Here is a 123,320-nt window from a genome sequence, read left to right as displayed (position 1 = left end):
GGCGGTATTACCACGGTTTCCCATTGTTTTAAATGGGAAGGAGCGGTATACATACCGCTCCAAAGATGCTGCTGACAGGAGATTTTTAGCGCTGTACCGCCTGAAAAACTTCTCAGTGTGAAAGGGGTCTAATAGTTATATTCAGGGCTTTTTTTCAGGGGGAACTTGGGGGAACTGAGTTCCACCACCTCTGGCTCAGACCCTTTGGTGCCTGCTCACCACAATCACTTGTAAACACAGAAGTCTGGTTTCTGTGTGTACAAGTGACAGCTCTGCACTCTGTGTGTAACCCCCTGAACTCTACACTCTGTATGTAAAGCAATCCTGGTATTTAATGCCCCTTTAAGACCCTTCTACTGTTTGTGAAATCTGAACGGGGTCGTGGTTGAGTTCCAGCACCTATTTTCTGAGAAAAAAAGCTCTGGTTATATTGGAGAAGAATTTTGGCTCGGTCCACACTTATGTCTTTGCTTTTTACAGAAAAACACTACAGTCCATTTAACATGGTTTCCTATGGGACACGTTCACATCTATGCTTTTTTTCAGCCACTGCATTATTTTTAAAAGGGTCAGGGACTTTTTTAAACCCAAAACGGTGCGTTTTTTTGTTCAATAGACATCAATGGAGAAGGTGCAGAAAAGCATGTAGTGCGTTTTTGCGGCAATTTGCATATTTTTTTTTTATCTGCCTAACAACAATTTGGCTAAAAATGCATAAAAAACATGGGAAAAATTTCAAAAATGCACCACAAAAAGCACTGCAGAAACAGATCAGAAGCAAACTGCATAGGTGTGAACCTATCAGTTTTTATTGCTAATAAAGACATAACATGGGATGCATTGATATATTGGGCAAAAATGAGGTTATCAATTTCAATAGGGAGGTGCATTTTTGTGACTGTCCAAAAATGTGGCAACGGAAGCTCAAAGGACCAGTATTAAAAAGTCAAATTCAATAAAATAAATGTATTTAATAAATCTATAATATATATATATATATATATATATATATATATATATATATAATACATTATTTTTTTATTGAATTTTACTTTTTATGTGTGTGTGTGCATATTTGCAGAAAACTGTCCATTCTGTTTTCGGCCAAGTGCATCCTGAATTTCCAGTTTCTGTCCAGAATTTTCACTTTGGTGCACCACTAAAACCATAGCAATATGCCAACTCACTAGTCAGTTCAGTCCCTGCAGCATATGTATTGATACAAAAGAAAAAAGGTGACTGGAATACTCATCAATGAGAAGCTGCTTTCACAGGACACAGTGTGAGGTTGATTTACTAATAATGGAGAGTGCAAAATCTGGTGCAACTGTGCATTGTAGCCAATCGGCTTCTTCAATCAAGCTTTGACAAAAAAAAAAAAAAAAACAGGAAGCAGATAGGTTTCTATGTAGAGCTGCATCAGTTCAATTAAGTAGATACAATATTTGACATTTATTAAGGTAATTTGTATAAAAAATGACTCGCCGTCTCACCCCCCATCCCATGTCGTCGTTGTCCTCCTCCTCCATCCCATGTCCTTCTACTCCTCCTGTCCCATTCCCCCATCCCATGTCTTCCTCCTCCTCCTGTCCCCTCCTCCAGTACCATCCCACGTCCCCCTCTCCCAGTCCCATCCCATGTCCTCCTCCTCAAGTTCCATCCCAGTCCCATCCCACGTCCCCCTCTCCCAGTCCCATCCCATCTCCTCCTCCAGTCACCCCCCCCCCCCCCATCCAATGTTCCCATCCTTGGTGACACCAAGACAGGAAGTGAGGGGAAATCTCAGTTTGGACATAGATGGCAATATACTGAGATTTCCCTTCACTTCCAGTCAATCCAGTATATTACATATAATGTATAATACGGACATAATTTGGACGTTCTAATGCCGTGTACAGATGATTGAAAATTCCGACAATAAAACCGTGGATTTTTTTTCCCCAACGGATGTTGGCTCAAACTTGTCTTGCATACACGCGGTCGCACAAATGTTGTCGGAAATGCCGAACGCCAAGAACGCAGTGACGTACAATGGCACTAGAAAAGAGAAGTTCAATATTAGTCGTGTTGGTAGAAGTTTGGTGAGAGACGATTCGTGCTTTTCAGCCGCTAGTTTTACCAGACTGAGCGCTTCCGTCTCGTACTTAATTCAGAGCATGCGTGGAATTTTGTGTGTTGGAATTGTCCACATATGATCGGAATTTACGAGAATGGATTTTGTTGTCGGAAAATTTGAGAACCAGCTCTCCTTCCTATTTAAAACAATAGGAAACCGTGGTAATACCGCCCGAAATGCGCCTCGCGGGCGGTATTAACCCTTTATCGGCCGCTAGCGGGGGGTTAATACCACACCGCTAGCGGGTCCGGTGATATAGCGACGCTATTTTTAGTGGCGCTATACCGCCACCGCGCCTCCCGCCCCAGTGTGAAAGGGGCCTTAGACATGGGGGTTGATTTACTAAAACTGGAGCACTCAGAACCTGGTACACCTGTGTATGGTAGCCAATCAGTTTTTAAAGGGGTTGTAAAGGTACGTTTTTTATTTTCTTAATAGATTCCTTTTAAGCTAGTGCATTGTTGGGTCACTTACCTTTTCCTTCGATTTCCCTTCTAAATGTTGTTTTTCTTTGTCTGAATTTCTCACTTCCTGTTTCTTCTCAGTAAGCTTGCCCCATCGTCCGAGCCGTGAGGAGGAACAGGAAGTGAGAAATTCAGACAAAGAAAACAAAGAAAAAAAAAAATATTTTAGAAGGGAAATTGAAGGAAAAGGTTAGTGAACCAACAATGCTCTAGCTTTAAGGAACCTATTTAGAAAATAAAAAAACTAGCCTTTACAACCCCTTTAACTTCAGCTTGTAATGCCGCGTACACACGATCATTTTTCGGGTTGTAAAAAACGACGTTTTTCAGGCTCTAGAAAAAACAATGTTTTTTTTCAATGTGATCATTAAAACGGCCTTGCCTACACACGATCGTGAAAAAAAAAATGCTCTAGCAAAGCGCAGTGACATACAACATGTACAACGGCACTATAAAGGGTAAGTTCCATTCGGATGACGCCACCCTTGGGGCTGCTCTAGCTGATTCAGTGTTAGTAAAAGACGATTTGCGCTTTTCTGTCTGTTACAGCGTGATGAATGTGCTATCTCCATTTACGAACGGTAGTTTTGCCAGAACGAGCGCTCCCATCTCATAACTTGCTTCTGAGCATGTGCGGATTTTTCACGTCATTAAAGCCCACACACGACCATTTTTTACAACCCGAAAAACGACAACGTTTAAAACGTCGTGAAAAAATAGAGCATGTTCGAAAAAAAAATGTGGCCGTTTTTCAGAACCTGAAAAATGCTCTGAAGCCCACACTTGATAGTTTTAAATGACATTTAAAAAAAAAACTTTGTTTATTACAACCCGAAAAATGATCGTGTGTACGCGGCATAAGGCTTTGGAAATAAAAACCTGGAAGCTGATTGGTTTCTATGCAGAGCTGCACTAGATTTTCCACTCTCCAGTTATGGTAAATAACCCCCATGGTGTATTTCCTCATCCTCCTCACTGTGGATGAATGCAGAGGTTTGTACTTGTAATCTTTGTAACGGAATTGACCTTAGGATTTTCCAGCCACGTCCACTGGCCTTCCTAACCACTGGCACTTCACGTTCTAAAGACTGAAGTCCAGGCCTAGACAGTTCCATGCTTTCTTGTGGTATTACCAAGGGATCCATATGTGAAGCACTTGGTATGCTCGCTGTTTCCTCATGTAGCAACCCACTTGGTGTTTGAGAAGTCTTTAATTGCTCATATGAGGTACTCGCTGGTTCGTCTGCCTCAGTCACCATCAATTTGGGCAGATGTGACTTTACAATTTGGTCTTCCGTAAAGTCATTTAGTGTTTCCTTGTCTGAGAATTTGTTTTCTTCTTGTCCTTGGAAAGCTTCCACATAACGACGGATCTTCTGTTGATTGAGGTCCTTTCTTACCACCACCCTGTAATACCAGAAGATTAGGTTAGAGTGTGTTGTGTTTTGAGGAAATTTGAGGAAATTTGTTGAAAGTAGAACTACAGTAAAAACTTGGTTTGCGAGCATAATTCGTTCCAGAAACATGCTTGTAATCCAAAGCACTTGTATATCAAAGCATTTTTTTTACAGGGTATAAAAGAGAAGAGAGGCACCTCTAAGGCCCCGTACTCACGACCAAACATGTCTGCTGAAACTGGTCCGCAGGCCAGTTTCAGCAGACATGTTTGGTCGTGTGTGGGCGCGAGCGGGCCGAATTCCAGCAAACATTTGCCTGCCGGGCCTTTTCCCAGCGGACAAATATTCCTGGACTTGTTTTAAAACAGTCCGCTGGAATCCTGCCCGCTCGGACATGTACGGTCGTCAGTACAGACCTACCTTACATGTCCGAGCGCCCGCCGTCCCTCGCATGCGTCGAATGACTTCGACGCATGCGTGGAAGCATTTTAAAGGCGGCCCGCCCACGTCGCTGCGTCATTGTCGCGGCGACACCGCGTCATCGACGCGGCGACACCGCGGACACGCCCCGCGTATTGTTTACGCGCGGTCTTCTGTACGATGGTGTGTACAACCATCGTACAGAAGCCCTCTGGCAGACATGTATGGTGAAAACGGTCCGACGGACCGCTTTCACCATACATGTTTGGTCGTGAGTACCCGGCCTTAGTGTAGCAATAAGTTGCTAAATGTTGTACCTTCATTAAATGCAACCATATTGCTACAATTAGGCCTCGTACACACGGACAGACATGTCCGCCCGGAGATTTCTGTCTGATGGTTGTACACACCATCAAACAGAAATCGGCGCGTACACGATGACGTGGCCGCGACGATGACGCGGCGACGTGCGCGGCCCTGGAAGTTCAATGCTTCCACGCATGCGTCGAATCACTTCGACGCATGCGAGGCATGGCGGCCGATCGGACCTGTCCGGTGAGTCTGTACAGACGACCGAACATGTCCGACATGTTTCTTAGCATGCTAAGAAACATTTGTCCGCTGGAAACCTGTCCGATCCGCCGGAAAATTGTCCAGTCGGATGTACAGACGACGGAACATGTCCGCTGAAACTGGTCAGCGGACCAGTTTCAGCGGACATGTTCTGTCGTGTGTACGGGGCCTTAGGCTGCGTACACACGGTCGGACAAAACCGATGAGAATGAACCGAAGTTCAGTTTCATCGGACCAAACCGACCGTGTGTATAGCCCATTGGTCTGTTTTCCTTCGGTCTAAAATTTTTAAAACATGCTTCAAAACCGAACCGATGGTTAGTACAGAAAAGCATCGGTTCAAAATCCGCGCATGCTCAGAATCAAGTCGACGCATGCTTGGAAGCATTGAACTTCGTTTTTTTTCAGCCCGTCGTGTGTTTTACGTCACCGCGTTCTGACCCGATCGGATTTTGAACTGATGGTGTGTACACCCATCAGGCCACTTCATCGGTGAACCGATGAAAACGGTCCGTCGGACCATTCTCATTGGTTTTGTCCGACTGTGTGTACGGGGCCTTAGAGGCTCCTCTCTTTTTTTTATACTCAGTTGTGACATGACGCTACTCTTATATCAAGACATCGCTTGTATATCAAGTCAACATTTATTAAAACATTTTGCTTGTCTTGCAGAACGCTCTCAAACCAAGGTTTTACGGTATAGGCAAAACTGTTGTTGTTTGCTTTTTTGTTTGTTTTTTCATTTTGGATAGAGTAAGGGAGGGTTATAATCCCTGTCGGTTTTCTTTTTCGCCATCTGTGTCCCATTGCAGAGATTTCCCTTCACTTCCTGTCCCATAACCAAACAGGAAGTGAGAGTAAATCCCTCCAAATTAAAGGAATTCCTTGGGGACCCCCAGGTCACCAGAACTATTGTCCCCATTGGAAGATAATACTTTCAGTTTCAATGATAATGGTAAACGGGACAAATGCAGAAGATGGATCTCCCTAACTGGGACACAGTAGAAACTCTCAACTCTATCCAATATATAAAAAAAAAAATGACGTCCGCAGGAGGGATCTCCCATCCTGGGAGGGGGCGTCATATGACATCCTCAGCTTCCCGGACGTTTAGGGTGACCAGTGGCGTATCTAGGGTATGGCAGCCATAGCAAGTGCCATGGGCGCCATATGAAGGGGGTGCTGTGAGTGGCTGGGCAGCAATGCACTTACCAGGGTCTGATGGTCTATTCTTCCCTCCAGGCTCCCAAGCATAGGCTGGATCTCCTTTCAGCACCTTTGCTAATGGACAATGGCAGCGCTGCAGGTGGGATAATTTCTAATTTCTTACTCATGTGAGTGCAGTCACTGGTCGTGGAGTAAGCAGGCAGCCGCATTTCCCGACGCTACCTCTATAGTTCTGGCTACAGCAGCCCCGACAGCTGAATATCACTCCGCCGCCTGCTGTCAGGGATGCTATAGCCAGGACTATAGCGGTGGCATCGGGCCGGTGTATTTCTCGACAGGACGCCTGGACTGGAATGTCTCCTCACAGGCCTTCTGACTCGAGGTCCTATCAGTGCAAAAGCAGAGCCCAGCCACCTGCCCAGCAGAAGGGACGGCTGTACTGCCAGTGCCTTATGCTGAGATTAATCCTCTTGATTAAGATGCAGGCACATTTTTCATGCTTTCCCCTCTCCCTGTAGGCCATGGCTCCTTTGTAGTCTAAATCATATTTTTTTGGCCCCCATGAGATCAAACACAGGGGCCCAGGAGGCTGTAAAATGGAGGGATTTTTTTTTCTAATTCGGCTTGCTGGAATATAAACGCCTCCCCGCTTGTATGTAGTTAATGGCAATAAAAGCTCTCCCATTCCATCTCGCTTCGGATTGGCAGCGCACAAAGAAGGAGGAGGAACATCAGTTTCTTCCTCTCCTCTGTGACAACTGAGGCCATAAGTTATGAAGATTTCATCACATCCAGTATCGGTTCTGCATTTACCTGGCTGGTACCAGCTAAGAAAGCAGCCAATAAACCTTGGAGGGCAGAGGAGGGATCAGGGGTCTAATAAACCTCAGATTTCTCCATAAAGAGCATATGTCACTACCCAAGGCATTTATTAATACTGATCCCCTGTATTTTCTTCCTGCAGCAGCTGAATGCCAGCTGAAGAGGAGGAGCTGCTGCAGGAGAAAACACAGGAATCAGTTCCAGTTAATGCCGCCCCCGCAACTCTTCCCATCTTGTTCCCATCAGTTCCAGTTAATGCCGCCTCCGCCACACAATGCAGGTTTCGGGGGTCAGCAAGGAAGGATCGTGTTCTACATGTCACCTGCCTTGATCGACAGGTAGATTGTGAATAATGGCTTGCCGACCCCCAGTTTACAGTTAACTGTGAATAAGGGGTCTAGAATTATTACTCTCACTCCAGCGTATGCAGAAATATGTATAGCGCATTCCATGTTTTTGTTTTTTTTATATGTGCCTTTACACGCACATGAATTTAATGCATCCCGGTCTTATTGTTCTGTGGCGGTGGGTGGAATGGCCGCCGGATCACTTCCACCTGAAAGCCCACAGACGGCACATGAAATTTACACACACATTCTTGGCTTCTGTAGCAACGTTCAGTGTGTAAAATTTCCTGCTCCACCATGTTAAGAATTAATACACATACTGAAGATCTCAGTAAAAAGGAAAAAAGTGAGCTACAGCAATTGAACTCACTGTAAGTACCAATGGTCTCCTAATCCATATTTTCTACCACAAAAGCCTGATCGAGCCCAGAGAAATCGGGGAAGCTTTCTCTCCAGCCTCACTGTGGTTGCAGCAACCTGATAAAGGAGAGGCAAGATAAATATATGTCTTTATTATGATAGGGAATTAACTTGTAAAATAAACTTCAATTAGATTTTCAAAAATAATAAATATAATATCAATCCTTACAGTACCTGAGCTCTCCACAGCTCATCTCTCTCCTGTGCCACCCTCCAGTGAGTGTCTCCCACCATGGCGATCAGCAGATTCAGCATCAGGAGGTTGGTGAGGATGGCGAAGGAAAAATATAAAATATAGAAAATGTTTGGAAGGTTCACGGCATCGTTGGTGGGGGAGTTGATGACGTTGAGGAACAACTCAAATGTACTGAAAATCGACACAAGGTAGTCATAGAACCATCCAAACTGGTTGGGATCTTCTGTCTGGAAGATAATGTAAAAAGCTGGCAGAAGGAAAACAAAGAGATTGATCAGTTACATTTAAATATGGAAAAAGAAACTTCAGTTTTCCAAAAACCTGTTTTACAATATGGACTTGCGTGCATTCTAGTGCATCAATGCATGGGAGCTGCATTGTCGGAACAAGGAGTTACAGCAGTCTCCGCCAGGGCTGGACTGGGACAAAAATTTGGCCCTGGACTTCATCCAGACTGGCCCACTTCACCCCCCCTCCCCCGGCCACCCAAGCCCCCTCTCCCCCTTCACTAGCCACTCTACTTTATTAGAGTAGACCAGATGGTACTGGTACTCTTATAGGCAGTACCAGTGGGGAAGCTAGACATTATTTCACCCGGGGCAAAGAATCAGTTCGGTGCTCTCCCTTATGGGACAGGATTAGGCAGAAGTGAGAAACTCCCAGGCCATAACTGTTGAGTCAGCTGTCTGTCCCCTCCCCCATGCTCCTCTGTCGTCCCCCCTGCTCCTCTGGTCCTCCCCCTGATTCTCTGTTCCCCCCCAGGTGAGTGCTGCGGGAAGGGAGAAACAGAGGAGCGGAGGGGGGTGGCGGTCCGCTTTCACTGAAGCCGGCCCACTGAGCCATCGGCCCACCGGGAAACTCACTGTAGTCCCAATGGCCAGTCCATCCCTAGTCGCAAGCCAAGCCCAGGCTCCTGCAGGGCTAGATTGGTGTCTCTGCAACTTTCTACCTTCTTCCCCTAAAGTTTTAACAGTGCAATCATTTATTCAGGGATTTGTGTATTTATTCTATAAATCTTCCATCATTTAACTAAACTAGTACTTGTGACTCCGACCCTCAATCACCCCAGTGCGTGTTTTTCAGTTTCCTTTACAGCCTGTTGGGATCAGTCCACTAGGCAATTTCAGGCTTGAATGGGAAGTACTCATTGAGCAGATAAGCGTACACAGCAAACACTGCCGAAGCCAAATTCATTCAATTTAGGTTAAACTACCTTAAGGCTTTGTTTCCACGAGTGCGACTTTGGACACATAAGGTTGATTTTAGTGGCACCAGTTCTCATCTATGCGACTTTGAAAATCAACGACATTGAAAAGGTTCCTGCACTACTTTGATGCGACTTTGATCCAGAGAGTGCCAAATTGGATCAAAGTTGCAAAGTCGCACTCAAATTTGCACTCTAAATTATGCAACTTTGGTGTCGTAGACTTAAAGCAAAGAAATGCCAGCAGGTAGGGCCTATTGGTAGAACTGATATACTTTAAAATCCATTTTTTGTTAAAGAAGACCTTTAAAAGCTACACAAAATAAAGGAGAAAAATAAGGTATGTAGGTAAGCATGCGCATTGTGTTGGTTGCCATCACATAATATGTTAGTAGATCGGTCAAAATATACATTCTTCTCCTCAGTTTCCACAAAGGAAATCAAGACTGTAATGTTAATAACATGTCACAGAACGTACCCTCGTGGCTAACAGAAGCCAGTATCAGAAATAGACTTAAAAAACGTAACATACAGTATCTCACAAAAGTGAGTACACCCCTCAGATTTTTGTAAATATTTTATTATATCTTTTTCATGTGACAACACTGAAGAAATGACACTTTGCTACAATGTAAAGTAGTGAGTGTGCAGCTTGTATGTAGCGCTACCCCCGAAGGAGCCGCTGATTTGTTGTTTGGGATCGGCGGTTTCAGTTACCTTGATGCAGTCTAGGGGTGCATTTGGATAAACAGAGCAGTGAGCGAGTCCAGACAGTGAATAAAGGTTTTCCAATGCTTTATTTCCAGGCCAACACGGCCAACATCAACATCAAATGGGAAAGAAAAGGTTGATGAAGGAAAAGAGAGAAACCTTGCAGTGTCAGGCCTGGATATGAACCGAGCAATCCTGCTCTCAGTAGTATCAGATTGTGGTTCGTCGCCACTCTAGTTGGAGTGGGTGAAGTGCCCCCGGACAGACCCCTATCATAAGCCTGGCAGCCGAGGTGTCACTTTAGATTTGCTGGGAGGAACAGATCTCTCTCACAGGCCTGGCTCTAGGGCCTCTGCCACAGGCCTATTACTTTAAGCGAGCTAGATGGATGATTTGAGCGAATCCTCACAGTAAGTTTTAGCATAGGTCACCGGATGACAGCAAAGCATACCTGTCAGCATTCCAGTCACCAGATCCCCGATTGGTTCGTTCAAGCCCTGTTGGATAACCTGCCTCCGGGTTCTCCTCAAGCGGACCCCCCCAATCGAACGGCACCCAGCCTGTGATCCTCTCAATAGAACTGGGGACCCAGTAAGTCACTGGAGTCCCTTTTTACCTCTGGATGAGTTTCTGTGTAGCCTGCAATTTTGGCCAGGTGGGCCGCGCTGGCGGGGTCCATGGATGCGCGCACCCTAAAGGTGGATGCAGCACCTGAAACCGGGACCCCGCGAAGATTTTAGAGCACATGACATCTGTCACAGATATACTCTCCCCCAGCATGCCCTGCAAGGGAAAACTCCTCTGATTGGCTGCTGGGGAAAACTTGCTCTGCCAGAACCCCTCTGGTGCCAACTGCCGGCCAGGGATGGCACCGCATCCCTGGAGCACAGACTGACCCAGTGGACCTTTCTGGAATGACAGAAGTCCCAATTTAGCAAATTGCGAATGGGAGAAAAATAACTCTCCCATTCCCCACTAACTTTAGCGTAGTGTCCATACTGAAAGTAAGGGGGCGCTACATGTATAACAGTGTAAATTTGCTGTCTTCTTAAAACAACGCAACACACAGGCATTAAAGGGTTTGTAAAGATTTTTTTTTTATATCTTAATAGTTTCCTTTACCTTAATGCAGTGCTGGTTTCATGTCCTCATTGTTCGTTTTTGCTCTTAAGTTGTTGTAATTCTTCTCTGATCTCCAGGTTGTCTGTTTCCTGATGACCACAGTGCTGGGAGCTTTCTCTCTGTGGTCACTAACTTCAAGGAAGTGTGATTACTGTGTGTCTAAAACCCCACAGCACCTCCCCTTTGGATCAGTTTCGTTTTCCAAACCATCACTGCTCTGTGGCTCTGTACAGCAGAGAGGCAGGAAACAACATGCAAAAACGAAACTAGAAACTACAGGTACATTAAATGATTGATTTTTATCAATTTTTAATCGTTTTTAAAAGGAATCAGTTAACTTCTATGTCTCTATACCCTGTAAACAGTCATTTCAGCATAATTTTTTTTATTTACAACTCCTTTAATGTCTAAAATGCTGGCAACAAAAGTAAGTACACCACTAAGTGAAAATGTCCAAATTGGGCCAAAGTATTAATATTTTGTGTGGCCACCATTATTCCTCAGAACTGTTTTAACCCTCCTGGGCATGGAGTTCACCAGAGCTTCACAGGTTGCCACTGGAATCATCTTCCACTCCTTCATGTCGACATCACGGAGCTGGTGTACAGTATGTTGGAGAATTTGCGCTCCTCTATCTGTTCATTTGAGAATGCTCCACAGATGCTCAATAGGGTTTAGGTCTGGAGACATGCTTGGCCAGTCCATCACCTTTACCCTCAGCTTCTTTAGCAAGGCAGTGGTCGTCTTGGAGGTGTGTTTGGGGTCGTTATCATGTTGGAATACTGCCATACGGCCCAGTCTCCGAAGGGAGGGGATCATACTCTGCTTTAGTATGTCACAGTACATGTTGGCATTCATGGTTCCCTCAATGAACTGTAGCTCCCCAGTTCCGGCAGCACTCATGCAGGCCCAGCCATGACACTCCCATCACCATGCTTGACTGTAGGCAAGACACACTTGTCTTTGTATTGCTCACATGGTTGCCACCATACACTCTTGACACCATCTGAACCAAATAAGTTTATCTTGGTCTCATCAGAACACAGGACATGGTTCCAGTAATCCATGTCCTTACTCTGCTTGTCTTCACAAACTGTTTGCAGGCTTTCTTATGCATCATCTTTAGACGAGGCTTCCTTCTGGCATGAAATCCATGCAGACCAATTTGATGCAGTGTGCGGCATATGGTCTTGGCACTGACAGACTGACCCCCCCCCCCACCCCTTCAACCTCTCCAGCAATACTGGCAGCACTCATACATCTGTAGCGGAGTTGTCCTGTCAGAGTCCAGTGACAGGCCATCCTCGCTGGGACTCTATTCACGCTTGTAAATATGTAAGTTACCTTTAAGAAGTTATGCATTGTGGGAATGCAAGTAGCGGGAGATATGGACTCCATTGACTCTTAGGAGAAACAGACTACACATCCCACAATGCCCTGCAGCATCGTAGCATGTGACACCTCCGCACAGACTTATGGGGGAGGTTACTTAAGGAAAAGGCGCGGCTGATTTCGCTCTCTCTGGACCTGCTTTCTTCTCCTCTGCGGAGCTGCCGACACCACAGCTGTGCCGCTAGGCCAGAAGCCTGGGCCTAAACCCACCGAGAGACCAGCCATCCAGAAGGAAGCAAGACTCCCGTATCCAGCCAGTGTTTCCGAAGATCGAAGAGGCAGCCCAGCTGACAACTGAAACAGTGGAGCACCCTCGTCCAGGATCCTTGTGCTGCGGAGCAGTGTTCTACCAACGTGCCCTCTGAGGAGAATTCAGGCTGATCGGCCTGTCGGGTGAGAGAGTATACGCTCAACTCCTACCTCCCCTTTAGACAGACACCTTTGTGCCACCTCACAGGCCGGAGATACATGTTAGTCTCCCAGTGACGGGGCAGAATTCCTCCCAGTGATGGGGCAGAATTCTTCCCAATGACACCAATGATAGGGCAGAATTCCTCCCAATGACTTCAATGAAGGGGCAGAATTCCTCCCAGTGACGGGGCAGAAGTCCTCCCAGTGACGGGGCAGAAGTCCTCCCAGTGACGGGGCAGAAGTCCTCCCAGTGACGGGGCAAAAGTCCTCCCAGTGACGGGGCAGAATTCTTTCCAATGACACCAATAATGGGGCAGAATTCCTCCCAGTGATTGGGCAGAATTCTTCCCAGTGACGGGGCTGGTTGCTTATGCACTTGACACTAGTACTGAAGTTTTGGGCAATGGCAATACAGCCTCCTCTATTTAGCTTCACTGCACGTTAGATATCTGTACTGCATGTTCTATATCTCATTTTGTACTTGGGTGTGAACTCTGTTCTGTGATATGCCAGGCTTGTTTAAGATTGTCAGACCAGGCAAAATTATATAAGAATAAAGTTCTTTACTGAAATTAGTGAAGTATAACATGTTTCCAGCACACATTCTTATACAAAGTCTTCTAAGTGCACATTAGGTATTTCCCTAGTGCCCCTGCCCCATAGTCATAACTTAAACAGGTGTTAAAGTCCTTTTAGAGATCCCCTAGTTGAGAAGAGTCCATATTCCTGGAACCCGGCTGGGCTCCCACATGGAGTGGTCAAGTGGCAAGAAATTAATCACATCCTTAGCTGGGTACTTGTTCCTTTGACAGGGTACCCTGGAAAACGAACCTCTGGCCGACTTACAAACAGCGGTCCCCCGAGAGGTAGTTCCCTCCCTTTTTAGTCTACAAGAAGAACACTTATAAAATTCTCTATTTTTGGTACCTGACACAAGATGTGATCCATGCTATCTATCCCTCCAGCTCAGATAGGTATTGGCGCTGTCAGGGAGCCAAGGGGACCCTATATCACATTTACTGGACCTGCCCCAAGATAGTGCCCTTTTGGATAGAAGCACAGTTGTTATTGTCCCACTTTTTAGGAATGCAGGTTCCCAGGACCCCAAAATCATTCCTCTTAGGGGTCTCACCCCTTCAGATCCCCAAACATTCTAAAAAACTGCTTAGACATGTCCTGACGGATGCAAGATGCTTGGTTACCCTCCATTGGAAAACGACTCTCCCCACCCTCCCAGGCAGATCTGTATGCTAGCATAAAAGACAGAGCTGATGGAAAAAATGACAGCCAGATTAAAGGAAAGACTAGAAATGCATGACAAGGTTTGGGAGGTGTGGCACCGGTGAGAGGATCCGCCTAGAGGATGGTCGAGCCTCCCTATCTTCCCCTTCTTTCCTCACCCCCCATCTTTCTCTTTTCTGCAGTTCTTTTTCTCTCTTTTTCAATTATTCTCTCTTTATGTTTTCTTTTTATCTTTTTTTCGGGTTTTGCTGTGGTCTATAGCAGACCCTATTTGATAATTAGCAGTTTCCATATATGGAGTCACGGACGACCCCCTACTGTCTGTTTTATTGTTTACTGTTATTTGACATACACTGGCTTTACTGCTGTTATGTTGAAGTCTGTGTATTACAGTGTCAACCTCTTGTGTATTTACCAGCTGTTATGATTAATAAAAATTGTTATTTAAAAAAAAAAAAAAAAAAACATTTTACCAAACATAAGAACACGTTACTACCACCTGCTTTACACACCTTTTGCCACTATTATGAGGAGCTCACACCATTTTTTTTTATTGAGAATGTAAAAAAGAGGAACCGGAACACCCAAAGCTAGTAGGGAGATCTCACTGTCAAAATATTCGACATATAAGAACCATTAAAGGGCTGACTCACCAGACTCAACCTAAAGGTATAATAAAATTATGGAGTGTATTGATCATTTAAGCTTTAATATCTACTGTATACCGTCATTCATCTTCAGAACTCTTTACTTACCAGTTGTATATCCAAAAATTACCACAATCATCAGGCAGCAAAACCGTAGCAAGTCTCCAAAAATCATCTGCAGGAACAAAATAAGTAGGATTTTTTCACACACCCAATATATTGGACACCTATCAGATTTACTATTAGTTCATTTGATGGATGTTTTGCAAATCAAAGCTCCACAAAAAAGGGAACAATTCGTCTTTGGCAAGAACTTTCCCAACATCTACTTCAATTCACAATGCAACACGGCACGTCTACTAAAAATCATTCACATTGATTGGTCCTTTCAGGTTGTGCATGTCCAACCCAAAGCTTACTGCCCCATTCTTAAGTCAACTTACTTTATGGATCATGATGGTGAAAGGTCCAAGCATTTGGAATCCACGTGCAAAATACATGACATAGCACCAGCCAAGCACAAGTAATATGCACATCGGCACCACCTCTCCATCCGTGTCTGTCAGTCGGAGAACCAGGGTCACAAGCACAAAACAAGGCAAGGCGATTCTGTTGGCAAAAAATATTTTAGTTGCCTTGCTCATATACACAAAACAAATATCAAAGAAACAAACATGAAATAATGGATATTTAAAGAAGTTGTAAAGGCTCCAATATTGTCTGTCAAATGCCTCTGAAAAAATATCTGCAGTACCACTGCAGAACATGACCCACTGAAACGAACGGGATTCTGAACAACAATTCTTGTTTCTCTAAGGCCCCGTGCACACGACAGAGGAACTCGACGTGCTTGGCACGTCGAGTTCCTCGTCGAGTTTTGGGATGAAGCCGCCGAGGAGCTCGGCGGGCCGCCTTCTCCCATAGAACAACGAGAAAATAGAGAACATGTTCTCTATTTTCTCGTCGAGCTCCTCGGCGGCTCCATCGATCCAAAACTGTACAGACGACAGAGTTTCTCGGCAGAATCCGGGTTTTGACCGAGTTTCTCTGTGAATTCTGCCGAGAAACTCTGTCGTGTGTACGGGGCCTGAGATAAGACTGGTGTCAACAGTGTCTTCTGGGTGCATTACTATGTATGTTCAGTCTAACCCAACCTCTCTAAACCTTTGTATCCAAGAGGAACCCCTAAAATAATTTTCAGGTCTTGGGGAACCCTTACAAATTCAATTCATTAGGGTCAAATGGGAAAATTCCCCTCACATTGGTGGTCATGAGGAAGAATACACGCCTAACATTGGTGGTCAGAATGTCACACTTAATGACAGCTAAAAAAATAATTGTCATGCTGCTGGTTCTGCCAAGTGGTGTTGGCCCGGGAATGTAGGCACCATCAGATAGGAGGTCCATATGTTACAGTTCAAGGCACTCCTAGCCTAGTTGAGAATAATTGGTCTAACCAATCATACATGTTTATAAAGAGAACAGGCATGTTGGCAGGTGTTAGTGCCCCTTTAACTGTCACCCCTTCTGTAGTGATGTAATGATGCCCCTTTATATGCCAGATGTGGGTGGGGCCCAGTGCACTTGGGGTATGGGCATGGGCGTAGGAACCGGGGGGGACGGGGGGGACGCATCCCCCCCAGGAAAAAATGCGGGGGGGACAGGTATTGTAAAATCCCCCCCAGGTTAGGAGGACTTGGAGGCTCCCAAGTTGGAGCACTGCTGGGCCGGCGCTAGCTAGTTGTCAGAATATGACAACACACCGTGTGTTGTCATATCGCCGTGCGGGGTGCAGTTCACCCAGGTGCCACAGAGGTGGCACTCAAGCGCCAGAGTGCGCCTCTCCTTCCTCCTCTCCATCCTCCTCTCCTTGTCTGAGGCCACCGCCGCGGTGCTTCCTTGTCCTCCCTCCTGTTCCATCCACGATCTTCATCTTCTCCACCCCGGCGGCGCAGCTGCACACTGTCCTCTCCAGCTGCCGCCCGGGTGGGGTTTGGGGGGGCTCTGTACTAATTGTGGGGGGGGGGAGTGGCTTGTGGGGGGGCTCTGTTGTAATTGTGGGGGGGCTCTGTACTAATTGTGGGGGGGGGCTCTGTACTAATTATGGGGGGGGCTCTGTACTAATTGTGGGGGGGCTCTGTACTAATTGTGGGGGGGAGTGGCTTGTGGGGGGCTCTGTACTAATTGTGGGGGATGGCTTGGGGGGGGGCTCTGTACTAATTGTGGGGGGGGAGTGGCTTGTGGGGGGCTCTGTACTAATTGTGGGGGATGGCTTGGGGGGGGGCTCTGTACTAATTGTGGGGGGGTCTGTATTAATTGTGGGGGATCGTGGGGGGTTCTGTACTAATTGTGGGGGATGGCTTGGGGGGGGGGCTCTGTACTAATTGTGGGGGAGTGGCTTGTGGGGGGCTCTGTACTAATTGTGGGGGATGGCTTGGGGGGGGGCTCTGTACTAATTGTGGGGGGGTCTGTATTAATTGTGGGGGATCGTGGGGGGTTCTGTACTAATTGTGGGGGGCTCTGTACTAATTGTGGGGAATGGCTTGTGGTGAGGGGGTCTGTAAAAATGGATGGGGGGTCTCTACTAATGGGGGGTGGTTAATGGGAGAGTCTGTACTAATTGAAGTGGGAGGTTTGTCCTGAGGGGGGGTCTGTACTAATGGAGGGGGGGGGTTTGTCCTGGGGGGCAGCAGTGTGTGTGGGCTGCCGCTGCGGGTGGCATCTGAAGGACGAGTTTACGCCGCGCTCACCACACAGGCCGGACACACGCCCCCCGCAGAGCCGCCGCCGTGACTTGCAAGGCTTCAGAAACAGGTAAGGGGGATCTGTTTTAAAGTTTCCTGTTTAAAAAAAAAACACCAAATCCCTGCAATAATATATTAAACAGCCTGTATAATGTATTATTGCTGGGATTTGTAGTCCTCTGTAACTGCTGGTATTATGCATTGTGTTTTATATAATGTATCATTGCTGGGATTTGTTGTTCCTCTGTGACTGCTGGTATTATGCATTGCGTTTTATATAATGTATTGCTGGGATTTGTTGTTCCTCTGTAGCTGCTGGTGTTCTCCATTGCGCTGTATAATGTATTATTGCTGAGATTTGTAGTTCCTCTATAACTGGTCAGTGGTAATCTGCATAGCGCAGTATAATCATTATACAACGCAATGGAGAATACCAGCAGTTACAGAGGAACAACAAATGGAGCACAGATATAATGTATGGCGTGTGCGTGCCGGGGGGGGGGGGTCGGTAAAAATGCTGTCCCCCCCAGATTTGTAAGGGTTCCTACACCCATGGGTATGGGAACGGGACAGCCCTGATCTACAGAGATGTAGTGCTGTGCTGGAGAAGACAGAGAAACCTTGAACCTTGACTCACAGATCCCATGTATGCTAAAGTGACTGTAAAACAGGGATCCTCAAACTACGGCCCTCCAGCTGTTGCGGAACTACACATCCCATGAGGCATTGTAAAACTGTGACATTCACAGACATGACTAGGCATGATGGGAATTGTAGTTCCTAAACAACTGGAGGGCCATAGTTTGAAGACCCGTGCTGTAACATCTAGGGAAGTTGGTTTGACTGTTCTGGGATACTTTGAAGTGTTCTGCACTTCTGTGACCACTGCATTGCAAGTTATGGAAAAGAGAAGAGTGTTCTGCACTTTGAACTGCTATTGGTGTGTCTGAACTGTTAACTGTTATTGTGCGGCAAAGTGCCTGTATTGTATGTGCATTAGAGCAGTTAAAATGATACTGGACATTTATTCATTCCAGGTATTAGGCCAGAGGAAGGTGACATAATATGATGGGATTCCTGTAAAACAGGTAGGTCACTGTCTTATCAAGAAGAAGCATGGTGGATCTAGGGTCCAAATGGTGCCAACAGCCAGCCAATGTTGGCCTTCCCAACCAGCAAATCTTCCGATCATCACATCATATCTTTGGTCAGTTTACATAAGATTCTTCCCTGTGGTTCTTACATGATAAGCGTGAATGGTCTTCCATGAACAGCTTGTGTTAGGTCCTTTGGATCTCTTATCTGAAACAGGTCCGGAATCTAAAGAGTTTAGAGAAAATAACAGATTATATTGGAGATAAACCTAACTGCACCATTTTCTGCATAATAAACTCCCTTTTAATTTCTTATTTTACCAAATGGCACAGAAACTGCCACAGGAAGTTTGCAGTCCTCTGGTGTGTGCACCCACTACTTATTGTCAGCAGTTGAAAAATGTTCCTTAGTAGCTATTTTTTTAATGGACTACCTTGGTGCCTTATTAAATTTAAATAAATGTGTGCTCAATTTTTATGAGTGTTATGGGTCTGACCCTTCCCGTTTCCCCTCCCCTGTCTCTTTCTCCCGGCCTGGGATCGGCCTCCAGCGTGATGATGTGGGTGTGAGAGGCATGCCGTACATGCACCGAGAAGTCTGTCACGCCTGCCTGTATGCCATGCATCGTGATGTCATACCTCCAGCAGGATAGGGCAGCTTGTTGCCATGTGGAGCAGGGTGGGGAAGAGGTGGGGAATTTCAGATGTGGGCTTTGGGGGGGGGGTAACTGCTCTGGGAGTTCCTCTACTGTACTTACCCACTCTATCTAAAACTAGAAAAAAATTGGCTTGGTATATACTTTTAAAATCTGTGTTTACCTTGAGAAATAAAAGTACAATTGCCCCAATAACACTAATGATTTCTCCTGCCAGGCGGAGGTGGTCTTCAGAAGTGAGGTATGATTCCTGGTGAGATGAAGAAGTAAATATTAAGAAGGTATCAGTGACAGGCCTGAAACTTGCCAACATCCCTTTGTGTACCGAATGGTTAATTCTCTATTCATTGGGACTTTCAGGGCAAATGAACATTCAAGTATATATCATGAAACATGTATTTTTATTTTTTACATCATAAAAACATAACATCACATACAATCATATAGCAGCTAACATGTACATCAGATGAAATCCATTCTTTGCACAACTTGCAATATACCCATGCTATCCTTGAAGGGATCATACATAAAATTTGTTGTACTTCATGTGTCTGCACAGATCCCCATATCGGGACAGGTCAGTTTCAAACTATGTCTTCTTCAGGGGTTAAGGGTATATACCCCTGAAGAAGACCGTTCAAAAAGTGGCGGTCCTGACCCAAAATGGGGATCTGTGCAGACACATCAAGTACAACAAATTTTAACGTGTGCAAAAATAAAAAATAAAAAAATTGCCTCCAGTAGAAAAGAGGTTAAGGTTCTTACATTTAGAGATTTTTGGATCAACAAGGTGATATCTCTTGGATTAGTTATGTTGTCCGGTCTTGGTTTAAGGGGTCGGTTGGCACAGGCGAGAGAGACGATAATCATGTAAAGAATGTAGATAAAGGCCAATGTCCAGAAATATGGCCGACCAGACCTCTGCCATTTTCTATGGACCAGCTCCTGGACTGGAGAAAGATCCAAAATCCGACGAGCCTAAGAAAAGAATAATAAGACTTGAAATATCAGCTACCACATACTAGATAAGCAATAGAGACAACAAGGAATTTGACTGGCCTCAATGTTAAGGGACAATTAGCTTATATTGGGATGATAGAGTTAAAGTGTATGTAAATATAATAGCAACAGTGTCTATGCTTGACCTGGTCTCTAAATAGCAACTATATGAATTAGCATATCCTTAGCAACAGTTTTGGGGCCTGGTTGCTGCTGAGCTGGATATGTAGGCTAGCCAGGAACATGCCACTTTTGGGCACTGGGCTCTGCATGGTGGCTTTCCAGATTGAGTATGTTGGTTAACCACAGAGTGGTTTCTGGGTCTAGTTGCTTACCACTGTGTGGTGCAACATGTTACATGTGCATCAGGGCTCAAGTCCCTGCACTTTTTTCACAGCAGGAATGCAGTTTTCTTTGCAGGACTAGAGCAGCCGAGCCGCCTGAGCCAATCCTTCACTAAGCGGCGATGCCCAGCTCGAGTCACTGTCAGGGGCAGGCGAACCTTAGTAATCCTTTGTTACTGGCCGCTTCCTGTATATGGATTCAATGGGTAGTGTGCGGGTATTCCGTCACTTCCTTGATGCCGCAATGTCTCCTTGGAGCTTTTGTCATTGTTCCCAGGAGACATTGCGGAGGTCTGCCGCGAGTTATCGCGGGATTTAGAAAGAACTTTAAGGAACAATGACAAAAGCTCCCAGGAGACATTGCGGCATCGAGGAAGTGACAGAATACCCGCACACTACCTGATTAATCCATATACAGGAAGCGGCCAGTAACATAAAGGATTACTAAGGTACAGTGGATCGGAAAAAAAAAAACATGCGGTTTAGTAATTATGCATATGAGCATATCATTTTTTTTTTGGTGGGAGAGTGGATCTTGGGTGGGAGTTTCCACACTTTTTTCCCCAGGACTTGACCCCTGATGTGCATACAGAGAATAGTACCACAGACATGGGTGACCTTAGCCAATACTCTTCCAAAGATTCTGTGGATGTTTATCTGTTGTCCCCAAGGGGATTGGCACTTGAAATAGAGACCCCTATTGTTCTAAGGTCATCAATAACTACATTTCCAGCAGCTCTACTGGGTGGGCGTGGACTCCTCAGGTCCACAAGGATTGTGTCCACTATGGATTTCCTGTTTTCTGTCTGTGTCCAATTGCTGCAGCAGTCTAACTGAATATGCTCTAAACTTGCCCTTGCCTTATCTTTAGTAGAGTCGGTCTCTAACCCTACTAAGTTCCTAATTCAAAACAAGCCTGAGGGCCCCGGTACCAGATCAGATTCAATGTCCCCTTAGTCTACTACTACTACTGGATAGGTTAGTTTTGAGCCAACTGCAAATTATGCAGATTTGCAAGAAGTTGATTTAAACTGGCTGTTGCAGTACATTCTACCCTACATCTAGAGGATCATCCTGCTGCCACAGGCCTTCCATTTAGTGCTCCAACAACTGGTTACTTCCCCACCTTGGAAGGGCTTCTCTAGCTGCTGTGTCCCAATACTTGGCACTTTTATCTGGTTATCCAGAACAGACAGTTGTTGGGAGGTCCTTCACGGAGAGTAACCTGATCTCTATTCACCTCCCAGGTAGGTTTGGGTGCTTTTGCTATGACAGGTCCATTGACTTGGTCCATTTACTATGTAGTACCTACCCTGATTTTCCGGGAGCCTGATGGTGATTACCAGGGGGTAGGGATGGCTGACATACATTCTCAGGGTGCAGATTTGTGGGCATGGTGGGTGATGAACAAGAACATTGGGCCAGTCACTTTTATACTTTAAACAGAGTGACATTTCTTGAACAGGAAAAAAATGGGAGAGAGGGGATCAGGCACAGGTCACCCTTAATAACGATCAGCAACAGGCAGATTGTAAGACTCCCTAGACAAAAATCAGTGAGACTAGGCAGACAGTACAGGAATAAGCCTTTAAGCTGAACCAGCACATCTGTACTTTGTAGGATAGGCTGTCTCTTCCAGTAACTGAACTTTACTCACAGCTTCATACACTGATTCCCTTGGATGAGTTCTCTCTGAAGTCCTCCCAGCCACTTCATAGCCTCCAGCTACATGAGTGAGTAACTTGTATAGCGCTACAATTTCGAACTGAATCGCCTCAAGGCGCTTTGCATCCAGTGTCGTACTGATCCTTCAGAGTAGGTGGGTCTTTAGTTTTTTCCTAAAAGCCTAATGGTTTTCTTCCATGCGAATGGTTGTGGGTAGAGCATTCCAAAGCCGAGGTCCTTGGACTGCAAATCTACGTTCTCCCTTAGATTTGTAGCGGGATTTGGGGATTTAGAGAAGGTTTTGGTTAGTTGACTGGAGCACCTCTGGTGCTTCCTTAAAACTCCATCCCTCTAGAATCGTTTCTGGATCTTTGGCAGGTTTTCCTCTGCACGAACACCCGGAGAGGCCTCAGACAGGCTTAGCAGCCGGCAGCCACCTGGATAGGCCTCATGCTTCAGGCCTAGCATCCAGGAACTATACACACATCCTCCCAGGCTGAAGCCCTGGGCGGGAACACTAACCCTAATTACCTGAAAAGTATGTTTATCCATAACTGAAATGTATTGTAGCTCATCATACTAATGTTAAAAGTCAACAGTGCCACCTACTGACAAAAGGGAGAAGCCACACTTGAATGGAATTAAACAGAAGTCAGTAATCCCACTAAACTCTACAAATTAGTCAGGTTGGCTACCACCCAGCATAACTAAATTTACCTGTAGCCCTTTTCTAGGGACAAGGGTGCTACAAGGGTGCTACGACTGGATGATGATGATAGTGCAACAATTGACAGCACTGTCATTACTTGAGAAAAGGTATCATTCTTTGGATTAACTGAGCATCTCCACTTTGAAGAGTGCCTATGTGTTCCTCAGTATCCATCGCTGGATGGTCATGCACTCCTCTGGACTACCAGCAGGCAAACTATACTGAAACCTTGCCACAAACATCCCCTATGGTGAATAATATGAGTTCAAAAGCCTTTGTAGGGCTCAGACACCAGGTGATAGGTCCTCCTTCTGTGACTGAGTAGCATCTCTCTTGAGGAAGTTCCTTTAGATTCCATCCTAATTCCTGTTCCCAATCAGGTTAATTTTCTTGTGACCAACATTCCTGACCCTTGCTCCTCAGAGGAGGCTATAGTGCTGCTCTGAGGCAGGTTGGTTCATATGTTGGATAGAGCACAGTTAGGCAGATTTGCAATGTTGCCTGTCCCTTCAGTGTTTGGATGGGGGGTACCCTACTCATTCTTCTGCTTCTGGTGCTCATGTACCAGCGAAGCACACCCAGGATGGGTCAAAAGGAACAACACCAATTCATGCCAAAGACTGATGGGTGGCATCTGGGACTTCTTGTCTGTTCCCAAGTCCAGGCTTCTAGACACAGAAGCATAGTTTAAAAAGGACAGAGAGTCCCCAGGAGAAGGGGAGACCATTCTAGGAGTATATTCTAGGTCATGGGTCTTCAAACTACGACCCTCCAGTTGTTCAGGAACTACCATTCCCATCATGCCTAGTCATGTCTGTGAATGTCAGTGTGTTACAATGCCTCATGGGATGTGTAATTCTACAACAGCTGGAGGGCCGTAGTTTGAGGATCCCTGTTCTAGGTGGATATTCATCCATGCCTACCCTTACCTTCTCCTTCAGGCTCATTTTAAGGGTGGCACCCTTTTTTTTTCTAGATTATTCTAGCCTTCATCGGGCAGTGAACCTTCAGATTCCTCTGAAATGTGGTTTGTTCATAAATTCCTTTTGGACTGTGGCTATTGCCCACCCTTCAGTTGAACTTCTTTTAGACATCCCAGCTGTTCGTGAATTCTTGTGTCCTTCAATGTGACAAACTTTTTTGCACTTACCCTGAGGTCTCTTTTTTTGAGTCTATTGAGGGAAATATGTCCTACCCCTTTGTGTCTTTATTTGGCCCTGTGCACTGCTTTCTCACAAAACTGAGGCATGCTGATTGGAAGAGGGTCGACTTAAAACTTGTTCTGTTTGGCAGTGCCCACCTGCTTATAGGCAGCAGTATATCCCAACTACTGCTGAATTTCTCGGTCCCTTAATAGACTTAGTGAAGAAGATTTTATGATATGTTCAAAATTTGTATTTTCCTAGCTTTGGATAGAGTCGGGACCCTATCTGTTTTTTTTTATTGCTTAAGGGGCTCTGTCCAGAAATGTTTTGCTTCAGGTCTTCTTGCCAACTTTTACTAGAGAGGGAAGTGGGGGGAACTCTCCAAAAGCAAAACAGACTGAAATATTGTTGATTTTCCATTCTCAAACGGAGCCACGGACATCAGTAAGAACATGAAAGATGTTCTAATTCTTACCCTATCCAAAACAATTTTTTTTTTTAGGAAAATGCTGTGCGGACTTTACAGAAATTGAAGGGGAGTCGCTCATGAAAGCACAAATATTTCAATACACACCTCCTTTTTTTTTGCAGCGACCACCAGATCCAATACAGACTTGGGATCCCCCCATACGTCGATCTCTGTCAGGTCATAAAGATAGCAGCTAATGGGACCAAATGTCCACTGCAGTTGTCTCCTCTTCTGTACAATGTGCTGGAACATCTAGGGAGACAATATTAAGTCAGGCTTATTCAATAAAGCAATGCAAAAAGCACTAAATGTACAAAATCATACCATTCAAAGTAACCAGTCACAACTTACTATAGTCCGATCAATTAAATATTTTTTGATTGTGTCTGTTCTGAGTGACAGACCCAGGACAAGGAGGGGGGCATTAGGAGCACATGCCCTGGGTACAGTGTTGAGGTGGAGTAGAGGACCTGACACCAGGGACTACAGTGTCACTCCTATCAGAAGGAGCAAGACCTGCATGCTGCTGGAGAGATGATTATGCTCTCTCCTCCCCCACATAGGAGCCTGCTGTGGATGGAAGAGGCGGGCACCCAATAAGTACACTTTCATCTCAGCATTGCGCCACTGGGGAGTGAAAGGTGAAGACAGACTGCACTTTTTCCTGTCTCCTCTTCTTATGTGGCATACCACATGACCAAAGAGGGGAAGCAGGAGAAGCTGCCTTCATTCCCGGTGGGTGCTGCGTTGTAGGAGGTCTGTATTGAGTATGTACAAAGTGGGTGGGAGCTCCCCTCTCCACCTAAGAGCCTCCTCAAGATGCCCTTAGCATCATCCCTCCATCAGTGCCCTTGAGCCCCTCTTTCTCCCTCAGAGCCCTCCAAATTCCATTAGTATCATGACGCGCCCAATTCCCCTTCCTCTCGCCATCCTACTGACACGAATGCCAAAGCAGTCCTTAGACTGACACCATAAAAACAGGGACACCTTTTACTTTCAGTGACACCAGACATGGACATTTTTTATTTCAAGTGAAACCTCCAACATAAGGACATTTTCCCCTCTATTGGACGCAGTGATATTTTTTCCATTGGTGTTGGGCCAATTTTTCCTTCCAGTGACATCTCCAATGCAGGAAAGCATTTTCCATCCCACTGTCACAGATGCCAAACAGTACTTCTCAGACTGACCCCATAAATGCAGGGACTTTTATTTTTTCCTTTCAGTGACACCATTGGTGCAGCTTAGAAGAGGAGGTGTAGATCGCCCTGGACTGACTCGATCAGTTACTGTTGTAGGTTATGTGGAGCATGGGCAGATGGAAAGTATTGATTTCCAGAGGGTCACGCCCAGTTGGAGGAAAAGGTGGTGATGAGCCCTGTTCAATTTCCAAAAAAAAAGAAAATTCATCCGAATTTCAATTCGGAAACAAAACAAACTGCACGGGTCTATTTGCAATGCCACAATACAACAACAATGAATGTCTCAGCTCCACAGGATCCTTCCAAATACATACCACAGTGTTACCTTCCACTGCCGCCATCTTCAGTGGGGTCAGCCCATCATTGTTGGTGATCTCTTCTAAACCGGGCCCAAACTTCTCCTTGTGATGGCCCAGGATGAGGTCATACATCTGACAGGCTGACATTTTGTTGGGCTGTAAGGCCAGAATATGGAGGATGGTGTTTCCTGCAGGAGGTGGGGAAAACAAAATCTGAAAACTAGGATTGGATAATGAATGGTTCAAATATTTGAAATATATATTATATTTAGGTGGGCCTTCACCCTAAATTAACATTTATTTTTTATTTATTTTTTAACCTAATCAAATTTTTGTCTCCTAGCGAAAACGATGTTCATATTAACTCCCCCCACACTTTATTCAGTGCATGCGCAGATGGACAGCAAGGCTTTGGGTCTAGGCAAAGCCCTGTGGCACATCTGTGTACATGCAAGTTTCCCATGCATTTGCAAAGATGGGGCTCATATGGATGTCCCAAAGCTTGGTGTGCCCCCCAGGCTTGCCCAGATGTGACACAGGGCTCCAAGTCCCGGCATACCCTTGCAGCCTTTCTGCACATGTGTGAGTTTCCAGCACATGCACAAAGATGGGGCTCACATGAAAGTCCCAAAGCTTGGCGTGTCTCCCACTCCTGCGCCAATGTGCTGCAGGGCTCTGCTGGGACCCAAAGGCTGGGTAAAGCCCTTCAGCACATTTACGCAGGCTCCAGAATAAACAATGATGGAGGTGCTAATGGCGAGGGAGGGCATAGCTTCACATAAAATACATACGGTACATATACGACACATGATTTGTAAAACAAAATATGGGGCACAATGTTCTTTTCCTTGAGGAAATACTAAATATGATACTTTTTTTTATATACGTGCCAACAATTAAGTCAATTTTTCCAAATTACAATATTTTCAGATTATGTGGCACATTTATATTTTAGGTGTCTGATTGCCACCTTAGGGCATTGCAATCAACTGAATTTTGTTTTACAAAGTGACTGTTTACAATCACTTTAAGAGTACTAAAGTTTCTCCTTAAAGCGGAGTTCCACCCAAAAATGTAACTTCTGCTTTAAGTGATGTGACCCCCTGATATGCCACATGGAATTTTTTTGGGTGGGGGGGAGTGGATGCCCTCATTTTAGAGGCATCCAGCTCCCACTTCCTCCAGGGGCTCCGCAGCGCCGAAAGGAAGTTCACCTCTCCCCTCCCTCTGTGCAATCTTCTGGGATACGTCACAGGTCCCAGAAGATTGCTCGGCCAATCACAGCCAGGCCCCCACAGTCAGAATGCTGGCGACCGTGGAGGGGGAGAGGAGCGGGGCATCAAAAGGCCGCATCGCTGGACCGTGGAAAAGAGAAGTGTCTGATTATTAAAAGTCAGCAGCTACACTTTTTGTAGCTCCTGACTTTTATATGGGTGGAACTCAGCTTTAGGTTTCACAGGTTTCCTGCTTTTGTAGTTGTTTATCTATTTTTTTGCTTGCTAAGAAAAAAAAGAAAGGCAATGGATCATTTCCAAGCTGTCAAAGGAAGAAAAACAAATAATTTATTGTATCAGAGAGGTCAACCTGGAGGAAAAGGTTATACGGTGACAAAAAATGTGATACGCACTCAAGCAAACACTTGGTGTGGCTAAATTGCATAATAGGCTAATAGGATTATGATTGCTAAAAATCCAAATGAAATTTAGTGCAAATGTCATCTATATCATCCAACATCAATGTTGGGAATTGTGGATTAACCGCTTCTGGACTGCCCAACGCACATGCAGCAGGCGAGCGGTCTCTCTGCGCAAAATCACGTTCCTGTACATGATTTTGTTCTCCCAGGTCTGAGGCATGCCGCCGGCTGTGCTTGGATACATCGGGAGCCAATCAACAGGTCCTGCAGACCCGATGTCTTCCGGGAACCGCCAATCGTTCCCAAAAAAGGCAGAACAGCGGTCTGCCTATGTAAACAAGGCAGATCGCCATTCTGTGACAAGGGAGGACAGAGATCTTGTGTTTCTGCCAATCTCTGTCTTTGTTACAGTAAAAGCACATCCCCCACAGTTAGCAAGCACTCCCTGGGGACACATTTAAAGTGGTTGCATGCGCGGGAGTGACGTCACTGTGTGTCATTACCGGCGGCTCCCACTCCGGCCATCACAGTGCCAGAGATACCTGGAAGTCACTCCAGGAGAGATGTTGCGGCTGGAGGGAAAGACGAGGACCGAGGGCTTCGATCTCAGGTAAGTAATACAAAATGATGCCTTTGTCTTGCAGGTTAATTTTTTTTAATTTTGTCATTTGTTATCCCATTCTTGAGGATACCCAGCTGTCACTGACATCCGGCAGTTTCAGCCTGTACCCCAGCTGGGACTTGAGAGTACTGTTGATTCCTAGGTCTTGGTACCACCCTATCCTTTATAGCCAAGGGAGCTGCTATATTGGTCTCTCACATGTGATCAGTCATGATACTAGCCAATTGATAGCTCGCAGTTTAGTTGACAGAAGAAGCAGCTTTTACAGTTACCATTCATGGCATGCCTTGAAAGTATCAGTTTTGGGAAACTTAAATCGATGGGTTTACTTCTGCTTTCAGGACCCAAGAACAGAAAGATGTATAAGTAATGACAGAATAAAATAATTTGTACACCGGGGTAATAAACCTCACCATGGGAATCCTTGGCCTCTGCATCGGCTCCATGTTGCAGTAATAATCGGACCAGCTCTGCATTCCCCACACAGGCAGCAAAGGAAAGAATGTGTTCTCCTGTCACATAAAAATAAAGAACGCTTTACTTCCAATAATTTATAATATTTTTGGGCTTGTTAAGGTAGATGTGAACCCGATCACAAACATCTCATACAAATTTTATGTAAATTCAGATTTCTTTTATAATTTATTTATAATTTATAATTTATTATTATTTATAATTTTTTAATATATATATATATATATATATATATATATATATATATATATATATATATATATATATATATATATATATGAAATAAAAGTGTTCCTGCCATGAAGGTCCTCATATTCTGCATAATATTGTAGCAAAATACATGTTATTAAAACAGGGTTTAAATTTAACCAATCCCTCCCTTGCTGTTCAGCCGTGAAATGCCAGACCTTTTGTGGACAGTAGAGAATCTGGTATTTGACAGTTAAATGCCAGGAGCATGTCTTAGACCGCGTACACGTCGGGAAAACTGTCATGTTTTCTTTTGGACAAGAAAACTGTAGAGAATCACGACGGGAACATTTAGAACATGTTCTAAATTTTCTCATCGCAAATTGCAACGTTTTGCAATTTGCATTGGTTTGTCATTGGTTTTCCCGTCGGATTTCTTAGGGGTGTTTTCGTGTGCATAAGTGTTAGGAAATGGTTGGCTAAACTTTGACATGAGCAAGCTCCATGTATAAGCTAAACTTTGACTTGGGCCAGCTCCATGTATAGGCTAAAATGTGACTTGTGCAAACCCATGTAAAGGCTAAACTTTGACTTGTGCAGGCCCCATGTACAGTATAGGCTAACATTTGACTTGTGCAGACTCTATGTATAGACTCAACTTTGACTTGTGCAGGGCCCATGTACAGTATAGGCTAACATTTGACTTGTGCAGGCCCCATGTACAGTATAGGCTAACATTTGACTTGTGCAGACTCTATGTATAGACTCAACTTTGACTTGTGCAGGGCCCATGTATAAGCTAAAAATTTACTTATAAGCACAACTGTATATAATACAGTTCATTGAAGTGGTTAAGAGGAACCCTAAAACAAAATTAAGAAAAAAACTGCATGCCCCCCCCCCCCAAATCCATACAGGCCCTTTTGGGTCTGGTATAAATCTTAAGGGGAACTCCACACCAAAATGTAAAAAAAAATTGGCGTGAGGTCCCCCCAAAATCCATACCAGACCCTTATCCGAGAAAGCAGTCTGGCAGGCCAGAAAAGGGGGGGGGGGAAGCTGCTGCCCTCCTGAACCATACCAGGCCGCTTGTCCTCAACATAGGGAGGGTGCTTTGGGGTCCAAGAGCCTCTTACCATCAACCCTGTCCATTTGTTGTTGGGGTATGCGGCTGGGGGGCTTATCGGAATCTGGAAGCCACCTTTAACAAGGGGGCCCCCCAGATCCCCCCCATATGTGAATGGGTATCGGGTACATTGTATCCCTACCCATTCACCAAAAAAATAAAAAAACACAACAGACAGTTTTTGACAAGTCCTTTATTAAAAAACATTGTCCCGCAATGTCCATCCATGCTAAGTCAAGGGAATAAAATGGTTGGTCAAGTGTCTTAATGAATTTCTGGGCCAAGAACGCGCAAACACTTGCCACATCATATGCAGAAGCTTTGTTGCAGTGAAGAGTAGACATGTGCACACTGAAATATTTCATTTAGTTTTCGTCCGAAAAATACATTTATTTAGTTACTCCCGAAATTTGTTTTTAATTTATTTTGTTTTTCGTTGGAAATTGTATTCGTCCGAAAATCCGAATTAATTAAGGTTGAATCTGCCATTAAAGGCTTATGGTGTCTGACTGTCTGTCGAATGTTCAAAGAAGATTCGACGGAGCAGCGAAACTGTACGACGCTGCAATCATACCTTACAAGCTATAGTAGAATTCTAATGTTCTAGTAATAATTATATTTTTTTATTATTATTACCAGTCAACCAACATAAGAATTTTTCTATAGCCTATGGGCCGAGCATTTGACCGGAAATGTATGATTGCAGCGTCATACAGTTTAGCTGCTCTGACGAATCTTCTTAGAACATTCGACAGACACCATAAGCCTTCAATGACAGATTCGACGTTTGTATGTTTTTCGATGCTTTGTCGAATCTTCATCTTTCATGTTGAATTGTCAAGTTAGTTCTAGCTATTTTACTGCTCCTCCTCTTTGGTTACAATTAGCCAATAACATTCATCATCATTTATTTTTATTTTACTCCCCCCACCCAATTCCAGCAGCGATCTTTTCTCTCTATAATGTCAAATATTTTCTCTCTATAATGTTGAATATTTTCTCTCTATGTAGAATAATCTTGGACTAATAGAGTTAAGGTTAGGCACATTCGACCAACGAAAACGAAAATAAAGCATTTGATTATGTCGGATCTTTCGGTTTTCGTATTGTGCGTGTTCAAACGTTGTTAAAACGATAACGAAAAATACCTGAAATTCGGACGAAAATGCATTCGGACGAAAACGAATGCACATGTCTAGTGAAGAGGCCACTTGTTAGGCCAGAGTTCTGGTCTTTTTCCTCTGAACTGATTCCCATAACATTTTCAGAATTTCCAAGGAACAATGTTGGTTGATCATTATACTATTTTCTATGAAATTATAGTGAACTATCCCCTTGTGATCAAAAGAACTCACCATCATGGTTTTGAACTGAGAACGGGACATGCGTGCCTTCTTCGGGCAGGGGAATTCTTTGCTTTCCACATTTTGCTTCTAGATCATACTGGAAACATCTTGTTTCCTCACCAGTAATAACCCAATCAAACATCTCTGCGTTCTTTAAAAGATCAGATGAAATTTGAAGACAACATTCCTTCCGATCTTCTGTCAAGATTCGAGACACCATCTTTACAGAAATCTTTCTCATCCCCAAATCCTCTGTTAGAATTTGCTTCACCGTTTCCCTGTTCACGTTCAATTCTTCTGCCATCGTTCACACACTCGGTCTTTGATCTGAGCATAAGAGAGTTTGTACTCTGTCCACATTTGCAACCATCCTTTGCATTTTTGATTGCCCACTTCTTGCGTCATCGTGGGCATCTTTCTGCTTCTCCTTAACCTGCCTATTGTCATGGTCTTACCTCTCTCCTGTCTCCTTCGTTTGACATGTGCTGGCGGCCATCTTGGTTTCTAGGTCTCTTGTAGCCTCCCACCCTGCGGCTCCTCCTTCCCACTGGGAGGAGCTGGATGCCTGGCTCATATATATAGGAGCTCTGTGGCTTCAGTTCCTTGCTTGGTCCTCCTGTGTTCACATGCTTCTAAGACTGCTGCTGCTGCTTCTGGTTCTGATCCTGGCTTCGTCTGACTTCCCTGCTGGTTCCTGATCCTGGCTTCGTCTGAATTCCCTGCTGGTTCCTGATCCTGGCTTCGTCTGGCTTCGTCTGACTACCCTTCTGGTTCCTGACCTCTGGTTTCACCATCCGTTTGGACTTTTGCTTTACAGCTTGATTTTCAATAAAGCCTTCTTATTTTCACTTATCTCTTGTTGTACGTCTGGTTCATGGTTCCGTAACACCTATGCCATGCAAAACCACTTGATATCTTCATGGAATGTTCTTCGTAAGCCTGGTTTCACTTACACTTTTGCCAATTTTCACCCAAAATGTAATGTCAATCGACTGTTCCAGATTCCTTATTTTCCACCACAAGTTCAACGCACAGACGTGTTATTTCTTCTACTACTCTGTAAAGACTAACTGGTCAACTGGTCTGTGACCCAGGCAAGTGCAAGTTAGAACATGTCAGAATACACTCGAGTGCGAATGGCTGTGTGACTTACCACGATAGTGTTGTGGCGCCGGCAAGAATTAAACTGTCACACCTCCTAAAGAGTATATAAACCCTAAAAACAAAGTTCACTTTGTTATCTATAATTAGGGCCATATTCTCATACTTTCTGCGGCGGCATCGCGTAAGCTATTTACACTACGCCGCCGCAATTTACTGGAGCAAGTGCCGTATTCCTCAAGCACTTGCTCCGTAGTTTGCGGAGGCGTAGTGTAAAAGGCCCGGCGTATCCCCGCGTATTTCAAAGGGGGCGGCTTATATTTAAATTAAGCGCACCCCCGTTTCGAACGAACTGCGCATGCGCCTAGCTAAAAATAGCCCAGTGCGCATGCTCCAGTTCTCGGCGGAAAACGTCAATGACGCCGACGTGTGCGTCATTGACGTAAAGTCGTATTCAAGAACGACTTAGGAAAACGACGTACCCGACGGGAAAAGACGCGGACCCGACGCCATACTTAACATGGCATACGTGGGACTGGCGTAAGGTTACCCCTCATATAGCAGGGGTAACCTTACTCTTACGCAAACGACGTAAGCGACGGTTACGCGACGCGATTTTGTTCGTGAATCGGCATATCAGGCTCATTTGCATAAACAAATGAGACCTGAACGTAAACGCCACCTAGCGGCCGGCGGCGAATTACATTTAAGATCCGACAGTGTAAGTGACTTACACATGTCGGATCTTCAGCGTATCTATTCGAAAATGATTCTAGGAATCACTCGCATAGATACGTGGGTCAAAAAAGAGAGATACGACGGAGTTTCCTGAGATACTCCGTTGTAACTCTACTCAGAATATGGCCCAGGGTCTATTTACCTCCTGCTGAACACTCACAGTAAATAAACTGCGAGCAGATGGCAGGTACAGGCACAGTCACGTACATGTATGTCACCTACCTTTTCCTGGGTTTGGGGCACGCATGCCCCCTGCCAACCTGTAATGTGATTGGACACAGCACAACTATGGCAGCAGATTTAAGCCAATGCTGGCTTGAAGGACCCTGCTCATCGACGTCACACGCTGCCCCACCAAGACAGGGTAAGTGCCAGGCAGAAAGTGCGCGAGGTCGGGGTCGGGGTCACACTGGCGGCATTTGATGGCACAGTGGCAGCATTTAATTAGCATACTATCAGCATTTGATGGGCGCACTGGCAGCATTTGATGGGCACACTGGCAGAATTTGATGGGCACAGTGGCTGCGATTGATGGCACAGTGGCAGCGATAGCACAGTGGCAGCGTTTAATGGCACCGTCGCTGCGTTTGATGGTACAGTGGCTGCGTTTGATGGCACAGTGGCTGCGTTTGATGGCACAGTGGCTGCGTTTGATGGGACAGTGGCTTTGTTTGATGGCACAGTGAGGCTGCAATTGATGTTTTTTCTTTTGAGCACCAGCTGCCACTGATCCAGGTCCTAGGTTCCTAGGTGTTTCAGGGAGACATGGGTCTGAATCCACACAAAACCACTCCAAACGTCCCCCATGCACACACCTCCCAAAGAATAGAGCCCCCTCAAAAGCCAGGGTTGATAGTCACTAGGCAAGAGGCTACCCTGAAGTCCCCTTCAAAAGCCCCTGTGTCAGATGGGTCTGTCACACAGTACATTGGCAAAGTTGTCACCCTAAGACATGAAGAGTGTTATTGACAGGATCACCAGGTAAACATAAAGGGGGAAAAAAAAGCCTGAAAGTAGAAAGCAAATGCAACCACCATATCTAAGAACTGATAAATTGCATACTGTATATTACAGTTTTGTTCTTGGGTTTAGATGCACAAATTATTTCCTCTGCTTATATCCCATTACATTTGCATTCTTCTGCACCACAAACACTAGTAAAAAAACAGGGACCAATTCCAATTTTAATTCTTATCTGTTTTAATTTGTATCTTTTTTAATTATCTTCTTCTGTTTTGTACCAGTGCAGCCACTATAGCTAAAGACAGACGTGCAAGAAGTGAAAGGTTTTATTTTGTAAAATAACCCATACAATGAAATCTGCCCACATCTTACAGAGTTTTTTTCCCCCATGGTGGTTAGACTTTGATGACTGATAAAATATTCAGTAGCTTTTTAAGCCATGTCTGTTTTCTAAATTCCCCAGATTCTTGATACATTATACAATGTTGCATTCCCTCATAGACCTGTAAAAATATCTAACATGCTTCGGTAAGAACAACATGCAGAATCATAACTAAATGTTAAATATTTTATCTTTTGGCCAAATCAGCAATTGTTATACTGCTGACACATTTCTTTTGCTTTTTTCCTTATTTTTTTCTTTATTTCACACAAAATATGCTGACTCACCTCTAGGTAAAAAGTCTCGAAGATAAAGGGCAATGGGTTGCTTTATTCAGGATGAGGGCTTGCTAAAAAGCACAAACCCATTTAAAATGCATTTTTGTTTTGGATGGAGAAGGGTTGGAACCTCTGTCAGGTTTTCCTTTGGTTCAGCTTGGACCAATGTAACCATTCATGGTATTATTTTTAATCTCTATTGATATACTGCGCTATTATCTTTAAATTGAACAGCTGCAAGCACCACAACAATCGCAGAAAAAAGGTTAGAAAGTGTTGTGCTATATGTGGTTGGTGATACAAAGTATACCAAAATTATAATGATGCAAAATGTGTATCCAACAAAATAATGATAATACAGTAGTACAGTACCTTGGATTACGAGCATAATACGTTCCAGAAGCATGCTTGTAATGCAAAGCACTCGTATATCAAAGCGAGTTTCCCCATAGGAATCAATGGAAACTCAGATAATTTGTTCCACAGTAACTGCTGGTGTATGCACTACTGTAAGTGGCCAGAGGTGCAGGGGTGCCTGTGTATGCAGTACCGCATTTGGCCAGAGGTGCAGGGGTATCGGAGACACTCAGTTCACCTGCGTCCCGGACCTCTGGCCAGGCGCCTCCGTGTGAGCGGTGCGCAACCATTTACATAGGCATGGGGCATGGTCAAGACGCCATTTTTTCACTACGGGGAAAAAATGCCAGCACCATACGAAGAGGTAACAAAACGTATGGTGCACTCTTCCTAGCTTAAAAAACTTTATTACAGAACCTCCCTGCCGAGGACGAACACTCTCCCTCAAGGGGCTCATAACCAAAATTAAAATAATTACATGAATTCGGGATCGCACCAAAAACAATGAAAGACTAGTCTATGTATATAGCTATTATCGTGACACCTCCAGACAGTGACACCTACTGGGCCAATTTATGATATCCCACAAGGAAGTCAATACATCGGCTAAAGTGTGGAAAAATGTTGTATTTAATTTGATTGATACCAGTCAATCTTCTAAAACTATTTTTTAAAATAAAATAAAATATTTTTTTGTATTAATTATATTATTTTATAAACAAAAAATCACCAACATGGGAGTTCCCTAATCAGGTATACTCTCTCTATATGTGAATATAACTGTGAAAGTGATAAAAGTGAATATTTATTACTCATAGGGGGAATTATTCATTCCCATACCACTAAGGAGTACACCAAAAATGATATACTCAATACCATATCCCCTTTACTTAACCCAATATTACTATTGTAAATATGTGCAAATATGTCCTTTAAATAAAGGAAATTCTTTTACTATATAAATATAGCTGTGAACATATATTACTAATAAGGAGAAGTTTACCTTCCCATATTACTAAAAAGTGAACTAAAATTCATATACTATATTACCTATACCCCTTTATAGAACACAAAACTTAATGAGTATGTGCAAATATGCTTAAATATTGCAAAAAAAACCCCTGAAAACCTTTATAAATATACCCTTTTTTTGAAAACAAATGATATATATATATATATATATATATATATATATATATATATATATATATATATATATATATATATATATATATATATATATATATATATATATAATGTAAAAATATAGAATAGATTACTAAAAATATATGTAGCGCCCCCTTACTTTCAGAAAGGGTGCTACGCTAGAGTTAGTGGGAGAATGAGAGAGATAAGTTGCTCTCATTCTTAATTTTGTTGGGTTTGGCTGTCGCCAAGTTCTGGATCGTTCTGTGGGTCAGTCTGCGTTCCAGGGATGTGGTGCCATCCCTGGGCGGTAGATGGCGCCAGAGAGGTCCAGGCGGAGTTGCTTCCTCCCAGCAGCCAATGAGAGGAGTTGAGCCTCGCTGTGCATGCTGGGAGGGAGTATTTCTGTGACGGAGGTCATTGTTCTGGGGTCTTCGCGGGTTCCTGGTTCCACCTTTTAGGGTGTGCGCACATCGCAGGCCCCACCACTATGGCCTACCTGGCCTTGGGTCGCGCGCTACGCGGAGTTCCTGACTCTGGGCCCTCCTGGCTCGGAGCAACTGATGCCACAAAGGGGCCCCAGTGACTTACTGGGTCCCCCTTCTACTGAAGAGATCCCAGGCTGTATGCCGTTCGATTGGGGGATCGGCTTGAGGAGAACCCGGAGGCAGGTTATCCAAAAGGGCTTGAATGAACCATCAGGGATCTGGTGACCGGATACTGACAGGTACACTAAACTGTCAACCGGTGAACCCTAACGTGATTTATTGGGAGGATTCGCTCTGCTGTTCACATTGTCAGCATTTGTTTATAAAATAATATAATTAATAAAAAAAAAATTTGTATTTTATTTTTAAAAATAGTTTTAGGAGATTGACTGGTATCAATCAAATTAAATACAACATTTTTCCACACTTTAGCCGATGTATTGACTTCCTTGTGGGATATCATACATTGGCCCAGTAGGTGTCACTGTCTGGAGGTGTCACGATAATAGCTATATACATAGAATAGTCTTTCATTGTTTTTGGTGCAATCCCGAATTCATGTAATTATTTTAATTTTGGTTATTAGCCCCTTGAGGGAGAGTGTTCGTCCTCGGCAGGGAGGTTCTGTAATAAAGTTTTTTAAGCTAGGAAGAGTGCACCATACGTTTTGTTACCTCTTCGTATGGTGCTGGCATTGTTGTCCATAGTCAAAATGGCGTCTTGACCACGCCCCATGCCTATATAAATGGTTGCGCACCGCTCACACGGAGGCGCCTGGCCAGAGGTCCCGGACGCAGGTGACGCTCGGAGACACTCGAGAACTGAGTGTCTCCGGTGCCCCTGCACCTCTGGCCAAATGCGGTACTGCATACACAGGCACCCCTGCACCTCTGGCCACTTACAGTAGTGCATACACCAGCAGTTACTGTGGAACAAATTATCTGAGTTTCCATTGATTCCTATGGGGAAACTTGCTTTGATATACGAGTGCTTTGCATTACAAGCATGCTTCTGGAACGTATTATGCTCATAATCCAAGGTACTACTGTATTATAATTTTGTTGGATACACATTTTTGCATCATTATAATTTTGGTATACTTTGTATCACCAACCACATATAGCGCAGCACTTTCTAACCTTTTTTCTGCGATTGTTGTGGTGCTTGCAGCTGTTCAATTTAAAGATAATAGCGCAGTATATCAATAAAGATTAAAAATAATACCATGAATGGTTACATTGGTCCAAAGAAAACCTGACAGAGGTTCCAACCCTTCTCCATCCAAAACAAAAATGCATTTTAAATGGGTTTGTGCTTTTTAGCAAGCCCTCATGCTGAATAAAGCAACCCATTGCCGAGACTTTTGACCTAGAGGTGAGTCAGCATATTTTGTGTGAAATAAAGAAAAAAATAAGGAAAAAAGCAAAAGAAATGTGTCAGCAGTATAACAATTGCTGATTTGGCCAAAAGATAAAATATTTAACATTTAGTTATGATTCTGCATGTTGTTCTTACCTACTCCTTAGTGGTATGGGAATGAATAATTCCCCCTATGAGTAATAAATATTCACTTTTATCACTTTCACAGTTATATTCACATATAGAGAGAGTATACCTGATTAGGGAACTCCCGTGTTGGTGATTTTTTGTTTATAAAATAATATAATTAATAAAAAAATGTATTTTATTTTATTTTTAAAAATAGTTTTAGGAGATTGACTGGTATCATCAATCAAATTAAATACAACATTTTTCCACACTTTAGCCAATGTATTGACTTCCTTGTGGGATATCATAAATTGGCCCAGTAGGTGTCACTGTCTGGAGGTGTCACGATAATATCTATATACATAGAATAGTCTTTCATTGTTTTTGGTGCGATCCCAAATTCATGTAATTATTTTAATTTTGGGTATGAGCCCCTTGAGGGAGAGCGTTCGTCCTCGGCAGGGAGGTTCTGTAATAAAGTTTTTTTTTTTAAGCTAGGAAGAGTGCACCATACGTTTTGTTACCTCTTCATTTGGTGCTGGCATTTTTGCCCATAGTCAAAATGGCATCTTCGTTGCCACTGTTTTGCATTTCACAACGAGGTCTGGGCCTATAAATATGGCGAGTTACTGGCGCGCCCTATCCCATTGAAAACGTCTGACTTATGACGAAACGTGTTTAGGTGGACGCGCAGTGATGTCACCACGCTAAGGAGGAAGGGCTCCGTTCGTTTGCCGGCCGGCATCTGTTTTACATGAATGATTTTATCTGTGTTCTGTAAGTACAACTTATTTTTTTAAATAAACGTGTTATGCAGGATTACGCTATGGTGCATCCTCTTTTCACACATGGTCATTCAGTGGAGTCTGTGGATGTGAATGAAGCCGTTCCCAGGAATTTGTAACCTGCGAGTTCACCACAATTTTTAAAGGCCGCGGCTGGGCTATAGCCGACTGCTAGCCAAGCTTGCCCTGTCTGGTAAGCGGCTTTGATATCTGGTGGCGGGTCTTCACTTAAGTGTGTAGTATCTGTGAAGTCATGGTGGTGATTGGGAGCATATCTCACAAGACCAGATCAATCTGTGTGCAGTGAAAAGTGCATTGTTTGGACTGTACATATATGTTTTAACATCTTTTAGCTTCAGTGGACTATAAGGTTTTGGTACAGTGGCGCAGCTTTAACCCCTTGTTGTCTATATTGTTATGTGTATCGCACGCAAGCTGCTGCCTTCCTTTATACTCAATTTGTTTATTAATTTGTTGAGTATGTTTTGAATGTTATAATTAAATTTGCGCAGTTTTTCCTTGTCTATTATTTATGATATATATGCTGGAGAATATAAGATAATAAAAACCCATTAGGGATGGTGGGAACTCCTCATAATGGGCACAGCAAGTGTGCAGACCCAGAAACTAAGCATAGGGATGGCGAGGGTCCTTCTAAATGGCTACAGCAGGTATACAGACCTAGAAATTCAGGATGGTGGGAAACCTGCATGATGACAAACCGTTATGCAAATGCAGGAACGTACCACAAAATTCTCCCCAACAGAGTCTCATAAAGACGTTGGAGGCCGTCAGGTGGTTTAGCTCAGCATCTACTAAAACGGAAGTATACATTTTTTGTGTGGACTGAACCATGAGTTATTTTCTCCGTCAGTCATCCTGTTCTTTTCCACAGAGTGGAGTCAGAAGGATCAGCTTATAAAGCAAGGCTTTCATGACTAGTATGCACACAGTATTTTTAGAAGCTGCTACAGGACTTCAAATCACTTTCAATGGTTTATTTAATAATAAAAGAAGTTCCTTGTTAGGGTTTACATAGTTTTTAGGATCACTGTCCTTCCGTAAATGAAATATCAGAAAATAGGTCAGAAAAAGCGAAAGCATACCCTGACTCACCATAATAGAAGGAGTTGAGTTTGAGCTGGAAGTACGTTCCGACTGCCCGTGGCATGGACACGTTGGCACCATTCTGTATCAGCTCTTGCACAATTGCCAGATTTTGACGCATTACAGCAATGTGCAGCGCCGTCTCACCTGCAAGACACAAGAAAGGGGAAAGCTATGAACCCAAAAGGACTGATATCATTCTTCAAACCTGTCAGTGAGTATTTGGTGGATTGCCTTGCAGGAAAACTTAATTTAAATCTTCAGCCAACACTGGTGAGACTGGTGTTGGTTTAGAAGTAGCTTCATTTTGCTGTCTGCGTACCCTATTGGAAATATTTCCCCCACTTCCTGTTCCAGACATATTTTAGGTACAGAGGTGGGGCCCTATTGGAAAAAGTTGATGGGCCACCCTAGTGACCTCCCTACTGTCTGCGATCTTAATAGGAAGGGCCATCCCAGTAACCTCCCTACGGTCTTTGATCTTAACATTAAAGATGCCTAAATTAGGGACAGATAGAATGAAGACCTTCCCTGGGCTCTGGCTCCCTGTATATGCCCAGATGGCCTATAGCAAGGATCTACATGAATACTAAACAACAAGGCTGTTGGATGACCCAGTACAGTAGCTCCAGGTCAGGTCTGTTGGAGGCTGACTACTCACCTGATCCAAACACTAGAGGGTCACAGGTTTTCCCAGGACAAGATTGTCACTCCTTCTCCCCACCACCACCAGTCCTCTGCCTAACCCAATGTCCACACTTACTTCTGGTTCACCAGGTAGAGCCCACTGGAATGAGGAGGCTTAGACCCTGTACACACGATTGGAATTTCCGATGGCCTAAAATCCGATGGAATTTTTTGTCGGAATTCCATTCAAGCTGTCTTTCATACACACTGTCAGACCAAATTCCGACCATCCAAAACGTGGTGATGTAAAACACTACGACGAGCCGAGAAAAGTGAAGTTCAATGCTTCCGAGCATGCGTGAGTTGCACACAGACGATAGGAATTTCCTATAATTTTTTTTCCATCGGAAAAAAATAAAACATGTTCTATTTCTAAACACCGACAGAAAAAAGTCAGATGGGGCCCACACACGATCGGGATTTTCGGTGAAAAAAGTCCATCGGAAATTCCAATCGTGTGTACGCGGCATTAGTCTGCTTCTTTTTGGAAGTGTTCTTTACTGTGCAACAGGCATCATAATCCATTACTTCATGGTTCAATCAGACATGGGTGGTTGGGTACAATACCCACTTCTGTGTTTTCTGTCTTTAGAGTACTTGAACTTCCTGGCTAACCCCGCTAAGGTGAAAGATTTACGGCGTTCCCAAGAGGGGGAAAGTTCCTGTGCAGTAGTCTACATTGTAAAGTTGCTGGCCCTGGAACTCCTACTGGTGCCTAAAACAGTCAGTCAATCACATTGGTCACATGATTAGCCAGACCTTTACTTTCAGTAAGGGCACTACGCTAAAGTTAGTGGGAGAATGAGAGAGGGAAGTTGCTCTCATTCTAAATGTTTTTAAATTTGTCTGTCGCCAAATTCTGGATTGTCTGTGGGTCAGTCTGTGTGTCCAGAGATACGGTCTCATCTCTGGACGGCAGATGGGGCCAGAGGGATCCAGGCGGAGCCGCTTCTTCCCAGCAGCCAATGAGAGGAGTTGAGCCTCGCTGTGCATGCTGGGAGGGGGTATTTCTGTGGCGGAGGCCGCTATTCTGGGTTCTTCGCGGGTTCCTGGTTTCAGGTGTGGCATCCACCTTTAGGGTGTGTGCACATCGCAGGCCCCACCACTATGGCCTACCTGGCCTTGGGTCGCGTGCTACGCGGAGTTCCTGACTCCCGGCCCTCCTGGCTCGGAGCAACTGATGCCACAAAGGGGCCCCAGTGACTTACTGGATCCCCCTTCTACTGAAGAGATCCCAAGCTGTATGCTGTTCGATTGGGGGATTGGCTTGAGGAAAACCCAGAGGCGGGTTATCCAAAGGGGCTTGAACGAACCATATGGGATTTGGTGACCGGATACTGACAGGTACGCTGAGACTGTCAGGCGGTGACCCCAACATGATTTGCTGGGAGGATTCGCTCTGCTGTTCACATTGTCAGCATTGAGCCTGTGGCAGAGGCCTCATCTGGCATCCTAATCTAATCGGAGCCAAGTCTGTGGCAGAGACTTGTTCCCCCCCAGCAACCTTAAAGTGACGCTCCGGCCGCCAGGCTCGTGGCAGGGGTCTGTCCGGGGGCACTTCACCCACTCTAGCTGGAGTGGCGACGCATTGTGACAACTGTAGAGAAGCAAGGCTGCTTTTCATTATCCAGGCCTGAATACTGCAAGGTTACTTTATTTCATCAACCTTTCCCGTCTACCTCAAGTTGATGTTGGTCGTGTTGGACCAAGAAATAAAGCATTCAGAAAACTTAATCTGCAGACTGGACATTCGATTACTGCTCTACTCACTACCTTCACCCCTAGACAACACATAGAGGTAACTTAATACGCCGATCCCAAAACAATCAGCGGCTCCTGAGGGGGTAGCGCTACAATAGCACAGTTAATGTCAGGGCAGGCAGGAACGGGTTATAAAGTAATTCAACTTTTGATGGGGGAAAAAAAACATAATATATCTATGGCATGCTATTCAAAACATATAACACAAATAACTTAATGAAAGATTTCTGAGACTTTATGTAAAGTCTTAAATTATTGCAAGTACTCTCAGCTTGAACACAATTCAAGTAAACACTGTACTTCTCAATACAGTTCTCAAACAAGACAAATATGCATTTCTACTACTAGGGGCACTGCTCTAGTTTAGTTTGCGTGTGGGCTCCATCTTGTACCTCTTACACTTGGGTGATTGTTGGGATACAGTATGTGATAGTTTCTGTCCTCTCAGGCCTTAAAGTTGAGCTCCACCTAAAAGAGGAAGTTCCTCTTTAAGGCCTCTCCCTCGCTTCAGGTTCTTTTGGGGAGTGGGGGTGAGTGAGAACCTGATTTTGACAAGTACACGGCACCCACTTCTGCTCTGATCGCCTAGGTCAGGGGTCTCCAAACTGTGGCCTTAGGGCCAGATGCGGCCCTTTGCATGCCTTTATGGGGCACTATTCCTCCCACTGACACCAACAAGGGTCTATTTCTTCCACCGATACCAATGACGGGATACTACTCCTCCACCTCCTAATAGGGGCACTATTCCACCTCTTTGACCACCAACCCTGAGGCCATATTCATTCTCACTGATGCCAGGCCGGAGACATTTCTGCCCATGCTGGTCACACTCTCCGGCCCTCCTAAAGTCTGAAGGACAGAAAACTGTCCCTTTTGTTTGAAAAGTCAGCAGCTACAGTTTTTGTCCTTTTACACAGGAGGCTTAAGCTCCTATTTAATCGACAGGTAAGAGGGCAAATTTGTCTGTCAAAATAGTTTTTCTTATTTAACCTCCTTTAAATTATTCCTATTAATGTTCTCCATCACAGCCTAATGTTTCCCTATAGTCTGCTCAGTAAATTGTTTTTTCTTCCCTCCTCTCATTAAAATGGTGTAACCAATATCTAGGGTTTGGAAACATTTCCACACCACAATTTCTGCTGAGAGCAAAGCTGCAATTGCAGATATTGTGAGAAGAAATATTATTTTCCAAATGCTACAACGATGACAAAACCCATCCTGGCAAGCCAGAGGTGTCCTAAAGACATTAAAAATACTTTATGGAATGAAATGATGAGTACCAGAATGAAAGTGCGAGGAGCTTTTCCTTTCTTATTCCAGAAACACTTTTTCTGCTGCTTCTGGATCATCACAAAGTGTTTCTTCACCAGCAGTATCTTCAACTAAGGATGTCTTACAAACCACCAGAAATACACGATTACCAAAAGTATTTGGACACCTACCTTTACACACACATGAACTTTAATAGCATCCCAGTCTTAGTCCGTAGGGTTTATTATTGAGTGTGCCCACTCTTTGCAGCTATAACAGCTTCAACTCTTCCGGGAAGGCTGTTCACAAGGTTTAGGACTGTCTATGGGCATATTTGACCATTCTTCCAGAAGCGCACTTGTGAGGTCAGGCACTAATGTGGACGCGAAGGCCTGGCTCACAGCCTCCACTCCAATTCATCCCAAAGGTGTCCTATCGGGTTGAGGTCAGAACTTGCTCATCTATGTCTTTATGGACCTTGTTTGTGAACTGGTGTGCAGTAATGTTGGAACAGGAAGGGGCCAACCCCAAACTGTTCCTAAATTGCAGACAAATTAATATTAATAATGTGCAATATTGCACATTGAATTGATTAAAAAAATACAGTTTTATTTTTTTCGAAACCGTAATAAATTCTTTGTAAAACCACAATGGGCTCACAATTTGAATTTTGCATAGTCCCTTGCATAATAAACACACACTTCGGCCCAGATTCACAAAGGAGATATGACGGCGTATCTCCAGATACGCTGTCGTATCTCTGAGTCTGAGCCGTCGTATCTATGCGCCTGATTCTTAGGCCCCGTACACATGACCAAACATGTATGCTGAAACTGGTCCGCGGGCCAGTTTCAGCATACATGTTCGGTCGTGTGTAGGCGCGAGCGGGCCGAATTCCAGCAAACATTTGCCCGCCGGGCCTTTTCCCAGCGGGCAAATATTCCTGGACGTGTTTTAAAACCGTCCGCTGGAATCCTGCCCGCTCGGACATGTACCGTTGTCAGTACAGACCTACCGTACATGTCCGAGCGCCCGCCGTCCCTCGCATGCGTCGAATGACTTTGACGCATGCGTGGAAGCCTTTAAATGGCAGGCCCGCCCACGTCTCCGCGTCATCGCCGCGGCGACGACGCGGACACGCCCCGCGTATTGTTTACGCGCGGACTTCTGTACGATGGTTAGTACAACCATCGTACAGAAGCCCTCTGGCAGGCATGTACGGTGAAAACGGTCCGACGGACCGGTTTCATCGTACATGTTTGCTCGTGTGTACCGGGCCTTAGAATTAGAATTAAGTCTCTTACGCCGTCGGATCTTAACTGCATATTTACGCTGGCCGCAAGGGGCGTGTACGCTAATTTATGCCTAGAAATATGTAAATCAGCTAGATACGCGAATTCACGAACATACACCCGGCCGACGCAGTACAGATACGCCGTTTACGTTAGGATTTTCCCGGCGTAAAGTTACCCCTGCTATATTGTGGCGAACCAATGTTAAGTATGGACGTCGTTCCCGCGTCGAATTTTTAAAATTTTGCGTTGTTTGTGTAAGTCGTCCGTGAATGGGGCTGGACGTCATTTACGTTCACGTCAAAACCAATACGTCCTTGCAGGGTACTTTGGAGCAATGCACACTGGGATATTCAACGGACGGCGCATGCGCCGTTCGTGAAAAACATCAATCACGTCGGGTCATGGTTAATTTAAATAACACACGCCCATCTCTTCACAATTTGAATTAGGCGGGCTTACGCCGGCCTATTTACGCTACGCCGCCGCAACTTTTTTTTGAGAATACGGCACTTGCCTGTAAAAGTTGCGGAGGCGTAACGCAAATAGGATACGTTACGCCCGCACAAAGATACGCCATTCTACGTGAATCCGGGCCTTCATCTTTTTAACATCAGGCTGTGCATAAGAGACAACCAGGATGATGACCCATTATCCCCAACAGGCGTGTTCCAGGATCACCAAACTACAGGCTAAAGGCAGCATAGTCGACCCATACAGTACAGCAACGCCTGTATAAAAAGAAAAACATAGCCAGTAGGCACTAGGCAATGCTTTAAGTGTTCAGCTCAAGGTTTTAATATTTAATTTTGACTTGTATGTACCTGTAATGGTTCCTTTAATTACCTTTGTAAAGGTCAGATGTCATGGGCTGGTTGACGAGCTCTGGTGTATGTTCTAGCAGAATCTTCACAGACTCCAGATTATTGTGGAGCACAGCAAGATGTAGCGCAGTCTCTCCAACGGCACCTAGTAGAAAGTCCATCATTGTTAGACGGTGAGGGCAATTTATCCTAGTCTGGAGCAGGAAAAATCTTGAGAAGCTGTGTATGGCAACCAATCAGCTTCTATCTTTTATTTTCAACGCTAAGAGATAGAAGCTGATTGGTTGTATTGAACACCTGCTCCAGATTCAGCAAAAAAGGAACAAAAACTGGATGGCCGCACTCCAAAATACTTAAAAAAGTTGTCTTTAATATTCAACTGTACACACACAGTCACTGCAACCAACAGAATACAGGATAGCCGACGCGTTTCGCACTTACAGCTAGTGCTTAATCATGGCTTAGAGATGCTCCAGATTCAGCCTGCTGCAGTTTTCATAAATCCTCTCCAATGTGTCATAGTCTTATTGACATATAAAATGCAACAGACCAATTTTATAATCTTCAAGAACTTGCAATAATAAACATTGCATTTTTTCTGGTTTATAATTATATATGTGAGACCTGAACTGACCCAGCGTATTCTTGGGTGGAAAAAAGTCATTAAAGTTCACTTTTTTTGTTTGTGTGTATTATTTTTCTTATTTTAAAGTTTATGTCAATCTTAAATCTATAGTGCTTGTTTGGCATCATGACCTGCATACAGTCTCCCTAAATGCTTAGTCTACATTTTGCAAAAAGTAGTAAATGTAGCAACATTGATCAAATGATCGATATGCATTTACTATTTCTTGCAATGAAGCCTGCAGAGCAATGCATTGGTAAACACAATGGGGTTGATTTACTAAAGGCAAATACTGTGCCCTTTGCAAAGTGCACGTGTAGCTGCTCCAGAGCTTAGTAAATGAGGTACACTTTGCAGTACACAATCATGTGCAAGGGAAATTTTTTTTTTTTTTTTCTTGCACATGATTGGATGATGGAAGTCAGCAAGCTTCTGCTCATTTATTAAGCTCTGGAGCAACTGCCCTTGCAAAGGGCACAATCTTTTTGCCTTTAGTAAATGAACCCCAATTTGCAAGGTCTTTCAATAGTCCACATTTTTCATTTAACGTGTATCCCTTTAATGAAGATATGCATAGGCCAAAGACTGTACAAAGAGCAGCATAGATGGTGCTGCAACCCATAGCACATATTTAAAGCGGAGTTCCGCCCAAAAATGTAACTTCAGGTTCCTTCCCCCCTTCCGGGTGTCATATTTGGCACCTTTCAGGGGGGACCAGATACCTGTCTAATATAGATATTTGCTCCCACTTCCGGCGAAAGATCGCTGCAGAATCCGTGGTGATCTACGCCATGTCCGGCCCCTCCTCCATCCCCCCTGCTTTCTTCTGGAAGACACACAGGTCCCAGAAGACAGCAGGGACCTGTCAGAATGCGCAGCGCTACTCGTGCATGTACAGTAGGGAAGCAGACTGTGAATCACTTCCTGATTCCCTTACTTAAGAGGCCAGCGCCTCCACCCAGGGCTGAGGGACGGGTCGACTTCGGGTGAGGACATTGCGGGTGCCCTGAACTGGTAAGTGTCCTTATTTTAGAAGTCAGCAGCTGCAGTATTTGTATTTATTTTTTGCAGGCGGAACTCCGCTTTAAGGAGAAGAACAGTCTAAGCTCTTTTGGCTATACTTCTCCTCCTGGATCCTCCTGGATCACAGGAGTGCAGTTCGTTCTGTACTCCTGTGACCCATTTCCAGCAGACAGCGGGCTGAAGCCCACTGTCGGCTGACATCACAGAGCCGGTCCAGGCTCAGGCAAGATTGCGACAATGAAGTCAGAATCTGCCCATTTGCCAGGACCAGCACCCGGCTCAACCCCTCAGCAAGCTGCTGGGAGTCTGATCTAGCCGCTTCCGTCCCCTCCACAGCCCAGCACTCCAGGGAGCGAGGGGGGGGGGATGTGCAGAGCAGACAGGGGAGACTGACAGTCACCAGTTCCCTGCTCAGGAAACTCTAAGAACCAATTGACGTCGTTTGATCACTCAGTTCTCAGTTTCAGAACTGGCGGGGACAGATACAGCATCAGACCGATGCTGCATTCACCTAGTTAAGTATGATTCAGAAAAAGAAGCCCATTATTCTCTTTTAGGCCTCTTTCACATGGGTGGCTGGGGTGGAGAAGGTACAAACAGGGGGTTGAGCCATGGCTGTACCACCCCAGAGGGAGCTATTCACATGCTTCCTCCACAATGCTTTGTATTGTGTCTGCTGCAAATTTAACACAGCATGTCAAACTGGCAGATGACCTCTCAAACTCGGCCTTAGAAATCCCTTCTCACTGATGTGATCACGTGGATATCGCATACAGGTAGCTATGGATTGTCTCTCTTTGTAGATTGCCATGCCAATTGTGTGGTCTTACTAAATAACCAGAATGAGGTACTTACCTCTTATTAGTGGGTCAATGGTCTCCAAAGTCAGAAGCTTCTTTAGAGCCCTTGTGCGATTCATCTGTGCATACTTAAGGAGAGGCAGCTCCTTAATCCTGCAAGAACAGTTTGTGTTATTTGTGAGCACATAACTATAGTCACTGAAAATTAGAAAGGAAATGTACATAGTAGCAGACAATATTTTTATTGGGTTATAACATTTTAGTCTCTCAACTTTTGTTTTACCTTGGAAGAACCCTTATAATAATTTTCAGGTCTTGGGAAATAAAATATTATAATGTAGCATCCACTGGTGTGCTAGAAGTGTAAATAGATAATTTTTTCTAGTGTAGGTAAATTTGTGCAGGCTTGGCTGGACCTAAAGCACTTCTATATTTTGGTTTTCATGTATTTTAAATGCCGATAATAAAAAAAAATTCTTGAAGCCTATCTCCGGGAAACCTAAAAATTATCTCTTGCAGTGGGGCTGCTCCTGCATTGCAACTGTTGACTTCTGGTGTCTGTTTAGTAGGGCATTTGGTAAAGAAGATATGCTTACCTGATTCTCCACTCCTACAGGCTCCAGTAGACTGGCCCTTACAATTTCTTCTCCAATGCTCTGGTGGTCTTAGGCCTCGTACACACGATATGATCGCCAGAGGACAACGGTCTGAAAGACCGTTTTCATCAGTCCAAACCGATCGTGTGTAGGCCCCATAGGTTATTTAACCTTCAGTCAAAAAAATGAGAACTTGCTTTAAAATTGAACCGATGGACGCCTAACCGATAGTTAGTATGCAAAAGCATTGGTTAAAAACCTGCTCATGCTCAGAATCAAGTCGACGCATACTTGGAAGCATTGAACTTCGTTTTTTTCAGCACGTCGTTGTGTTTTACATCATCACGTTCTGACACGATCGGTTAATTAACCGATGGTGTGTACGCACGACGGACCATCAGTCAGCTTCATCGGTTAACCAATGACAACGGTCCTTCTGACCGTTCTCATCGGATGGACTGATCGTGTGTACGAGGCTTAAGGTCCTCTTATTATCAAGACTGATGCATAGCCCTGCATTGGACATGAGGACTCAGAGGGACAGTCCACGCAATTTTTAAGGTTTCTTGGAGATAGGCTTTAAGCCTATGTTAAAGTCTGTAATACTCTTTTTGACACCTTGCCTTAGTAGTCAGGGTAGATATTCACGACCAAAGCTCTCATGGCAGTTTTCCTGTCGGGAAACCCGGGCATGTGTAGGGGGAAAAAGTAGGTACTCGGTTTTCCCCTCAGTTTTCACGGCTGACTTTTTACTGCCGGGAAAACCGATGGTGTGTACAAGGCATAAAATTGCTGGTGTCAGTGGAAATTTCCCCTAGAGAAGACCCTTTGGATTGGACAGTATTGAAATGGATGCTAGGGTTGAAGCTGTTAGCACGGTTGTACCAAAGGCTTCTTTTTCCGAAAATCGGCCCATAGCCTCGGTGGCCAGTGTAGATGGGAAATCAATTTGCCACTGTTCAATGATAGAGAAACCCCTAGAAAATTCAGGAGGAAATGTTTTTTTGTCTAATCTAGCAGAGATTGTACTGTTTTTTTTTTTTTTGTTTTGGGGAGAAGGCAGAAAAAAACTGTTGCCTCAAGCAGAAATTAACCTAGATATGCCCCTGATAGTCTAAAATGAAGGATAAGCAATATAGCTTAGACGTTCTAATGGCGCAGTGGAAGGGGTCTTATGTTGCACAAATGTGGAATTCCGGGCATATACTAACTAATCTTAAAACTGTTCCCTATACTAGTTGAAGAAAGATGCATATACTTACCTATTCTCAGGTAGTTCCGGTGTGATCATGTGATCTCCTTGTATCATTCAGTGCAGGTTACAGTGGAGAGTAGAGAGCTCTCCGACAACGGCTGGAATGCCTGAGCAGCGACATCAACCATAAGCTTACCATCCATTTTCAGCGCTCTGTCCTCTCCCCTGAAGTCACCATTGGATGACACAGGGGAGCCAGTCATGTGACCAGACCAGAGCGACCTACAGGGTAGTTAGTATATGTGTTAGAAGAAGGTGAGAGCAGTTTTAAGATTAGTTAGTACAAGCCTGGAATTTTACTTTAATTTAATTAACAAAATACCTTTTTTTCTGCCGAAAATTTATCTCACATGAGCTTTCCTCTTGCCAATCTTTCCAACATAGGACCATTTTGATTCTCAAGCCCCAGAATTCTTTTAATCCTTTGAACAGTTTAGTCCCATAGGTGCGTTGGCAATGAAGAGATCTCAGCCACTCCCGGAGAAACAGTCCACCTTGGAGACAATGGGCACCTTAAACCAACTCCCCTCTCATCCTGTAGGCTGCGGGAAGAGCTTCCAATTAGAAATGTTCAGTTGGCTAATTCCTGGAGACTGTGTCTATCAATGTCAGTCTTCTTGGCTCCTGGGCTTTGTATCAATGTCAGTCTTCTTGGCTCCTGGGCTTTGCTTTGGATTCCTTTAATTAATGTAGAGAGCCACCTGTTGGGTTAGAGCATAAAGTTAATTACTGAAGGCTCAGAAAAGAAGACACTGTAACCACAATGCTTTCCATTGAATGTAGTAACCAACTAACAAAACAACAATGGTAGCCACTCTAGACAGCAGAAAGGGAAAGGTACACATGGGCGAAGAAATACACAATACAATACAAGCATGTCAAAGGTGGTCCCTAAGACCCCTTTCACACAGACACATTTTTCAGGCGGTTCAGCGCTAAAAATAGCGCTGCTATACCGCCTGAAAAATGCGTGCCCTGCAGGCTTCAATGTGAAAGCCCGGAGCCTTTCACACTGAAGCGGTGCGCTAGCAGGACCGCTCCAAAAGTCCTGCTAGCCGCATCTTTTGGACCAGTATAGGAGTGTGTTTACCGCTCCTATACCGCTCCTTCCAATTTAAATTAATTGGAAACTGCGGTAATACCGCCCGCAATGCGCCTCTACAGAGGCGCATTTAGGGCGTTATTAACGCATTTTCGGCCGCTAGCGGGGGTTAAAACCGCACCGCTAGCGGCCGAATATTGTGGTAAATACGACGGTTATCTTCATTATCCTGTGTCATGGACGTCCTTCCGGTGTCAGGAGAATCCATTCCCGGCGCGTGCGCGTTGGTGCGCGTCTGCCCGCGCATGCGCGCATTGGTGCGCGCTTGCGCGCATGTGGCGTTCGCGGTGCGCATACGGGTGCGCGCGCACGTTGACAGTGTTTGGCGCCAAGACTCCCTATATAAACAGTCTGATCCCTCACCAGCTTGCTGTCCTGTCTACAGTGTTTCCCTGGAGAACCTGCACCTGTATACTTGTTGTTCCTGATTACCTGACCCGGCTTCCTTTGACCTCGCTTGTTTGCAACCCGCCTCCGATCCTGGCTACGTCTGACCTCTGCACCTGCCTAACCCTTGGCACTGTCTCTGCCCGCCTGTTATACCGACCCGGCCTGAACCTTGACTACCCCTTTGGACTTTGCTCTGGCTCTGATCTGCTCATCTGTGTTGACCCGGCTTGCCTGACCTGCTTAATTCCTGCTCCATAAGTGCCACTCCGTTGTTCCAGCCTGCTGCCAGCATCCTGCCAGGACCTCAGTGGTTCATCCTGCTACTGCTTCCAGCGACTACCCAGTCAACTACCAGGCGCTTGTGCCCCTCTGTACACTCGACCCCCTGTCTGCTCTACCAGGGGCTCCTGAGTCAGAGGCTTACGAGAGGCCGCTCCCTGCACATCGGGCTCCCATCACCAGGTACGTGACATCCTGATAGATGGCAGCAGATTTTTATCAAGAAAGTCTTTGTACATTTTTCCATTCATCCTTCCTTCAATGATATGAAGTTTGCCAGTACCATATGCTGAAAAACATCCCCACACCATGATGATCCCACCTCCAAACTTCACTGTTGTTATGGGGGTGTTTGTGGTGTGATGTGCAGTGCTACTTAACCTCCAAACATGGTGTGTATTATGGCATCCAAAGAGTTCAATTTTGGTCTCATGTGACCAGACTATATTCTCCCAGTATTTCGCAGGCTTGTCTACATGTTGTGCATTAAACTTTAAACGACTTTCAACATGCTTTGTCTTTAGCAATGGAGTCTTGCCTGCTGATTGCGAATACAGGCCATGGCAGTTGAGTGCATTACTTGTTTTCTTTGAAAAGATTGTACCTGATAATTCCAGGTCTTTCTGAAGCTCTTGGACAACTTTTCTGATAATTCTTTTCACTCCTCTGTCAGAAATTTTGCGAGGAGCACCTGGTCATGGCTGTCTTTTTAGTGAAATTATATTCTTTCCACTTCCGTATTATGGCCCCAACAGTGCTCACTAGAACATTCAGAAGTTTAGAAATCCTTCTGTAACCGATGTCATCAGTATATTTTGCAACAATAGGGTTGCGAAGGTCTTGAGAGAGCGCTTTGCTTTTTCCCATCATGAGATATTTCTTGTGTGACACCTCGGTAATCAGACATTTTTTTATAGGCCATCAGTTGACTCTGAACCAGCTGATATTAATTTGCAATAGCAAGGGGCAGGGTTGCTTTCTAATTACTGAAAGATTTCAGCTGGTGTCTTGGCTTTCCATGCCTTTTTGCATCTCCCTTTCTTTATGTGTTCAATACTTTTTTCCCTGTGTCATTTCATTTTATTACACATAACTTAAAGTGTTACTAAACACAGTAATTTTAAAAAAATATAAATCTTCTTTTTACATTAAAATATTGCAACTATATACCTTTTTGGCTGATCTGTATACCATGGTTACCTGATAAACTGCCCAGTTTCTCCAGTGCTGAGAGTTCAGGAAAGAGCAGATTTCCACTTCAGCCTGTATACACGCCCACATGTGTGATATCAATATCATTTGACATGGCTATCTCTAAGCCCCCATTCACATTGTAACGCCGCGTACGTGGCGTATTTTGCCGCGATTAGGTTACTTTTTTATTTTTCCACAAAGAATTGCCATTGATGTCTATGGCCGAACGCCAATGCCGCCTGAAAAAAGGGTTCGGGACTTGTTTTCAGGCGGCAGGCGTACGGCGTTTATGAGATGTGAACCATCTCATAGACATCAATGGCAATTCTCCCCTCCAGCGGCACGAGCGTCGGGCGTTTTGTCGCCAAGGTGTGAATGGAGCCTAAGAACAAGTAACTGTTCTCTTCAGTATAAAAGACACAACTGAGCATGTGCAGGTTGGCTATTCTGCCTGTGTTAGCTGGCCTTCCCCAGATAAACAGTACGGGGATGGGGATTGAATATAACAAGCATGCTATGCTGCATATACAGACTGATTTTACTGTTGTGAGTTTAGTAACTCTTTAATTTCTGAACTTATTTGTTTTGGTGTCTTTATATGTGTAGCACTACCCACGTAGGAGCTGCTGGTTTGTTTTGGGTCTGCACGTTACCTCGTTCCTCATCGTCTAGGGGTTGAGAGTCAGCAAAAAGTTCAATGTCCACAAGTTATAGTTCCTTTTCTCTTGCTTTTATTTTCAAACAACTTGCAGAAGTAGAGGGGTGAAGGATCAGGGGAAGGTTCAGGCATACAAAGCAGATCACTGGAGAATTGCTAAACTTCAAAGTCACACTCAGTTAATTGACTAATGCCATTATATTAAACAAAAACTGTTAATAATATTGTAAAGGACCTATCAGTAAATCAATAATTATGTACTGAGGAAAGTATAAACGTGAACACTGAGGACTAAAAAGTTTAACATTGCTTGTAATATAATAATATAGAATTCACTAGATGGGTAAAATGCCAGTGAATATTGTATCCCTGAAAGAACTGACCATTTAATAGGGACAATGTTACTAATAGGACTCAACATATAAACAAACCTGAAGTAACCATAAGGCTTCATTTCCACTGGCGTTTTTACAGCCACTTTTCTGAGCGTTTTTTACAGCCTGTCCATGTTTATTTTGTAAAAAAAAAATTTAAGCATTTGTGAGCGTTTTTGCGTGTTTTTGAGCGTTTTTTAATGTCTGGCGTTTTTACAGCTCTATTGCCGGAGACACAGAACGCCCTGGTCCCGCGTTTTTTTTATAGCTCAAAAACGCCTATGCCATTTGCAGCTCAAAAACACCTAGGAGGGCATGATGCCATAGAATAACATGGACAGGCGTTTTTAAGCTGTAAAAAACACTCAGAAAAGTGGCTGTAAAAACACCAGTGGAAATGAAGCCTAAATGTGACAGAGTCAGGAGAAAACAAATTGTATGTATCAGGTGTCAGAAAAATGTATAGAAAAGTAGAAACAAAGGGGTAGATCCTCAGAGCGAGTACGCCGGCGTATCTACTGATACGCCGGTGTACTTTCAAATTACCCGCGTCGCATCTTTAGTTTGAATCCTCAAACCAAGATACGACAGCATCTGGGTTCGATCCGACAGGCGTACGGCTTTGTACGCCTTCGGATCTTAGATGCAATACTTCGCCTTCCGCTGGGTGGAGTTCGCGTCGTTTTCCGCGTCGGGTATGCAAATTAGCGATTTACGACGATCCACGAACATACGCGCGGCCGTCGCATTCTGTTACGTCGTCTCTAGTCGGCTTTTTCCGACGTATAGTTAAAGCTGGTGTTTTGCGGCGTATAGTTAGATTTGCCATGTTAAGTATGGCCGTCGTTCCCGCGTCGAAATTTGATTTTTTTTTTCTTTTTTTGCGTAAGTCGTCCGTGAATCGGGATGGATGTAACTCACGTCCAAGTAAAAAAAATTACGTCCTAGCGACGTCCTTTAGCGCAATGCACGGCGGGAAATTTTGGGACGACGCATGCGCAGTTCATTTGGTGCGGGGACGCGCTTCATTTATATAAAACCCGCCCCCTAATCGCCAATTTGAATTCCGCCGCCAGAAATACACTACGCCGCCGTAACTTACGGTGCAAAATCGTTGAGGATTTGAAATTCCGCCAGGTAAGGTACGGCGGCGTAGCGTATCTCTGATACGCTGCGCGGATCCAATTCTATGTGGATCTACCCCAAAGTCCATATGACTTACAAGACACAGACAGATATTGAACAGCAGTCAATTAGTAATCACGTTTGAATTTCCTGGAGCGTGGAGATCCAGTCGAGTTGAAACCATCACGGTTGTCATGGAAGACAGTGTGAGCTCTGTGACCTGACATGGAGCGTCGTCTGCGATGACGTGTTAATTGAGTATCCATCATATTCTCAGATGGTTGATCTTTCTTTCCGGTTTTAAAGCGGTATTCAGCATACCAGTTAGGAATATCGATTAAAGTGGAGGTTCACCCAAATAACATGTATACAAGATCATATTCTTTATACTTCGAACATGTACAGTATGCCCCCTTTTTTGGGGGGCTCTACATACCTTATTATGGCTATTTTCCACCCGGCTTCCGGGTACTCACTCCCGCGGGAGTAGGCGTTTCTATGCAGAGGCGCAATGTCACTTGGGACTTCGCCCAGATGATTGAAGCCCTTGAGAAAAAGTCCCCCCCCGCGCCCCCCTATTGCGTAGGCGCGTCACGAGAGTCACAGAGTTTCCAAAAGTAGCCGAACTGCGAGTCAGCTCTATACGGCGCCTGCGCAGTCAGCTCTACACAGGTCCTAGTCGGTGCGCAGGCGCCGTGTAGAGCTGACTCGCAGTTCGGCTACTTTTGGAAACTTCGTGACTCTCGTGACGCGCCTACACAATAGGGGGCACGGGGGGGACTTTTTCTCAAGGACGTCAATCATCTGGGCGTAGTCCCAGGTGACATTGTGCCTCTGCATAGAAATGCCTACTCCCGCGGGAGTGAGTACCCGGAAGCCGGGTGGAAAATAGCCATAATAAGGTATGTAGAGCTAAAAAAAAAAGCATACTGTACATGTTGGAAGTATAACGAATATGATCTAATATACATGTTATTTGGGTGAACCTCCGCTTTAAGGAAATACCCAATGTATCGCAGAATGCTTGTAAATCCTCTGGGACCCGCAATAAAGCTGTACGGCCTTGATTAGTAGCCTGCAAACCAAATGGGAATTTCCATCTGTAGATTATTTCCCTAGTGCGTAGTAAGTCCAATAAAGGTTTCAGGTCTCTCCTGTGTTGCAACGTAATGGCGGATAAGTCCTGAAATATATGAATATCCACTCCATCATGTGTAAATTTAGGTCTCACCCTAGTCTTTCTAAGAATTTCTTCCTTCAATTGAAAATCATACAGGCAACAGATGACATCTCTAGGGGAATCAGAGGATTTCCCTTTAGGTCTGAGAGCGCGTTGTATACGTTCCATCTTGATCAGTGTTTGCGGAGGTCTTCCCAGTAGGTCATTAAAAATAGCAGTCACGACTGTAGTAAGTTGATCAATGTCTACCTTCTCTGGTAAACCGCGCATTCTCAAATTATAGCGTCTGCTTCTATTTTCCAAATCTTCCACTTAGCGATTAAGTTCTCTGAGGTGAAGGGTATGTGAATCCACTTTGCGGTTTACGTGACAAATAGTAGAGCCCTGTTGCGCAGCAGTTTTTTCAACCTCCTGCACTCTCATATTAATGGTGCGTACATCAACGGGCAGATCTGCTATGGCAGCAGACAATGTATCTTTTATGTCAGCTGCAATCAATTGGAGATTATTCAGACTGGGGTGTTGCTGAAGCGATTTCAATGATCCGTTCCCCGGTTTTCCATCAGCGGGAGTCGGCGGGAGATTAGTTAGAGGGGGTAATAAATCCACCAATGAATCCTGGCATAGAGTCGCCATTTTGCTTTTCTGAGTCCGCGAATTTTGCGATATAGAAACTTCAATGTCCTCCATTTGACCGCGGGGAGATCTGGAACGAGAGGCGGAAGAGTTCCGGGACACCGTTCCCATAAATTCGAGATTGAAAAAGGGAAAATTATCGCTCTCTTGATCCGGTGAGATCTGCAATAAAGCAGCCATCTTCCAGCACGGCTAGACCACGCCCCCAGTCTTTTATTTTCTATTCTACTCTTTTCTATCCTATCCTAGTCTAAATTGGAATTTTAGGTACATGGTTATATTGTTATATTTTTTCTATTCTATTGTTTTTTTCTATTCTTTTATTTTCTATTATTGCATATTCAATTCTATTATTTTCTATTCTATGCAAATTCGAATTTATTCTATTCGAAATTCTGGAATATGGTTATATTCTATTCTATTCTATTCTATTGTTCTGTTCTATTCTTTTATTTTCTAATCTAGTCTTTTCTATTCCATTCAAATTCAAATGTATTCTCTTTGAAATTTGAATTTCGGAAGAATATAATATTCTTTCTATTTTATTCTATTCTATTGTCTTTTCTATTCTATTGTTTATTTTCTATTCCTTTCAAATTTATTACATTAGAAATTCAAATTTCTGAAAAGTTATATTCATTCTATTTTATTCTATAAATTTTTTTCTATTCTTTTCTACTCTATTCTTTTTTTCTATTTGAATTTAAATGTATTCTATTTTAAATTCGAATTTCTGAAGATTGTTATATTCTTTCTATTCTATTTTTTTATTCTATTCTATTCTTCTCTGTTTTACTCTAATATTGTCTATTCTAGGTAGGGCATTCTATTCTGTTCCTTTATTTTTTATTCTACCCTTTTATTTTCGATTACATTTTTTTTCCATGCTTTTATTTTCTATTCTGTTCTGTTTTACTCTATTATATTCTATTATTTTATTTTCTATTCTATTATAATCTTTTCTATTCTATTCCTTTATTTTATTTTATATTTTATTCTCTTCTGAAATTAGAATGCAATTTTGATTTGAAAAGTATTAGAATTGGATTATAAAATGATTTGAATTTGAATATCGTCCAGAATTTTTGTTTCGTTATTTGGGTACGATACACCGGGATTTCCAAATAACGAAAAATGTGTTATTGTCATTGATCAGCACATGTCTAATACATTCTATCCAGAACTAAAAAGAAAAAGTTTGGGGTATAAACAACCTTTACGTTCCACGAATCTCTAGCATGAAATTAAAATCGTCTATGAAGCAAGTCACGTGACACAACGTTATATCATCTGATGTAACCTGATTCATAATTCAACCAACTCGCCTAAGCACTTCAGTAGTTGGTAGGTTGGCTCTGGGCTGACCTTTCCCCAGTCTGTGATTACCTCCTCTTGGGATACCGGTAAATTCAAGTTTGTTCTCAAAAGTATTTCCTTAATTTGTTTTACTTAATTAGCAGATCATTGGTTGATTTGGGATCTGCATTTCGGCAAACTGCAAATTGAAAATGTTAACAATTTTTGTAGTTATTGTTAGGTTAATTACAATTACATGTGAAATATTTCTAACAAGCAATACGATACCTTATAACACAAGATGGCTCATATCTAAAGAGCGAAGAGGAAAGAAAGAGATTCACCTACCTTGTTGGTCCTGGTACTGTAGCAGTCAACAATTTGCAATATTTTTTTCCATCCCTGGACTTTATTGTAATCCCTTTTTCCCTAGTTTTTGGCAGAAATCTTGCTGTAAATTTTTCTCCCCTGTATAATATGACTTTCTCAGACCCTGTTGTCTGCAAACATTTTTTTTACAGAGAGAATAGATTGAAACCTGCCAGACAAGTTACAATTGGAGGAATGTTGGAGTGTAACCACAAACACAACATTAGAGATGGGCTAACTTCAAACAAAAGGGTTTCCCCCCTCACTAGTTATCTTCTTACTGTCAATGGAGTCAGCTTTCTACCTTTTAACCCTTGCTTGTCTCTGTTACTTGATGACATGCCATCAATAGCTGGAGAATACAGACTATTGGTCAGTTGTAGTGCGGCTAAAAAACAATAAATTAGCATATTCAATTTTTTTTAATGCATATAGTGCATCCGAAAAGTATTTTCCACATTTTGTTATGTTGCAGCCTTATCCCAAAATGGATTAAATTCATTATTTTCCTCAAAACTCTAAAAACAACGTGAAAGAAGTTTGTTTGAAATCTTTGCAAATGTATCAAAAATAAAAAATGAAAAAAAAAATCACGTGTACATTAGTATTTACAGTCTTCGCTCAATACTTTGCTGAAGCACCTTTGGAACCAATTACAGCCTCAAATCTTTCCCCCGGTCTGAGGTCCAGAGCGCTCTGGAGCAGGTTTTCATCAAGGATGACTCTGTACATTGCTGCATTCCTCTTTCCCTGATCCCGACTAGTCTCCCACTTCCTGCTGCTGAAAAACATCCCCACAGCATGATGCTGCCACCACCATGCTTCACTGTAGGGATGGTATTGGCCAGGTGATGAGCGGTGCCTGGTTTCCTCTAGACATGACGCTCGCCATTCAGGCCAAAGATTTCAATCTTTGTTTTGTCAGACCAGAGGATTTTCTTTCTCATGGTCTGAGAGTCCTTCAGGTGCCTTTTTGGCAAACTCCAGGTGGGCTGTCATGTGCCTTTTACTGAGGAGTGGTTTCCGTCTGGCCACTCTACTATACAGGCCTGATTGGTGGAGTGCTGCAGAGATGGTTGTTCTTCTGGATGTTCTCCTCTCTGAACAGAGAAACACTGGAGCTCTCTCAGAGTGACCATTGGGGTTCTTGGTCACCTCCCTCACTAAGGCCTTCTCCCCCGATCGTTCAGTTTGGCCGGGAGGCCCACTCTAGGAAAATTCCTGGTGGTTCCAAACTTCTTCTATTTACAGATGATGGAGACCACTGTGCTCATTGGGATGTCCAATGCTGCAGACATTTTTCTGTACCCTTCCCCAGATCTGTGCCTCGATACAATCCTGTCTCTGAGGTCTAAAGACTATTCCTTGGACTTCATGGCTTGGTTTGCGCTCTGACATACACTGTTAACTTGAACTCAATATCAATAAAGAATCACAGAGTGAACAGTATCCTAAGTAACCTAAGTATCTTGGTAATTAGGCTGAATGGTTTTGTAATGAATTCCGAAATCTTCATAAGACATTGAAGATTGATTCATATCTGATGCCCTGAATATATGAGCTAATATAGACATTGGAACCAGCCCAGTATATTACCACCTTAGATCCCACCAAGGGGTACTGGCAGATAGGGGTTACATTCTGCCGCAGCTACTTTTTAGAGGGCGATGCATAAAACACTATGCCCTCATCAGAAATACACCTCAATGTGTTTGGATTGCATTGTTATCTTCAGTATAGACTGGGAGTCCCATCTTCCCTGAATAAGGATGTACCGGTTATGATGAAAAGTGCAATTGCGAGGGAAGAGACCAAGTACCTGGAGTACATTATAATTAGGGGTTTGGTGAAACCTCAGATGAACATGACAGAAGCTATTCAGGCTTGGCCCCACTCCATCACAAAGTAACAGGTCAGAGTATTTGTAGGCTTTTTGGGCATGACTAATGGTTTGTACCCAACCTTGCCAGTATTGCCACACTACTGGCTGATTTGATGAACTGACAAAGTCAGTCATGGTCAAGTGGAATGACCAAGTTGAAGAGGCTTAAAACATGCCAGTAATCAGTAAAGGATGTATTGTCCAAACAGATTCCTCCACCGAATGCTGTAGGAGTGTTCTGTCCCAAGAAGCCAATGGGCAGAAACACCCCATAGTCTTTCTCAGTAAAAAGTTGACAGCCACCAAGAAAAATGTTGCTATAGTGGGGCAAACGTGCCTGGCCATTAACCTCTTGCCAACCCCTTACATAGGAGTACAGTGGCAGAGCGGTTTCTGCCTTGAGAAATACCAATGATACCAGCTTAGAAATAGGATAAATATTCGGAGTAACCTTTCTCTCCCTCCCAAACTCTTCTGCTGATGATGTCTGTGTAGGAGGATTCAGTCCTGGCCTCCCAGGCTTTGGCTATCTGCTCATCCAGACCTGGAGTATCCTAAACTAGCCTGTGGCATGGGCCTAACGAGTCATAAGCTGAGCTGTGGCAAAGGCTGAAAAAATAGAAAGTTAGCCATCCGCTTGGGCCTACAAAATTCACAATAGCCAGTGGCACCTGAGGTCAGATTTAGAACTATTTAGACTTTTGCCACAGGCCATTGTGAATTTTGTAGGCCCTGAGATAGTGAATCTACTTTGGCCTGTGGCAGAGAAGGGGTCTCAGATAGCCGAGGTCTAAGGTTCTCTAACAAACCTCTGAGGGCTTCACAGAACAGCTGTATTGATACTGAGATTAAATTACACACAGGTGGACTCTATTTACCAATTAGGTGACTTCTGAAGACAATTTGTTCCACTAGATTTTAGTTAGGGGTATCAGAGTAAAGGGGGCTGAATACAAATGCATGCCACACTTTTTTCCATATTTATTTCTAAGAAATGTTGAAAACCAGTTATCATTTACTTTCCACTTCAGAATTTTGTGCCACTTTGTGTTGATATATCGCATAAAATCCCAATAAAATACATTTTACGTTTTTGGTTGTAATATGACAAAATGTGAAAAATTCCAAGGGGTATGAATACTTTTTCAAGGCTCTGTATCTCAATATTTGGGGTATTTTATTTTCCTGTAAAAGACTCCCTTGTGTAGACATCTACAGTAGGTGAACCCGATTTTGTGTCAATCTCGCTCTCTTTCTCGGCGAGATTGAGCACCTACGAGCCCCATCGCGGGAGCCAGCGCCGAGCTGGCTTGCCGCGATGGAGACAGAGCCGTCATAGAAGCGACGGGAGATCCGACTTGGATTCCCGCCAATTCTACACGTGTGCGGCGTTTGTTATGAATCCTGAGGGGGAAGTCCCCGCCGGATTTTAAATAAAAATCCGGCATGGGTCCCCCCCTCAGGAGCATACCGGGCCCTTAGGTCTGTTATGGGTTGTAAGGAGAGCCCCCCTACGCCGAAAAAAACGGCGTAGGGGGTCCCCCTACAATCCATACCAGACCCGTATCCAAAGCACGCTACCCGGCCAGCCAGGAAGGGAGTGGGGACGAGCGAGCGCCCCCCCCCTCCTGAGCCGTACCAGGCTGCATGCCCTCAACATGGGGGGGTTGGGTGCTCTGGGGCAGGGGGGCGCACTGCGGCCCCCCCACCTCAGAGCACCCTGTCCCCATGTTGATGAGGACAGGGCCCCTTCCCGACAACCCTGGCCGTTGGTTGTCGGGGTATGCGGGCGGGAGGCTTATCGGAATCTGGGAGCCCCCTTTAATAAGGGGGCCCCCAGATACCGGCCCCCCCACCCTAAGTGAATGAGTATGGGGTACATCGTACCCCTACCCATTCACCTGCAAGAAAAGTGGTAAAAACACAAATAAACCACACAGTGTATTAAAATATTTTATTTTTCTGCTCCGGAGGCCGCCCCCTGTCTTCTTTATTAGCTCTTTTACCAGGGGGGGCTTCTTCTTTGACGTCTTCGGGTGGGTGGGGGCCGCCGTCTGGTTCTCTTCCACCGCCGGGGGGGGGTGGCTTTTAAAAAAGCCCCCACCCCCCCGGCGGGTTTCCTCCGGCGTCTTCGGCGGGGCTCTTCTTCTTCCGCTATCCCGACGGGTCTTCTCAACTCTCCGGGGTTCTCCTTCTGTCTTCGCCGCTCTCCGTTGTTGACTCGGCGCACCCCGGTTCTTCGTCTCGCTGTCCGGTGTCTTCTTCCGTGCTGTACGTCTTCTCCTTCCGTGCTGTGATAAGTTCTTCTTCCGTGCTGTGACGTCATGTTCTTCACTTCTCTCCTTCTCCCGATGTTGACACGCCGGTCCTCCTCGCTGAAATGACGGATGCGCGCCTTGCATCGGACCTATATAGGCCTCACAGTCCCATCATGCTCTGTACCTACCCATGTGATACCTACCCACGTGGTAGGTATCACATGGGTAGGTACAGAGCATGATGGGACTGTGAGGCCTATATAGGTCCGATGCAAGGCGCGCATCCGTCATTTCAGCGAGGAGGACCGGCGTGTCAACATCGGGAGAAGGAGAGAAGTGAAGAACATGACGTCACAGCACGGAAGAAGAACTCATCACAGCACGGAAGGAGAAGACGTACAGCACGGAAGAAGACACCGGACAGCGAGACGAAGAACCGGGGTGCGCCGAGTCAACAACGGAGAGCGGCGAAGACAGAAGGAGAACCCCGGAGAGTTGAGAAGACCCGTCGGGATAGCGGAAGAAGAAGAGCCCCGCCGAAGACGCCGGAGGAAACCCGCCGGGGGGGTGGGGGCTTTTTTAAAAGCCACCCCCCCCGGCGGTGGAAGAGAACCAGACGGCGGCCCCCACCCACCCGAAGACGTCAAAGAAGAAGCCCCCCCTGGTAAAAGAGCTAATAAAGAAGACAGGGGGCGGCCTCCGGAGCAGAAAAATAAAATATTTTAATACACTGTGTGGTTTATTTGTGTTTTTACCACTTTTCTTGCAGGTGAATGGGTAGGGGTACGATGTACCCCATACTCATTCACTTAGGGTGGGGGGGCCGGTATCTGGGGGCCCCCTTATTAAAGGGGGCTCCCAGATTCCGATAAGCCTCCCGCCCGCATACCCCGACAACCAACGGCCAGGGTTGTCGGGAAGGGGCCCTGTCCTCATCAACATGGGGACAGGGTGCTCTGAGGTGGGGGGGCCGCAGTGCGCCCCCCTGCCCCAGAGCAACCAACCCCCCCATGTTGAGGGCATGCAGCCTGGTACGGCTCAGGAGGGGGGGGGGGGGCGCTCGCTCGTCCCCACTCCCTTCCTGGCTGGCCGGGTAGCGTGCTTTGGATACGGGTCTGGTATGGATTGTAGGGGGACCCCCTATGCCGTTTTTTTCGGCGTAGGGGGGCTCTCCTTACAACCCATAACAGACCTAAGGGCCCGGTATGCTCCTGAGGGGGGGACCCATGCCGGATTTTTATTTAAAATCCGGCGGGGACTTCCCCCTCAGGATTCATAACAAACGCCGCACACGTGTAGAATTGGCGGGAATCCAAGTCGGATCTCCCGTCGCTTCTATGACGCGCTTGCTGGGATGTGCTGTCACTATTCCAGTGAGTGTGAGATGTCGGCGAGATCTCGGCACCCTGTCGCCGAGTATCAGCGCGACGCTGTCGTGCTAAAAGCACAATATCACAAACACCTACTGTAGGTGTCTAATTTGTCCGCCACAATATTCGCAGCCCAGCTATAGGTCGCTGATCGCAGCCATTACTAGTAAAAACAAATAAACAAATAAAAATTCCATAAAGAACATCCCATAGTTTTTTAGACGCTATAACTTTTGCGCAAACCAATCAAAATACATTGGAATGGTAGTCTATCATGACTGAAGCGATGTTTCGCTCTGATTGTACACCCGTGACACTGTTTGTTGTGTTTTATGAAACATTATATGCATTGGAATATCATTTTTTTTTTCACCATAATCATGTAGCAGACAAAAATATTGGCCTAAATTGATGAAGAAATTTGATTTTCATTTTTTTTTTTATTGGATATGTTTTATAGAAAAATATGTTTTGGTTACTTTTTTGTTTATAGCACAAACAATTACATTGTTTTAGGGTTTGATTCTGTAGCTCATTTCTTATAAGTTACTACCCCCTCCCTTCCTGTCCAAAGAACTCTTCATAGCTCCCAACTGTCCCTGATTTCGAGGGACTTTCCCTGATTTGGAGCAAAGTCCCCCTGTCCCTCTTTCCTCCTCATTTTTCCCTCATTTTGGTCTGATTTATATAGTTTTTTATAAAATGAACCTTTTCTCTTTCAAAAAGTGTTTCCCAGTGCTAAACCTTTCATCCAATTTCTAAATTTGCAGCATTTGTACATTTTAAAAGGCAATATAAAGGAATAGTAGTGGTACAAAAAAGTCCTTGTGGATTTAAGTAACTTTTTTTTTGTTAATTATCCTTTAAGGGGGTGTGGTGGGGGGCGTGTCCTGTGCCTACATACATTTGTTAGTAGGTGTCCCTCATTCCCATCTTAAAATGTTGGGAGGTATGTGATGGGGGTGATATAATGTTGAACTGGATGGACTTGTGTCTTTTTTCAACCTGACTAACTATGTAACTATGTAACTATATTTGGAATCCATCATAAATCTTATGATTGCAATGTCAATCCCCTCAAAATAACTCAACACACAGCCATTAATGTCTAAACCACTGGCAACAAAAGTGAGTACACCCCAAGTGAAAGTTTCCAAATTGGGCCCAAAGTGGCACTATTTTGTGTGGCCACCATTATTTTACAGCACTGCCCTAATCCTCTTGGGCATGGAGTTCACCAGGTTGCCACTAAAATCCTCTTCCAATCTTCCATCACAACATCACAGAGCTGGTGGATGTTAAGAGAGCTTGCGCTCCTCCACCTCCTGTTTAAGGATGCCCCACAGATGCTCAATATGGCTTAGGTATGAAGACATGCTTGGCCAGTCCATCACCTTTATCCTCAGCTTCTTTAGCAAGGCAGTGGTCGTCTTGGAGGTGTGTTTGGGGTGATTATCATGTTGGAATACTACCCTGCAGCCCAGTTCCTGAATGGAGGGGATCATGCTCTGCTTCAGTATGTCACAGTACATGTTGGCATTCATGGTTCCCTCAATGAACTGTAGCTCCCCAGTGCCGGCAGCACTCATGCAGCCCCAGACCATGACACTCCCACCATCATGCTTGACTGTAGGCAAGACATACTTGTCTTTGTACTCCTCACCTGGTTGCCGCCACACACACTTGACACGATCTGAACCAAATAAGTTTATCTTGGTCTCATCAGACCACAGGACGTGGTTCCAGTAATCCATGTCCTTAGTCTGCTTTTCTTCAGCAAACTGTTTGCAGGCTTTCTTGTGCATCATCTTTAGAAGAGACTTCCTTCTGGGACGACAGCCATGCAGACCAATTTGATGCAATGTGTGGCGTATGGTCTGAGCACTGACAGGCTGACCGCCACCCCTTCAACCCTTTGCAGCAATGCACAAGTGTGTATGGAGCCTTATTAGCTCTTTTTGGCTTCTAGTAATTTTTGTGTAGCGCCTGGTTACTTTAGAGTACCGGTGCTATTTAAATTTAGAGGTAGATCGGAGTGTAGTTAAACTCTGATCCAAATTGTTATATGTCTCAGCTTGGCTGTGCTGTGGGCTCATTCTATTGTGTTGGGATTTTCTTCCCACCCCTGTGCAGTAGATGGCAGCAGTGGAGTCAAGGTTTGGGTGCTCTTCCCCAGCAGCCAATCAGGAGGGTTGAGCCTCGCTGTGCATGCTGGGGGAGGGTATTTATGGGGCAGACGCCATTAGTCTGGGTTCTCCTTCGTCCAGTGTGGCACCCACCTTTAGGGTGGCCACATCACAGCGCCCGGCGTTATGGCCTACCTGGCCGGGGCGCGCATGCTATGCAGTGTTTCTGGTTCCGGGACCACGTTGGCCCAGAGCATTTGAGCAGCGACGGGGACCCAGTGAGTGACTGGGTTCCCACCTTTCAGGATCCCAAGCGGTAGTGCTGTTTGGTGGGGAGCCCGTCTGAGGAGCGCCAATGAGAGGCTGGCGATCCAAAAGGGCTTCGACAAACCACCGGGGATCAAGGTAGCCAGACACTGAAGGATTGATCACCTGTCAGTCGGTACCTGGGTGACATTAGGAGGCGTAATTCACCTAAGGAGAATTGCCTCCGTAACTACAATCAGAGAGGGCCTGTGGCAGAGGTGTCTCCCTGACGTTCATTCAGGAGGGTCTGTGGCAGAGACTTTATTCTACAAATGTTCGAGTGATACTCCGGCTGCCATGTCAGTGAGAGACGCCTGTCCGGGTACGCTAATCCCACTCAAGAGAAGTGTTACACGTGAGAGCAGGACTGTTTCCCTATTGCTATGCCTGAATTTGCTATTCTCCTTTCTTCCTTCAACTTTACTTTCCTCACCACAAGTTTTATTGGGGTGGATTCAGGTACGAATTGTGCCCTCTTACGGAGACGCAGCGTACTGTTTTAACGCTGCGCCTCCGTAAATTACCTGCGCTACGCTTCTTTCATGAAGCAGTAGCTACGTAATTTGCGTGGGCGTTCCTTAAAAATGCCCGGCGTAAGGGCGCGTAATTTAAATGATCCCCTAGGGGGCGTGGATCATTTAAATTGGGCGCGTTCCCGCACCGAACGTAGTGCGCATGTCCGTCGGGAAACTTTCCCGACGTGCATTGCGGCAAATGACGTCGCAAGGACGTCATTTGCTTCAACGTGAACGTAAATGGTGTCCAGCGCCATTCACGATTCACTTACGCAAACAACGTAATTTTCAAACATCGCGACGCGGGAACGACGGGTATACTTAGCATTGGCTGCCCCTGCTAATAGCAGGAGCAGCCTTACGCGGAACCCGACGAACATAAATGACGTAAAATGCGTACGTAGGGCGCACGTATGGTTGTGAATCGGCGTTGGTATGCAATTTGCATACTCTACGCTGACCACTACGGGAACGCCACATAGCGGCCATTGTAAGAATGCAGCCTAAGATACGACGGCATAAGAGCCTTATGCCAGTCATATCTTAGGCTGCAGTCGGCGTAACAAGCTTTCTGAATACAGAAAAGTCGTTACGCCGGCGCAACTAAGCAATTGTGCTGCGTAACTATGGTTACGCAGACGCAATTGCTTACTGAATCTAGCCCATTGTTTTTACCCGGCTGGGTAATAAAGAGCACTGCAAAGAGCACCTGTTGCGGACATTCCTTTACTTCTACTAAAAGCACCATTCACCCCTAGGAATTCGGAAGAGCCACAAATTAAATGTGCCACCCAAAACAACCAGCAGCTCCTCCGGGGGAAATCCTACACTTGGGTACGGTTATATATTACTGTTATATCTCTCGTTGGTTTTTGAAAATCAAATAAAAATTATTGAAATAGAAAAGTATGAGCTCTAAAATCAAATCCAGTGTTTCTCAACTCCAGTCCTCAAGGCGCCCCAACAAGTCATGTTTTTAGGTTTTCCATTTTTTTGATTTGATCAGTTTCACTGCCTTAGTAATGACCACAGCAGTTTCCTCTGAGGGACCTGTTGGGGCGCCTTGAGGACTGGAGTTGAGACACATTGATCAAATCCACCTTCTTCCCACACAAAACATGAAAAGACACCAACAAGAAAAAGGGTAGTTCAAAAGCAACCGTTGACAATTGCGAGTCATGTGTCAGTGCTGAGTCAGTACTGCCGGAGGCGCTGGGTGAATGTGAGCATTCTAGAATGTAATGGTAAACAATTAATCTCTTAAAGTGTGCCATAACCACGCAATCTGTTCGGAAGGCTTTTTAAGTAACCACAATGAGCTGTTATATTGACATTTTATTTTAAAATGTTTAACAATGCAACTACATGAGTGGCATTCTTTGACTGTTTTGTAAAAAAAAAAAACTTTAGCAGAAAAAAGTCTCAACATTTTAGGTACAATTGATGGTGGTCCACCACAGACTGGCTTCAGAAAAAGAAAATGTGTCTTTTAGTGTGGCCAGTCACAGCCCAGACCTTCACCCCATAGAGATGCTGTGGAATGACCTCAAGAGAGCCATTGACACCAGACATCCTACAAATGTGTCCGAGCTGAAGTAGTTTTGTAAAGAGGAATGGTCAAAAATTCCTCCTGAAGGTTGTTTAGGTCTGATCCCGAGCTACCCAATGCACTTACTTTTATCCTAGGGTCACATCTATGTGGTTGCAGTTCATGTGGTTTTCAGGCGCGTTTTTGAACATGTGCTTTTCATGCATTTTGTGTTTTTTTTTTGTTTTTTTTCTCTTTAAAGCAGGGGTTCTCCCCCAAAATTTTTTTTAACATTACATTCAGCCGAGTTGTCAGAATGACAATCGGCTGTTTTTTTCAATTTTATCCCTGTACATACCGTATTTTCACCGCCGCTTTCGGGTATGTCTTCTGCGGGACTGGGCGTTCCTAACTGATTGACAGGCTTCTGACCGTCGCATACAGCGCGTCACGAGTTGCTGAAAGAAGCCGGACTGCGAGTCGGCTCTATACGGCGCCTGCGCACCGACGGTCGGCTTCTTTCGGCAACTCGTGATGCGCAGTATGTAGTAGGAACGCCCAGTCCCACAGAAGAAAGCCGGAAGCGGCGGTGAAAATACGGTATGTACAGGGATAAAATAGAAAAAAAACAGCCGATTGTCATTCTGACAACTCGGCTGAATGTAATGTTAAAAAATGTTTTTTGGGTGAACCCCCGCTTTAACAACTGTGTATAGCTGGTTGTTAAGGAGTGGGTCATTGGCCGCAGTGTCGTTAACAACCGATGAGTCATCAGCTGTCATGCGAGGTTCCCCCGTTGACAGTTGAATGTAAAAACAAGAATTGCCGGCAATAAAAAAATTGGCAAAAAATGGCATGAGGTTCCCCTCAAAATCCATACCAGACCCTTATCTGACCATGCAGACCAGCAGGTCATAAAATGGAAGGAACACCCCCCCCCCCTCTTCTCTTTGTCTGTTTCATTTTCTATTTCTTCAACTGATGGCTATACCTCTAGCTAATTTGAGGCCATCCTTTTTCTCCAGTGCTGCTAAGATGATCGGCTTGTGGATGGCCCGACTATATGTGCTACCCATTCATTAAAACAGCACCATATATACATGTATAGCGCCTGGTTACTTCCAAGTAACGGTGCTTTGTTAAATTTAGAGGGGGATCAGAGAGTTAGTTGGCTCTGATCCAGTTAATCTGTTCGAATTTGGTTATCTGTCTCAGCTTGGCTGTGCTGTGGGCTTATTCTGTTGTTCCTGGGGTGCTGTTCCCACCCCAGGACGATAGGTGGCAGCAGTGGAGTCGAGTTTTTGGGTGTTTTTTCCCAGCAGCCTATCAGGAGGGTTTTTCCTCGCTCTGCATGCTGGGGGAGGGTATTTATGAGACAGGTGCCATTTGGTCTGGGTTCTTCTTCTTCTTCTTCGAGTGTGGCACCCACCTTTAGGGTGACTGCATCACGGCGCCCCGATGAAATGGCCTTCCAGGCCGGGGTGCACGTGCCACGTGGTGTTCCTGGTTCCGGGACCATGTAGGTCCGGAACATTTAAAGCTGTGGCGGGGACCCAGTAATCGACTGGGTCCCCAATCCCGATTAGATCCCAAGCGTCTTCCCAGTGAGAGGAAGCTGTTCGGTGGGGAGTCCATCTGAGGAGAGCCAAAAGAGGCTGGCAATCCAATAGGGTCTCGACAATCCACCGGAGATCAAGGGAACCGATTACTGAAAGGATGGACGTTGGTCACCTGTCAGTTGGTAACCTGCAAACTACCTGAAGGAGATCCAGGCGTGAAGTCTATTAAGGAGGATTACCTCCGCTACCTCAATCCTAAGGAGGGTCTGTGGCAGAGACTTTTCCTCTGAGTTCCGAGTGATACTCTGGCTGCCAGGTCAGTGAGAGAGGCCTGTCCAGGTACGCTATACCCACTCCGGCTGGAGTGGCGAAAAAGACTAAGTGTTGTTGGAAGCAGGACTGTTTCCCTATTGCTACGCCTGAATCTGCTATTTCTCCTTTTATTTCAACTCTTCTATCACCACAACGTTTTATTTTTTTACCCGGCTGGGTAATAAAGAGCACAGAAAAAGACACCTGTCATGGACATTCCGTTACTGCTACATTCACCATACACTCCTAGACGGCGGAGGAGCCATGAGGTAACATGCCACCCAAAAAAACCAGCAGCTCCTTCGGGGGTAGTGCTACACATGTATATGTGATAAGGAATGATTATTGGTCAAATGGTGTGATTGATACAACGGGGTAACACGTCCTTTTCTGCTGTTTAACATATTATTTGTTATCCCTACTGTGGACTGAGTATGGGACTCATAGTGATGACCTATATCTACATTAGATTGCCAATTTTTGACCTCAGTTGCACTGTACCCCTTTTCCTTTAAAATGTTCAATAAAAAATTATATTTGAAAAAAAAAAGGGAAGGAACAAGCAAATGCCCAACCCCCGAACCCTACCAGGCCACATGCCTCAACATACTGTCAGGGAAGGTTCCCCCTGCTGGTGTTACTGCTATGTTATCCTTGGGCTGCAGTACTGGCGTCCACCAGCGGGGCGTTCTTGGCAGTATGGAGCATACAGCCCTTCCTGCGTTCAGGTGTGACCTGAATGCAATCAGCACGCCTCTATAAATACCCGGCGTGTGTAATCACTCCTCGCCCTGGTATCGTCATACCTCCTGGACCTGAGCTTGTATTTGACCCTGATTTCTGGACCTGATCCTGATCCTTGATCCCTGCCTGGACTTGTCCTCCCTGTGTCCTGATTCCTGTCCCCATCCTTACCCATCTACTGACCTCCCATGTGTATGACCTTGGCTTGGCTCGTTTATGAATACGGTATTCCCCTTTATTTGTACATACTGTTTGTCTTTTTATTGTGCACTGGTGGTTCACACATTTGTAAATAAACACCTTTTATTTCACTACTCACCTTGTTTGGTTCCTCTGTGCGGTCACACAGTCTGATCTACCAGCATTCCTGACAGTATACCAGGGCCATCCCTTGATCAGACGTGATTGCTTTGAGGAATCATACTGGTGTAGTGTGTGGCTCTAAAGATGGATTTCAATGAAATCCTTTACTATTCTCTGCTGGCAGAGGAGGATGAGGAGTATTGTCGCCAGGTTCTGGAGGGGTGGACTAGTGACCAGCTGATGGAAACTATCCGATCAGCTCATTCCTGGGTGGATCAGGGTTGCATAACTTTCAATGATGTTCAGGCATTAATCCGTTTGTGTGTAAAGCCAGCCCTGTCATTTATTCCTGATGGCAGTGACGATTTCTCTCCCCCCTTCAGTCATGACCAAGTTGAATCCCTGGTGTGGTTATTAGAGGATGATCCGGCGTCTTTTGATGAACATTATTCCTCCTGTCCCCAGCAGAAGTTGTCTGAGTGCATTAGTTCAGTGCAGTCTCTGATTAGACAAGGTGTGTGTGAATCTGCTTTTGTTCAGCCTGTGCTGCAGGCCTGGTCAGATCTCCTGATTTCTGCCAAACCACCTGTTTCCAGCCCTGCCATTAACCACTCACCTTCCCAAAGATCCATCTGTCCATCACCAATGGCAACCCCAGTCGCAGCTCAGTATACACTGCTTCCCACCAGATGCCAATATCCAGTCTCTGCTCCCTGTACCTATCCTGCATACAACCCACCTGTCTCTTCTCAGCCGCCTACTAACCCACAAAAACTTCCTCCAGCTACTGTTCCCTCTACTCTGCTATATCCTAATCCTCCTTTCCAGTCCGCTGCACCCCTTACCTACAGAGCTTCTGTGGCTAAGCCCAAGAAAAAACAAAAGTTTTTCCCAACCAAGATGATCCTGCCAGTAACCCAACCTGTCTCCACACCAACCAACCTGCTCCAGTCTGCTTGCATGCCAGCTGAACCTGATTCTGCCAAACCTCTACCTGCTATGCGGCCAGTTTGCCAGCCTGATCCTGTATGCCAGCCTGAAGTTCCTGTGCCAGTTTGCCAGCCTGAAGTTCCTGTGCCAGTTTGCCAGCCTGAAGTTGCTGTGCCAGTTTGCCAGCCTGAAGTTGCTGTGCCAGTTTGCCAGCCTAAAGTTGCTGTGCCAGTTTGCCAGCCTAAAGTTGCTGTGCCAGTTTGCCAGCCTAAAGTTGCTGTGCCAGTTTGCCAGCCTGAAGTTGCTGTGCCAGTTTGCCAGCCTAAAGTTGCTGTGCCAGTTTGCCAGCCTGAAGTTGCTGTGCCAGTTTGCCAGCCTGAAGTTGCTGTGCCAGTTTGCCAGCCTGAAGTTGCTGTTTCAGTGCCATCTGCCCTGCCTGTTTCAGTGCCATCTGCCCTGCCTGTTTCAGTGCCATCTGCCCTGCCTGTTTCAGTGCCATCTGCCCTGCCTGTTTCAGCGCCATCTGCCCTGCCTGTTTCAGTGCCATCCGCTGCCCAGTCTGAGCAACCAAGATGATCCTGCCAGTAACCCAACCTGTCTCCACACCAACCAACCTGCTCCAGTCTGCTTGCATGCCAGCTGAACCTGATTCTGCCAAACCTCTACCTGCTATGCGGCCAGTTTGCCAGCCTGATCCTGTATGCCAGCCTGAAGTTCCTGTGCCAGTTTGCCAGCCTGAAGTTCCTGTGCCAGTTTGCCAGCCTGAAGTTGCTGTGCCAGTTTGCCAGCCTGAAGTTGCTGTGCCAGTTTGCCAGCCTAAAGTTGCTGTGCCAGTTTGCCAGCCTAAAGTTGCTGTGCCAGTTTGCCAGCCTGAAGTTGCTGTGCCAGTTTGCCAGCCTGAAGTTGCTGTGCCAGTTTGCCAGCCTGAAGTTGCTGTGCCAGTTTGCCAGCCTGAAGTTGCTGTGCCAGTTTGCCAGCCTGAAGTTGCTGTTTCAGTGCCATCTGCCCTGCCTGTTTCAGTGCCATCTGCCCTGCCTGTTTCAGTGCCATCTGCCCTGCCTGTTTCAGCGCCATCTGCCCTGCCTGTTTCAGTGCCATCCGCTGCCCAGTCTGAGGTGTCCCTGCCCGCTGCCCAGCTCGACGACCCGGAGTTTGCTGCCCAGCTCGACAACCCAGAATTTGCTGCCCAGCTCGACGACCCGGAGCCTGCTGCCCAGCTCGACGTCCCGGAGCCTGCTGCCCAGCTCGACGTCCCGGAGCCTGCTGCCCAGCTCGACGTCCCGGAGCCTGCTGCCCAGCTCGACGTCCCGGAGCCTGCTGCCCAGCTCGACGTCCCGGAGCCTGCTGCCCAGCTCGACGACCCGGAGCCTGCTGCCCAGCCCGACGACCCGGAGCCTGCTGCCCAGCCCGACGACCCGGAGTTTGCTGCCCAGCCCGACGACCCGGAGTTTGCTGCCCAGCCCGACGACCCGGAGTTTGCTGCCCAGCTCGACGACCCGGAGTTTGCTGCCCAGCTCGACGACCCGGAGTTTGCTGCCCAGCTCGACGACCCGGAGCCCGCTGCCCAGCTCGACGACCCGGAGCCCGCTGCCCAGCTCGACGACCCGGAGCTTGCTGCCCAGCTCGACGACCCGGAGTTTGCTGCCCAGCTTGATTTGCCCCTATCTGCATCCCAGCTTGATGTACTTTTTGCCCAACTTAAGATTTCTGTACCCGCTGCCCAGCTTGAGCTGCGCTTTGCCCTGTTAAAAGTCATGGACTTTCATCCGGCCCAACCTGATGTGACTTTATCTGCTGCCCAGCTTGACACCACGGACTTTCCCCAGCAACATCTAATTGGAGCGTCCGGAGGCCGCTCCTTTGGGGGGGGGTACTGTCAGGGAAGGTTCCCCCTGCTGGTGTTACTGCTATGTTATCCTTGGGCTGCAGTACTGGCGTCCACCAGCGGGGCGTTCTTGGCAGTATGGAGCATACAGCCCTTCCTGCGTTCAGGTGTGACCTGAATGCAATCAGCACGCCTCTATAAATACCCGGCGTGTGTAATCACTCCTCGCCCTGGTATCGTCATACCTCCTGGACCTGAGCTTGTATTTGACCCTGATTTCTGGACCTGATCCTGATCCTTGATCCCTGCCTGGACTTGTCCTCCCTGTGTCCTGATTCCTGTCCCCATCCTTACCCATCTACTGACCTCCCATGTGTATGACCTTGGCTTGGCTCGTTTATGAATACGGTATTCCCCTTTATTTGTACATACTGTTTGTCTTTTTATTGTGCACTGGTGGTTCACACATTTGTAAATAAACACCTTTTATTTCACTACTCACCTTGTTTGGTTCCTCTGTGCGGTCACACAGTCTGATCTACCAGCATTCCTGACACATACATAGGGCTAGATTCAGGTAGGGGCGCGCATAGTTACGGCAGCGCAGCGTATCGTATTTACGCTACGCCGCCGTAAGTTAGAGAGGCAAGTGCTGTATTCACAAAGCACTTGCCTCCTAAGTTACGGCGGCGTAGCGTAAATTAGGCCGGCGTAAGCGCGCCTAATTCAAATGAGGATGAGGGGGCGTGTTTTATGTTAATTGTTGGTGACCCGACGTGATTGAAGTTTTTCCGGAACGGCGCATGCGCCGTCCGTGGAATTTCCCAGTGTGCATTGCTCCAAAGTAAGCCGCAAGGACGTCATTGGTTTCGACGTGAACATAAATTACGTCCTGCCCCATTCACGGACGAGTTACGCAAACAACGTTAAATTTTAAAATTTTGACGCGGGAACGACGGCCATACTTAACATTGGCTACGCCACCGAGGGGGCAGCTTTATCTTTACGCGGCGTATCTCTTACGGAAACGGTGTATCTTTACTGCGACGGGCAAGCGTACGTTTGTGAATCGGCGTATTTAGTCATTTACATATTCGACGCCGAAAACAACGGAAGCGCCACCTAGCGGCCAGCGGAAAAATTGCACCCTAAGATACGACGGCGCAGGCCGTCGTATCTTAGCTAGGTTTAGGTGTATCTCAGTTTGAGAATACACTTAAACTTACGACGGGCTTAGATTTCGAGTTACGTCGGCGTATCTACTGATACGACGGCGTAACTCTTTATGAATCTGCCCCAATGTGTTTTTTTTCAAAATTGTCGCTCTTCTTTTGTTTATAGCGCAAAATAAATAAAAACCGCAGAGGTGATCAAATACCACCAGAAGAAAGCTCTATTTGTGGGGGGAAAAAAGATTTCATTTGGGTACAGTGTTGCATGACCGCTCAATTGTCATTCAAAGTGCGACAGCGCTGAAAACTAAAAATTGGTTTGGGTTAATATCATGTAAGCATATTTTTCCTTTTGTAATTTTATTGCAATAATGACTACACTAATGATTTGGCCTCTTGGTCTTTCTTAAAGCAATTCCTGAAGTTACCTGGGACATGGATGGATGTTTAGAAGGTGGGGTTGAGAGAAGGGGAGCGACATCTGGTGGCCGCACTTTTACTTACATCATGTGTTATATGACCCGCCGATTTCTCAGGGGCTTATTATTTGGTGAGAATCCAGTTTTTATGTGGCGTACTGCAATCCAATCCAATGGTGGGAATAAATGGCTGCATGAAATTGTGAGCATTTTTGTTCATTAACATTATTTTATGGACATAAGAACTATATAAAACTATATATATATATATATATATATATATATATATATATATATATATATATATATATATATATAATTATATTTATTTTAAGTGGGATCACTGATTTGAAACCATAATAGAGCGCTGGCATCTTTTTCATTATATTTACTGGTGTATGGACCTCTCATACCAAAGGGTTTTTGAACTCGGCAATCTATATTTCAACTACACAAAACCAACCATTTGTTTTGCAAAAAAAAATAGCTTTTCTCACAGAAAACAAAAAACAAAAAAACAATACAATTAAGGATTGCCCAACATCTGGCAGGTTAAACAAGTTGACAAAAGTAGCCTGAAGGTTAAGTCAACTAATTAGATTTACTGGAATAGTCCAGCAAGAACCACAGGTTCCACCACTGGCCGTTTGCTGCAGGTTGTAAATGACAAAGACATTCTCTCTCATTGTCTGATAAACTATAAGATTATTCCTTCTAATGATTAATTGCAGTGATATAGAAGTATTTATTTATATTGCAATCAAGGACACTTATATAAAACCACAAATAGGACGTTAGAAATGTCAATCTTTTGAAAAGTGCTTATAGAATAAAACACCTCTCTAATCTGCTGTATATTATTTACTAATCCCAAATTATATAGGTAGCATTTTATATACAAATAAATGGGGGCCATGCTGAATAACAAAATATTTAAAAATAAATAATAATAAAAGGTAAATAATAAAACAATTAATTATGAGAAAGCTTTCAATGTTAACCACTTGGTGCCCGCGCTATAGCCAAATGACGGCTACAACGCGGACCCCAAATGCCGGGAGGAAGTTATTAGACATCCTCCCCTTTGCACGCTCCCCAGGGCAAGCGCGGTGATCACCCGAGTCACTGAGACTCGGATGATCACGGATCCGAGTAAGGGGCCGGTCCCGGCCCCTTACCACATGATCAGCTATCAACCAATGACAGCTGATCACGGGATGTAAACAAAAGCCGGTAATCGTTTTTTTTCTCCTCAAGCTGACAGCGTGAGAAGAAGAACAAAGCAGATCACTGGCTTATGTGAAAGGGACATCGGTCCCGAAGAGGAAAGAAGCAATTCTGCCTCCTTTGTGCCCACAATTACCACCTGCCAGTACCCCCTGCTAGTGGCACTTCAAAGTGCCCACAGTGCCCACCAGTGCCACCTATCAATGCCCACAAGTGCCACCTATCAATGCCCACCAGTGCCACCTATCAATGCCTCATCAGTGCCACCTAGCAGTGCTGCCTATCAGTGCCCATTACTGCCACCCATTAGTGCCCATCACTGCCAGCTGTCAGTGGCACCTATCAATGCCACCTTTTAGTGCCACTTCTCAGTGCCCACCAGTGCCACCTATCAATGCCCTTTAGTGCTATCCATCAGTGCCACCCATCAGTGTCACCTCTCAGTTCCCACCAGTGCCACCTATCAGTGCCCACCAGTGCCGCCCATCAGTGCAGCACATCAGTGCAGCCTCATCAGCGTACATCAGTGAAGGAGAAAAATTACCAGTTTGCAAAAAAAATTAACAAAATAAAAAAAATAAAAAATAAATTAATTCAGTATTTAAAAAAAAAAATAACAAAAAATAAAAACCGCAAAGGTGATCAAATACCACCAAAAGAAAGCTCTATTTGTGGAAAACAAATGATAAAAATTAAATTTGGGTACAGTGTTGTATGACCGCGCAATTGTCATTCAAAGTGCGTCAGCGCTGAAAGCTGAACATTGGTCTGGGCAGGAGGGGGGGTTTAAGTGCCCAATAAGCAAGTGGTTAATACAGCCAAAATTAACATAAAGCACTTTTTCCTAATTAGGGATGAGCCCAACTGCCCTGGATTTAATGAGAGCTGATTTTGCGGTATCAAAAAATCGAATCTTTCTTGGCTAGTCAACATGTACTGTGCTAATTATTAATTTAACCTCCCTGGCGGTATGATTCTGTCTGGAATTACGTACCAAAAGCGGTACCATTATTTTGCAAGGAAATTTGGCGTTTTATACTGTAGGCCTGTAATTTTTAGAAATAACTCACTTAAATCTGACCAAGCAAGAGTCTTGTAGGCATCCCGGGTATGATTTTTTTTTTAAAACAAAATGATAAATTATAATATAATAAATAATTATAAATAATTATAACAAATAATATAATTATAATAAAAATTATTCAATAATGTAATCAACTCAAAATCACTGAAATTTGCTCAGTTGCAGAATTGTCGCTGTCATTATTATTATTTTTTTATGACGAATTTCCCCACAAATCGCTATCGCACAATTCTGCAAGTGATTATAATTTATTATCGCTGTTTTCTAGCTGATCTAAAACCATTTTTGACATAAAGGGACACTTTTGGACAATCTACAGTTTTTAGGCAGAAAGAACATTTTTTATTATATAAAAGTACATGCAGGGCACTGGGCAGACCACTAGGGACAAGGGGAGTGTGTATTTTTTACATACAGTACTGTAATCTATAAGATTACAGTATACTGTATGTAAAGTGTTTGTTTACTTTTTTGAATTTGGCGCCGTTCTCCGCTCCCGTGCGTCGTAACGTCGCAGGGAACGGAGATCGGCGGCACACGGGGACACTGTGAAACGAGCGAGGAGGTCCCGCTCGCTCACACAGCGGGGTGGCATCGCTGGATCCAGGGACAAGGTGAGTAATTTGCCTGTGGATCCAGCGAAAGGTAAGCCGCGCCGCTGCACACTCTGCACGTCCACCCCGAGCGTGACTCAGGGATACCGATCTTATCATTGAAAACCAACCCTGAGTCACGCTCGGGTTTACCGTCAAGGGGGTTAATAATTATATATATATATATATATATATATATATATATATATATATATATATATATATATATATTTAAGACTTACATGAGTTATGTTGTTCAATTGACCTCCAGAAAATATTCCCCCCTTAATGACCAGGCCCATTTTTTATGATATGGCACTGTGTCACTTTAACTGACAATTGCGTGGTTGTGCGACGCTTTACTCAAATAACACTTTTGTCCTTTTTTCCATACAAATAGAGATTTCTTTTGGTGGTATTTGATAACCTCTGTGATTTTTTATTTTTTTTTGCGATACAAACAAAAAAAGACCGACAATTTTTAAAAAAACAAAACAATATTTTTCACTTGCTGCTATAACATATACCCAATAAAAAAAAAAAAAGTCTTCATCAATTTAGGCCAATATGTATTCTTCTACATATTTTTGGTAAATAAATCCCAATAAGCATATATTCATTGGTTTGCGCTAAAGTTATAGCATCTACAAACTATGGGATATTTTTATATATTTATTTATTTTTTACTAGTAATGGCGACGATCAGTGACTTAAGGCAGGACTGAAATATTGCGGCGAAAAAATCTATCACCTAACTGACACTTTTAATACTTTTCGGGGAGCAGTGACACGAATAAAGTGATCGGTGCTAAAAAATATGCACTGTCACTGTAATAATGACACTGCCTGTGCTTTCTCACTGTGTGGGAGGTGCTTTTACTAAGGGGAGGCAGGAACACAGGATCAATACCTTCTCTTCTAACAGATCGGCAATCTGCAATGTTTACATAGGCAGATTGCTGTTCTAATTGGTACCCATCACTGGGCTCCCACTGTGTATGATCAGAGCAGAAGCGGGCCATACTAAGTACGTGATCTGGCACAGAGTGGCTGCCCTGCTGCAGTATATGGACAAGGCATGTACTGCCCATCAGTACTCCAGGTGGGCCGATGGCTCAGTGGGCCGGTTTCAATGACAGCCAGTGGCGTCACTAGGGGATGGCTTTTAGGGCCAAAAGCCATGAGTCCCAGGGATCCCCAACCACAGGACCGCGGCCCACTAATGGGCCGTGGCCTCTCTGCAGCACGTTTTTTCACGTCGTTAAGGCCTACTTCACGACCGTTTTTTACGACTTGAAAAGCGACAACGTGAAAAACGACGTGAAAAATTAGAGCATGTTCTAAATTTGTAATGGACATTTTTCACATCATGAAAAAATGCTCTGGAGCCCACACACGATCGTTTTTAATGACATTAAAAAAAAAATTCACGTCATGAAAAACGTGTGTATGCGGCATGAGATGGGCATTTCAATTAATGCAATATACAGGGATATGGGACAGGATTTTGACATAAACAAACACACGCCCACATGGGTTGAACTGGATGGACTGGTGTCTTTATTCAACTTTACCAACTATGAAAAATAGATTATAGGGTCATTAACCACGTCAGCCCCGGAGGATTTGGCTGCCCAATGACCGGGCCACTTTTTGCAATTTACACTGTGGTTGCGCTACGTGGCTCCCCAAAAAAATTTACCGATTTTTTTTTTTTCCCCACAAATAGAGCTTTCTTTTGGTGGTATTTGATCATCCCTTTTTTTTCCGCTATATGCAATATTTTTTACTTTTTGCTATAATAAATAGCCCCCAAAAATATAAAAAAAAACAAATGTTTTCCTCAGTTTTGGCCGATACATATTCTTCTACATATGTTTGTAAAAAAAAATCACAATAAGCGTTTATTGATTGGTTTGCGCAAAAGTCATAGCGTCTACAATATAGGGGATAGTTTTATGGCATTTTTATTAATATTTTTTTACTAGTAATGGCGGCGATCAGCAATTTTTATCGTGACAGAGACATTATGGCGGACACATTGGGCCAGATTCACAGTACAAGTACGCCGGCGTATCTACTGATACACCGGCGTACTTTCAAATTTGCCACATCGTATATTTAGTTTGAATCCTTAAACCAAGATACGACGGCTTTTGGCTTTGATCCGACAGGCGTACGGCTTCGTACGCCTTCGGATCGTAGGTGCAATACTTCGGCACCCGCTGGGTGGAGTTTGCATCGTTTTCCGCGTCGGGTATGCTAATTAGATTTTTCCTGGAAATCCACGAAGGTACGCGCGGCCATCGTATTCTCTTACGCCGTCGCTAGTCGGCTTTTCCCGGCATATAGTTAAAGCTGCTATTTTGTGGCCTATAGTTAGACTTGCCATGTTAAAGTATGGCCGTCGTTCCCGCGTCAAATTTTTTTTTTTTTTTTTTTGCGTAAGTCGGAAAGGACGTAACTCACGTCGACGTTCAAAAAATGACGTCGGTGAGACGTCATTTCGCGCAAAGCACAGCGGGAAATTTCAAAACGGAGCATGCGCAGTACGTTCGGCGTGGGAACGTGCCTAGTTTAAATGATCCACGCCCCCTACCCGGATCATTTGAATTAGGGATTTACGCTACGCCGCCGCAACTTTACAGGCAAGTGCTTTGTGAATCAAGCACTTGCCCGTAAAACTTGCGGCGGCGTAATGTAAATGTGATACGTTACGCTGCCGCAGATGTACCTGAATCTGGCCCATTGACACCATTCCGGGAGCATTAATATTTTTACAGCGATCAGTGCTATGAAAATGCACTGATTACTGTAAAAATGACACTGGCAGTGAATGGGTTAACCACTAGGGGGCTAGAAAGGGGTAAGGTGTGTCCTAGGGAGTAATTCTAACTGTTAGGGGCGTGGCTACGAGTGACACGTCACTGATCACTGCTCCTGATGAGAGTGAGCAGACGAACAGTGACATGTCACTAGGCAGAACAGGGAGATGTTGTGTTTACACTGACATCTCCCCGTTCTTCAGCTCAGTGACACGATCGCGGGACACCGGCGGACATCGGGCACGGTCACAGAGCTCGAGGAAGGGTCACGAGTGTGCCGGCGCGTGCACGACCACACGGCGGCAAATTAAAGGGGACGTACCTGTACGCCCATCTGCCTGTCCGTGCCATTCTGTCGACGTATAAGTGCGTGCGGCGGTCCTTAAGTGGTTAAGTAGTGGAAGAGTATGGATTATTTTTGGAGAATAAGGATATTGTTTAGTGTCACTTTAAGATGCATATAGTTCTTCAATTCCATTTTAGATTCTTATCTTTATTGCACAATTGAATAGAATGTCCTGTGGTTTACATTCCAGACACAGGAAAGGCTGAGGCTACAAAACATGTCCCAGTTCAGACTAGGTTAAGACTGAGCAGAGGAACTGGTCTGGTGAGGCTGGGGCCTGGAGGTGTTCAGGTGAGACGTTGGACAGGTACAAGGAATGAGAAAACAGCTATACCGTCTGTTGCTATGTCTTTTGCTATTTATTTCTTTAGACACCAACATATAATGCCACTTCAAATGGTTCACACGGGATGACACATCAGAGATGCTACATAGGATCACACAGGACATCGGGACATGGACTATGAACCGTCTGCAGTTGGATGAGGAGAAGACAGAGCTGGGTCAATGGAAGAGGTACGGTAATGGGGATATTCCCGGTCTCACCGTAGGAGATTCAGCTTCCTTATCTCATTTTCAGTCAGTGTTTTCTCTGGATAAAGTTTGGTTTTAATTACAGGGAGTGGTTTTAGATTTTTAACTGACATCCCATGAAATATTGACTTTGGAGTGGGTTTTCCCAAGAACTGTACTGTAGCCTTTCACTTTTCTGTATGTAGCGCCTGGTTACTTTAGGTACCGGTGCTATTTAAATTTAAAGGGAGATGAAATTGTTATGCTTAACTACTTTAGACCCGGGCCATAGTAAAAAGACGGCCTCAAGGTGGCTCTATAAATCCGGGAGGCCGTCTTATTACGGCCTTGCGTCCTCCGGCCACTGGGGGGGGGGGCGCGCACCCCCGAGATGCCGATGCGCGTGGCTGGCGGCCGCGATGTCCGCCAGGTACCCGCGATCGGCAATGACAGAGCAGGGACGTGGAGCTCTGTGTGTAAACACAGAGCTCCACGTCCTGTCAGGGAGAGGAAACAGATGCTGTGTCCCTTGTACATAGGGACACAGCATCGGTTACCTCCCCCAGTCAGTCCCCTCCCCCCACAGTAAGAATCACTCCCAGGATACACATTTAACCCCTTCCTCGCCCCCTAGTGTTAACCCCTTCCCTGCCAGTCACATTTATACAGTAATCAATGCATTTTTATAGCACTGTTCGATGTATTAATGTGAATGGTCCCAAAAATGTGTCAAAAGTGTCCAATGTGTCCGCCGCAATATTGCAGTCCTGACAAAATTCGCAGATCGCCGTATTACTAGTAAAAAAAAACATAATAAAAAAAATGTCAGAATTCTATCCCCTATTTTGTAGCCACTATAACTTTTGCGCAAACCAATCACTATACGCTTATTGCAATTTTGTTTTACCAAAAAATATGTAGAATACGTCTAAACTGAGAAAAAAAATTGTTTTTTTTTTTATAAAAAAATGGGATATTTATTGTAGCAAAAAGTAAAAAATATTGTGGGTTTTTTCCAAATTTTTGCTCTTTTTTTGTTTATAGCGCAAAAAATAAAAACCTCAGAGGTGATCAAATACCACCAAAAGAAAGCTCTATTTGTGGGGAAAAAAGGACGTAAATTTTGTTTGGAAGGCACGTCGCACAACGGCGCAATTTTAATTTAAAGCGACGCAGTGCTGAAAGCTGAAATTTCGCCTGGGCAGGAAGGGGGTATATGTGCCCAGTAAGCAAGTGGTTAAAACAGGGTCTCTGTCTCAGCTTGGCTGTGCTGTGGGCTCATTCTGTTGTGCTGGGGTGCTCTTCCCACCCCTGTGCAGTAGATGGCAGCAGTGGAGTCAAGGTTTGGGTGCTCTTCCCCAGCAGCCATTCAGGAGGGTGTGGCCTCGCTGAGCATGCTGGGGGAGGGTATTTATGGGGCAGACGCCATTGGTTCTGGGTCGTCTTCGTCCAGTGTGGCACCCACCTTCAAGGTGGCCACATCACGGCGCCCCGGCGTTATGGCCTACCTGGTCGGTGCGTGCGTGCCACACGTTGTTCCTGGTTCCGGGGCCATGTTGGCCAGGAACATCTGAGCAGCGACGGGGACCCAGTGAGCGACTGGGTTCCCACCTTTGAGGATTCCAAGCAGTATTGCTGTTCGGTGGGGAGTCCATCTGAGGAGCGCCAATGAGAAGCTGGCGATCCAAAAGGGTCTCGACAAACCACCGTAAACCTTACTGAGCATCTGTGGGGCATCCTCAAATGAAAGGTGGAGGAGTGCAAGGTCTCTAACATCCACCAGCTCTGTGATGTCATCATGGAGGAGTGGAAGAGGACTCCAGTGACAACCTGTGAAGCTCTGGTGAACTCCGTGCCCAAGAGGGTTAAGGCAGTGCTGGAAAATAATAGTGGCCACACAAAATATGGACATTTTCACTTAGGGGTGTACTCACTTTTGTTGCCAGCGGTTTAGACATTAATGGCTGTGTGTTGAGTTATTTTGAGGAGACCGAAAATGTACAGTGTTATACAAGCTGTACACTCACTACATTGTAGCAAAGTGTCATTTCTTCAGTGTTGTCTCATAAAAAGATATAATAAAATAGTTACAAAAATGTGAGTGGTGTACTTACTTTTGTTAGATATATATATATATATATATACTGTATATATATATACCAGATGCCAGATAATGTCCTTAGCAGCCAGCTAACAGCCAGAGAAGCAGCTGGCCAAGCATGAATCAACCAGCTTAAACCACCACTTGGGTAAATTTCAGCTTAACCAGCACTGGCTCCCCTCTACCATTTCCTACTTTCGCTCCACATGATTATAAATATAGACACCTGTAAAATATATGAATGCCACATGGCATAATTCCATAAAAAAAATAGAATTCATTCACATTAAACTCATATAAAAACCCTCATACACAAAGCCATAAACTAGCTGTGTTCGGATCCTGATCTTAACACAGGCAGCCACACTGTGTAATACTCCCGCTGATCAAATTGTTCTGTCACACACGTGGACTGGCTCCTCCCCAATGTGTTTTGTCAATGTGACGACTTCTCCTCCACAAGAGGGGAAGAATTTTTTGATAGAGGTTTTTTTTTTATGTGGCTGCTTGTAATATTATTCGATTAACACTTGTCACTAGTTTATTGAGTTCAAATGTGGGATTAAAAGGAGGACTATAAGCACAGAGTGGGTATAGGAGGAGAGAGAAGAGCACCAGAAAGATGAGCTCATCAGCTTGCTGCTTCTCTTAACACTGTCCAGTCACAGGCTTTGGGAGGGACAAGACTTATAACTGTCAGGTAACAACATAAAATAAACAAAAAAATCTGCACACCGACCAGACACAGCTGTGCTGTAAAGCAGACCTGTGAGTCATTGTTCAAGTTTTTCTTTGAAATATATGTTCTCATAATCCCCTAAATGGTTTATATATTTATTCAATGATGCATATAAAAGCTCTTAAATAACCTGCGCAGAATTACATTTTAGAAGAACTACTTTTTTGTTTAGGATTCACGATATTCCACTTCTTCGGGCCGCAAAAGAAAATGATATCCAACAACTGAAAGAGCTTCTGGAAGATGAAAAATGTGACCCATTTCAGAGGGGTGAGTGATACTATTCTACAGAGCAGAAGACGCAGGAGGCGTGGCTTAAAGCTGAGCTCCAGACACTCAAACATTGATTTATATTTACAGAAGTTATAGAAACAAAAAAATCACCCCCCCCCCCCCTTCAAAATAATCACATTTTGTTGCTTTGCAGCCTGAAATGAAGACAGACATCGTTTTTGATTTTTCCAGCTGTATTTACTAGTGCCACTTATAACATCCAAGTGAAAGAGATAAAAAACCAACATTTCAAAAACAGAATCACTGAGTTGGAAAAAGGATCATCCCCTTATATCAGTATTTTGTTGAACAACCTTTTGCTTTAATTCCAGCCTTTAGTCTGCTGGTATACATCTCCACTATCTTCGCAAATCTAGACTTTGCAATATTTGCCCACTCTATGGGGGTTATTTACAAAAGGCAAATCCACTTTGCACTACAAGTGCAAACTACAAGTGCAAAGTGCACTTGAAATTGCACTGAAAGTGCACTTGGAAGTGCAGTCACTGTAAATCTGAGGGGCAGATATGAAATGAGGGGAAGCTCTGATGATTTTATTATCCAATCATGTGCAAGCTAAAATTCTGTTTTTTATTTTCCTTGCATGTCGCCCTCGGATCTACAGCGACTGCACTTCCAAGTGCACTTTCAGTGTAATTTCAAGTGCATTTTGCACTTGTAGTGCAAAGTGGATTTGTCTTTAGTAAATAACCCCCTTTGAGTCACTGGGGGTTATTTACAAAGAGCAATTCCACTTTGCACTATTTGTGCAAACTACAAGTGCAAAGTGCACTTGAAATTTCACTGAAAGTGCACTTGGAGGTGCAGTGGCTGTAGATCCGAGGGCGACATGCAAGGAAAATAAAAAAACTAAATTTTTGCACATGATTGGATAATAAAATCAGCAGCGCTTCCCCTCATATCAGATCTTCCCCTCAGATCTACAGCGACTGCACTTCCAAGTGCACTTTCAGTGCAATTTCAAGTGCACTTTGCACTTGTAGTGCAAAGTGGATTTGTCTTTCGTAAATAACCCCCATTGTCATGTTGGAAGGTAAACCTTCTTCCCATTGACAACTTTCTGGCAGAGGGCAGCAGATTTTCCTCAAGAATTTGATGGTACTTTGCCCCCATCCATCTTGCCACCCCCCCCCCCCCCATAACAGGGTAATACCTCCCCCCACCATAACAGGATATTACCACCTCAATGCTGTCTGTAGGAATAATAATATTTGGATGGTGGTGAGTTGTATTGGATTTCCACCAGACATATTGTTGGTGTTGAGGCCAAATGATAACATTTTTGTCTCACCTCACCATAACGCCATTTTTTTGTGTTGCTGCAAAATCTTCAAGGTGCGTTTAAGGTGGTCATATGAGACTAAAATGTAATTATTTGGCCTGAACACTAAACAATATGTCTTGCGGAAATCCAATACAACCCACCATCCAAATAACACCATTCCTACAGTAACGCATGGAGGTGGTACTATCCTGTTATGGGGGTGTTTCTCTGCAGCAGGGCCTGGAACACTTGTCAGGATAGAAGAAAATTGGATTGGGTTAAATACTATCAAATTCCCAAGGAAAATCTGCTGCCCTCTGCCAGAAAGGTGTCAATGGGAAGACGATTTACCTTCCAACATGACAATGACCCAAAGCACACAGCAAAAATGACCACACAGTGGTTGAAGGAGAAAAAGTTGAATGTCCTTGCATGGCCTAGTCAGAGCCCAGACTTAAACCCCATTGAAAATCTGTGGAATGACTTAAAGAATGCAGTCCACAAACGGTCACCATCACATTTAACTTAACTTGATCAGTTCTTCAAAGAAAAGTGGGCAAATAAAGTCTAGGGGCCAGATCCACGAAGCGCGGCGCTTCTTTACGGCCGGCGTAGTGTATCTCAGATACACTACGCCGCCGTAACTTACAGCGTATTTCCCGTATTCTCAAAGAATTTGCGCGGTAAGTTACAGCGGCGTAGTGTAACTGTGTCGGCGTAAGGGTGCACAATTCAAATGGATGAGATGGGGGCGTGTTTTATGGATATACGTCTTGACCCGACGTAAATGACATTTTTTATGAACTTAACCCGCAACAAGCCAATGCTTACGACCTGAACGTCCTTCTACGCAAAGCCCTATTCGCGAACGACTTACACAAACAATGTAAAATTTTCAAAATTCAACGCGGGAACGACGTCCATACTTAACATAGGATACGCCTCATATAGCAGGGGTAACTATGCGCCGAAAAAAGCCTTACGGAAACGACGTAAAAAAATGCGTCGACCGGACGTACGTTTGTGGATCACCGTATCTAGCTAATTTGCATACTCAACGCGGAAATCGACGGAAACGCCACCTAGCGGCCAGCGTAAATATGCACCTTAGATCCGACGGCGTACTAAGACGTACGCCAGTCGGATCTAGCCCAGCTTCAGGCGTATCTTGTTTTGTGGATACAAAACAAAGATACTCCGGAGCAAAATAGAAGTTACGCGGCGTATCAATAGATACTAAAGTCTGTAATTAAAGCAGAAGGTGGTCCAACAAAATACTGACACAAGGGGGAGTGATCTTTTTTCCAACTCAGTGATTCTCTTTTTGAATTTTTTAAATTTTTTCTGACATGTTGGGTTTATATCTTTCACTTGGATGTTATAAGTTGCACCAGTTAATACAGTTGGTTAAAACAAAAGCTGCGTCTGTCTTTATTTCAGGCTGCAAAGCAACAAAATGTGAATATTTTAACCACTTACCCCCCGGACCATATTGCTGCCCAAAGACCAGAGTACTTTTTGCGATTCGGGACTGCGTCGCTTTAACAGACAATTGCGCGGTCGTGCGACGTGGCTCCCAAACAAAATTGGCGTCCTTTTTTTCCCACAAATAGAGCTTTCTTTTGGTGGTATTTGATCACCTCTGCGGTTTTTATTTTTTGCGCTATAAACAAAAATAGAACGACAATTTTGAAAAAAATGAATATTTTTTACTTTTTGCTGTAATAAATATCCCCCAAAAATATATAAAAAAACATTTTTTTTCCTCAGTTTAGGCCGATACGTATTCTTCTACATATTTTTCGTAAAAAAAAATCGCAATAAGCGTTTATTGATTGGTTTGCGCAAAAGTTATAGCGTTTACAAAATAGGGGGTATTTTTATGGCATTTTTATTAATATTTTTTTTACTAGTAATGGCGGCGATCAGCGATTTTTTTTTTTGGTATTGCGACATTATGGCGGACACTTCGGACATTTTTGACACATTTTTGGGACCATTGGCATTTTTATAGCGATCAGTGCTATAAAAATGCATTAGATTACTATAAAAATGCCACTGGCAGTGAAGGGGTTAACACTAGGGGGCGGGGAAGGGGTTAAGTATGCCTGGGTGTGTTCTTACTGTGGGGGGGGGGGGGGTGGCCTCACTAGGGGAAACACTGATCCTCGGTTCATACAGTGTATGAACCGAAGAAAAGCATTTCCCCTGCTGACAGGAACGAGAGCTGTGTGTTTACACACACAGCTCCCGTTCCCCGCTCTGTACCGAGCGATCGCGTGTGCCCGGCGGCGATCGCGCCCGCCGGGCACACGCACGGGAGTCGGGGGCGAGCGGGGGCGCGTGCGCGCGCCTCCGGCGGCGCGCGTGCGCCCCTAGTGGCGGCTAAAGGGTAGGACGTCATAATACGTGATCTCGCCTAGGAGAGCCACCTTGTGGACGTATTATGACGGTGCGGCGACGGCAAGTAGTTAAAGGGGGGTGATTATTTTCTATACCCACTGTGTGTGTGTGTATGTATGTATGTATGTATGATATATATATATATATATATATATATATATATATATATATATATATATATATTCCTCAATAGCCACAAAGGATATATATTCACTTGATGTGTACCAAATGCCTTTACAAACCCAGATATTGTAAAATCGTACATCACTCTGATGTACATAGCCTGTGCCAAACAGGCTCCACCCACTACAGGCTGCCTGTAGAAAACTACAGAAGGGGGGCGGAGACAAGACCAGTCACCGTGCACAATGAAAAGAGAGCTGCACTGAGCGGTCTTTATTACAGGAAAAGTTTTCCGCAAATTTTCTGATCCTGGAGTTCAGCTTTAAAGCAAGCTTAAAAGAGTGTCTATACTCACCTCTCCAGGGGCCTGTGTCTTCTACCTTCCTCTATTTCAGATCTGCAGACTCCTAGGACATTTGACACTTCTAGGTCTGTCAGATGCCTGTGTCTACCCGCTGCACAAGGTAGTTCCATGTGAAGCCAACATGTGATTGGCTAATTAGCAATTTGTCTTACCAAGCAATTGAACAGGTATGCCTAATAAAGTGGCCAGTGCATGTATATGTGTGTGTGTGTATATATATATATATATATATATATATATATATATATATATATATATATATATATATATATATATATATATATATATATATATATATATATATATATATATATATATATATATATATATATATATATGTTTGGGGGTTCTCAGTAACGTGTTTGGGGGTTCTCAGTAACTTTCTAGTAAAAAAAATGCAGATTTTTACATGTAGGAGAGGAATGTCAGAATTGGCCTGTACTGGTAGTAGTGTAGTGGTTAATATTAACAATACATATTTGATGCCAGGTCTACTATAAAGAAGCCTGATTATGTTTATTTCAGAATATACATCTATTTTTGTACACACAGGCGCTAAGGGAGAGACGGCTCTACATGTGGCTGTCCAGTACAAGAACCTGGAGGCTGTGAATGTTCTTCTAGATGAGGCACCTGAACTGATTAACCAGCCTATGACCTCTGACTTATATCGTGGTAAGCCTGTAGTTGAATAAGAGTCTGTAGACTGGTCCTGTAGATGTGTAAGAGAGTGGTCTGTAGACTAGTCTTGTATCTGTATATGAGGGTGGTCCAGAGGCTGGTCATGTAGCTGTATAGGGGTGGTCCAGGGACAGGTCTTGTAGTTGTGTAGGGTATGGGCCACTGGCCGGTCTTGTAGCTGTATAAATGGTGATCCAGAGACTGGTCCTGTAGCTGTAAAAGAGGGTGGCCTGAAAACTGGCCCTGTATATGTATAAGAAGGTGGTCTGTAGACCAGTCCTGTAGCTGTATAAGAGGGTGGTCCAGAGGCTGGTCCTGCAGTTGTATAAGGGGAGTGGTCCATAAAATGGGCCTGTAGCTGCATAGGGGTAGTCCAGAGACCGGTCCTGTAGCTGTATAAGAGGGTGGTCCAGAAAGTGCTCCTGTAGCTGTATAAGTGGATGGTCCAGAAACTGGTCCTGTAGCTGTATAAGAGGGTGGTCTATGGGTTGGTCCTGTAGCTGTATAAGAGGGTGGTCCAGAAACTGGTCCTGTAGCTGTATAAGAGGGTGGTTCAGAGGCTGGTCCTGTAGCTGTATAAGGAGGGTGGTCCAGAGGCTGGTCCTGTAGCTGTATAAGAGGGTGGTCTATGGGTTGGTCCTGTAGCTGTATAAGTGGGTGGTCCAAAAACTGGTCCTGTAGCTGTATAAGAGGGGGGCCAGAGGCTGGTCATGTAGCTGTATAAGAGGGTGGTCTATGGGTTGGTCATGTAGGTGGTCTATGGGGTGGTCCAGAGGCTGGTCCTGTAGCTGTAACTATTATTATTATTTTTAACAGTAATAATACATATTATTATTAGTATTATTATTGTTGTTATTATTGTTTCAATTTCCTTTTCAGGTCAGACTGCCCTACACATTGCTGCCGTCAACCAGAACATGAACCTAGTTAGTGCTCTGATCCACAGAGGTGCCAATGTCAGATCTTCAAGAGCTACTGGAAGTTTCTTTGCGCTGAATCCCAAAAACCTGTTTTATTTTGGTGGGTTTTTCATCAGGTGATCAAATATTTTTAGCACTCGCCTTTAAAGGAGAAACTTTACTGCAACCGCTCGCAAATATATACCGTATATACACTATATTTCCAAAAGTATTGGGATGCTTTCCTTTACATGCACATGAATTTTAATGGCTTCTCAGTCTTAGTAAGTAGGGTTCAATATCGAGTTGGCCCACCCTTTGCAGTTATAACAGCTTGAACTCTTCTTCCAAAAGCGCATTTGTGAGGTCAGACACTGATGTTGGATGAGAGGGTCTGGCTCACAGCCTCCGGTCTAATCCATCCCAAAGATGTTCTATCAGGTTGAGGTCAGGCCAGTCAAGTTCCTCCACCTCAAACTCGCTCATCCATGTCTTCATGGACCTTGCTTTGTGCACAGTCATGTTGGAACAGGAAGGGGCCATCCCCAAACTGTTCCCACAAAGTTGGGAGCATGAAATTGTCCAAAATGTCTTGTCATGCCCGAGCCTTAAGAGTTCCCTTCACTGGATCTAGGGGGCCAAGCCCAACTCCTGAAAAACAACCCCACACCATAATCCCCCTCCACCAAATGATTTGCACCAGTGCACAATACAGGGTCTATAAAGACATGGATGAGCGAGTTTGGAGTGGAGGAACTTGACTGACCTGTACACAGTCCTGACATCAACCCAATAGAACACCTTTGGGATGAATTAGAGCAGAGACTGTGAGCCAGGCCTTCTCATCCAACATCAGTGCCTGACCTCACAAATGTGCTTCTGGAAGAATGGTCAAACATTCCCATAGACACACGCCTAAACCTTGTGGACAGCCTTCCCAGAAGAGTTGAAGCTGTTATAGCTGCAAAGGGTGGGCCAACTCAATATTGAACCCTACAGACTAGGACTGGGATGCCATTAAAGTTCATGTGTGTGTAAAGGCAGGCGTCTTACTTTTGTCAATACTTTTGGTAATATAGTGTATATATGTATATATAAATATATGTGTGTGTGTATATATATATATATATATATATATATATATATATATATATATAGATAGATAGATGTAGCTCATAAAATTAGAATAGCAGCTAGTGAAAACTCAAAATTCAGTATCTAGAAAATTTGAATATTTCATAAGACCATTAAAAAATGTTTTAAATGCAGAGATGTTGGCTTACTGAAAAGTATGTCCATGTACAGTATAGTATGCACAATATTTGGTCAGGACTACTTTTGCATGAATTACTGCATCAATGCGGTATGGCATGGAGGTGATCAGTCTTTGGAACTTCTGAGATGTTATGGAAGCCCAGGTTTGTTTGATAACGGCCTTCAGCTCTTCTGCATTGTTGGGTCTGGTGTCTCTTATCTTTCTCTTGACAAAACCTCACAGATTCTCTATGGGGTTTAGATCAGCGAGTTTGCTGGTCAATCAAGCACAGTGATTCACGATCATTAAACCAGGTATTGATACATGTGGCAGTATGGGCAGGTGCCAAGTCCTGCTGGAAAATGAAAATGGCATCTCCATAAAGCTGGTCAGCAGAGGGAAGCATGAAGTGCTTTAGAATCTCCTAGTAGAGCTGCGCTGACTTTGGACTTGATAAAACACAGTGGACCCACACCAGCAGATGACATGGCTCCCCAAATAATCACTGACTGTGGAAACTTTACACTGGACCTCATGCAACTTGGATTCTGTGTCTCTCCATTCTTCCTCCAGACTCAGGGACCCTGATTTCCAAATTAAATGCAACATTTTCCACAGTCAGTGATGATTTGGGGAGCTATGTCATCTGCTGATGTCGGTCCACTGTGTTTTATCAAGTCCAAAGTCAGTGCAGCTCTACCAGGAAATTCTAGAGCACTTCATGCTTCCCTCTGCTGACCAGCTTGATGGAGATGCTGATTTCATTTACCAGCATGACTTAGCACCTGCCAACATTGCCAAAAGTGCCAATACCTGGTTTAATGATCATGGTATCACTGTGCTTGATTGGCCAGCAGACTCGCCTGGTCTAAATGGGATCTAAACCCCATAGAGAATCTGTGGGGTATTGTTACGTGTAAGATGAGACACACCAGACTCAACAATGCAGAAGAGCTGAAGGCTGCTATCAAAGCAACCTGGACTTCCATAACACCTCAGATGTGCCACAGGCTAATCGCCTCCACGCCATGCCACATTGATGCAGTAATTCATGCAAAAGGAACCCTGACCAAATATTGAGTGCATACTATACTGTACATGCACATACTTTTCAGTAAGCCAACATCTCTGTAGTAAAAATCCTTTTTTTTATTGGTCTTATGTAATATTCTAATTTTCTAAGATACAACATTTTGGGTTTTCTCTTGCTGTACGCCATAATCATCAAAATTAAAAGAAAGAAATGCTTGAAATACAGTATATGACTCTTTGTGTAATGCATCTACCTGTATGAGTTTCACGTTTTTAATTGAATTACTGAAATACATTAACTTTTTGATAATATTAAAATTTTATGAGATGCACCTGTACTGTAGATATACTTTATATAGTGTGTGTGTGTGTGTATATTTATATATATATAAATATATACATAGATACAAATTTACAGTATGTACAGAATGGTAGCAGGTCAAGATCTGCAATAAAGGTTACTGAAATCATTTTCCTATGTAGAGTGGTTAGATTTAAATTCATAAGTCATTTTTAATCTTTGTAAATTAGCAGATTTTATTAAATGAATATCTGGGGATTCCACGACGACAGTCCTTGATCAGGCACTTCCTGCTATGGGGTGACTACTCTCTGAACCTGTCTGCCAGTTGTGCTCCTGCAGTGTCACTCTCACACATATGCCCCTAACAGAGACAACAAGCAACCATACGGACACACTTTGTGCAGACACTGTGGGGCAGATCCACAAAGAAAGTACGCCGGCGTATCTACTGATACGCCGGCGTAATTTCAAATTTCTTGCGTTGTATCTTTGTTTTGAATCCTCAAAACAAGATACGACGACATCTGGGTTAGATCCGACAGGCGTACGTCTTCGTACACCTTCGGATCTTAGATGCAATTCTTCGGTGTCCGCTGGGTGGCGTTCCCATCGTATTCCGCGCCGAGTATGCAAATTAGCTATTTCCGACGATCCACGAACGTACGAGCGGCCGTCACATTCCTTTACGTCGTTTCTAGTCGGCTTTTTTCGGCGTATAGTTAAAGCTGCTATTTGGTGGCGTACGCAATGTTAAGTATGGCCGTCGTTCCCGCGTCAAATTTTTAAAATTGTATTTTGTTTGCGTAAGTCGTCCGTGAATGGGGCTGGACGCCATTTACGTTCACGTCAAAACCAATGACGTCCTTGCGACGTCATTTAGCGCAATGCATGGCGGGAAATTTAGGGACGGCGCATGCGCAGTTCGTTCGGCGCGGGGACGCGATTCATTTAAATGAAACACGCCCCCTACTCGCCGCAATTGAATTCCGCTCCGTTAGGCCGCGAGAGAAACACTACGCCGCCGTATGTTATGGTATAGTATGGTATGTTGTATAATTACCAGACCAGCAGGGAGCAAAAAAATTGTAATTGTTGTCCAACGTTTATCCAGTAGGTCCATTTTGCAGCAAAACTCTGGTGAATTATAATTCTTTTGTGCTTTGCAGGTGAACATATCCTTACCTTTGCAGCTTGTGTAGGTGATGCGGAAATTGTCAAACTACTTCTAGATAATGGAGCTGATTTGCGGGCCCAGGATTGCTGGGGTGAGTATATTGTTTTTAAAGCTCAAAAATATTTAAATATTGGTTCAAATATTATGGTTCTCTAGCATTATTAAGAAAAACCCTGGCTGCAATACTCACCTCTTCTCAGGTACTGTTCCTTGCAGTAAAGCTTCTTTACCACAAGATGTCCACAGTCTTCTGGGAATAGTAACACCCAGCATATGTAAGCCATGCTATGATTGTAGAGCATTAAGGGCCCGCCCCTGAGGAGGCATGACTATGATGGTCTGCATTCACAGTGTGCAGAGAGCTGTGCTGACTCCATCACTTCGGTTCCACTTTTTGCATGACTGAGAACCACTGCTGGGAGAAGATCAGAAGAGGAAGAAGACCCAGTGTGCCACCTAACAAGCCTGAGGCTATCCAAAAAAAGTGTATATGTGTACATATATATATGTATATATAAATATATATTTCTACCGTATATATAAGAAAAATGCATAGTATACACAAGGAGGGGGCCTCCAGGAGGGGGGGAAGAGATCAGATGGGGGTAACCTGTGGGTTTACTTCCTGAGTGCTGTGATGTGTTATTTCCTCAGTCTATGCTTTATGAGTCACTCACTACTAGGGATGAGCTTGGAAGTGTTTGGATCCAATACAAACCCATGTGAGCCAGCCTGCCAGAAAGCCCTCTTGCTGTACTGGATCAATCATTTGCGGCGGAGATTCCTGCCACACAGCTGTGTATATACATGCCCCTTGAAACTATGCTGATCCAGGTTGGGCAATGCAGATGATTGGCCCAGTACAGGTGACAGCTTCCTGGTAAGCTCACTAACATAGGTTTGGACTAGGATTACGTCCTACTCATCGCAGACCCTGTGTTAAAGCCCAACCCAGCCTCAGTTCCCCAGCCCCTCCCTTTCTCCCTGCTGGACACTCACAGCATATGCTTTTCTTTTTTCCATTTCCATTTTTTCCAAAATGTATACTCATCTTTTCCAATGTCAATAGGCCAGTTACGTCATATGCTGGGTCTTCTTCTTCAAATTTTCTCTGACCCAGGGTCATCCTATGCTTATGCAAAGAGCAATGTTACTGTGATAACACAACTCAATACAATATGAATGGATTGCACCATGGTGACACCTCCTTAGGGCCATGACCAGTGTATTCAGGATATCCCTATTACCATACCCCTTTTTCTCCCAATACCTTTCCCTTCCCCCACCCCAGTCACATAACCTTAATAATAATACAACCGAGACCACACCTGAGTTTGGAGTATAACTGGCCATACCAGCCTTTTTATTATTACCAAAATAATTAATTAAATAATTAAATAATTTCCAAATAAACATTCTTTTTAACACACACACACCCAGCCTGTTGGTCTTTGACGTCACCCTGAACTTAAAAACATTACTTAAAACATTAACACCACTACACATTTACCATACCAGGCCTCCAGCCGTATCGCAGTGCCACCATACCCGTATTCCAGCAGACACTGTTCCACTGGAATACCCCAGAGGGGCCCATACCACAGATGAACCCCCCACACTTCCATCAGATCTGTTACCTTCCACCATCAAAGACCAAGGACACCGCCGTTCCCCTACTGTTATTGATAAGCATACCCCCTGGCACAACTCCAGGGCATAACCCATTCTGCCTCTGAGCCAAATTTCATAATAGTAAAGCACGCAGACAAGAGGGAAATTCAGTCTACATCCTTTGCCATCCCAACAGCAAGAGAGGCGGAACCTTTATTGGTCTCACAGCTTTATAGACAGAGTGACATAGCAATCATCATTCTTATGGGTACATCTGATTGGCTAATCCATATATAGTCTTCTCTTGTGACGTCTCTGCTTGCCACAAGGTCTTTCACTCAGACGCCATAATTGCTTCTTCGATGGAGGGGGCAGGAAAGAGGGGGTTGATTATGAGTAGGGAGTACAAAGACATCTGTTTTCAGTTTTACTTGCCGGGCCGAGATTTAACTCTATAGTGACTCTTTTAAGAAAAATAATAGTATTGTAATACACTATATATAGATAGATAGATAGATAGATAGATAGATAGATAGATAGATAGATAGATAGATAGATCAATAAATAAAACAATATAAGAAAGGAAAGCAATATTTTAGTGGCTAGGAGAACAATAACATAAACACAAAATAATCATTTTATTAACTCCATCACATTATGACGACCCGCATCCAGAAATCCTGAAAGAAAAGACACAAAAAACAAACCACACAACAGTACCAACATAGGGAGGGTGGTTGGGAAAACTGCCTCCTTCCATTCTGTCTTCCTGCCGCACTGTGCCCGAGACCCCGCCACCCCTTCTTATACCGATCCTCCCCTTCAACTAAACTTTCCCAGTCAGCCCCTCCTTACCACCACCTCCCCCAAAACTTAACCCTGTGCAGTCTCTCCTGCACATGGTCAAGCCCAGCCCTCCGTTATTTGGTTCTTTTTGTTTCTCCACTCCAGGTTTTACTTGATGACCATTGATTCATGGTATTTCCTCTTCTGGGTTAAATGCTTCAGTTGTTAGGGGTTATTAAGGGAGGGTGCTAGTGAGAAGTGGAGTAGGATACCTGGACATTAACTTCATTCCTCACCTCCAGTCCACATCAGCTAGCATAGATATCACTAGTTGCCCATTCTTTGCACTTCTGCACTCGTCCGCTACCCATAGACACCAATGTGTCTGTGGGTGTGTGAGGACCTTCTATTGGGAACATGGGCTCATTTTGAGATGTTGTCTACACACACATTACAGAATCTGGATCCCCAGCCTCTTGTACACTCCATCCTTACCTCCCATTATCAAAAACTTGGACCTCTCCTCAGCAAAATAGGAGAATTATGTGAAACCTCAAGATTAGAAACCCTCCATGCTCCACGACATGGATCTGCTAGAGAGATTTAGGATAACGCTTGAGAAAAAGTTATTAAATTGGTTTTAAAATAATCATAAAAATTATTTCATGAATGTATACTATTTTTATTCAAATCTTTTACCCTTTGTGTTTATGATATCAACAGGCAACACGGTTCTGCACATTCTCGTTCTACAACCCAATGCAAATCTTTTGTGTCAAATGTTTGACTTCCTGTTGTCCCAGGATTGCAAACCTCATGAGAAGCGTCTGAATGAGATCACCAACAGACAGGGACTCACCCCACTGAAGTTGGCTGCTGTTGAAGGAAATGTGGTGGTAAGTAAATGCTCTGTTTTAAAGTGGACCTGTATTGTGGAGGCGGTGCCCGAAAAAGACAGACAAAAGGCAACATCACCAGTATTGCCTGGGGTCTACCTGCATGTGGGAGGGTGCAGCGTGGTGCTGCAGCAATAACACAGTCCAGTTACAAATAGAAAGGACTTGTATTGTAGTCAGAAAACAACAATCCCCTGCGAAAGGCAGCCCAACTGGGAACATTCACTGGTGAACAGAAGATGGTAGCAGAGCAGATCTGAGGGGCAGATGGTCCGAGCCCAAGCAGGGAGGTTTCCAGGTGAAGTGGCATATTCCTTACTCATCTGGAACATTTCTGTGCTGATATTATTGTCCCTGACAGATGGGAGACCTGTCCCTACACTAAATGCGCAGAAAACTCAGGAGCTATGGTCTTAAATAGACTCTGCCTGGCCCAAGGTGGCCACCATAGTTACATGGGCTGTCAGCATCCAAAGCAGATTGCTGCCCCAGTGACCCAGGAAACCATAGAGGAACCATGTTCCTCTTTACTTCCTCTCTCTCTCTCTGCACTGTTGAGCACTACCTGCAGTGGAGAAAATAGACTACACCATCCTACAGTACATGCAGCCAGTCTTATTCCCATCATTGTCTTACCATGCCTTGTTCTGCAGTGGGCCGATGTGTGTATTTGGCCATTTTGGCAGATGGGCAGGGCTTTATTTCCTTGTGTCAGACTTGACCCACCCCTTAATAATTGATTGGTTTGAGAATGTTCAAGAAGTAGCATAAGGTATAAAAGAATCACCAATCTACAGAATAAAGCAGCTGGGTCCTTGCATTACAGGTCCTCAGTTACAGCTTCCTCTCCATCAAAGAGAATGGTGAGTGGCACAACAAGTACATCTTCAAATCTCACTCCAAATCTGGTGAGACTGGCAGTCAGTGGCAGCAGTGCCTTAGATCTCACAGAGCAGATGTGTAAATATAATGTTGTAGTACAGAAGAGCTAAGGTACCCTCATCAGGAAATGCTCTGCTATTTTTCAGGAGGATGAAAAAAATGTAAATATTGTAGGGCACTGCTTAGATACAATTAACATTCTAGATGTCCCTATTACATAGCAATTCTTCAATTTTTGAGTTGGATGGACTCAGATGTAGATGTCCTCAATGAATTTCAGTTTGAGAGGCTTGGAATACATGACAGCAAGCCACAGCTAGACTTCAGCTCTAAATTAAAATTATAAAAAAAAAAAAAAAATATATATATATATATATATATATATATATATATATATATAATATGTATTATATATAGTGTGTGTGTGTGTGTGTGTGTGTGTGTGTGTGTGTTTTTGTTCTGTGTCCCCTTTGGAGAAATTTCCCATCAGTTGTTCTCCTAATGCCCTGTACACACGATCGGTCCGTCTGATGAAAACAGACAGATGGACAGTTTTCATCGGACGAACCGATCGTGTGTGGGCCCCATCATTTTTTTTCCCATTGCTGAAAAAAATTAGAACCTGTTTTAAAAAATGTTTATGGTTAAAAAACCGATAGAAAAAAACGATCGTCTGTGGGGAAATCCATTGGTCGAAAATCCATGCATTCTCAGAATCAAGTCTACACATGTTCGGAAGCATTGAACTTCATTTTTCTCAGCACGTCGTAGTGTTTTACGTCACCGCGTTGGACACGATCGGATTTTTAACCGATGGTGTGTAGGCAAGACTGATCAAAGTCAGCTTCATTGGATATCTGATGAAAAAATCCATCGGTCCATTTTCATCAGACGAACTGATCGTGTATACAGGGCATAACAGTACATGAGGGTACATTTTCACATTATACTTGTAGACAGCAATAAAACCAGAGATTCTTGCTGGTGTTGGGTTTAAATGGTCAATACAATTTTTCTGGCAGATGTTCCAGCACTTGATTCAGAAGAAACGAAAAACCCAATGGACATTTGGCCCAGTTACTACCGTGATGTATGACATTTCGGAGATCGATACATGCGAAGGACAATCCATACTGGAGTTGATTGCATTATCAAACAAGAGCCAGGTGAGTCAAAAAAATTATATTTTATTACATTTGGTCTTTCATATTGCAAGTAATGTCTAGTTGATGCAGAGACAGGAGAGACTCCCTCCCCAACTGCTCCCCGTACAAAATGGTTTCTAGGCTGGGTGCCTCTTCCCAAAGAGTCAGCTGCTCAATTTGTTGCATTAATCCAATACATAATAAATCATGTTTTTTTGTTTTTGTTTTTTTAGGCTAACAAAATATTAAACATTTCACCTATAAAAGAGCTGTTACTGAAGAAGTGGAAGACAACCGGGCGCCCATACATATGGATGTTATCCATAATTTATCTGATATATATGGTTTGTGTGTCCCTCTGTTGTGCCAACCGACCTATCAAACCACGAGAAGACAATAAGACCAATTCAATGGACATCACCTTGTTTGTTCAGAAAACCCTACAAGTGAGACAATCCAGAATATTTATATAATATGTGAATATTTGTTAAATGAAATCAGTACTGAAATGAATACAGAAGATGTTGCTGCTGCAGTGCTGACATTATTCTGAAAAAGCTAGTTATCTGGCTGTAGGGGGTGTGGATAAGTTCAAGTTCAGGAAAATTTAATGATGGGCTAACTTTTTATGACATCAGTTTGTAGGGTCATGGCTTATCGACACTTACCTTGTCCCAATTCATTAAAAGGACATGCAACTTCTTGTTCTAAGTCACACAGCATCCAGTGCATGCCTTGCCATTTTAATGTTACATCACAAATTAAGAAGTGCCGATGTGATGAAAGGCTACATGGTGAGCTTTGCCTGGTTGTGTCAGATCTGATTACTGTTTAGCTCTCACTTGCAGAGCTCTAGATCCCCAGGGATTGTGGGATATATAGTTTCTTCACTGAAAGTGTCAGTTCTCACACTACAGACAGGGGTCATGCATTAATCTGTGCAGTGCGAAGCCACATACTTCATATTTGAACACAAACAGAAACTTCTGACACCAGAATGTGAAAACTATTTCTACTGTACTATAGCCAGTGTGTACAGGGCAACAAATGGCACCATGAAACTACATATTCATATAACATCTTATGTAAGTGAAAAGCAAAAAGTGCATGTAGGAAGGTTTATAATATCTTTAAAATGTATCTAAACCCAAGAATAAAAATGTAATATATTTCAGTTTACTAGTTCTTAGATATGGTGGCTGCATTTGTTTTATTTTTTGGGTGCTTTTTCCCTTTATTTTACCTTGGTGATCATTCCAGTAACACTTCATGTCCTAGGGTGAGAGTGTTCACTGTATCTCTAGCCACTTGGTGCCCAGAGGCTCTCATATATCGTCCTGGGCTTTGTGGGGCTATACCTGAATGATGCCTGCAGCTACAGGCATCATTCAGATATCATCATTTTCAGCCAGCGATTCCCTACACCATACGAATGATCATAGCAGCTGTGCTGCTGCTTGATCATTCTTATGGGTGGCGAAAAGGGACACCCCCCTCCCGCCGCCCTCCGGTGCTTCTACCAACTCACCGCTGCGATCGGTGAGTCGGAGAACGGATCCGCTGGCCCCGGATGCTAGACATAGAGATTTCCGGCGGACCAGATGGTCGTCAGAGTCTCTATGATTGTCAGAGGCCGGGCATGATGTTATGACATCACGCCAGGCCTCTGAATTAAAAAAATTGGCTGGGAAGCGGTGATCATTTTTTAATTTATTTTAGGCTTCCCAGTCTAGTGGTGAGATGTGGGGTCTTATTGACCCCATATCTCACTGTAAAGAGGTTCTGTCCTGTCATGTCATATTCCTATTACAAGGGATGTTTAAATTCCATGTAATAGGAATAAAAGTGATCAATTTTTTGAGAAGCAGCTCTGATGCAAACAAGCCCCAAACTAGTGTGCCCAGTGAACTGGCCAATTCACTTGAGTTCTGATGTAAACCGGTTCACTTGTTTTTAAAAACAAACATCAAAGCTCCACGGTTGCTCCAGTTCAATACCAGCTTCCTTTATCCACCACTATTAGTTGTAGTGTTCCTCAGAAAGTTAAATCAAAATCATGGGGTCATAATTCCCTAATTAGAATAGACAAATTGAAATAGAATAGATTGCAAAGTTCAGCTACAACAAAATGCACCTTTGGTACAGCCTTGAGAAATAGAGTAGAGACACAGGTAGCTATGGACTGATCCAACCCATGATTGCCCATTCACAACTGACGTTGGTCTTTGATTGTGCTATATTTTTGTGAATTACTGAATATAAATACACTTGTACTGACTGCTTTTTTAACCATTACCCTGTTTTCTTGCACAACACAGGAATCTTACATCACCTCCACAGACTACCTAAGACTGGTTGGTGAGATCATATCTGTTATTGGAGCATGTATTATTTTGATGATTGAGGTGAGATTTCAGAATTCCCAGATCTTGGAGGGGTAGGAGAAGGGGTGATATAGAGAGGACGCTTGGGGGGAAGGAGAGGTGATGGTACAGAGGGTGTGGTGCTGGAAAGAAAGAAAAGCAATGGTATGGGGGAACTTGAGGGGGAGGAGAGTACAGAAAGGTGTTGGAATTGAAGTAGAGGCAATGGTGCAGGGGAATGCAGGAGGAGAATGAGAGGTGATGGTACAGATGGGATACTGGAGGGAAAGGCGAGCAAAGATAGAGGGAATCTGCAGTGAAAGAAGAGGTGATGGTAAAGAATGTAAAGAAGAAGCAATAAGTAGTGGAGGTGATGTTCAATAGAGGCACAGAGGAAAGGAGAAGTGACAATACAGGTAGACAATGCCGTAGAAGGGGAGGTGAAGGTCAGGCCGCGTACACACGGTCGGTCAAAACCAATGGAAACGGTTCGGACCGTTCTCATCTGATGGACTGATTGTGTGTACGTGGCCTAAGAGGGGGCAATGAAGGGGAAAGAGGTGATGGTACAGGGGTACTGGAATATAAGAGAAGAAGTGTAAGAGGGATATTGGAGTGGAAGGAGAGGCAATTCTGCAGGGGAATGCTGGAGGGAAAGGAGAGGCGATGGTAAAGGTGAGGCACTGGAGGTGAAGGAAAGACGATGGTACAGGGGGTTCACTGAAAAGAAAAAAAAGCAATGGTATGGTGGACACTTAAGGGGGAAGAAAAAGAAAAGGTACAGAGGGCAACTGGAAGGACAGGAGTGGAAATCGTACAAGGGGAAGCTGAATGGGAAGTAGAAGTACTGATACAGAGTGATGCTGGAGGGGAAGGAGAGGGGGGATATTTGAGGGGAAGAATAAGCCATTGTTTGGAGGGAACACTGGAAGAGAAGGATATGTGATGGTAGAGGGGAACACTGGAGGGAGCAGAGAGTTGATAGCACAAGGGGAACTCTGGAGGGAAATGGGGTGGATCTGGTACATTGGGGGGAGGGGGTGCTGGAGAGGAAGGGTAAGCAAAAGTACAGAGGGTGCTAGGGGGAGAGAGAGTCAATGGTAAATGGGCTCACTGGATGAGAGAAGAGAAGGCATTGACATAAGGGGGACACTGTAAGAAAAGTGGAGGCAGTGGCACTAGGGGGACACTGGAGGGAAAGGAGAAGTGATAGTACAGACGGATGCTGGAGAGAAAAGGAAGTAATATGGTAAAGCAAGGGGGGGGGGTACTGAAGAGAAAAAGATAGAGAGTATAAATTAGAGATAAAGAAGAGAAAATTAAAACGGGGTGCAAAAGTGGAAGGAGAGAAATGGTACAGAGGGGACATTGGAGGGGAATTGAATGAACTGATATGGGGGTACTGAATGGGAAGGAGAGGAAGCAGGAGGACATTAAATAGGAAGGTAAAAAAAGGTACATGGAAACACTGGAGGGGGGGCAGCACATTGACACTTTAGGCCCCGTACACACGGTCGGACAAAACCGATGAGAATGGACCGAGGTTCAGTTTCATCGGTCCAAACCGACGGTGTGTATAGCCCATCGGTCTGTTTTTCTTCGGTCCAAAATGTAAAAACATGCTTCAAAACCGAACCGATGGACCGCTGCCGATCGGTCCAAACCGATGGTTAGTACAGAAAAGCATCGGTTCAAAACCCACGCATGCTCAGAATCAAGTCGACACATGCTTGGAAGCATTGAAATTTGTTTTATTCAGCACGTTGTGTGTTTGACGTCACCGCGTTCTGACCCAATCGTCTTTTGGAACGATGGTGTGTACACACATCAGGCCACTTCAGCGGTGAACCGATGAAAACGGTCCGTCGGACCATTCTCATCAGTTTTGTCCGGCCGTGTGTACGGGGCCTGAGAGGAAAGACAGAAAATGGTATGGGGAAATGCTGAAGGGGAAGAAGGAAAAACAAACACATAGGCTCAGAACAAGGTGGGGAGCTCAAGGGGGACCACATGAGTCAGAGATTTCCTTACACTGTCTTCACTTCTCCCTTTTCAGATATCACAGGCTATGAAATTTGGGGTAAGGTGCTTCATCGGTCATATAATATGGAAGGATCCATTCCATTTGATGAGGTTAGACATTTTTGTCATTGTTGACCATGTTGGGTTTTTGTTTGTTTTCATTCTTTTTTACACAAAACTGTAGCATATATGCAGAGGCTGGACCATCGCAGCAGAATACAAAATATTTTATGACAGTGGCAAGTCACTGGTACCCATTAAAACCATGGCTCAACTTTTTGGAAATATGCTTTAACAAAGAGGAAAGTAAGCACATCTAAGGGCGGGCAAGCTGCAATATAGTACATTTTAACTCTTGGATTTAGTTGTGCTTTAAAACCTCATTATCACATGCATGTGGAATGTTGTGCAATTTATAATATTTTGTCAACTGTCAAAGGGAAATACACAGAAGCACTTACTGTGCGCTTCTGTGTTCCCTCCTGAAAGCTGGAATTGTCCATCCGGATGGATCCTTCGGAAGCCAACACCCCATACTGATTGAGGCAACCAGGTTGATATGTTGTGGAGCTTTGGGTAGTGTTTTTTGTTATGTGTTTATTTGTTATAATATTTTGTGTTGAATTTACAGAATTTCCTTCTCCTGTATGATCTTTGTGGTTCTGATCTTGAGGCTGACGAGTACGAATGGCGAGGTAGTACCCATGTCTGTCGCCCTTGTGCTCGGTTGGTGCTACCTCATGTATTTTGCACGTGGATTCCAGATGATGGGACCTTTCACGATCATAATCCAAAAGGTAAAGTGGTAATAGTGATACTATAGATTCAAAGATCATATAAAGCCTGACTCTAGACCAGATGGTTATTTTTAATTTAGCTTTAATAAAATGGGTCTTTCCCAGGACCCGCATGGTGGATGTCACCAGGTAGAAGTGAGAGACTTCTGGGTAAGAAGCTAATAGAGCACGATCTGTGCTTCACTGACTTCAATGGAGAAGAGGTGAGATAGCAGGGGTCTTAAATACCCCTGATGTCACATTTAAAGGAACCTGTCACAACAACATTATATCACACATTTTGGTCTTCTATATCAGTGGTCATCAACCCTGTCCTGCAGGGCCCACTAACAGGCCAGGTTTTATGTATTACCTTGGGGAGATGCAGTCTAGAATACTGCAATCACTGAGGAGCAAATGATATCACCTGTGATGTATTTCAGTTATCTTGCAAACCTGGCCTGTTAGTGGGCCCTGCAGGACAAGGTTGATGACCACTGTTCTATATAATATAAATAAAGTTTTAGCGAAAAAGGTGGGACTATCTCCGGATGTAGGAAGTGTGAGAAAACTATTACCAATCGTAAGAACTCCTCTCCAGGTAAGACTTCAATTGGACAGTAACAATTTAGGCTCCAGCAGAGGGCAGTACTCCAAGACTTCCGGTTCCTGCACGGCGCAGGTCCACACCCACTCAAGGCTGCCGTCATCTTCAGGGGGACAAGCTATTCTGAACAAAGAATCAGCTAGAAAGGAGCCTAAATGGTTACTGTCCAATTGAAGTCTTACCTGGAGAGGAGTTCTTACGATTGGGAATAGTTTTTTCACACTTCCTACATCCGGAGATAGTCCCATTGAGAGGACTATAAATATCCCTGAGCTTCATACGACAGTTGTAATACGGTCAATCGATCTGGTAAGGAGACTACAGTTCAATATTTGGGTGTTCTTTCCGGTGGAGGACCTCTGTTCACCTTTATCCACATATTTGTTTTTTATGAACTTTTTGTATGAATTTCCTTTTTTCTCATTCATTTGAATAAGGATCATATTTATGGACTTTTATTATCACAGATGTCACAGATAATTTCACATAATTTTACTGTGTTTTGTTAAGCACTTTAATTTGGTGTGTATTCTTTATATCAATATTTATGCCAGTGAATTTCATAATTGATTGGTTGTCACCACCCAAGCGGATCATTATCACCTGTTGGTATACTGACTCTTTGGGTTATTGAGCGCCGTATTCTGTTGTTTTTATTTTGTCGTTATTACTTTGGTATCTTGAGTATTAATACTGGCAGCTCTCTATATATTCAACGTATATATATATATGTTTATTTAATTCACTTATTGTATTAGCGCAGTGTTTCCTTTCTTTTCCTCTTATAGGAAATAATTTTTTTTTTTTCACTTTTTAATAGATAAAAAGTTCATTTTATATCCAACTATATAGATCAGACCAAAATGAGGAGGAATGAGGGACAGAGGGACCTTGCTCCAAATCAGGGACAGTTGGGAGCTATGCTGATTGTCACTGTTTGATGGGCACATGCAGTTTTAAGGCTTGACATGTTGGGTATCTGTTTACTTGGTGTAACCTAATTTTTATTTTATTTTGCCAAATTGCAGAATATATTGCATTTCTGGGCCCTACAACTGACTTTTTTTTTTTTACTGAAAATTTGTGCTTGGTAATCCACTGCGCTAATATTACGTGACATCAAAAATTGGATCTGCCTTTGGTTGAATAACGTGCTATAGATATACCTTAGGTTGTAAGCTCATTGAGCGTAGGGACTGATGTGAATGTACAATATACAGTATATGTAAAGCGCTGCATGAATTGATGGTGCCATAAAAGTACCTGAAATAAATCAATAAATAAAAATCCAGAAATCAGAGTCACTGCTGACAACAAGCAGTCAGCCATGTATAACCTGTTCACAAAGCCAAGAAAACTTGCATGCGTGCAGGGTTCAGCAAACGTACTAGATGACATTACTTCAAAACATGAAGGCTCTGTACTTAGTAGACACTTTTACTCTTGGCACACTGTTCATCTAAACATAGTCTCTAAATGCTTGCTTTTGGAGCAATTGAATTCATTATATTTGCTGAACCATGCAACTGATTTGCTGTGCTTTGTCCCTGGTTTATGCATGGCTGATTTTTTTGTTGTAAGCAGTGACTTTGATTCCTGGATAGTTATGAGCGTGTGCATTTCCGAACACATCTCTATTTAAACTTTCACTTCGGTCTCTTTTGAAGTCCACTCAAACAGGTATTTCCCACCCCACAGCATGCATAAACAAAGGGGCGCAATGCTGGTGATGTCAGTGCTGTTATTTGGTCACATGCCCATATTTAATTAATGTCATTGACTAAATATGGGCACGTGTCTATATAAAGGAACTGATGTCATCATCAGCATCCCACCCCTTTGCGTTTGTTTTGGGGCAGGGAATGACCCATCTCAAAGTTGATTCATTTTCCTGAAGTATTTGCCATGAGGAGCAAGTATGCACAGCATAAATGCACATTGTGGCAGACTTACATGGACTCCATTTCCAACATCTTTAGGAAACAGAGAATACAAGAAACTGTACTTGCTATTAATTATTTATTACGTTTTTCCACTTTTTTTTTTTTAAATTGTTTTTATTAGTTTGCACAAGTACAAGTACAGGTACAGTGGTCCAAAACGTATTGGCACAGTAGTTGGAACAATACAGGCATATCATGGCACACAGAATTGCAACCAATTCCCTTCCCTCCACTGTACTTCCCTCCCACAAACAAATTGCCCCGTTCCCTCAACGGAGGAATCGGAGAACCCGTTACTTCCGGGTAACCCAGTCGGCCCGAACCTGGCCGCGAGTAACAGTTACCATTTTTTAGGTCAACCATAACCCATACACACTCCCACACACACACCCACATACACGCTCACACACCCTCAATCATCCATCCGACCCAACCCCCAGCCCCCCCTACACCCAGACCCTCCGCCCCCGTCTTCCCAACAATCAACAAAGCACAATCCTTTTATGGCTGAGAAAGTGGGGTATCCCTCCAGAAGGAGTCAGCAATATCCAGCCAAGGTTGCCAGATCTTGCCAAACTTCTTAGGGCAGGCCCTGCCTTTATATATACATTTAAATATGGGTAAAACCTTATTCACCATACGATACAACATTTGAATGTCCGGAGCGGACGCACTCTTCCATTGTAACAAAATCAGTTTTCTGGCATAGAACAAAATTATTCGTAACAGAGTCCGAGCATGCGTTGTAGGTACAGAGTCATTAAGCACCCCTAACAACCCGGCCTCCGGGGTGAGCGGAACCGGGAAGTGTAGAGTGTCCCCAAAAAAGGAAAACAGTTCCCTCCAGTACGCTGTCACACCAGGGCATGACCAAAACATATGTAAGTAGTCGGCCTCGGTGGAGTCACACCGAGGACATAAGGCACTGGTAATCAAACCCATACGGGCCAGTCTGGCCGGAGTGTAGTGTAGCTGGTGAATAAATTTAAATTGTACATATTGGTCATTGGACCCAATCAAATCAAGAAAACAAACCTCCGAGGCCTCCTCCCACCCCTCCTCGGACAGCCCTGGGATATCTACCTCCCACTTCCGCTGAGCATTCAGGAAGGGTTTGACCCCTTTCGACTGAAGGCGTGAGTAAAATGTCGTAACCAGCTTCCCCAAATCTGAGTAAGACATGAGTGCCTCTAGAGGCGACTCCGTGAGCTCCTGGGTCAGACCCTCAAACTGAGACCGTATGGCGTGGCGGAGTGACATATACCTGAATAGAGCATTATCCGTTATCCCACTGCGTACCTTCAAATCCTCAAAGGAAATAAGCTTATCCTGAACAAAGACATGCATAACTCGTGTGACCCCCAATTGGGTCCACCACCCGGAGTCCGGGTGGCCCAGGAGCTCAGGGAAGTTCAAATTCTGCCATAGGGGAGCCCTAGGAGACACCCCACCCGCATCAGTAAGCACCCCATTACCCTCATGCCAGGCCAACCAACTAACCTCAATCGGGGAGTCCCGGGAGCACCGCCCAGCCCTTGACCTAAGTAGGCCATCAACCAGCGAGTCCCTGGAGCCCTTCATAGCGGTCAGTAGAGCGGTGGAACAGGACGGAGAGGCCTCCAGGAACCAATCATAGACATATGTAAGCTGTGATGCTATAAAGTATTGTCTCAGATTGGGACACGCCAGACCCCCATCCAGCTTCGCAGCCTGGAGAGAGGTCCTGGCAATCCGTGGGCTTGACCCCTGCCACAGAAAAGTGAACAGGAGCGAGTCAATTTTTGTAAAAAGTTTCTTCAATAAAAAAACCGGGGACGCCCGGAACACATACAAAAACTTGGGTAGGTAAATCATCTTAAAGATATTTATACGGCCTATGAGATTAAGTGGCAGAGAAGCCCAGGTTTTAAGCCTGGTCTCCATATGGGACATGATTGGGGTGACGTTAAGAGTTTCAAAAGAAGCCACGTCCGCATTAATATAAATCCCCAAATATTTAAAAGTAGGTTGAATGGAGAGTTTAGATCTAGAGAGGTAAGAGTAGTCAAGTGTAGGACCTATAGGGAATGCCACCGATTTCTCCCACCCCACCCTCAGCCCAGAGACCTCACCGAACTCCTCCACCACGCTCATCAGGGATACAAAAGACCGCTCCGTGCCATCCAGGTAAATTAGGGCATCATCTGCGTAGAGAGAGATTTTCTCCGAGAGGGGGCCATAACAGATGCCACCCACCTCCGCCGTCTGCCGCACCGCCAGAGCCAGTGGCTCAATGGCCAGAGCGAACAGGAGCGGCGAAAGCGGGCAGCCCTGCCTGGTGCCCCTCTGTAGAGTGAAAGCAGCAGATACATCTCTGTTAGTGCACACCCAAGCTCTAGGGTTGGTATAGAGCAAACGGACCCACCGAATAAATTGGGCGCTAAACCCATCTGGTGCATGGCCTCCCACAGGAAGGACCAGTTTACCGTGTCAAAAGCCTTCAACACGTCTAGAGACAGCACCAGGCCACCTCTTTTAAGGGACTCTGCCATGTGAATGTGTAGGTAGAGACGTCGGATGTTATCGTACGTACTCCTCCCAGGCATGAACCCTGCCTGGTCCCTATGAATAAGGTGAAGAATAACCTTCTGCAGTCTCAGGGCCAGAATTTTGGCGAGCACCTTTACGTCACTATTTAATAGGGATATGGGGCGATACGACCCACATAACAGCGTATCTTTGTCGGGCTTAGGGAGCACCACTATCAGGGCCTCACACATGGAGGAGGGAAGCTCACCCTCCTGCAGCGCCTGCCCAAACAAGGAGTGCAACCTCTGCGCCATGTCCTCTGCATAATTTTTATACCACTCGGCAGGTAAGCCGTCCAACCCAGGGGCTTTGTTGGGGGGGAGTGAAAAAATAGCTTCAGTGACCTCCTCTACAGTAAGGGGTTTGTCCAGAATCGCTACGTGTGATTCTTCCAAGATCGGGAATTGGAGAGATTCAAGGAATCCCACTGTATCTACTTCGTCCGGGGGGGGCGGGGCAGTATATAGGTTCTCATAGAAGGTCTGAAAGGTTTGGTTTATAACTAAGGGGTCCGAAGTGACAGAGCCATCCAACAACCGAATCTGAGGTATCGTCCGATCCACATATTCCGTGCGGGAGAGATAAGCCAGCATCTTACCATTCTTACCACTGTGTTCCATTAGCCTGGCCGACAGATACAACTGCTGCTTCCGCGTCACCTCCACCCTGTGAAGGTCCAGAGCCCTGTGCGCCCCCACCAGGACCCCGTGGGAATCCGGGGTGGGGAGCGCAGAGTATTGTGCCCTGGCGTTCTCCAGGGAGGATTACAGGGCCAGAAGGGCAGCCCGGGAGGACCTTCTGTGTTGGGCAATATTAGAAATATATGAACCCCGCACTGATGCCTTAAAAGCATCCCATGTGGGGCCAAAGGAAGCCGTACCAGCATTATCCCCCCAATAGTGGGACATCTCCTGCCGGACCGGCTCCTGGAACTCAGGAGTGGAGACCCAGAGAGGACTGAGCCGCCACACCCGAAAGGAGGGCCTGTGTCCCATCACCATCTCTATAGAAAGGGCAGAATGATCTGACAGTGTCTGGGGTAAATGGGAAACTGTCCGTATATTAGGAAGCAAGTCAGGGGTCCCCAATGCATAGTCCAACCTGGAAAGAGTACGGTACGTTCGGGACTGACATGTATATTCCCGGGTCCCGGGATGGCTGAGCCTCCATAGATCCACATAGCCAAAGGTGGAGCACCACTGGCTAAACAGCTTAGAGTCATACTGGATGGACCTCAAGCGGTCCCGAGCTGGGTCGAGCACCGAGTTGAAGTCCCCCACTATAAGAGTAGCCCTCACCGGGAGGGTGGCTAATTGTACACTCAGGTCTGTAAAAAGATCTGCCGTAACAGGGGGGGGAGCATACACCACTACCAACAACAGCGGTGTGGCATGCACCGTGCATTGAAGAAAGACATACCGACCCTTGGGGTCCGACACCACCCTCTCACAGGAAAATGGGAGGCCCTTCCTTACCAAAACGGACACCCCCCGTGCATAACTAGAGTAGGTGGAGTGATACCCATACATGACCCAACATTTTTTCAGTGCCATTACCTTTGACCCCAGTAGATGCGTTTCCTGCAGACATAGTAAATGGGGGTTGTGCACCTTGAGGAAGTCAAACAATAAGGCTCTTTTAAATTTTGAGTTTAACCCCCTGACATTCCATGAGATACATCTTATCACCGACATGTTAAAGCATTGAAAATAACATAGCACATGAGCAAATCAATCAGCAATTTCCCCATCAAGGCATATGGGGGGGTAGAGAGAGGGCCAGGAACACTCACACACAGACACACCACACTCATCACCTCATACAACACTGCAAACACACCCCCAAGCATACACAGTATGGGCAACAGCCCAACACACATAACCCCTGCCAGACCCCAGAAACAAGGGGCTGGCTTTACCCCCGAACTGCATGTAAATGCTAGGAACATGGCCTTCCGCAGACAAGCCAGCAAACTCAATAGTAACAGTCAATTAGCATAGTAGCTAATGCAATGTAGAAAAAACAGAACAGTTATTAGCAAGTAGTAGCAGCACAATTTGCCTTTGAGATCTGTGTCCTCTTGCCACAGCAATTATCTGAAACCTTGTGTCCCAGGAGCTCTCCAGTGGAGCGGGGTGCCCCCTCAGTAAAACAAACAAAAAGAAAAGAACCAAAAAAGGGAGAGAAAACCCCTGGGAACCTCAAAAAGAAAAGATGGAGACCAAAACAGATAGGTAGAAGAATCAGGTGTCGGGTGCCCTGTCAGACACACGGCCAGGCTGATGCAGGGATTCGAACCAGGACAAAGCGTTGGCTGGGGTTTGGAAGAAATGCACCTGACCCTGGTGCACTACTCTCAGCGTCGCGGGAAATAACATGGAATACTGCATGGTCTTCTCCCTCAGCTTCTGCTTGACATGTTGGTACTTGGCTCTGGAGGCCCGGACAGCAGGGGAGTAATCGGGGAAGAGGGACACCGATGCGTTGTTGATCTTCAGGCTCCCTTTGATTCGGGCAGCTCGCAGGATAGAGTCCCTGTCCCTATAGTTAAGGAGGCGCATGATCATGGTGCGAGGAGGGCCTCCAGCAGGCAGCGGCCTGCCAGGCACTCTATGGGCCCGCTCCAAAACAAAGCAGGGGGACAGGCAGTCAGTCCCAAATTCCTGGGTGAACCAACTCTCCAGGAAAGCAACCGGGTCGGATCCCTCGACCCGTTCAGGAAGGCCCACCAAGCGCAGATTATTTCTGCGCAAGCGATTCTCCAAATCGTCCATTTTGTCCTCTAATGACCGGAGTTTTGTGTTCTGGGCCTTAATGGTAGGAAGGATAGGGCCTACAGTGTCTTCCAGATCACTAATGCGGCGCTCCGTCTCTGTCACCCGGTCCCTCATCTTATGCATGTCCTGGCGCATTATAGTAATGTCCAGCTTTAGCTCTTCCATCTTCCCCATAGTGTCAGAGTGATTTACCTTCATGAGTTTGAGGACCTCCAGCAGCGTGGGCTCCGGTTCCGGGCCGTCCTCCAGGCCATCCTCGCTGGGTGATCCAGGAGCAGGCAGCGCTGGTGTAGTGGAGGTCCCGGGAGAGGGTGGGGGAGACGTCTCAGGGTCCTCTGCAAAAAGCTCCGGCGTGGATGCCAATGAGGAGAGCGGTGCAGCGCTGCGGCGGCCATCATGGCCGGAGCGCGTGGTGATGTTCATCCTGGCCGCGGGCTGCTTTTTGCGCCTTCCCATCCACCAGAATCCTCAGAAAAGTATCCCAGGGGCTTCCCCAAGGAAATTGCAAGGTCAGTAGTCAGTTTTAGTGGACAGATTAGCAGGATGGCGCAGGATTGTTCAGAGGGATCTCGGAGCTGCTAGCAAAGACGTCTGCTCACATGCTGCTCCAGGCCACGCCCCCCACGTTTTTCCACTTTAACTGTCTACATATTTTTTATTTTATATTACAGATAGGTTCAACTGATGTCTTGAAGTTTATTTGGCGTATGGCTGTAGTGGTGATTGGTTACAGCGTAGGTAAGTAGAAGAGAAAAAAAATTATATTTGACATGCTTATAAAACACTAAAGTCTATAACAAGATAGAGCACAGCATGAGAAAATATAAAATATGTTTTTATATTTTTTTATATATATGCAACCCATTAGAGGGAACTTAAATACATTTTTTTATTTGTTCAGACCAGCAGATGTTTGTTTTATGCTATGGACTTTAAGGGTTGCTAAATGGTTCCTGAGTGTTCCTGTCTCATGAATGGTTACCAATGTTACTACCAGTCGAGCCTGCCCCCCTTAAAGCATGAAAACCCTAACAAATAACATCTCTTACATTATATGCTCACTTTTGGTCTGTTAAATATATCTTTGATAAGTGCAAAAAAATACCTGTTGATTTTGCCAGTAATCTTGTGGCTGATAACTTGTTTTGTTCTCTGATTTTGCAAGAGGAGGGATTATGAAAATGAAAAGGGGAGGAGTTATGCAGATGATGAAGAGTTATTGAGATAAGGAGATATGGGGATAAAAAAAAAGGTTATGATGATTCGGGGGGGGGGGGGGGGCGAATGTGGAGGAGTGATGGCGATACGGGGCAGGGGCTTCTGTGTTCTATGTAATCTAATCAGAAAGTAGACAGAGCTGACACCATGTGCTTAGGAATTCAAAGCTGTGTTGTCATGTCAAAGAGGAAGGTGAGAATATTCTATATTTCTGGTACATCAACCCTTTTCTTCTGTACTTGCAGCATGTGTAAAGGTGTATAACATGAGGGAAATGTGCATGTATTGCGGAGATTGACATTTTTTTTTTGCCTTGATATATGCTTTAGGTTTGGTTCACACTAGTGCCACGTCAAGTTGCACAAAATCCCATGGCAAGGAAAATCCCTTGTTTTCAATGATATCTGTTCACATAAATGTGTCTCAGCACAAAGCAATTTTAGAAAAGCTTCCTGTACTACTTTGGTCTAATTTTGACCACATAGAATATACAAGCCGCATCAAAGATGCATCAAAGTTGCTTAAAAGTAGCACTGATTAATCGTACTGAAAGTCTTTCAGCAGTGTGAACCTAACCGTAAGGTTGGCTGAACCAACATCCATCCCTCCCAGTTGTCATTATCCGTGGACTCCATATTGATGAGAGCTACAAAAATGCATAACAGAATTAGGAACTGTGTCAACTGGGTTTGGGGTTGTGTGGATGGGCAAATGCAGCTTGCTTGAGAGGTGTCATTCAGAATTTATTGACAGGTCCATTTTAAACTCCTTCCAGTATGAAAAAAATTGAGAATGCAAATGTTATTCCACAAAGTCTATATAAGTGTAGCACGCCTTGTGTACATAGTTTCTTAGTGTGGATACATTTAGTTGGGCTTCAATAACCCAGGTTATTTTGGGTCATGTAAAGTTTACAGTAGTTGACAGGCTAAACTTTACATGACCCAAAATAACATGGATTATTGAAGCCCACTGAGGCTCTGAGGATTGGGTCTCAGTCACCTCCCCCTGGCTTCTAGAAGGTTCCAGAACTTAGAGGGTGATTAGGGCCGAGACCTCAGTCCAAATGTTCATGGAGACTCTACCAATCCCTGAGGGAAAGACCGCCCAGTAGGTGGAGAGTGCCCTATAAGTATTCCGGAGCCTGGTCACTGAGGAGCAGAGTCTAGGATCCAGGTGCCTTGAGGGGACCCCTGTGCTGGAGGGCTCTGCTTTCAGGCAGGTGTGCTGCTGAGAGAGAGAAAGAAGGAGAATAAAAGGTCAGGGACTTCCTTACTCCCTGTGGTTTTAGTTTGGTTTGGCTGTGACACCCTGTTAGCAAGAGGGACCTTTCCAGCAGATGGATTTCCCATCATGTTCTGCACTGGTATCAATGGTTACCAAGACCAATAATGAGGATGAACCTTCGTCATTTGGGACCCCTTCTGACTGACCCTTTCACACCCCATCCAGAATTAAAACTTAAGTGGTTTTACATAAGCTTCAATGTCCTATTTTGGAAACTGGAAACTTTGATTATCTGATTCCATTCTAAAATCTGTTTAAAGGTTGTGCACCTCTGATCTCATTAAATCCTATTCAACCTTTGATTCTCTTGCCATTGTCAAAAGCAACTCCCGGCATGCTCTGCTGCTCTCTGGCTTTTCCCTATCTCTTATATATCACAGGTTATCATTCCCTTGATTTTTAATGGTCTTTTCTCTTTCTCTAGCTCTGTACATCGTATTTGTGCCAGTAGACCAAACAGCTCTTGGCGCATTTTACCCATTCGCAATCTCCTTGGAAAGCACCTATGAACTCTTCATGAACATCCTCAATGGTCCTGCCAACTATGCGGTGGACCTCCCTGAAATGTACATTCTACTGTACGGCTCATTTTGTGTTATTGCCTTTCTTCTGATGTTCAACTTGCTCATTGCCATGATGGGAGCCACACATGCAGCTATGGTGAAGGAGAAGGAAGAACTATGGAAGGCACAGGTAAGGCATTTGAAACAATGACTGTCAACAATGCATACTCTAAGGCCCTGTACACACGATCAGTCCAAACTGATGAAAACGGACTGAAGTTCAGTTTCATCGGTTCACCGATGAAGCAGACTGATGGTCTGATGTGCGTACACACCATCAGTTCAAAAACCGATCGGGTCAGAACGCGGTGACGTAAAACACACGACGTGCTGAAAAAAACAAAGTTCAATGCTTCCAAGCATGCGACGACTTGATTCTGAGCATGCGCGGATTTTAAACCGATGCTTTTGTGTACTATCGGTTTTGACCGATCGGTCATCAGTCCATCAGTCCGATTTTAAAGCAAGTTCTAAAACTTTGGTCTGAAGGACAAAAGTCCGATGAGGCATACACACGGTAGGTTTGGACTGATGAAACTGGACTTCAGTTCGTTTTCATCAGTTTGGACTGATCGTGTGTACAAGGCCTTAGATAGAGGGCATGTCATTGGGTAAACTTGGGCGTAGGTCAAAGGTGACTTTGGTGGGCTCTTTTTGTAACATGAAATATAATCTTTTATTGTCAAGAGTTGGACGTTAAGTCAAAATAGCAAACATAGGAAAGGATGATACTATTGTAGGGGAAGTATAGTAATTGAGGGACAGTACTTCAACTTTATGTGTCTATAATGTTCTCTTTTGTATAATTTACATAAACTGGACTCTGTTTTCCTATTGAGTGATTTTTAGATTTGCATCTTTATCACAAAAGATTAGTAACAACAGTTGGAACTTATTGGAGTAATTATTTTAAAATAAAATTGACCTACCGATATGGAATTCAGAAAAAAGAAAAGTTGTTAAAGTGGAGCTCTATCTAAAAGGGGAAACTCCACTTGTTTTCCTCCTCTTCCCCCTCTGCTGCCACATTTGGCACCTTTCAGGGGGGAGCGGGTATCTGGTATCTGGTTTTGACAGGTACCCACTCCCACTTCCGGCTGACTTTGCTGTGGAAAACTCAGCCTGAAGATTGGCCCCCTCCTTCTTCCCCTACTGCCGGACCATTTACAAAGCGCAGCTCGGTTCACACATGCGTAGTAGGGAACTCGACTGAAAAGCTACAAGGTTTCACTGCTGATTTTCTCTTACCCAAGATAGTGGGGGCAGCACCCAAGAGCCGATCGTAAAATTGACTGGGGTGAAGACAACGCTGGATTCTTGGACAGGTAAGTCCTAATATTTTTCTCCTAATATTAGAAGTCAGCGGCTACAGTATTTGTAGCTGCTGGCTTTTAATTTGTTCTTAAGGAGCCAGAACAAGATAAATAAGGTCTCATTGGCAGGTTTGTCCATCTCCCCAGTTTTTGTATTATTATTCATATTATTCAGTAATGTCTGTCAGAGTTCAATACAGTTAGTCAGGTTGCAAAAACACACATCTTTATTGAATTTAACCAACAGTTGCCCATCAGTTACATAGGTCAATAAGGTGAAAAAGTCCATCGAGTGCAACCAAATGCACCTCAAAAATTTGCCATCATTCTTTTCTATTTTTAGATCAATGAAACAACAGTAAGAATGGAGCAGAAGTTCCCAAAGAGTTGGTGCTTTGGCTCAAGGACGAATGAACATGACTCGGAGGGAAGACATTACCAAATGTATGCATTTAATTCAATTGAAGCCCCCATATTCTATCTATCTATCTATCTATCTATCTATCTATCTATCTATCTATCTATCTATCTATCTATCTATCTATCTATCTATCTAATCAGTTAATCTCAATGCAGAGAGCAAGAGTTTGGACTATCAGCAATGGCATCTACAATGTAAGAATGGATACGTGTTAAGTCGGCAATAAATGGGTAGAACGATCATTCCATTATCTAATGGTCAGTGTGCTCGATTTGACTATAAGCGTTTAATTCTTTATGGGGGGGAAAAAAACATTAACAACATAATGCACATTAACCTGTCAAAAGTTGCAGCACTGATCCGAGCTGCATTTGCCTCCCACCGGCTCTCCCACAAGAACTGAGCGATCAAACAATTTTCCCCTCCACTCTGAGCAGAAGGCTGGTGACTGTCAGTCACTGGCTCTCTGATCTGCCCCTCCAGCGCTCACTGGAGCCATGGGCTGTGGAGGGGGCAGGGGCGGGAGCGGAAGCGTCTGGTTTAGGCTTTCAGTTGCATGCTGAGATGCTGAGCCAGCTGACAGTCCAGGCTTTTGGGTGGATCCCAAATGTAAAGTTGGGATCTCTCCCGAGCCCGGACCACCTGAGCGATGTCAGCTGACAGGGGACCTTAGCCCGCTGTTGGCTGAAAACGAGTCACAGAAGTGCACAATGAACTTCACTCCTGCTATCTATAGAAGAAGTATAGCCAAAATATCTTTAGCTATACGTCTCCTTTAACCTGGTAGAACAAAAAAATTATACTTTAATGCTAACCATCTATGGCCAACTTTAGGAATTTGGTTAAAGTGATTGTAAAGTGTTGCTTTAAAAATACAATAAAATTACAAACATATTATACTTGCCTCCTCTGTTCAGTTGGTTTTGCACAGAGCAGCCCGAATTCTCCTCTTCTCAGGACCCTTTTCGCTGCTCCTGGCCCCTCCCTCCTGTCGAGTGCCCCCATAGACCAGCAGCTTTCTATGGGGTCACCCGAGCTAAGTCAGAGCTCCGTGTGTCCAATGTCCATTAAGACACGGAGCCCTGACGCAGTCCCACTCCCTCTCTCCCCTGATTGGCTAACTGACTTTGACTGACAGCCGTGGGAGCTAATGACGCTGTGGCTGTGCCCCAGCCAATTAGGAGGAAGTCCCGGATGACCAAGGGAATCGTGGACATCGCTGGATAGAGAAGGGGATCAGGGTAAGTATTGGGGGGTGCTGGGGGACCTGCTACACACAAAAGGTTTTTTATTTTAAAATAAAAAACCTTTTGGCTCTGTACACACAGCCGGGAATCCCGTCAGGAAAAAAATGTTGGCTTTCCTGATGGGATTCCTGGCAAGCTTTTCTTGCAAAGCCGTGCATACCGAAGGCAATTCAAAAGAACAGCCGTTCTTTTGAATGGCAAGAACGTGGTGATGTCATCAACTACGACGAGTCGGCACTCGTCACATTCAATAAATTTCATTTCAATAAAATGTTGACAAGAAAACATAGATACATATTTAAGCAATATATTCGTCTCAGGCGAGACGAATATATTGCTTAAATATGTATCTATGTTTTCTTGTCAACATTTTATTGAAATGAAATTTATTTGTATATTTATAATTTTGTAATTAAACTCTATTTTTATAACTTAAAATGTCCCTGTGATTGCCCTTGAAAGTCCGCCATGTCACTACCCAGTGTAGTACAAACTCCTCTTTGAATCATTATTTCGGATGTGGGCCAATGTGAGTGCTTATATGTTATTCCCCCTCCCCTTTTTTCTTTCGAGAGGAAGAAGGAGTTCTGCAGTTCTGTGCTAGATGTGCCAACACTGCAAAATAATGCAACTCAACAAAAATGGTCCTTTTTATCAAGTCAAAATTTCCTCCCTTTTTTTTCAGTGTGGAAGAGAGAAAATGGCACCCCTTCCAGCCGCGCGAGACCAGCGACTCCAGTGAAGAGTCAGAGGAGGACACTGAGTCTTGCAAGCCTGCAGAGGATAGTCATATGCTTGCCGGGGAAGAGATCCCTGTAGATGTTACTGAGAGAGGGGCAGCAGCAGAAAAAATAAAACAAAATGAAGAGAGTACATGGGAAAAGGAAAGTTATCAGATTTAAAAATCTGCTTCAGTCATCAAGTAACATCATGGGTTGAACTGCCACATTGCCATTATGCTAAAGTTAGAAATTTCTCTGTATATACTTTGATTGGCATGCATTGTTATTATCAAACTGAGAAGGGTTTGAACAAGGGTGGGACTGCAGCCTCTTACCAATCCTTCTAGGCAGTGCAACTTTCCTCAAGTTGATATAAAACTCTCTGCATATAATGTTACCTCTAGACCAGTGTTTTCCAACCATGGTGCAGCGGTACATTGGGTTGCCATCTAGGTTTCACCCAAATGTGGTAAGCACAGGATCCAGTTTGCCCTGAATCAGCATCATTAGTTTCCATGGTGCAGGCCGGCCATCTGCTAGCACCATAACAACCATTAACGTTCTAAAGCCAGGACCCGCTGCATTATTCATTGCTATAGTGATGGCCCCTGGCTTGTCCGCACCATGGAGAGGCATGACTCTGATCCAGGGCAGGTGACATTTAGGGCCACCTCCATCACTTAGGAGAAGATGGAAGTCTGCCTCCTCCATATGTCCTCCACCTTCTGCCTCCTGCTGTGCTGCTGAAGCCAAAAGTTGGGGCTCTAGTGTGAAGAGGAGATGATAAGAGGAAAGTATGACTGAAGGAGGGGCTGTGTGACTGGGAGGCTCTGGGTGGCGTGACTTTGATGTGATGGGGGGCTCTAGTTTGATGGGGGGGCTCATGTATTAAGGGTCTCTCTTGTATAGGGATGACTCTGATGTGATGAGGGGCTCTTATAAGAGCCATTGATGTATAGGGGTTCTCTGATGTGATGGGGGGAACTCTGGTGTGAAGGGGTGACTCTGTCATGTAAAGAAGGCTTCTGATATGAAAGGGAGTTTTCTTTAGGAAGTATGGCAGGCGGTGATGAATAACATGCTGTTTCCTCTAGGAAGTGTGGTGGGTGGTGATGAAGAACATGCTATGATTCCTCTGGGGAGTGTGGTGAGCAAGGATGAAGAACATGCTGTTTTTTCCTACAGGGAGTGTGGTGAGCAAGGATGAAGAATGTGCTATGTTTCCTCTAGGAAGTGTGGTGAAAAAAAGATAAAGAACATGCTATGATTCCTCTAGAAAGTGTGGTGTGTGGTGATGAAGAATATGCTATGTTTCCTCTAGGGAGTGTGGTGGATGTTGATGAAGAACATGCTATGATTCCTCTGGGGAGTGTGGTGAGCAAGGATGAAGAACATGCTGTTTTTCCTACAGGGAGTGTGGTGAGCAAGGATGAAGAATGTGCTATGTTTCCTCTAGGAAGTGTGGTGAGCAAGGATAAAGAACATGCTATGATTCCTCTCTAGGAAGTGTGGCAAGCAAGGATAAAGAACATGCTATGATTCCTCTAGGAAGTGTGGTGGGCAGTGATGAAGAACATGCTATGATTCCTCTAGGAAGTGTGGTGGGCAGTGACGAAGAACATGCTATGATTCCTCTGGGGAGTGTGGTGAGCAAGGATGAAGTACATGCTATTTTTCCTACAGGGAGTGTGGTAAACAAGGATGAAAAATGTGCTACTGTATGTTTCCTCTAGTAAGTGTGATAAGCAAGGATATAGAACATGCTTTGATACCTCTGGGAATTGTGGCAGGCGGTAATGAAAAACATGCTATGATTCTTCTAGGGAGTGTGGTGAGCAAGGATGAAGAACTTACTATTTTTCCTACAGGGAGTGTGGTGAGCAAGGATGAAGAACATGCTATGTTTCCTTGGCCAAGTGTGATGGGTCGGTAATGAGGAACATGCTATGTTTCCTCTAGGGAATGTGATGGGCGGTGATGAGCAACATGCTAAGTTTCCTCTAGGAAGTGCGATAAGCAAGAATAAAGAACATGCTATGATTCCTCTAGAAATTGTGGTGGGCAGTGATGAAAAACATGCTATGATTCCTCTAGGCTAGGGAGTGTGGCGAGCAAGGATGAAGAACATGCTATGTTTCCTCTAGGAAGTGTGGTTGGTGGTGATGAAGAACATTCTATGTTTCCTCTGGGGAGTGTGGTGAGCAAGGATGAAGAACATGCTATGATTCCTCTGGGAAGTGTAGTGGGTGATGATGAAGAACATGCTATGTTTCCTCTGGGGAGTGTAGTGGAAGATGATGAACATGCTATGTTTCCTCTGGGGAGTGTGGTGGGCGGTGATGAAGTACATGCTATGTTTCCTCTGGGGAGTGTGGTGAGCAAGGATGAAGAACATGCTATGTTTCCTCTGGGGAGTGTGGTGGGTGGTGATGAAGAACATGTTATGTTTCAAGCAGTTCAAGTGCCCCCAAGAGGTCATGTTTTCAGGAATTCCTTCACCTTGCACAAGTGTTTAAAATTAACGTCAATGGCATGGTATTCATGACAGCTATTTTATATAGGGGAAATCTCCACAACATAGCCTCTTGGGGTACGTGAGGACTGAGGTTCGATGACCACTGCTGTAGAATGCAATTGGTAGGAACAGACCGCAAACAAACCTGTGTGGGCTGGCCTGGGGATCCACGACTTGCTTAGGAATAGCTGTTCCCAGAATAACACATTTTAGGTATGGATTTTATATTGTGAAGGCCCAGGCTATCCCCTCAAGCATTGCCAGGATA

General features: G+C 44.5%; 2 protein-coding genes across 2 annotated transcripts; one reads left to right on the top strand and one right to left on the bottom strand.

Moving 5' to 3' along the window:
• Window positions 1–3,496: 3,496 nt before the first annotated feature.
• Window positions 3,497–51,009, bottom strand: LOC120946905 (transient receptor potential cation channel subfamily V member 5-like). The gene is made up of 15 exons (XM_040361728.1): window positions 50,640–51,009; window positions 48,522–48,619; window positions 46,041–46,163; window positions 40,213–40,350; window positions 28,649–28,747; window positions 25,993–26,165; window positions 24,582–24,728; window positions 19,911–20,123; window positions 19,309–19,395; window positions 18,639–18,715; window positions 15,095–15,260; window positions 14,760–14,826; window positions 7,901–8,169; window positions 7,677–7,783; window positions 3,497–3,987 (listed from the first exon to the last, which is right to left on the bottom strand). Exons 1-15 carry the CDS (start codon window positions 50,705–50,707, stop codon window positions 3,513–3,515), a joined length of 2,307 nt encoding a protein of 768 aa, XP_040217662.1. The 5' UTR covers window positions 50,708–51,009; the 3' UTR covers window positions 3,497–3,512.
• Window positions 51,010–82,439: 31,430 nt separating this feature from the next.
• LOC120946901 (transient receptor potential cation channel subfamily V member 6-like) lies at window positions 82,440–122,261 on the top strand. The gene is made up of 17 exons (XM_040361724.1): window positions 82,440–82,535; window positions 82,616–82,760; window positions 85,770–85,867; window positions 90,598–90,720; window positions 91,606–91,746; window positions 95,383–95,481; window positions 98,511–98,683; window positions 100,588–100,731; window positions 100,944–101,156; window positions 103,029–103,115; window positions 105,130–105,206; window positions 105,727–105,892; window positions 114,438–114,504; window positions 116,696–116,964; window positions 118,491–118,591; window positions 120,501–120,762; window positions 121,386–122,261. Exons 2-16 carry the CDS (start codon window positions 82,669–82,671, stop codon window positions 120,715–120,717), a joined length of 2,067 nt encoding a protein of 688 aa, XP_040217658.1. The 5' UTR covers window positions 82,440–82,535; window positions 82,616–82,668; the 3' UTR covers window positions 120,718–120,762; window positions 121,386–122,261.
• The last annotated feature ends 1,059 nt before the right edge of the window (window positions 122,262–123,320 follow it).

This window comes from Rana temporaria, chromosome 8 (genome assembly GCF_905171775.1).
Source record: "Rana temporaria chromosome 8, aRanTem1.1, whole genome shotgun sequence".
NCBI classification, from domain to species: Eukaryota; Metazoa; Chordata; class Amphibia; order Anura; family Ranidae; genus Rana; species Rana temporaria.
Note: the sequence above shows the minus strand (reverse complement) of the source record. Positions and strands in the feature narration are given on the sequence as shown.

Bases quoted from the DNA above. Each gene is read 5' to 3' on its own strand.
- LOC120946905 (XM_040361728.1), bottom strand. From the start codon at position 50,707: ATGGTCCTATGTTGGAAAGATTGGCAAGAGGAAAGCTCATGTGAGATA. The intron at 26,166-28,648 runs GTGAGGTTTATT...CACCTCCTGCAG, and splicing joins AGAGGCCAAGGATTCCCATG to GAAACACCATCCTCCATATT. The intron at 7,784-7,900 runs GTACTGTAAGGA...CTCCTTTATCAG, and splicing joins ATGAGCTGTGGAGAGCTCAG to GTTGCTGCAACCACAGTGAG.
- LOC120946901 (XM_040361724.1), top strand. From the start codon at position 82,669: ATGCTACATAGGATCACACAGGACATCGGGACATGGACTATGAACCGT. The intron at 105,207-105,726 runs GTTAGACATTTT...TTGAATTTACAG, and splicing joins GATCCATTCCATTTGATGAG to AATTTCCTTCTCCTGTATGA. The intron at 116,965-118,490 runs GTAAGGCATTTG...TTCTATTTTTAG, and splicing joins AAGAACTATGGAAGGCACAG to ATCAATGAAACAACAGTAAG.